Raw genomic sequence first — 135681 nt, forward strand, 5'->3', positions numbered from 1 at the left:
TATCAAAATTATATAGTCCCATAGTGTTCAACATTAGTGATAAAATCATAAACTCTGGCATTACGAAAATTATAGCTTCTTGTGGATGGGAGTCTTTGAATTTCTGTTTCCATGGAGACATTAATACAATAATTGACGGGAAATCTGTAAATGTATGAACTAGTGGAGACTCGCATATAATACAGTATTTAGTGAATATCATATGTAACCCGTAGCAAATAACATCGATGTCATATTAAATTCGTAGTCAGTGTTATAAAGGAACCTTTTGATTTGATCCGCGAATTTGATCATTATCTGTAAAATCATGTCCAATAATGATTTGCAAAATGATAAAAGTCTACAGTCATACAATTCATACCTGCTTTATATTGTATATTCAGAGGATCACACCTGAATATTATGACAAATAATAATTTTTCCTCTTGAGTTTGTTGAGAGTTGGGAATTGATCTTATAAATAAGAGACAATTAACACATTGACACAAAGGGAGGTGCACCATGAATGCAAAAAAAAAATTATAAACATAATATTCCATGTCATATTCTAGAATTCTCCATCCATCGGATTACTGCGGTGCTTTATCTGTATATACTGGCATTTTCCAGTCCTGCAGGTGATTTAATTTGGTTCTTATTGATTAAATTTCCATAAAATGAATTTTTTTAGCTACATTAGACAAAATTTTATATCATAATCCTATAGTTTTTCATTCATGGCAATATTGAAAGGCTCGATCGTGATATAACTCTATAGAAGAGATTATGTAGTCAGATTTGAGTTTGTTTAATTATTTCATATATAGAAGCCAATGCGGAGTGAGGGGTGGGGGCTGTCTCCTTCGAATGTTGATCAAATTAGTTTCCCAACTATTTATTCGTTAAACATGATGGTGTATTTTGAGTGCTTGATTTACACGTAATTGTAAAACATGCATTGTAATACATTAACTGGTGTACTTAAATCATTATAACTTTTCCTTATATCATGATAATCCTCCAATTTCACAAACATGCATCACAAATGTTATTGAAAAAAATCCAGTTCTATGCGCCTTGAATATGACATTAATTAAGGTAGCATTAACATTAATTAAATCACAAACTAATGGACAGTTGTTCATCAACATAAAAGTACACAAAATTTTTGACATTCTATGCACCTCCAAAACAGACACACAAAGGGAAAAGAAATCTTCCATTTCTACATGCTGCCACTGACAAGCTATTAGCACTGCCACATACCAACTACAAGAGTTTATCTTAACCCTCATTAAATATACATTAAGAGTGTACAAACAGATTTAAATCACCTGAATAATGCAGACTTCTGACTTAACCTGTCTAAATTCAAACTGATTTCTTCTCTCCACTTCTGTTTCTGCAGTGTTCCTCTTATGAGTCCACCATGTTGCCTGAAGTTGAACCATGTGGTAAAATTAGATGCAGTCAAACAGCCTTGAACCTTTCACAGGCAAAGAGTAATCCTGCCTAATAATAGAACCAGATTGTATACAACAGCGAAGAATGGGGGCGGAGTTTCGTCCTCATTGCCATAGTGATTTCTCAGCTATTGGTCAGGGGTAATGTAATAGTCAGAGATGTGAACACAGGAAATAATGTACTTGTCAAAGCATGGGGCCCAAGAGAGGGGCAACAAATGTGGGGATACTTAAGGGAGAATTTATCATCCTGATTTAAATTCAGAAAATATCTGGACAGCCTACCAGTGATTTCAATTAATGTTTCTAATACACAGTTTCCACTGCCATTTTCCCAGAATACTGATGAAGTACGTCAAATGATTATTTAAGCATGATTATAAATGTGTAGCAGTTAAGGTATTAATTTTTGTTGTTCTGCCAATTGTGAAAATCAATGTATTACCTTACGAATTTCAAATATTCAAACAATACTTCATTAATACACAAATTCAATAATGATTTTATAATTATTTATGGATTTCTACAGTCTGTTTTAATACGGTTATATGCAATATGCTTGATTGATGCATGCATGGTCATGCACATCTACTCAAGGAAGCAATTGCATTGTTTTTCAGTACCATTAGGCAGGCACATGAATAAACAAATGAATATAAGTGAAATTAAAACAGAAATAAAAATATGGTTTTCCACAATTCTAATTCTGCATGATTTCAGAAACTTTAACACAAAGACATATATAACAAAGATAAGCAATAATTCCTTCGGGTGGCATGTTTACCGCTTAAAATAAGCGACCTTTCCACCTATAAATGGAATTGTTTGATAAATTTGATGTTGATTCACGTTTATTTCACTCCTATCATACTGGTAAATTGGAATCATAATGCAACAAGTTTTGAAATGATTTGACGATTGATAGACAAATAGACTTCTCGAGAACTCGTACCCAGAATTTTTAGTACAAGTTCTCCTGGTGAAGTTCAATATCCAGGTACGAGTTCTCCAGGAGACAAACTCTAAGTAATTTTATCCTAAATAAATCTCAGTACAAGTTCTCCTGGAGAGAAAATTTGTCAATTTTATCATAAAAATCTGGGTTTGAGTTCTCCCAGATAAAAACATCAACTTTATCAGAAATTTGGGTAAAAGTTTTTAAGCTCCTGGAGAAAAACTTTGTCATTAAAGTAATCAAAATTTGGATAAGAGTTGGGCTGATTAAAAACTGTATATAATCATTCTAGGCATTGAAATCTGGGTACAAGTTCTTCAAGAAATTTGAGGATTTCATACATTATACATACTTTACAATGAACATGCCCTTCAATTGAATAAAAGAAGTAAATAATTATAATATAAAATTTTATACTTGTGTGTGTTTGTTTTTTTTTTCATCATTTATTTAAATGAACAGTGAGTGTCAATAATTATGATTATTGCAAATGAACACTCATCACAACTGACAACATATGTTTATATGGTATCTCTCTCTTGCAGTATCTCTCTCTTGCGGTGCATATATATGTCAAATTTGATTTCTTTGTGGTTTCATGGAGATATCACTATAACAATTATTTTTGTAATTATTCGCAGCACACAAAACACAATTATACAGTCAACAAATGATTCCAACTCTATCCCGGGTGTTTAAATCATTTATTTGAGGCTATATTCGCGTGGGGTATGTCAGTGTTAGGTCAATAGTTGAAGATGCGTGCGATGTATTGACTGCAAGAAACTGCTAAGTAAATGCATAATTTTTGTAATTACATTGAATCCTATAGTTAATATGTTTAATGTATGTATATACATAAAATTTTACAAAAGATCCATAACCAGTTTTAACCTGATGAAGATTTCCAACATAGTCATACATGAAAGAGTTAATGCTGGGTCTCTACGATGAGCTATTGCTGTTTAAGCCATTCAAAATATTACTGAATGTTCCAACTTTCAACCTGCACTTGATATATCATATTACATTGTATATGATAGTCTTAATCATGGACCTAAAATCAATATGAAATATTATTTGTTTCAACATTCATAAAAATAGGTAATAAATAAGTAGATAAAATCAATTTACTTGTAAAACTGAAACAATTCCAAATATTCATATTAAGTATATATTTTATTCTAAAAATTATCTATGTACAAATGTTTTCTCCTGTAAAATTCCTACCCAGAATTATATTCATATGATACAATTGACAAAGTTTATCTCTAGTACAGAAGTTGTACCCAGATATCTATGATAAAATTGACAAAGTTTTTCTCTAGGAGAACTCATATCCAATTAATATATTCTAGGTATGTCGACTTCTACCCATCGTCGGTTACCCACGGGTGCTTCTATTCGATTCTCTCCATCATGATGGAGCGTGACTGGACTCATAAATATTTGCTGAAATTTTGTGGATTTTGCCGAGTTTGGGTCATGTGTTGCCTTTTGAAACTTCACTTATATTTTAGTTTAAGGTAATTCCCCATACCACATCTAAAGCCCCATTCACATGCCCTGATTTACTCACGGGATGCAAATTCTGCATATATATGCAAAATCTACACCCGGGTGTAAATTTGAGCATTTGAACGTAATTGCATACATGCATAAGTAAATATACATATGTGCAAATATACACCCGGTTGTAAATCTGCACCTACTCAGACCAGATGCAAATTTACTTTTGCATATGTGTATATTTACTCCTAGTGTATTTTTCGTTATGTGAATGCACACACCGTATACAACGTCACACTCGAGGAATCGTCACTGTGGATCCGAAGAGGAGCAAACGTAGTATCACCGAGTATGAGATCGGTTTTCTCATAAAATACACAGTATTTCTGCAAACATCATATTGCATAGAGTGCCGTAGACATATCTTGATCAATCAAATTTGTCACCGAAGCCTACACAGTAAGGGAAAATCCTCCTTCTCAATAGAAAATAATCCGCCATCTTTATCAAACTTCGAGAATCATTGCCATTTGACCCTAATTTGTGAAGTACCATGTGAACGCTTAGCAAATATACTTTTAGACACAGGTGCAATTTTTGCATACACTGTATATGCAAAATTTGCACCCCGTGAGTAAATCAGCGCATGTGAACGGGGCTTTAATGTGATAGCCTGTTTATGTTGTGGTCAAATGAAAGATGACAACTAGGCTCAGGTTGGGTTCTACATTTATTGACACAAATTGGAAATCAGGATCTCTGAGAGAAAGAATTTACCCCGGTGTTTGTGGAACAAGGTAGTACTTAATCTCTCATCAGTCAATTAATGAAGCTCTAGGTTTCAATTCAGTATATTAGTAATATGTCCAAAATGTCCAGATCTTCAATTCTATTTAAAGTTATGCTCAATATAAAATGCAGTCCTTCCTCTCTGAGAGTTGTCTGAAGTCTGACTTTGATATGAACAAAGACTAGAGACTTAAAATAAGTAAAACTATTGGTTTAGATAACCATGCACCTGACCTTAGTCTGTAAGTGACCACACAGGTATAGATGCCCCAAGGCTCAAAGAGAACTTTGGTTACAAACAATAAAGAACCAGGGAGTAAAAGGGTGTTGTATGTATATGTTGCACTGAACAGTGTATACTGTTGATGATATAAATGATACTAATGAATATGTACATATAATGATCAAGTGAGATATAATTTAGTTTAAAAACACTTTCAAATATATTGAAATGATTTATTTCATTCTCTCATCTATTATACCATTGCAAAATGAATATGAATAAAACTACACCCTACTACATTAATATAGAAAAACCTACAGATTTTTATCAAAATTTTCATGTATTTTGTCAAGGATGTATATTGACCAAATTCTCGAACAAAAATATGTTTAGCAGCCTTTCCCAGAGTACAGCCACTTCTAAAAATAGAACACATCACTTTAAAAGAAGCAGTGTTAATTTAACATATATACTGTAACGTGTAGCGGTCACCCAGCCATTGAGTGCTGAACATGCTCGCCGTTGCTTAACTTGGGTGATCAAGAGAGACACTCTACCACATCACAAGAAAAGCTAGCTCTCTAGCGAGGCAGTATAAGTTCCCTCTTATACTGAACGCTACACCCCCCCCCCCCCCCTTCGGGGAAGCTTCATCCCGAAGCTTAGCGTGAGTCCTCTCTATACTGTGTTTAGCACCTGCAAAGTAATGGCACCTGCCGTTCCCGACGACAACCACCGTTGTCCCCGGACGAATCCACGTCCGTACCCAGAGCTCTGAAGAGACTCTACCTGAAGCAGGTCTCCTGCCAAACACCAGAGTCACTACGATGCCACCAATTTGTAACGTGTAGCGGTCACCCAGCCAAGTGCTGAACACGCTCGCCGTTGCTTAACTTGCGTGATAAAGAGAGACACTCTACCACATCACTAGAAAAGCTAGCTCTCTAGCGAGGCAGTACAAGTTCCCTCTTATACTGACCGCTACAATACATTTTAAGGCACTGTCTTTATTTAAACGATAGAAATATGTTTCTTTCATATGAATTGAAGAAAATGTATTGCATTTGACTGTCTTCAATAATTTTTCATCTACTGAACCATGCTCTTGGTTTCAAAGTGATGAAAATGTCCGTATAGTAGTAAAATTTTGACTAATCATTATTAAGCCTACCACCCCTCTGAAAATAAATCCCACTTTTTTGCTTAATTGAAGGATATCCCTGGAAGTCCTGGGACTTCCTTGTGAAGTCCCACTTCTCCCATGTCCTAATGCAGTGGGATAATACAGGACTTCATGTTTCTGCATTTGTCCTGGAATATCCCACTTACATCAAGAGTGACTTTGCAAGAATTTCTAGGACATATTTATTACCTAAATGTCTTACAAAGTCCCACTCTCATAGCAGCAGGTTTTTCTAAGACATTCTTGTGTTTTTCAGGACTTTATTATAAAATGAAGACGAAAACATCGTCCCAGAAATTCCCTAAAAATCTCATACTTGATACATTCAAGATAATGCAAGACTTTACATTGCTTTCCAGGACTTCGTATTAAAAGTATGCAAAGAGAGAAGTCTTGCAATTACCCTCAAAATCTTACAACCAGTGAAGTCAGATTATAAAGGACTTTAATGAGGGTTACAGGACTTTTAGATATTAATTGTTACAAAATTAAATCCTTGTCATATCAAAGAAAAGATTTTACATTTTCTGGATTACCTTGACATGTCATTGCTACATAGTTCAGGCTAAAAAAAACCTATAAGAACAGTGAATGATTCGTGGATAAGAACATTTATGTATACAACAACAATCATGTCATAATAAGTTGTAATAGAAAAGACTATATTTCATCAAAAGTAGACTTGAAAAATGTTGGCTATGAGAACACTTCTTATAAATTTATAATGACAACAATCTGAACTTGAATAAAAATCACTTTACTGTCAAATGCGCTATTGAAATCCTCAATGTCAATTGAAAGACTACCATAATTTGAGTTTTGAGATGCTTCATCACAGGAGTTCAATCGGGTTTGTCATGTTTTTTTTTAGGTTAGAATATTGTCCAGTGTATTATTAAGATCATTTTGATAACAGATTTCCAGTTCCTGGGCTACCTTCTTCAAAATAAAGAAGATCCCTTTTTGTGAAAGAATGTTAAAAAAATCATCAGATTCTGTGGTAGGCTTTTCCATTTCCAGAGATGACACAGCGGCATTAATGTTCGAAACTGAACTTTAAAAAATGTCTGTATCAAAAGGATTGCAATTCAGGCTCAAGAGATGATAAGTTAAAAGGATTTTCCAATGTCACGGTCGTATCACTTGAAGTACCAATGGCATATCAACTTTTGGATGTCACCACTGAAGATTGCAGTTGATGTTTTAATATTTAGTACATTTAGGAATTCGCATGTTTACATCTTTCTTGCACAGCATGTACCTTTTGGGTTCTCAATCTCCTGCAATAATAATTAATTACAAATTATTAATGAAGAAACTTAATTTTCAAGACACTGATTAAAAATTTTATATTTAGAAAAGTTTCTTTGACACATCAATGTTTTGAGGTGCAAATAGCAATAAATTATCACTGATAGATACAATCAGCTTGCCATGCTAAATTTTGTAACCGTACTGTCCGTAGTTATTTTACGAAGCAGTAATAATTACAGAACAAGGTCAACTGATCGAAACAGAATCATAATGATGGATATCCATGATACAATGTTCTAGTGATTATACCCTTTCCATCTAGATCGAACCAGTCAATGGTTTACGTTAAAAAAAAGAGTAGTTTGTTTTGATATGTTAAGCTGTAAATAGAATGATTGTATCGAGGAATTTCGAGTGGTCCAGCGATCAAGCGTGTATTTTTCCAATGCATGTAATCATTTACAAACGTAAACAAAATAAGCATATGGTACTTACAGAGTTTCATCCGTTACACCGTAGTCCTTTTCCATTCCGATGTTATTGATTTCCATTCACAAATCTTTAAATCATAAATGACTTCTTTGAAAGTTGTAACTTCCGGTGATGTCGTTTCGGTCAACTTGTACAATGTACGAAGCTTGTCGTGTTTTTTTCTTCTCCCCGTTCTAATTCGATATAAGATATATCATGTATAAAATATATCATATGTATATATATGAAGTCTTATACACTGGGTTTCCACTGGTCGATTGTATAACTTTCTACTCAGATCGTCTTTTGGTTACGTGTTGACCTGGGGACGAGTCAGTCAGTGTACGACTTGACGTTCACGCAAGTGATCAAATCGCTTTTTTTCAATGTTCCTTTCTGGGCGCGAAGTCAGGGAAATATTCGCAAGGATGGAGAACATTCAACAGAATCAGTATGCAATCAAGCATGGAATGGATTCCAGATAGGAATATAGGATTCACCTTACACTCAGAAACTGGGGGATAGGCCTAGTTGTTCAAAATACACGGCGTTGCTGGTTAGTATTTTTACTTTTGGGTTTGTAATAATTCGTCTTTTTTGGTAGTCTAGTGGAATTGTCACACCTTAACAAATTATCATCCTGTTTCCAATATTTTTATCTAGTACATGTTCTCTTTCATTGTAGCATGGACTTGAAGAGATAGTTATGAATTTAGAATATCATCAAGTGACTTTTAATAAGGCACTGTTTTCAGTGGATGAACCGACATCATGCAGTGTGACAGGAAAACGCCCGTGAGACCAAAGATGGCTTAGATAAAAGGGAAGACGATGCAGAAGGTGCATATATACAAGTTCAAGACATAAATATTTTAAATTTTGCATGATGTTCATTTACAAAACCTGTTATGCAACCTCTCAAATAATTCATTATGCTATCTTTTAAGCCTCTGTACCAGAGAAAAATCCAGAGATGGCCCTCAAAGAAGTTAGAAACAAGATGAGAGACCGTCTCAAGTTGTTTAGGTCTGGAGCCACCTTCCCCCACCCACGAGTCGAAGAAATAGATCTTTGAACCACTCCAGGTTACCCGTGACATCAAGATAAACAAAATTCAACTTCAGGGACAATTTGATAATACCTGTTTAAAATTTTTTTTTTAGCTCACCTGGGCCGAAGGTTCAAGTGAGCTTTTCTGATCAAAATTTGTTCGTTGTCTGTCGTCGGCGAAAACTTTTCACATTTTCATCTTCTCCAGAACCACTGGGTCAATTTCAACCAAACTAAGTGACACAAAGCACCCTTGGGTGAAAGGCTTTCAAGTTTGTTCAAATGAAGGGCCATGCCCCTTCAAAGGGGAGATAATCGCAAAAATACGGTGGGGTCATTCAAAAATCTTCTCAAGAACCACTGGGACAGAGAAGCTGAAATTTACATGAAAGCCTCCTGACATAGTACAGATTCAAGTTTGTTAAAACCAATGACCTGGGGGGGGGGGGGGTCTCAATAGGGGATCAAAGTTTTACTTACAAATATACAGGGAAAATCTTTATGAAAATTGTCTTCTCAAGAAACACTTGGCCAGAAAAGCTGAGATTTACATGAAAGCTTCCCGACATAGTGTAGACTCAAGTTTGTAAAATTCACAGGGTTGTCACTAACGCAAGAATAGGATCACAGAAATTTCATTGGGGTTTGTCTGATATGGCGAGTCCCGCAGACGTGTCTCGGACTCTGAGTAAAAATCATAATTTTACTTAGAAGCCCTGATTTGTGTATTAATTAAAACTCATAGGAAAAAATCTAGGTAAAACGTTACGCTCTAATGTGAACCGAGATGATACCACCGAGTTCACAGTGTCCCAATCCGACTTGTTTGTTTAGTGCAGTCAATTAGGTGCAAATTAGAATATAATATTGAAATTTAGATACAAAGTAAAAAACATTTTGGCACTCACAGGCAGTTATTTATATATGTTTCTTTTTCTTTTTTTTTTTTACAAATCAGGATCTATATTTAATTATAAATGTTTGTTTTCCTGTAGCCATTTTTATTGGAATTGAAAGTAGCTTAGTTTGTAAACTTTGGTAGATTTTACATCATTTTACAAACAAAATTAGTACGCATCTATTTTATCACCATAATTATTTAATTAAAATTTTGTTTAATACTGAATAGGGTTGTAACGATGATAGAGGATTCGGGGAAGTAATTCTGTTTGCAATGGGCAATTAGTTGTATGAGACCGAGTCGTGAATGATTACTTTTAATTTCATGTGTACAAAGTGATCACTGCACTGTTATGCATGGGCTTGGCGAAAATTAACTGATTTTTGCCATTTGTTGAAGATGAAAGTGAACAGAGGTACGACATTAGCTTGTGTTCACTCGGTATAAATAAAGGTGTAGGAAAAATCTAAATGACTCTTTAATTCAACTTTCATGGGACTCAAGCTGCTTACAAACCATGATACCGGGACTCGTCTTCAATATTTTCTAGTGACAACCCTGAATCGTGGCCCCCAAGGGTAGGTTTTGGCCACATTATAGGGACAAAAGTTTTACATACAAGTATATGGGAAATCTTTAAATATGGACCAAGATGACTAAGGTGAGCGATGTGGCCCATGGACCTCTTGTTTAATTATTTGTTTACGTAAGAAATAGTGCTTTTTAGCTCACCCCAGCCATAATTTAAATGAACTTTTCAAAGTACTTGCTTTGGAAGTTCATATAAGTATTGCTGAAATTTATGTATATGTATGTTAAATAAATTTTATTATCAGATTATCATTTTGATTCATAATTTCATTCTTAATTGCCACTTTTACAGAAAAGATATCACATATCCTGGATCTCGAGTTTTATTCCACAGTAGGGTAAGACCAAAACAGGTTAGTAGGATAAATTGGGACTTTCCAGGAGTCCTGCATCAACTCAAAAAGCAGGATTTTTAGGGAGATCCAATAAAATCCTGCAAAATCCCAGTCCTGTCTACTGGGACTTTCCAAGACATGTCCAGAATAATCCCACTTTCTCCCCTTTCAGATTGCAGGATTAAGTGAGACTTTGCAGGACAATAAAAGGCAAATTTAAGTGTTCAAATTATCCTTAAAAGTCCTGAAATGTCCCACTGCCAATACCGTCCCTCTAATTCCTTGTCAATCTCAGTTTCAAAAAAGCAGGACTTTTCAGGACAATCCTGATAAATCCTGGGATTTTGTCTTGGGACTTCCTGGGATATCCTGCTGTATTTTCAATGGGGAAATTATCCTTAAAAGTCCTGAAATGTCCCACTGCCAATACCGTCCCTCTAATTCCTTGTCAATCTCAGTTTCAAAAAAGCAGGACTTTTCAGGACAATCCTGATAAATCCTGGGATTTTGTCTTGGGACTTCCTGCTGTATTTTCAGAGGGGCATATCCAGAAAATTATGTTTTCAAAAATCTACAGATTGGTCAATATACATCCACGACAAAATACATTTTTGGAGAAGGCTTATATAGGCTGCAAGCCTGCTGCCTAATCCATTGATGTTTCATACATAATAAAATATTGTTTAAATTAAATTAACTAAAAACCACTTTCATTGATTGCCGTAAGCTTTAGGGATCGGGCTTGAAGTTAGAAAAATCCTAACTTTAGTATGGAGCTTAGCCTACATCACATGAACACTGACATGACGTCACAATAGATGAAAAAATTAAATTATGTCGTCAGATCTTAAGTTAACAACATGTAACTACCGCGTACATTCCAAAACGTTTTAATCAAAACATCAGTGAAGGTCATGTCTGGCCAGAAAAGTGTTTTAGATAAAAGAAAATTACATTACAACACCCATGATCCACACTGTACGTACAATAACACAAACGTACGACACCTAGGCCTAAATATTTGACAAATCTGTCAGGCTGCGTATGATCTAAATTGAACACCCTGAAATCATTAGACATAACAGATATATGCACATACATGTATTATAACTGTATGCACATTTATTATGGATTCGGAGGGCCTCAAAAGCAATTTTTGTCATGCAAATAAATATAAAAATTATGCAAGGGGGGTTACTATGTCATATATAGCTTTAGATTATGCATATATTTTATTTAGATCATGATGACATTGATTAAATTATAAAGAAAACATAACAAAAATATGTGACTGTCAGTACCAATGATGATGTAGCACACAAAAATTTGCATTTTGTTGTATAGGAGATTCGATATTTCTACCGGTCATTAATGATCAGAAATCAAACAAAAGAAAGTGTGTTGGTGTCTCACCACAGGGTAGTGAAATGCATCTAGTGTGGCGGGGATCAAAATTGTAGATCTACTGCTGCCGCTGGCTAGCTTACTTGTAGGTGAAATGGTGAGTCGAGTGCGTAAATCTTGCCAGTACAAAGCCTCTACACTACCAAGACTCCTTTCAATGCCTCCCCGGGGCAATGCACGTCAACTGGAACCTAGTATCTCAGGCTAAATTGAAAGGGGATCTCGGAGCAGCAAGGGCCCCAGAGATACAGTGTGTAGGCCCACCGGCGTATGGATGATGCCCTAGCACTCATCAGCCTTGTCCCAGCTATGGGTCAAATAGCTCCGCTGCCTTGTGGATACCCATTTATGAGAAAGGCTAAGGGAGAGGTAACCCTAACAGAAACCCTAAGTGCTGAAGTCGGAGGTGATTGGGCCATAACTGGCGCACTTTAACAGACCACAACACCACGCATTTACAGCCATTATGACACTTGGAATCGCAACTAATCGATATGGTGCTCGCCCTGTGACATCCCACCAGGCAGGTGCAGTGCCGGGCTCCCTGCCTCGAAGGAGCCCAACCAATATTACTGGAGGTACCTTGATTTCGTCTCGTGGAGCCAAGGGACGGTCAAGGAAAGCTACTGGCCAAAAGAACAACCCAAAACAGAAAGAACAACCAGTAATTAACAGACATGCAAGAACCATCAGGCATTGAGACAAAGGATATGGCCATTACCAACAACCATCCAGGAAAAGCTATTTGGAACAGTGGAGGACTTACAGAAGACCACCAGATTCGTAGAGGAAGCAGAAATCCAAGTGTAGAGGCGAACGACAAGAAGAAGAAAAAAAAGAAATGGTCTACAAGTTAGCAACATGATTTAACATCATAATCTGTAATATTTGCAGAAATCTCATGGAAAATACTAAACAACTGTGCGTCATAACCCAATGTGTGTGCAGAGTTTACGACTTCACGATGTATATAACTATATACTGAAGCATTTTCTCTCCCGAGCGTTGTTTTGTATAGAACTGGCTTGTTTGTTTTTAATATTGTGATTCGTTTGTTGTTGTTTTTTAATTCTAAATTTTTGTTGTTTGCTTTCAAATAATCAGACCTAATATGGTCTACAAAATTCACCAAAATGCCATGGGGTTCATTGAATGTGTGATAACGTTCGTGACTCGTGAAAAACGTTTCTAACGTTATTTGGCGTGGTATGGGGAATTACCTTAACCGTCTTCTGAAAACGCATCTCGAATGTTTTAGTGATAAGATTAGTCTAGGTAGGTTTGAACTTGATATATTTTATTCTTAAAACGATAAACGTATACGTAATTTAAATCAATGTGTGTTTTTTTTACCGAAAAATTGGGGACTGTGAGATAATAATATTAACAATAATAATAGAATTTATATAGCACCTCATATAAAACAAGAGGCCCAAGGGCCTAGAATCGCTCTTCTGATAAATTGTACAACCCCACCATTTCTATTCTTAGCCTCTTAGTATTCTAAATCTTTAGTTAAATCCTAAGAATTCAAAAAAAGTAGGTCAATGTGACCTACTTTTTGGTTTACACATTTTGAGAACCCAAGAAATATCAACTGACAAAGTTTGATGATTTTAAGCCAATTAGTATCTGAATATTGAAATATAGCTGTCAAATTCCAATCGTAGGTCATGGTGACCTACTTTTTGGTCAGCGAACTCCGAACATGCAAGACCCATCAACTGACAAAGTTTGATGACTGTAGGTCAAATAGTATCTGAAATATAAAAATATAGCCGTCCAATTCCAAAAGTAGGTCAAGGTGACCTACTTTTTCGTCAACACCCTTCAAACATGCAAGACCCAACAACTGACAAAGTTTGATGACTGTAGGTCAAATAGTATCTGAATTATATAAATATAGCCGTCCAATTCCAAAAGTAGGTCAAGGTGACCTACTTTTTCGTCAACACCCTTTGAACATGCAAGACGCATCAACTGACAAAGTTTGATGACTGTAGGTCAAATAGTATCTGAAATATATAAATATAGGTGTCCAATTCCAAAAGCAGGTCAAGTTGACCTACTTTTTGGTCGAAACCCTTCGAACATGCAAGACCCATCAACTGACAAAGTTTGATGACTGTAGGTCAAATAGTATCTGAAATATATAAATATAGCCGTCAAATTCCAAAAGTAGCTAGGTCAAGGTCTTTTGGTCGACACACTCCGTAGACTCAAGATGCATCAACTGTCAAAGTTTGATGATTGTAGGTTAATTAGTGACTGAAATATATAAATATAACTGTCAAATGCCAAAAGTAGGTCACAGTGACCTACTTTTTGGTCGATACACTCCGAAGACTCAAGATGCATCAACTGACAAAGTTTTATGATTGTAGGTCAAATAGTGTCTGAAATATAGTAATTTAGCTGTCAAATACCAAAAGTAGGTCACGGTGACCTACTTTTTGGTCGACACAAACCGAAGACTGAAGACGCATCAACTGACAAAGTTTGATGATCCTAGGTTTTACAGTGCCCAAAATATGCATCTAAAATTGAAAATGTGAAATTTGAATATCTGCAAAATTCAAAAAGTAGGTCACTGTGACCTACTTTTTTATAAATATGTTTCAAGGCCTCAAGATGCATCAACTTACAAGATTTGATGATTCTAAACCTCTCGGTATTTGAAATAACAACTTAAAATATATCTATAAATGATAAGCCATAAAATTCAGAAAGTAGGTCACGGTGACCTATTTTTCAGTTGACGCATTTCAAAGTCCCATGATCCACCAACTGACAAGTTTTGATGATCATAGGCTTCAAAGTGTCCAAGATATGCATCAAAATTAATTTTAAAATAAATACCTGCAAAATTCAAAAAGTAGGTCACCGTGACCTACTTTTGAGACAACTTGACACAAGGTCCTAAGATGCATCAACTGTCAAAATTTGATGATCCTAGTCCTTATAATGACTAAAATATCTAAGATTTAAGGAATTTAAAAAAAAATTAAATTTAGGTCAACTTTGAAGTGACCATGAGACCACACCATTTGCCCCAGGGTAATGCCTTGAACAATTTTTAATCTACAACATATCCTCATCCTTATGTGTAAGTTTGGTGATAATCTGCCCAGTGGTTCTTGAGAAGAAGATTTTTTAGCAACCACTACTTTTGTTTGTATTTTCCTGATTATCTCCCCTTGTTAAAGGGTCACATCCCTCTATTTAGTATGTATGAAAGCCCTTGGGCCAATGATACCCTGTAACAAATTTGAAAAAAATTGGCCAAGGGGTTCTTGAGTTATAGCCCTTTTTCTAAAAAGTTTACGCACACCGCACAAATGGCCATAGCATTAGCTCTTTGAGTCATATCTACAGTAAAACACAGTTATAATGAAGTATCAGGAACAACTAATATCTATAGTAAAACAGTTATAATGAAGTGTCAGGAACAACTAATATCTACAGTAAAACACAGTTATAATGAAGTGTCAGGAACAACTAATAGCTACAGTAAAACACAGTTATAATGAAGTGTCATGAACAACTAATATCTACAGTAAAACACAGTTATAATGAAGTGTCAGGAACAACTAATATCTACAGTAAAACACAGTTATAATGAAGTGTCAGGAACAACTAATATCTACAGTAAAACAGATATAATGAAGTGTCAGGAACAACTAATATCTACAGTAAAACAGTTATAATGAAATGTCAGGAACCGTAAATATCTACAGTAAAACACAGTTATAATGAAGTGTCATGAACAACTAATATCTACAGTAAAACACAGTTATAATGAAGTGTCATGAACAACTAATATCTACAGTAAAACAGTTATAATGAAATGTCAGGAACCGTAAATATCTACAGTAAAACACAGTTATAATGAAGTGTCATGAACAACTAATATCTACAGTAAAACACAATCATAATGAAGTGTCAGGAACCGTAAATATCTACAGTAAAACACAGTTATAATGAAGTGTCAGGAATAACTCATATCTACAGTAAAACACAGTTATAATGAAGTGTCAGGAACAACTAATATCTACAGTAAAACACAGTTATAATGAAATGTCAGGAATAACTCATATCTACAGTAAAACACAGTTATAATGAAGTGTCAGGAACAACTAATAGCTACAGTAAAACACAGTTATAATGAAGTGTCAGGAACAACTAATATCTACAGTAAAACACAGTTATAATGAAGTATCAGGAACAACTAATATCTATAGTAAAACAGTTATAATGAAGTGTCAGGAACAACTAATATCTACAGTAAAACACAGTTATAATGAAGTGTCAGGAACAACTAATAGCTACAGTAAAACACAGTTATAATGAAGTGTCATGAACAACTAATATCTACAGTAAAACACAGTTATAATGAAGTGTCAGGAACAACTAATATCTACAGTAAAACACAGTTATAATGAAGTGTCAGGAACAACTAATATCTACAGTAAAACAGATATAATGAAGTGTCAGGAACAACTAATATCTACAGTAAAACAGTTATAATGAAATGTCAGGAACCGTAAATATCTACAGTAAAACACAGTTATAATGAAGTGTCATGAACAACTAATATCTACAGTAAAACACAGTTATAATGAAGTGTCATGAACAACTAATATCTACAGTAAAACAGTTATAATGAAATGTCAGGAACCGTAAATATCTACAGTAAAACACAGTTATAATGAAGTGTCATGAACAACTAATATCTACAGTAAAACACAATCATAATGAAGTGTCAGGAACCGTAAATATCTACAGTAAAACACAGTTATAATGAAGTGTCAGGAATAACTCATATCTACAGTAAAACACAGTTATAATGAAGTGTCAGGAACAACTAATATCTACAGTAAAACACAGTTATAATGAAATGTCAGGAATAACTCATATCTACAGTAAAACACAGTTATAATGAAGTGTCAGGAACAACTAATAGCTACAGTAAAACACAGTTATAATGAAGTGTCAGGAACAACTAATATCTACAGTAAAACACAGTTATAATGAAGTGTCATGAACAACTAATATCTACAGTAAAACACAGTTATAATGAAGTGTCATGAACAACTAATATCTACAGTAAAACAGTTATAATGAAATGTCAGGAACCGTAAATATCTACAGTAAAACACAGTTATAATGAAGTGTCATGAACAACTAATATCTACAGTAAAACACAATCATAATGAAGTGTCAGGAACCGTAAATATCTACAGTAAAACACAGTTATAATGAAGTGTCAGGAATAACTCATATCTACAGTAAAACACAGTTATAATGAAGTGTCAGGAACAACTAATATCTACAGTAAAACACAGTTATAATGAAATGTCAGGAATAACTCATATCTACAGTAAAACACAGTTATAATGAAGTGTCAGGAACAACTAATAGCTACAGTAAAACACAGTTATAATGAAGTGTCAGGAACAACTAATATCTACAGTAAAACACAGTTATAATGAAGTGTCAGGAACAACTAATAGCTACAGTAAAATACAGTTATAATGAAGTGTCAGGAACAACTAATATCTACAGTAAAACACAGTTATAATGAAGTGTCAGGAACAACTAATATCTACAGTAAAACACAGTTATAATGAAGTGTCATGAACAACTAATATCTACAGTAAAACACAGTTATAATGAAGTGTCAGGAACAACTAATATCTACAGTAAAACACAGTTATAATGAAGTGTCATGAACAACTAATATCTACAGTAAAACACAGTTATAATGAAGTGTCAGGAAGAACTAATAGCTACAGTAAAACACAGTTATAATGAAGTGTCAGGAACAACTAATAGCTACAGTAAAACACAGTTATAATGAAGTGTCATGAACAACTAATATCTACAGTAAAACACAGTTATAATGAAGTGTCAGGAACAACTAATATCTACAGTAAAACACAGTTATAATGAAGTGTCAGGAACCGTAAATATCTACAGTAAAACACAGTTATAATGAAGTGTCAGGAACAACTAATATCTACAGTAAAACACAGTTATAATGAAGTGTCAGGAACAGTAAATATCTACAGTAAAACAGTTATAATGAAGTGTCAGGAACAACTAATATCTACAGTAAAACACAGTTATAATGAAGTGTCAGGAACAACTAATATCTACAGTAAAACACAGTTATAATGAAGTGTCAGGAACAACTAATATCTACAGTAAAACACAGTTATAATGAAGTGTCAGGAACAACTAATATCTACAGCAAAAAACACAGTTATAATGAAGTGTCAGGAACAACTAATATCTACAGTAAAACACAGTTATAATGAAGTGTCAGGAACAACTAATATCTACAATAAAACACAGTTATAATGAAGTGTCAGGAACTGTAAATGTCTACCAAAGTAAGATTTTCTATATTGTGAGTTAGGAAAAGAAAAAATTTATGGTTGCATCGAGAATCGAATCCAGTACCCCTGCATTACTAGTCAGATGCTTCAACCACTGAGTTATCCATAGTCCATATAGCCCCAACTACTACATATACTGTATGATGAGCACTTGATGAAGGACACTACCTGTTTTAATGACTCAGGCTTGTTGTTTCTGGGGCTCAAACTTGGGATCTCCTGTTCATGAAGAGGCTGCTGGAGCTACCAAGCTTCTGTCACAGATTAAACAGGAGGTCCATGGGCAACATCACTCACCTGAGTCACCGTGGCCATGCCATGGTTCAGCTGTTGTGATTTTTAAATTTTTTTTTTTTTTTTTTTTTTTTTATTGTTTGATTTTTTATTTGACTTTTACATTATATACATATATGTAATTTAATCTACACAATAATATCATCAATATTCATATGCAAAAGACATTTCATAAATATAAAGAAGGAGAAAGAGAGAAAGAAAGAAAACATATAAAACAAAGGGGGCATGGAACACAATCTTAGGTATAAAAAAAAACACCAAAAAAAAAACAAAAAACTTTTTAATACAATCATAATTTATCATAAATACTTTGCCAGTATCTCTCAAACTCCCTATACCTGCAGTTTTTCAACAACAAAAGTTTTTCAATTGTAATTCTATCAATGATAATTTTTTTGGATGCATCTATACTTAATTTGCTTATACTTGAGAATTTACTAATATAAATATATTGCTTTATCATCAGAATTATCAAATTTTCCACCTTGTGTACATTCTTATTAGCAAATTTTCCAAAAAGAATTGCTTGTCTATCAAAACTAATATGCCTGTCCAGTTTTTCGCAAAGCCATTCTTCAATTCCGTACCAGATCTCTTTCACACATGGACATTCTACAAATATGTGATCAATAGTTTCAAAATCAAAAAAAATTTTTTTTATCAATCTTTATTCCCATGAAAAATTTTGACCCCATATTGTGGCCCCAGAGGATCACACCATTACTAATTTAAAAAATGAATTCACATTACACAGAGATGCCTCCATCAACACCAATGTGACTAACATGATCTTACTGGATAAAACAAAGGTCACAAGGTCATAGATCATGGTATGAAATGAAGACCTAGCCATAAGAAATCTACATACAGAATATGAAAACCCAAGAGATATTTGTAAAGATTTCTTTTATATTAGCATACAACACTTCGATCCCATATTGTGGCCCCACCCAACCCAGGGGATCATGAATTACACAAACTTTTCAGATCTACCCTAGTACATGTATGTCACAGGGATGTAACAGTGACAAAATTCCTCAAAAATCAGAGGAAAACTGGTCAAAAAAAGGAGGAAAATACCTCCCCCTACCTGGAAAAATACGATTTTCTATCATTCATATCAAATGCAGAGACCAGGTTTCATTTTTTCAAAATTTTAGCAAATCAGAGGAAAATCTATCACAACCCTGACGTCAACAAGAAGCTTTCATGTAAATTTCCACTTTTTTGGCCCAATGGTTGTTGAGAAGATCTTTAAAGATTTTCCCTATATACTCATATGTAAATCTCTGAAGGTCAAATAGCAATGAGAAGAGTTACTATGTAAGAAAATATCATACTGAGATAAGGGAAATGGCAAAATTTTTAATACGGAATATCGGAAACATTATTTCGTCTCCAATTCCGTCCCAGTTTTAGTATTTCGTATGCCCAACGAGATCACATTTTCTGCTTTAACTTAGGCAACTTTTCAGTAAACAGGCACAATAGTTACTTATACTTACTATCAGATATAGTGAGTTCAGGCACATTTTAGAGTCATTTCTGAAAGTTGAGGTGTGGGGAACAAATGAAGAAAAAAAAGTGCTGTTATATTTATATGAAAAATCTTAGACAGCAATAAAAGCAGTTCTGCCCGAACCCCTGAATCGTAAAAGGGGTCAGTACATGTATGAGTTCAATGTAACCTTGCATTTCCACTACCATACACCGCTACTGTATGAGTTCAATGTAACCTTGCATTTCCACTACCATACACCGCTGCTATATCAAGTGACCAGCTAATAAATCGATCTTTCCAGGTACCAATAACAAATGAGAAATGCATGGGGGGATGAACTTGAATCTGCACTATGACATGAAGATTTCGTGTAAATTTGAACTTTTCTGGCACAGTGGTTTTTTGAGAAAAAGATTTAATTTCCCTATATAACCACATGTAACACAAGTTTTATTCGGATGTGATATGGTATAGACCCCTACCATTATTTTTACAGACAAATTACCGGTTAATGTAGACTTAAAAAATGCCTTAAACTCCCCCAATTTATTTTAATATTTTGAAGTTTTAATGCAAAAGAACATATTCTAGATAATTTTTGTTTGTTTTTTAAGTCACCTGAGCCACTTGATAAGGGGATGAAACATTGCTATCTGTGGGGTGTTTTTTGGGGGGGGGGGGTGTTGTACACTCATGGTGCACGAGTTGTAAACTTTTGAACATTTTCGGCTTAAATTCTTCTCTGCCCAGACTCAATGGTATGGGGATTTCATGGACACTGCCTCTCTGGGTTCTGAGGGTGCGGCCCAATCCATCAAAATCTTTTTTAGGACCACTCCTTCACGTCAAGCAGTCAAACTACTGGCATGATTGTTTAGCAATAAACCCTCTAGCAAACTTGTGAAATTCGTACCCCCCCCCACCCCCACCCCGGCCGGGTTCATACCCCAGGGTGGAGCATTTAATAAAAATTGCACAAAATGATACTATTAGGTTCCTGTGATGCGTCCTTCACTACATATACCGTTCATCATGCAGGTTGAACACTCTTTTATACCATTAATTCATTACTACTAAAATATACTATCAGAAAAGTATACTATACATATGGGGAGGGGGAGGGGTGTCAGCTCGGCAAAAATAACGGAAAACAAACAATGTCAAAAGGGGGGAGGGTGTCTGTCAACGGTTAGCACTTACCAAGTATAAAAACCCTTGCTAATAAATGTCAAGGTAAATGAACAGTTGAATGTCACTTTAATTGACTCTATTTTACATGTTGAATGTATATAGTGCCGACTTTAAATAAAATTTACTTTACTTTACTTTATTTTACGTTGTCATTGTTGCTAATTAAAATATTAACTACTTACCAGCTGTATACAACATGATACGTGTGAAGAAAAGTGTTTTATCACATGATGCTTTCTTCCACATGTCCGCGGTCCCACGTGCATAAGTTCGCGTGATTTTAAGAGGTTTCCATTGGCAACGCATACCTTTCCTCACTAAATTTTTCCCGCCAACATTTTACACGGGAGTGTGTAAAAGTAGGGAAGCCACACATCCCATTTTGAACTCATCAAATAATCAAATACATTTACAAAAAACCATTTACAATGGATGGGCTCAAGTTATGGACCGCAATTTACAAATCAGACAGAAAGAGCTAGGGTCTATACATACACTCTTATATTTGCAGTTCGAACTGTTTTCTCTATAATAACCCTTTGATGCTCCAATGCGTTTTGAAATATAAATGAAAAGGTGAATATAACGGATGAAGGAATTCACTGTCTCGTTTGTTTTAAAACTTATCATTGTCAGAACCCACAGGTTTTCTCTCGGTATTTAGTGTAACAGAAGGGAAACCTGTGGGTTACAATGGTGATAATCACAGTGTATCATTCAAGAAATGTCCACTTTTACAAAGTGAACAGCTATATAGTCTATTTTCTCTGATGTATAGCCTAGATGAGTTAATTTGTCCCCATGCATCTTTCAATCATTTAAGGATGTGCATGCGCTCATTACAGATTTTGCAGCTCTCACCTGCAGAAGCACATTTCATATTATCAAGACAGCCAAGGATATGGCTTTCTTTGTAGAATCTATATTTTGTTGATTAAAAAATCTTGACCAAGTGACTTTGTCGTACTAGTATGTTCTGTGTAATAGTTCTCTCAATGCTATTTTTTCTGCTTCCATTGAGAATACTGACAGAATTTATATACTGGTTTTATTAACAGCAAGTATATAATATAGACTACACAGCTCTATGGAGCGCCAAATTAACATAAACTCAAATAATTGAAGATATCTTCAATTATTTGAAGATATCATCAATTCATTTGATGCTCTTAACAATTCAATTAAAGATCTCTTCAAATAATTAATGATATCTTCAATTCTGAATTATTTCGCGCATTAATTGAATTGATGATAGCATTAATTCTTCAGCTGAATACGCCAGTTTCGTGATAAGAGTTCTCCTGTGTAGGAGGTACATTTAGTAGAATTTTGAGGGCCTAAGTGGGACAGAGTGAACCTTCTGTCAGTGAGGAAGACGATAAAATGTATTAAAAGCGGCTTCTTTTTCAATATGTAAATATTGGAAACACAAAATACTATTGAAAGAAATGTTTTACTAAAGCGCAGAAACATAAAAACAATGTCATATTTGAAAGTAATATCCAGGATATGATACCTACGACCAATAAAATTACGTGATATAATAAGAATTCCATGTATCTAATTACTCCCTGAATACTTATCACTTACTTAGTTTGTGTATCAGTTGAATTTGGGTGATGAAACAGTGTATGAGAGACTTAATGAGTACATTCACTTATGCAGTGATGAATATTTGTCCCACTCCCGCATGTAAACAAGTTGTTTCGCGCCTTACTATGTACGAGAGTTCTTCAAAGGGAAATAACTCGAGCGAATCTCAAAACTGGCGTATTGATGCACGCTTTAATTGAATTAATGATCTCTTTAAATGAATTAATGATATAATCAAATTGAATTGATGCGCGCTACAATTCAATTGAAGAGAGCAATAATTGATATAATGCGCACATTAAATCAATTGATGAGAACAATAATTGAATTGATGCGCGCATTAATTCATTTGATGAGAGCAAAAATTGATTTAATGCAAGCATTAATTCAATTATTGCTCTCTTCAATTGAATTAATGATATCTTAATTAATTCATTTGAAGAGAGCAATAATTCTTTTAAAGAGAGCAACTATATAATTAAAGATATTTTCAATTCAACATATCCACAATTGAATTAATGATCTCTTTATTGAATTGTTGCTCTCTTTAAAAGAATAGATTTGCGCAATTAATTCCTTATACAAAAGGATATTGTAAATAATTAAAGATATCTTCATGCAATTGAATTAAAGAGATCATCAAATTATTTATACCGAGCTTTAAATTAATTATTGCTAGCAATATTTCTACGAAATTAATGCTCTCATCAATTGAATTGAAGAGAGCAATAATTGAATTAATGCGCGCATCAAATCTATTATTGCTCTCATTAATTCAATTGATGCTCTCATCAATTGAATTGAAGAGATCAATAATAGAATGCGCGCATTAAATCAATTATTGCTCTCATTAATTCAATTGATACACGCATTAATTAATTTGATGAGAGCAATAATTGATTTAATATGCGCATTAATTCAATTAAAGAGAGCAATAATTGAATTGATGATATCTTCAAATAATTGAAGATATCTTCAATTATTTGAGTTTATGTTAATTTGGCACTCCATACAGCTCTTATACAGTTTATGACACTATGTCACATGTTTTGTGAAATTACTTGCCTAGCTGGATTAAGGTATAGGATTACTGAACCGCAGATCCCAAGTTCAAATTCGCCAATGTGTTTTGTATGGAACGCCAAATTAACATAAACTCAAATAATTGAAGACATCTTTAATTATTTGAAGATATCATTAATTCATCTGATCCGGGTTAGAATAGGTCCTCAGTACCCCCTTGCTGGTTGTACGAGGTGACTAAATGGGGCGGTCCTTTGGATGAGACCACAAAAACCGAGGTCCCCTGTCACAGCAGTGTGGCACGATAAATTAGATCCCTCCCTGCTCAATGGCCATAAGTTTATGTTAATTTGGTGCTCCATATACTTTTGTTTTATTTTTTAAAATAAATTTTTGAAAATCAAGTATTTTTTTCCTATACAAAATTGCATATTTTTTGCCATTTTAAAATATGTACTTATCATCATATCTTTCATCATTAATATCATTTGTGCTGATTTGACCAACTTTTTAAAGTAGAAATGAGTCACCTAAATTAAATTCATGGAAATCAATAATGAATTTTCTTAGAATCAATGCCATCAAAATGCTGCTACAAAATAGCATCCATCACTTACAATCTCGCAAACCTTGGAAATATGCAAAACAAAGTAGTCCAAATTCTATTTCTAGGTTGTGTTGCAGGGCTCTACCCCAATACAATTTTATTTACATTTCCCATGTCTTTGCCTAAATAATATCTTACCAAATTGTTAATGACAGTCTTCTTTCCTCTCGATAAATATACCATAGTATGTATGTCGATCTACTTTAATAGCTGTGAATTCTGACAGAATTGAAGGTATAATTCAAATGTAAAACATAAATTTCATTTTTAAAAATACATACTAGGGTATGAACTGCAGCACTTCAAACGGGCATAGTTTTCATGAAGCGCTAGAACGCTTCATGAAGTATGCTGGCATGAAGCATCGCAGTTCCTGCTCTCATGTATTTTCATAAATGGAATTTATTTCTTAAATGTAATAAAGATATTGAAATACAGAAAGTCCCTTGTATTTGGGTGCACTAACCCCCTTGATAAGAAAGATAACCCCTACATTCATAATCTATGTAAAATTCGATTTACTTAATGGAACATGTTATGCTAAAGTAACAGTATGATTACTGTTAGATCGGGCATTCTATTGGCAGAAAGAGTAATCTCACTTTCCACCGACTTTCACTCTCAAAACTTTGCATGAGCTAGTTCGAGTCTCTTACAATTCCTATTTCTGTAACTAGTTGAGAGCACTAGGCATGGCAATTTTAACTCCTATGATTCGGTACATGAGTGAATGTACTTCTTATACAATTAATATACGTCTTTTAGTTGAAAATTCAATCGTCTTTGTAAACAAACGTGTATATATACAGTGAACCTCTGACAGGCATGTTATACAGGTGTCTATCCATCATCCATGTAAAAGTGATACAGATTTCTTGCGAACTTGAAATCACAAATTAAAATAGGAGTCGTTATACCAGACTCTCACTCATGCTAAGGTATGTTCAGTGTGTGAGGCCTACAAACCTTACAAAATAATTTTGATTGTCACGTGACTGGCGAGGTTATGTATCGTTCTATTTCCCGGGAATAAAAATTGTGTCCCTCCTCCTTAGGTACCGCTATAAGATTTGCCTTTTCAAAGTATTATTTACATATTACAGTCACATGTCAAGGGTGTTGTGTATAGTACATGTGTACTAAATGTTGTTTATTGATGTGACTCTCACTTCCAAAGTCCTCAGATCTGTGTTTTCTAAGTACAGAACAACTAAAACAGTGTTTCAATGTTCACTTCTTCCTCAATACATTTGTAATAGGCTAGCCTACATAAATTGTAATTGTAATTAAAAGATTTATATAGCGCCCTATCAACATTAGTTCTCTAAAGCGCTTTAAAAACGTGAAAGAAAAGATAATATAAAATCGATGTGCACATACATGTAAATAAAATATTCATAGTGTCAGAATTAAAATGCATAAACATTATTATTAATATATAGCGATATGATATGATTACCCTAATAACATATGAAACAATTTAAAACAACCCTTAGGAATAATTAAATACATAAAAAGGACATAGGCATAATATCAAACAGCAGGGTTTTTTTTCTTCTTACAATGATAAATACGTTAATCATTTTAGTAATGTAAGCACCTTGCTGTCAGAAATTGTCATATCAATTATTGAAAATATTCAAAAAATGAGATCATCCATTTAATTGATAAGATCATCAATTCAATTGATGAGAGCAATAATTGATTTGAAATGTGCATCAATTCAGATGATAATTCAATTATAATTGATTTCATCAAATCAACTGATACGTGCAGCAATGTTGTGGAATTATTCCGGACCTCCCAAAATTGCATTTGGAACTCGGTATAAATGATTTGATAATCTCTTTTATTGAATTAAAAATATCTTTGATTTACAACACTTTTATATAAGGAATTAATGCATGCATGGATTCTTTTAAAGAGAGTAACAATTCAATTAAAGAGATCATTAATTCAATTGTGGCTATGTTGAATTGAATTGAAGATATCTCTAATTATGTAGTTGCTCTCTCTAAAAGAATTATTGTGCATATCAATTTAATTAATGATATCATTAATTCAATTAAAGAAAGCATTCATTCAAAAAAGGTCTGCAATACATGGACCATATGCATGTTGCTAATGGAAACCTAATATTCTAGGTTGAAATACAATTCTTATTTTAATCCTGAAACAAATATTTCATTATAAACTATAGAGCCCGGCTAATATATAGGCCCAATGGATATATGAAATATTTGCAGCTTTGACCTTTGACCTCAGAATTACGAGCCTTGTATTTGATCTGCAGGCATGCTATTGAAGCCATCTTAGGACTATGATGTAAACTTAAGTGACCTTAAAGTTTAAATTCAAAATGGGACACCATCAGATCTAGATAGTAATGTTTGAGTCACATACTTCATGTCCCAACATTGCTTGACAATGCGCCTCACATAATGAATGGTAATGCTATGCATTACTGATGGGCAGTCAGACAAAAATCATAATAAATATCATTCATACATGTAACTGGATACACATAATTGATTAAAAATTGATGATAATAGGATTTTTAAAGACATCATTTCATTAAATTCCTTTCAGTGTTTAATTGGTACAAATGTATATGTAAACATATCAGAAGTCACAATATACTCAGGAAAAACACAACACAATCATTTATTCTAGATGTGCAAAGAATATACATCAAGTATGGAAATTTCAGTAAAATTATCAATTTTAGTCTTTTATATATATATTTACAATAAAATGTTTTTTCTTTGTTGTTTCATAGGGTTGATTTTTTTCTGCAATGTTTGCTACATTCATTACCCAATAAAACAAGTCGATCAATGTATCAAAATGTCTAAATTTACAAAAACAAATCTGAAGCAAACATATATGCTTAAAATATTTCATGTTATTGTCCATCATCGGAAACCCACGGTCGATTACGCTTCGTTCCTCTCTCCATCATGGAACGAAGCATAATCAACCATGGGTTTCCGAATATGGTTAAAGTCAGTCAAATGCATCAAATACTGAGTGAACCTATGAAAGAGTTGTGGAGTGGACATAAATGTTTAAGGAATGAAAGTAATTACTACTCATTGTATACGATACAAAGTAAATACATAAAAGAGCATAACCTGTCCCTACTTTTTTTTTTTTTTTTTTTTTAATAATTTATTTATTTTTTTGGTCACATACAATACATCAGACACTTACACAAACATACCTTTCATACATGCATACATGCTTCAATCTCCCTGTGGTTTAGGTTACTTGCTGTACAATAGTGAAAGTAATAATAATAACAATAATACATGTACTAAAAATAATGACAAGTACATGTAGTAATAAGTAATCAATTGCAAAAATATTTTCCCACTTCATCCATATGTTATCAAAGTTATGTATTTTAAATGTTTGAATTGCAGCATATTTCTCTACATGATATTTAAACTTTAAATGACATAGTAATCCAACAAGATTTGGTTCTTTATTCTGCATTAAACAGATAAATATGTATTGTTTAGCATATAGAATTATAAAGTTTATAGCTTTATTATTTAAAGACAGTCGAATTTCACCAAATATTATATTTGACACATTAAAACCAATTCTTTCTGAAATTTTTCTATATATATGAAGACTTACTCCACAATGTTTGGGTCTTATTACAAGAAGTAAAAATATGTGTTATTGTTTCAATATTACTTGTACAAAATCTACAGAGATCATTTGTTTTAACACTAATGTTTTACAAATAATAACCAACAGGAAGAATTCTATGTAAAATTCTAAACTGTAGCCACTGAACAGAAGAATCACTAGATGTTTTGAAACAAATTTTAAACACTTCTTGCACTGAAATATCATCTACTCCATATGAAGATAGTTCAGTTTTCCACTTGCCCATAGAAGTTGGGATATCTTCTTTTGCAATTAAAATATTGTAAATAATATTAGAACATCTTTCATGTAATAAAACTGGTTCAAAAAATATAGGCATACATGGATTAACATTTTGTTTGGTTGAGTGTCTATCAATTGACAGACATTTTAAATAGTTTGAAATTGCAGTAATAATGCTATTGTATTTCATTACACATACTTCTTGAAGATTGTATAAACACTGAAATTTTTCTATGGTATGGAAGTTACAATCTGTATCAAAAAAATCTTGAACAGCTTTAATCCCATTTTCATACCATTTCTCATAAAACACAGGTTTTCCCGCAATTCTAATATTAGAATTGTACCACACTGGAATATTATGAAAATTATTTTTAATATTTGGAAGATTTTGACTAGTCTTCAAATAAAAAAACCAAGCATTAAAAACATCCTTCCAAAAAACATTGCTTTTAACACTTAATTGTTCCACAATAAAACGATCTCCAAAGTCATATAATTTCTTTAAAATATCATTTCCATACATGGCAAAAAAATATTCATCCATGGTTTCTGACAGTTGGACCTAGTAATTAAGCCTTTTAATCCAAGAGCATTTCAATGATGTAATAAAGTTGCTTATATCAACCATGTCCCTACTTACTTTATATCGTATAAAATCAGTAAAAACAAGAGGTACTGTGAGCAATGCTCACTAAGAATACCCCCCCCCGCTTACCCCAATCTCCCAAAGGGTGTTGGTAATAGGTAAAACTTCAGTATTATGATCCAAAAGGTATCTAGGAACACAGCATCTCCATGCGATGAAAAAAGCCGTTAAAGAATGTAAATGGAATCCATATTGCTACTTTGATGTCCAGTGCGCATGACCTTTGACCTTTTGACCCCAAAATCGATAGGGAACATCTTCATCCCATGGGTAGTCCATATGTATGATATGGTGACTGTAGGTGGAAAGGATAATGCTTTAGAGCCCGGAAACCATATTGCTACTTCGATGTCCAGTGCACGTGACCTTTGACCTTTTGACCCCAAAATCGATAGGGAACATCTTCATCCCATGGGTAGTCCATATATATGATATGGTGACGGTAGGTGGAAAGGATAATGCTTTAGAGCCCGGAAACCATTGCGTCTACAGACGGACGGACGGACAACCCGATTCCAGTACACCCCCCCACAACTTGTTGCGGGGGGTATAATTACTCTCATTTTCCTTATAATTTAAAAAACTGATTTCAAGTAATTATGTAATTTAATAAATGTTAATTTCATATGATGAAGAGCAATATTGCCATGACAACAAAATGGAAAGTGAGGAGCCAAACGTATTGTGACATCATGTCTAGGACATCGTATGGCACAATTTAACATCAACTCAGTTTATACCATATAAAGATAATTGATATTAGTAAAATGGATTGATCAAGTTATGTTTTACAAGTGAAAGTAAACTATATACCAATAAAATCAATAATTTGACCTTTGATAAAAGGTAAAGGTCGTAAACAGTCATGACTGAATGTTACACATGGTCTTTTGATGATTACTAAATACTAGCCTGTCTTAAAATGAGAAGAGACCGTACAATAGACACAGAAGAAACCTGACTAAAACAACGTCTTCCTTCCATGAATGGGAAACATACATGTAAATATTGATAACAGGAATGTTGAGCAGAGAAACAAATCTGTATTTAAAATCAGAATCTTCTAAGGACAGATGAACTACAGGGGCAGATTCAGAAAATTTTCAAAAAGGGGGAGGGGGGGGGGGGCTTTTGTGACCAAAAACTGGGATTGCATATCCCAAAATGGCACAAAATTATAGAATATTCAGTCAAAGGGAGTTTGTGACCACCCCTCTAAATCCACCACTGAACTGTCATTGTTTTTTATTGTATCGGCTATCACATGTTAGTTATCAGTTAGTCACATGATCAGCTATATTTAGCAGCAGCTTCAATGGATTCGTCGAGATACTTCATGCCTCTGTATATGTCTAGAAAAGAGCAGTAGAGAGGCGCAGGGGCAATACGGATCACGTTGGGCTTCCTCTCGTCACACTGAAAGTATACAGAATAAAATTATTTCATGACCTCATGGAACTTCAATAATGGACAACATATACATAACAGTAATCAACACATCACTAAATTCTTTCTACAACCCAGTTTTTCCTTAGGTCTTTTCCTATAATAACAGCCCAGGAGAGTTTTCCTAGTCTTTACTAATACTTATAATAACAGGGGTTTTGTACCATTTTCACACTGGGTCCATATTAAATAAAGGAGTGACAAATTATTTCCACAGCCTTCTTACATTATACTTAATAATCAATCTTTAACCTAACAGATCTATGCAATTTGGCCCTTATCAAAATGATCTTAGCATGTCCAATTGAACACCTTGAAACACCAGGGAACAAACATAATTCCTCTGTCTGTTGTGTGATGTGCTTGTTAAGTCTTTGTAGTACAATATCGCATATATTCATATCATTCATGTTAGAAACAAACAAGAAATGTTTGTAAAAGCTTGACAGAAATCGAACTTGGTACACAGCATGGTGCAAAATTAAAAAGAGTTACACACATGTATCATCAAGATAATAGTAGTGCCAAACCATTTCAAAATATTGAGCAGACAATATCTTTGTATGTCCAGAGTGGATTGACCATGTACCTAAAAATCAATAGGGGCTATCTACTCCTTATGCTGTACCAAGTTTGGTGTTAATCAAACAAATGATTCTTAAAATATAGGAGACAATATATTACTATGTCCAGTTTAATCCTTAACCTTTGAAAAGGTTACTTTGACCATGTGATGTGACCTCAAAATCAATAAGGATCATCATTTCCTGAGGACGTACCAGTGTACCAAGTTCGATGTCTGTCAAGCAAAGAGTTCTCAAGATATTGAGCAGACAGTATATTCCTATGTTTAGTTTGACCCTTGACCATGTGACCTCAAAATCAATAGGGGTCATCTGCTCCTGAAGAAATACCAGTGTACCAAGTTAGATATCTGTCAATCAAAGGGTTTTCCAGACATTAAGTGGTCAGTATATTCCTATGTCCAGTTTGACCCTTGACCTTTGACCATATGACCTCAAAATCAATAGAGGTCATCTACTACTTAGGATGTACCAGTGTACCAAGTTTGATGTCTGTCAACCAAAGAGTTCTCTAGATATTGAGCAGACAATGTCTTCCTATGTCCAGAGTAAATTGACCTTTGGACCTGAAAATCAATATGGGTTTTCTTCTACTTGTAAACAACCCACATATGAAATATCATTACAATCAAGCGAATGGTTCTCAAGATATTGAGCGGACAACATCTGGTCTACCGACCGACAAGTACAAACAGGCTGACCAACCGACCGACAAGTGCAAAGCAATATGCCCCTCTTCTTTGAGCTTTCTCTACAGACACACCAATTGACAAAATTTGTTGATCACTTCTACATGGGCCCAAAAAGGATTATGCCATATATGTCCATATCACCTTAATTAAAGGTCACTGTGTCCTTCATGTAGGATGCGACCCACCTTCTTCCTAAGACGCAGTAACTGACAAGTTTGATGATTAATTGTCCAGTTACAAGTCGGAGAGGGTGTTACCATATTTGGCCATATCGTCTTAACATGCCGACATGAAAAAGCTAACGGACAGATGGACAGATAGCTGGACGGACATGATCACCATACCATAATACATTATGTCTTAGATAGGTGCATGAATAATGATCACTCATCTAAACATAATGCAGATGCCAACCCCTCTCTGCCTAAATGTAAAGCAATTTCATTCCAGTGACAATATTTGTAAAGATAAATCATGATGTCACAACTTTTAATAGCTGGTATATCTTTTAGATTCTTGAACCAGTTTTTTTCATCCTAATGATTTCCAACAATTTAATCATTTTCCTGGGAATTGTAAAGGCCACGTGTTGGCTGCACGTAGAATTGTAGCGATTATTTATTATGTTTATTGTGTGTTATCAAATGTATTCGTTTTCCTAAACTGATTGGGTCTTTTAATGAGTTTTATTTTGGCCAGAGGATCACTTTACTACAATAATAATTTGCCACCACCCCTCTTTTTACACTTTACTACAAATATAACTTACCACCACCCCTCTTTTACAGAGTTCTTCAAACACATGGATTATGGGAACAGAGAAGGACAAGGAGAGCTGTGCCCCTCTCTGTGTGGGGTCTGAGGGGGTTACAATTTCCACGCTGACATGTTGCCAGTCCTCGCCATTCTGACCATTCTGCTGTGGTGACTTGTTCTGCTGTCCGTACTTCTTGAGAATGAGGACCTCCAAATAGCCAGTCAGAAGAAGGGATTTTGCTCGAAGTTCTCGCATGCTGGTTTTGTTGAATATCTATCAAAAGAAAAAGAAACCTTATGGGTTTTTTTAAATCATGAATGATCCTAAACATTTTAAGACATGAAACAATTGACACAACTTGATCACCCCCTAGACAATTATTCTTGTCTTAAGGTAGCTCATTACACTAAAATTTTATCTAATGGCTCGTTAAAACATCTCTTATGAAGTATGATTTCACCATCGGAAGAGTGATACAAGCTCTCAGTTATTTTAAATGAATTTTTTGTGGATTAGAAAGTTGTCTTGTTGAAATGCAAACAAGAGATTCTTGTGTCCAGATTTTGCTGTGATTTGGTGCATGACATATCTTAGAAAATACTCCTAAAAGATTCAGATATATACGTTCTAATTTTTTTAGAAAAAAATATTTATATAAATTGAAAACGTTATTTGTTAATATTTTTTTAATCTATGGATAAAATCTTCAAAAAACATGTCAGTTAGAAAAGAGATATATGGAAGAAATATTTTTATAAAAAGAAATTGAAACTAAATCACCAAATTTTAGATATAATTCCTATATTCAAACTGGAAAAAAAAAGTACCAATCCCAATCAAAATTGACAGAAATTACTCAAATAATCATATTGTTGCTAATTGTATGCTCTGTTCATCAAGAAATTAGTTTCCTTTGTAAAGATGTTTAATTTGTAAACCATTTTAAATCAAGGGAATGTGGTTTGCTGATTACAATGTTCTCTGTATGTCATGACTACTTTTTAGCTCACCTGAGTTGAAAGCTCAAGCGAGCTTTTCTGATTGCCTGTTGTCCGTCGTCTGTCCGTCAGTCTGTAAACTTTTTAATTTTCAACTTCTCTCCAGAACAACTGAGTCAATTTGAACCAAACTTGGTCAAAAGCATCCTTGGGTGAAGGGCTTTCAAGTTTGTTCAAATGAATGGCTATGCCCCTTCAAAGGGGAGATAATCACAAAAATGCAAAAATAGGATGGGGTCATTTAAAAATCATCTTCTCAAGAACCACTAGGCCAGAAGAGCTGAAATTTACATGAAAGCTTTCTTACATAATGCAGATTCAAGTTTGTTAATATCATGTCCCCTGGGGGTAGGATGGGGCTACAATAGGGGATCAAAGTTTTACATGCAAATATATAGGAAAAATCTTTTAAAATTTTCTTCTCAAGAACCACTGAGCCAGAAAAGCTGATATTTACATGAAAGCTTCCTGACATAGTGCAGATTCAAGTTTGTTAAAATCATGGCCCCCGGGGGAGGATGGGATGGGGCCACTATAGGGGATCAAAGTTTTACATACAAGTTTTTAGGGAAAATCTTTAAAAATCTTCTTCTTAAGAACCACTGAGCCAGAAAAGCTGAGATTTAACTGGAAGCTTCCTAACATAGTGCAGATTCAAGTTTGTTAAACTCATGATCCCTTGGGCTAAGATGAGGCCACAATAGGGGATTAAAGTTTTACATACCATTAAATAGTTGTTTTTTTTTTAATCTTCTTAAGAACCATTGCGCCAAAGAAGTTTACAATTTCACAAAAGCTTCCTGACATAGTGTAGATTCAAGTTTATAAAAATCATGGTCCTCGGGGGTAAGATGGGGCTACAGTAGGGGATCAAAGTTTTTACATACAAATATATATGGAAAATCAAAGTTTTATAAGCCGATATATATAGGGAAAATCTTAAGATATGAGCCAAGGTGACTCAAGTGAGCGATGTGGCCTATGGACCTCTTGTTCATAATTCCAATCAGACTTGGTTAAAATTAGAAAAATCGTAATGTTTCTGAATTTTGACCATTTCATTTCAATTTCTTTTTAAACAAGAGATGTTTGTAAAACACATATGCCCCCATGGTGCAAAACTGAAAAGGGTTATACACATGCATCATTTAATTGATAGTAGTATCACCAATTCAAAGTATTGAGCAGACAATATCTTCCTATGTCAGGAGCGGATTGACCATATGACCTAAAATTCAATAGGGGTCATCTACTTCTTATGCTGTACCAGTGTACCATGTTTGGTCTCAATCAAACAAATAATTCTTAAAATATGAGACAAAATATTACTATGTCCAGTTTAACTCTTGACCTTTGACAATGTGACCTCAAAATCAAGAGGGGTCATCTTCTCCTGAAGATGTACCAAGTTTGATGTCTGTCAAGCAAAGGGTTCTCAAGATATTGCGTGGGCATTATACTCCTATGTCCAGTTTGACCCTTGACCTTTGACTATATGACCTCAAAATCAATAGGGGTCATCTTCTCCTGAAGATGTACCAGTGTACCAAGTTTGATATCTGTCAAGCAAAGGATTCTCAAAATATTGAGCACACAGAATATTCCTATGTCCAGTTTGACCCTAGACCATGTGACCTCAAAATCAAGAGGGGTCATCTCCTTCTGAAGATGTAACAGTGCACCAAATTTGATGTCTGTCAAGCAAAGGGTTCTCTAAACATTGTGTGGTCAGTATATTCCTATGTCCAGTTTGACCCTTGACCTTTAACCATATGACCTCAAAATCAAAAGGGGTCACCTACTCCTTGATAGTTTTCCTATGTCCAGAGTAGATTGACTCTGATCTTTGAACCTGAAAAACAATAAGGGTCCTCTTCTACTCATAACCAACTCACATATGAAATATCATTACAATCAAGTGAATGGTTCTCAAGATATTGAGTGGACAACATGTAGTCTACTGACTGACCAACCGACAGGTGCAAAGCAATCCACTGTATACGTAATGTTGACATTATATGACTAATTTGGACTCTACCATGGGGTTGCAAAATTCATTTGGTATATTCTTTCCTGCTTTTCCTAAATATACATTTGGTTTTTATACCATATCAGCAAAACTAAAGATGTCTTTCTTAGAGAAGATGATATTTAAATGTTTTACACAGAAACTTGGTCCTGCTCTGGAGTTACAGGACTTTTAACACTTTCTGCTCTACATTACTATGCATTTGGTTTTCTTAAAGGTGTGCAGTTATGGACAAGAAGATTTTTGAAAATTTTTAAATTCTTGGTAGTTTTTGCCTCATCCCTTATGCCCTAGGATGCAGAAGTTCTGAAATTTAACATTTATGTCCCCCTTGTCCAAAAGATGCTTCATACTAATTTTTTTTAAAATTTAAATTGGAAGATTAATTATCAAAAAGAAATTAAAAATGTTCAATTGTTAACCTGCGACGACAGATACAGACCAACAGCAATAGGTCACCTGAGTGACTCAGGTGACGTAACAAAATGGCAGCTTGGTCATTGGGTGGTTTGTAGTCGAGGCTGCTTCTGTATGACCTACCTCTAGACTGGCCTTTATTGACGGACCCAAAAAACCAGGAGTATTGGAGATTCTGTATTGCAATGCACCAACATATGGAACCCAATCTGAAAATACAAAAAATGTAATAGTTTTACCCGTTAATCTGGAGGTTTCCCCACAACACACGAATACAATACTTTTACCAGCAAAACTAGAGATTTCCTCACAATACATGTATCATCAAAAGTGAAGTTACAGTGGTTTCATGCATTTTCGGAGAGACAGAGAAAAAAAGAGATTTCTTATCAGGCTATTTCAGGTTTAGGCCATTGATTTGTTTAATAAACAGCCCTTTTTACCGTCTTCTGGGGGCTTTCCCCTTCTGGAACATTGATGGTTTCCAGACCTTTACTTCAATTAAAAATAAAGCCATTTACACATCCAAAGTTCTTAAAACTGAACCACACATCAACACTTACACATCCAAAGTTCTTAAAACTGAACCACACATCAACACTTACACATCCAAAGTTCTTAAAACTGAACCACACATCAACATTTACACATTCAAAGTTCTTAAAACTGAACCACACATCAACACTTACACATCCAAAGTTCTTAAAGGGTTTTTACCACGATTTTTAATGTAATTAAAATCAGAAGGAGTAACCTTAATAAAGCACGTTTCTGCTGTTATATTGCTTCATTACTCCCAATAATTGATACAAACATGCATTTTATCTGCATATATTCAAAAATCGTCACTAATGAGCTATCTAGTCACGTGATACGTCATGACGTCAAACGTGTGAATGTACTGCAGCAGCTATGTATGTGTGTGAATAGATTCTATTGAGAAAGTCATAAATTATACAGAATGGATGATTAATGTTCCGACATCGATGACATCCCGTTAGTATTTAATATTCCGCCATACATATTTGAACCTGCTGCTGAGCCAAATCTTAAAGAAATTCCCTCAGCAAACATTTATATTAGCCTAATACTACATCAACATTGACCACTCGGACGGAAATCCCGCTCACAGAAAGGATGGAACATTTTTAACTTTTGGGAAATACCTGAATGACACATTTTGTTTGCAAACATTTTGACTGTGTTCCCTTGTAGATCATAATATTTTTAAAGCATTAGAGGTCTGTATATGTAGAGTGTAACATGCATTAGCCAATGCTGATCTAATTAAAATCAGTTCTTCTCTAACCGTTACACTGCAGAAGGTAAAGAAGATTTGCTATTAATTAAATTGATGCATTGACCTACAATGTGTCAAAGGAAACAGTCGATTTACCGATATCGATTTAATTTATAATTTTATTTTTCAAAGAGGGGAGGGAGCAACCAGAATTTAAAATTACCAATCTGATGAAAATCTATCGACTTCTTAAATCGTATAGTGTGTGTTTAAGAGGGCAGGAGAGAGAGGGGTGGGGGGGGGGGGAGGGGGAGAGACATGGGGCCAATAGTCGTAACCTTTACCTTATAATCGTCCCCTCTCATTACTTTAGAAAAAAATATACTGGGAGGGGGGGCTGTCATTTATTATATTGTTGCAATTTTTTTTTCACTACGTTGGCACGCACCGTCTTTTTTAAAAAATATAAAGCCGCTGTATTTCACCATTTTTGACGATTATTAACTGGCATTTTTTCGACTTTTTCATTTTCTTACCATTTTAATCGGGGTGGGTGGGGGGTGGGGTGTGTGTGTGTGTGTGTGTGTGTAGGGATAGTCTGATAGACTGTGTAGTCATTTTGTACATGGTGTCAATACTCAAAACTTCAAGCGGGGGGGCAATATATCGTTGCATATGAAATCAACGGTGCATATATATAACAAGAGGCCCAGGGGCCTTATAGGTCACCTGAGTATCATGTAACAACCTTCCAATGTTTTAATTAGGTTTGTGTTTAAATATAAGAATTTTACTTTTGGATGGAAGAAACATTGAATAGCTATGTGGTCATGAAGTACATGTGTCATTTTTATGTTCAATCAATAATCCTTTTTAAAAAACCTAGGTCTGAGACATCATAAAGAAAAGGGTTATTTACTCCTTAGATAAAATCAATATATGAAGATTTTCAAAGAATTTCTACATTTTCACTATATGACCAATAGAGCCCCACCCTAACACAAGAACCCCTGCCCCAGGGGCCATGAATTTCACAATTTTGGTAGAGGGCTCAATGTTCATTATAATTATGCCCACAGTTTGGCTTCTTGATGTCCAGGAGTAAAGAAGATTTTCTAAAATTACACTCATTTTGATGGTTTTTGCCCCATCCCTCAGGCCCCAGGGGGGCAGGGACCACGAATTTCACAATTTTTGTTCCCCTCCACCCACAGATGCTATATGCCAAAATTGGTTGAAATTGGTTCAGGGGTTTCAGAGAAGAAGCTGAAAATGTTCAAATGTTAACGCACGACGACAGACAAAAACAGAAGATTTTCAAAGAAATATTGCATTTTCACTATATAATCAATCAGCCCCGCCTTTGCACCAGAACCCCTGACCCGGGGCCATAAATTTCAGTTTTGAAAGAAGCATCCTTGATCATCATTATCATACTATTAGTTTGTCTACTTAATACCCAGCAGCAGAGGAGAAGATTTTCAAAGAAAAATAAAATGCATTTTCACTATATGATCAATAGGGCCCCACCCTAATACCAGAACCCCTGACCCAGGGTCCATGAATTTCACAATTTTGAAAGAGGCATCCTTGCTCATCATAACCATGATATTGGTTTGTCTACTTAATACCCAAGGACAGAGAAGAAGATTTTCAAAGAAATAATGCATTTTCACTATATGACTTATAGAGCCCCACCCTAGCACCAGAACCCCTGATCCAGGGGCCATGAATTTCACAATTTTTAAAGAGGCATCCTTGCTCATCATTACCATGCTATTAGTTTGTCTACTTAATACCCAAAGACAGAGAAGAAGATTTTCAAAGAATTTCTACATTTTCACTATATGACCAATAGAGCCCCACCCTAACATAAGAACCCCTGCCCCAGGGGCCATGAATTTCACAATTTTGGTAGAGGGCTCAACGCTCATTATAATTATGCCCACAGTTTGGCTTCTTGATGTCCAGGAGTAAAGAAGAAGATTTTTTAAAATTACACTCATTTTGATGGTTTTTGCCCCACCCCCCAGGCCCCAGCAGGGCAGGGACCATGAATTTCACAATTTTTGTTCCCCTCCACCCACAGATGCTATATGCCAAAATTGGTTGAAATTGGTTCAGGGGTTTCAGAGAAGAAGCTGAAAATGTTCAAATGTTAACGCACGACGAAGGACAAAAACAGATAGCAATAGGTCACCTGAATAATTCAGGTGACCTAAAAAGTGTATGCTACACAGAAATTCCAGTGGTTGCCAGACCCGCAGCGACTTCAATGATTGCCTCAATACCTGGTAGGCTATAAGAGTTCTCAAACTGAAGGCAGTCTCTGATTATGTCCAGTCTGAAGGACAACGAGCCTATTAATTTGTAAACAGAAATGACGATATCATGAATTAAATGGGTTAAAATGCAATATGTAAGTTCATCATTGAAGATGGTTTTCCATTGGTTTGAAGTATTTCTAAATTTAGTTCTAAGCTCACAAAATTTCTCCGACTTGCCTCGTTGGTAAAACTAAAGAAACCCGTCTTTTTTGTGCTGATTATTACAGCTATATACTGTACAACACAATATACTGGGACTTGTAACTGTTGAATCTTTCCCATTTGTATCAATAGCCTGCTGTATGTGCTGTTCACAACTTGTTTAAAGTTTTCATGCTTGCTCGCTTCACCGCGATTGACACGTATGATGTCACATACTAATGGCGCGAAAATCTCTAACGAGAATATGCATATCTGGCTTTTTGCACTTTCGATACAAAATAATCACTAAAGCACGCTTTATATCGAAAAAATAATAATAGCACGATTCAAAACACTACATTTTCATATAAATTTACAAACAATAAAAATCGTGGTAAAAACCCTTTAAAACTGAACCAAACATCAACACTTACACATCCAAAGTTCATAGAACCAAATCACACCATTAAAAGTCATTTACACATCCAAAGTTCATAGAACCAAATCACACCATTAAAAGTCATTTACACATCCAAAGTTCATAGAACCAAATCACACCATTAAAAAGGGTCATTTCACTTCCCAGCAATACCTTGGAATCATTTAAATTCATGGAGGCCAATTTTATCCCGATTTTACAGTTCCATTGGGAGGTATAATTTCATGGATATGGTTTCTGTACAATGAAACATGTTTATATGAATTGTTTATTTCATTGTGGTTTGAAATTCATGATATCCGGGTAACCACAAAATCCACGAACATTGAGCCCCCACAAAAGTTATTGATGTTTCAGTATCAAATTCGTGGAGGTAAATTCTCATGGATTATCCTGATTTTACAGTTCAGTTGGAATGTGATTTTGTTGAAATAGTTTTTGTACATTTAACATTAAAAATTTTGTTTCTTTCATTGTGGTTTGAAATTCGTGGGATAAGTGTACCCCCATGAAAATTGAGCCTCCCTGAAATCTACTGATTCCACAGTACTACATGAATGATATCTAACTGATATCTAACTGAGATATCAAGGCTATCTGAAATGACTAGGGCAATATCTACATACCCTGAAGCGTATTACTACACCACCTACACAAAGGAGTGGAGGGTTTGCATGAAATGCTGACCACTTTGTGAATAGTCTGATGAAATGCTGACCACTTTGTGAATGGTCTGATGAAATGGTAGGCATGGTTTGCATGCTTTGAATAAATCAAAACTTTCATTTTCACTTATGAGCTCAATGATTTATGAACACAAATGAATATTTTAACTTTGGAAATGAAAGAAGAAGATGCAAAAATTGTATTGTCATGGAATATCGATTACTCAACTGACATAATGATTGATTCATTGCTCTATTAAATTCATTCAAACTGAAAATAAAATGATCAGTTTCACTAATTTCATATATTCAATCTGAGTGTTGTTAAAATTCAATTTGTATATTCCGGGCCTTTTCAGTGTTGAAAGTCTACTGAAAAGAAATTTTAGAATGATTGCTCGAATACTCAACAACATCCACCTGTCCCAGATCCCATACCCAAATGACTTGCAAGTTTTGCACCGCCTGTAACTTTCTTAAGGAAGTTATCTCCTGAGCTTTGAGCACAACTGCGCAGGATGCTACAACTAAGTATTTACTGGTTCAATACTGATCCCATTGGTGCAAACATATTACACATCTATTACTGAACCCTATCCAGTGGAAAAAAATTGTGTCAATTCAAATTTTGAAAGGGTTTTGCAGGGACTATATTTTGTAGCAGAAGAATTGATTAATCAAAAAATTCTAAATCTGCATGACATTACAGGGTCTGTTTCATCCAATAGATCTTCTATTTTTATACTCCTATACATGTATTTCAGTTTTATAATCTATGATACAAGTAGTTGAGACTTGGAACTAGTTCAAATGTAACTTCTTAATTTGGTTGATATATTTTTCCAAACAAAATGCCAATTCTTAAAAAAAGTTTAAATCAATTTAGTACTTGAAATTGAAATTTTGTGTAAAAATTCTGCATTTTCACCAATAATTTAAAAATTTGGTCTCTAACCCCCACTTCTTTAGTTCCATTTTAAATCTTAAGACAAGACCTTGAAAATCATGTGAAATTTTAGCAATTGACATTATTTCTAATACATGTATGTCCTTTAAAACTCTCAAATTTGATATCATGAATTTTTTTGCATATCAAGTGTAAAAAGGTCATTATTTATTTCCATTACTAGTATTAAGCTTTCTTTTTTATCTGTAGTGTTAGAAGACAAGATTGTGTATCTATTCTATGTAATGATTGATTTGTGTCGTTTATATTGTATGACATCAACAGACAGATCAAGTTTAACTGAATGAATTTTAAGTGCAAAAAAGTCATGTTTAGAACACTGTAGCTCAATAACAAATGTTGTGACCCCAGTTTTTCTTTATAATTTCCAAAAAATTGACATTACTCCAAATCTCAAGTGCGAACCTCTTTAAGGGTGTGGTTTGAACAGCATGCACGTTTCTATGGGAGTGGCTTGATCATGTACATATCGATTCTTGCATGAAATGGTTTGCACGCTGAACAGTCTGCATGGAACGCTGGATGGTTTGCATGGAACAGTGAATGATTTGCATGGAATGATGACCAGAATAATGAACAGTTTGCACAGAATGAAATGGAACATTTTGGAGGTGTAGCAGCATGCTTCAGGGTCTGTAACTGTGAAGGAGCTGAGATATCAAGGCTAGCTGTCAGCAATGTTTCAGGGTCTGTAAATGTGAAGCAGTTGAGATATCAAGATTGTCAGCAATGTTTCAGGGTCTGTAAATGTGAAGCAGCTGAGATATCAAGATTGTCAGCAATGTTTCAGAGTCTATAAATGTGATGTAGCTGAGATATCAAGGCTGTCAGCAATGTTTCTGGGTCTATACATGTGATGCAGCTAAGATATCAAGGCTGTTAACAATGTTTCAGGGTCTATAAATGTGATGCAGCTGAGATATCAAGGCTGTTAACAATGTTTCAGGGTCTGTAAATGTGATGCAGCTGAGATGTCAATGACTAAATAATCAAAGTCTACTCACTGTTGTCCATCTCAAACCGGGATTCAATTCTATGACCCCACCATCCTTTCAGTTTGGGAAAATTGTTGTCCTTGTACTTTTCATGAAGGAAGAAACCACCCAAACAACCAGCCCCACTGTTTAAGTACTACAACATATGCATATCTAATTTTAATCAGAAAATGTTACTAAAAGATTGTTCTCAATGGGCATATTTCTTGACAAGAGAAAAATGAATGTCTTTTTTAAATCAAAGTACATAATGCACTCCTGGGAATCAAACTTTTTCAAACATTCAAAGAATACACACACACACACACACATATATACACACACATATACACAGAGAGAGAGAGAGAGACAGACAGAGAGAGAGAGAGAGAGAGAGAGAGAGAGAGACAGAGAGAGAGAGAAAATTAATTCCACTGGGTTTTTATCATCATCATATTATTATTACAGTTGAACTTCAGTATCTCAAACACCATCATCTCGAATACCATGGATATATCAAAGTGATTTGGAAATACCAACCACTTATTCTTTAAGTATTTTACCCTCGATATCTCAAATCCTCAGATATCTCAGTTTATTCTCAGTCCCATCGAGTTTGAGATAACAAGGCTTGACTATATTTATGATTTTGCACAGTTAATATTTGGGTCAATGAATTTAAATATTTATTCATTTACTATATGCAGAGACTTAGGAGTATTATAGAGTATGTCTTAAGTTAAATGAAGGACTTATAACTCTATACTGTAATTATCGTGAAGAGGACAACACCAAAGTCCTGTGCACGCAGTGCATGATGGCCTAGGGAAGTTGAACAAAGTTAAACTCTTACACAGCATGTTAACAATTCCTCCTGCATGTATTACTCTCTCTATCTCCCTCTCTCTCTCTCTCTCTCTTGACCTACTTTGTAGGTGCACCAGCAGCCAAAATCCACCCCCCATTCATGAAGACTCAGTTCCACATTTCCGGCAGCATGGGCGAGATCCCATCCGACGTAACAGCCCTAAAGACAACAAAAACGAAGAATGAAACAAAGTTTCGTTGCACAAAGGTTAATTAACTTTAACTGACAGTTAACTCGTACACATATTGTGTTAACTAGACGTTAACTATTAGTTAAACTTAAAGACGTTAGCTCCTAGAGTGCTATAACTGAGTAGGTAGTGGTCCAATATTTTTCATTGGTCCAAAAATATTATACATTTACTACTTGAACCTATCCAGTTAAAATTTTATATGTCAGTTAAAATTTTCAAAGGGTTTGGAAAGGATTACATTTTGGTGGTGGAGGGATTTTTTAATCAAAAAGTTCTAAATCTGCAAGATTTCATAATGTTTGCCAACATATCGTTAATAATTATACCCCTTGATGTACATGTATTTCAAATTTGTGATTCATGATACAAGTAGTAGAGACTTGGTCTTACAAAGATGAAACTGACATAAGTAACTACACATCTCGTTTGTTTCGAAATATTACATCGAGTCATGAATGACTCTAATGTATTATAAGTGTAAGTAAGTAATAATTACATAAATAGGTCACGAAAAGGAAATTTTGATAATGGATTCTTTTTAAAATTAGCATATTAGATATTAAAATTCTTTACAAATCTGACATTTGCATATTGCCTCACTTTCGCGTTTTTCTAAACTGGTGACCTCATAGGACTCAATGAACATCGGAGATTATGAACAGGAATTACTGTCTGGAAAACAATAAATTTTCTGCTGATTTGACGGGTTTATAACTTCAGATAAACTCTGATTCAATGAGATTATTTCATTCAATTACAAATACAGGTGACTTTCGATGGCTCGAACTTCGATCTCTTGAAGTTCTCGGTCTCTCGAAGTGAAATTATCTTCCCGATTCTTTTTCTTTGTATAACAAAGCAAATTTAGTATCGATCTCTCGAAGTGAAGTTGGGTCCCGTAAAACACATTTCATTGTTTTTCACTCTCGATCTCTTGAAGTGGTGGTAGCGTATACCCACCGTTACCCAAGCGTGTAATGATTTCCGATTGGACCTTACCTGGATTTTGTTGAATGCCGGAGGGGTACTTAGGTGTTTTATGTAGTTGAAACATTGCCTTGCTTCTTTGTGGAGGTGCCACACTTGAGTATATATTGGTTAATTGGCCAGTTTACACCTTGCACTGGGGTTTTGTGTCATGGTGATTAAAAGTATACGTATTACGACTATGAATAAAATGACAAGAGAGTAAGTTTTATACATAATTTAGAGATCTACAGACTGTTACATTTCACGAATTTGTTCTTTGTGTAAAGTTACTCTAAAACATAATTTTACTCATTTGTTAGAATTTTTGCTTTGTGTAAAGCGACATAACATTGTGCTCTGTTTACTTTGCGATAGTAAAGCTTCATTGGAACTTGGTTTTGTATGCCTATCTAAGCATGATTAAAGAACAAATACATAAACTTTGAAATGTTTTTATTAATGCAAAATAAGGTTTTCTATTTTGATATCAAATTAACTACCTGACGAATATGAAGGAAAACATCCCATATGGAAAAATAATACATAAAAGTATATTTTTAATATATTATTAATACAGTCATTTTTGTACTTTTTTGAAATAATACAAAAAAAATATATTATTTTTGTATCACAAAAAAAATGGGTAACTCATTTTTATATTAAATTCTGACTTTGATTTTTTAAAGGGTATTATTTTTGTATCATTTTGGACTTAGATTATTTTCAATATATTATTTTTGTATTTATAGGGACTTAGTTTTTTTTCTAGCATATTATTTTTGTATCAAAATTAAACTTAGTCATTTTCACTGTATTAAAATTGTATTTTTTTAAAAACTTAGTCATTTTTAATCCAAATCTTTGAATTTATATGTATTAATTTTGTATTATAATTGGACTTAAAAAATTTCAGTGATTTTTCACTGTATTATAATTGTATTTTTTTTAACTTAGTCATTTTTAATCCAAATCTTTGATTTTATATGTATTAATTTTGTATTATAATTGGACTTAAAAAAAATTCCCAGTGATTTTCATTGTATAAAAATTGACTAATTTTTAAATTGAAATATAAAACTTATAACTTGTGGAAAACATGATGCAAGATTTAGCTTCTCAACTTCACAGTAAAGATTTCAAACTTTTAAGTTTAGACAACTTTATCAGTTGCATGCATAATGAAATAATAAGGAAGTATACTTCTAAATAACACTGGAGACATTATTTATTGCATGATATTTCCAGGACAGTCTGTAAAATACAGTATAGTTTCTTTTGACTTCATCTAGGTTTCCCATTCTAATAATTGTCATGCAGTCTAATTCTACTGATAACTCTTAAATAAGCTTTTCAATAAGATACAATGTACCATTGTACCTTATTAATACTATCTTCTCATCAAAATAACACAATAAAAATTGTAATCTCTGAACTCAACAAATTACTTCTCCACTTTGTTTGGGTTTACTGCAAGTGGCAGTTGCTATTGCACACACAGAAAAATAAATAAAGTCCTACACATAAATGGCTATCAACTGTCCAGAGCTTGGTCTCAAAGAAATAATGTCACTGAAAAATATGTTGTGCAGAATATGAGCATTTACACATGTACTTCACATTATCTCCATTACTTCACTAAAGCATAGAATGATGGACCACAACAGTTCTCATTACACTATGATGAATGAACAATGTTTCAAGTTTCACAAAGCACATCTCGTCTAAAATCATGTCCACTAAAATGAACCACACTACTGTCTCGCCTGAAAGTGGCTCTGCACTCCACAAATTTTAAGGACATTTGGTTGATGAGCATAGTTCGTTTGAAAAACCATCACTGAATCCACAATAGGCAGAATATGGTAAGCACCTATTACAGATACTTTATCATTTTACACTGTCTTGTTGACTGATGTTTCTTCTCCATCTGACATTCCCTTGAACAATTCTTGCTCGCAACTTCCATAATTTAAAGTTTGTTTCATCTTCTGGAGGAATTGATTGGCATAAGACATGTCAGATACCTGAAAATGAAACACAAGAAATCAACTGAAATTGAACATTTTCTCTGCAATTTTAATTTTCAAAAAAAAAAATTTCATTTTCAAAAATAAATGAGGGCATGAACTTTACTTGTTACTGTTTTATACCAGCATGCTTTACGAAGCGTGTTAGCACTTCAACAAAAGTATGCTGATGTGCAGCATTGTTGTTCATACAATTCATTCTAAAGATGTCCGACACTTTGATCTACAGGTTCACAGAGTTAATTTTGTTTTTTTAAATTCAACCGCAGGGGCATATATATATATATCTTCAATGTCCTCTAATGAAAGAATTTTTTTTTAAAACTGTAACACAGGCACCTGAAATTTTATCCTTAAGTTACAAATAATGCCATAGATTGAAAAAACATATATCACACCCCTCCCTATAAATGAATACATGCAACTTACTGTTAAAATTTTAGGTGTCTGTGATTGTAACATGCTTATTATTATTTTTTGTGGACATACTCTATCAACAGTTACTTGGGTTTATTAAAGGTCATAAATTGAATATTTCATGTTAAAGAATTGAATTACGTTTACCGTCATTACTTTCTGCAATGCTGCATCCTGGTATTATTCAATCAACATCATTGTCGTCTTCAAAGTCAGTCTGCTTCCTCAAACTTCAAAGTTAGATAGGCTATGCTATATCTCCCGGATTTTTAGGATTATCTGACAAGGAATAGTCGGCAGTTGGGAAAACCTATGATAGAATTGGTCACATGAAAACAAAAACAACTAAAATTTATGAACTTAAACAACGATATATTATTTCACATTGATCATCATCGGGCAACTATCAGGTGCGATTTTACCACAAGTCACTTTGAAAAATAAATATCTATTTCTCAAATACGCAATTATAGGATTTATCAAATAATAATATTAAAGAAAACGAATAAGAAAAATGCATACCGATTGTGAAAACAACGTGCAAGTTCATCGGCACGGGCGCGCCATTACCACTCGACCTCATGGCTTTTCAAGTTTGGTAGGACTGCTTCTTCCAGTGTTATACACGTCGCATACCCCATAAGAATACTCTAGGAGCCTTTAACAAGTTGTCCACAAAATAGATTGTATACTCTCCACGTGTTTCTCCCATTGTTTTGCTTTCCTTTCCTCACAATGTTCACAGATCGACGATTTCAAAATATGGAAGCGGAAGTGACTGTAGATAGAGTTCGGGTGACTCCGTAATCAATTTTAAATTATTACAATCTTAGTATTTGTTTTAAAAAAACAGCTATGAATTATGAATTAGTTTCTAATAGCAGAAAATTTAAACAAACGAGATAATAACAGCATATTTACGAAAGATAAATACAAGACTAGAATTTTCGGCCGTCTTCGTACTTTCACGCGATTGGTCGAAGTTCCAAAATCTGTAGCTCTCAAATTTGATTGGTTGAATGTGTGACGCTGCCATTTTCAAAGTGATTAGACTGTCGCAATATTTCGGAGGTTATTTTGCATAAATTGCTAAATATTCCGTGGTTGAGTGGAATGAGGACCGGAGTCCAGAATCACGGAATATATAAGGAAGGTGACATCCTGCAAGAACGGCATGTCCAGACGTTTTGGGCCGGGTGTACGTAAAGTTCTTGTGATCATCACAACATGGTAAGTTAAAGTAATGCCCAAGATTTCTTTATTTTGCAGCAGATGAAACTTTCAGTTTATGTAGTATGGAAGGATAGTTTTTCAAAGTAAAGTTGACTTTACAATTTTCTGAAAATTATAGCTAGGCCTATATTCCAAAACAAAACCTAGGCCTTAGCGGTCAAATTTAAAAAAAAAAGATCGAGGGGGGGGGGGTTTACTCGTCCTGCATAGTTCAAGCTTGTCCAGTTTCCACACTATAGTCATAGATCTATATAGAAGGGGGGGGGGGGTGGACAGCAGCAGATCCAGGATTTCCAGAAGGGGTACCTCCAGTGAATATGGTCTCAAATCCGGTGAATATGTGATATGAACCGTTTGCATTTGTATAGATTATAAAGGGACAATAGATAGACTATATGATAATGTTTTATATATATATTTTTTTTATAATATTCTATTACAGATTATGCAGTGGTCAAGGCTGACGACAAGTGGTGTGACTTGAAGATAACCCTTAGGAACAAAGTTAGTGCACTTTGCAACGCAGAAGAAATGGCAGAAGCAGAGGGAGGATGAGTCTCAAGACTGATGTGTTATGAAGATCATGGACAGACTAGATATGAATACCATATAAGGTCACAGACAGACTAGATATGTATACCATATAAGATCATGGGCAGACTAGATATGTACATACCATATCATCAACTCACTGACAGACTAGATATGTATGTACCATATAACATCATGGACAGGCTAGATATGTATAAAATACTGATTAAACATCTAGCAATTTATTGAATCTTGTACAATGAAAATGACAACAATTTGTTATTATTTATTATATTTATGATAATATAGCCCAAAGTATTTAATAGTCGCTTTTTAAATCTCTACAATAGTAGCCAATGCGACATGGGATATTATGTTTACTGTAACAATGGTTTTAACTTTTAATAGTAGCTGAATTAGTAGCCAATGCATGTCTTTTTATGCCCCGAGATTGGGGGGGGGGGGGGGGGGGGGCATATTGGCATATTGTTTTTGTCCTGTCTGTCATTCTGTCTGAAACTTTAACCTTGCTAATAACTTTTGAACTGTAAGTGATAGAGCTTTGATATTTCACTTGAGTATTCCTTGTGACAAGACCTTTCCGTGAGTACCAACATTTTTGACCCTGTAACCTTGACCTTTGAGTTTGACCTACTTTTTGAAAACTTTAACTTTGCTTATAACTTTTTAACAGTAAGTGGTAGAGCTTTAATATTTCACATGAGCATTCCTTGTGACAAGACCTTTCCGTGAGTACCAACACTTTTGACCCTTTGACCTTGGAGTTTGACCTACTTTTTGAAAACTTTAACCTTGTTAATAACTTTTGAACTGTACGTGATAGAGCTTTGATATTTCACATGAGTATTCCTTGTGACAAGACCTTTTCGTTGGTACTAAACCTTTTGACCTTGACATTTGACCTACTTTTAGTTTTAGTTTTACATTGGTCATAACTTCTAAATGGTAAATATTAGAGCTTTAATATTGTACATGAGCATTTCTTGTGACAAGATCTTTCTACTGGTACCAAGATATTTGTCCTTGTGACCTTGGCCATCTCTGGGATTGGCCATTATCGGGGACATTTGTGTTTCACAAACACATCTTGTTTCCCCTTGCTTTTGATTGATTTTGCATAACTAAGTTGATTTGACTGAAGGTTTTATTCATATATTTTTAAAGATGTCAGATTTCTTTCTTAAAATGTGATTGAAAGCTGTTTTCAAAAACTATTAAAACATGTTTTTTACAATTCTTTTTACTTTTCTAGGCACTGCATTGTATTATTTTTGGCACATTAATATACTTTTTGTGTATCATTCTTGTACTTTTTTGAAATACAAAATGTATTTTTTTTGTATTTTTTTAAATATGTATTGTTTTTATACTTTTTTTTTGGTAATGTATTATTTCTATTCCCCATCTTTGAATACTTAGATGTTGATACAAATTTAATACAATTCATATTTTTTTCCTATTTTAATTTTTCAAGGTGAACCAAATAATACAAAAATAATATGTTGATACAAAATTAATACAAATCATATTTTTTTTCCTATTTTTTTCAAGGTGAACCAAATGATACAAAATTAATATGTTGATACAAAATTAATACACTTTGTATTTTTTTTGTACTTTTTTAATCCTACTCCAAAATGTATTATTTTTGTACTTTAAATTGGGATTTAATACATAAATAATACAAGAGTATAGAAATAATACATCAAATGTATCATTTTTGTATTTTTACTAAGAAATAAAGTATATTAAAAATATATTTTTGTGTGTTTCATTATTTAGAAAGTGTATTATTTTTGACCTAATTTGGAACCAAGATTTAGATGGTTCCAAATTTGGTCATTAAAAATATATTTTTTTGGTATCATTTTAGTATTATTTTCTTGTATCATTTTCATATTTATTTTCGATATGGGATGTCAAAACGATATCATATGATCTTGTTGGTAAACATTTCCGGTTACTGTAAAATCTTAACCATACCAGCGGACCTTCAATTTCTGAATTTCGATATCTAAAACTCGAGATTTCTCAAAGTTTTATCAAGGTCCCTTGCACTTCGAGTTATCGAGAGTCACCTGTATGTTAATTCTATCTATTTTTCAGTTTATTTACCATCAGTTACAAAAAAAATTTACAAATACTACAAAACTCAGGGGAGAACCTCTTTACGTTAACTTAACTGTTTAAGTGACTGGGTCTTAATCTAGAAGAAAGGAATGAACTGTCCACTCACATTATATATAATATATTTACATGCTGTATTTTAGGCCTGATTTTTACATCATAACTCCGATATTGAAAGCTATCTTGCTAAATCAAATTAAGATTTTAACATCATAAGATTTTTTACATCATTAATGTACAAAAACATCTCAGCTTGCTGGCCTTAATAATTTTTTTTACATCTAATCAACATCTCACCTTGCTGACCCCAAGAAAGATTTTGTACATAATCTAATCGACGGCTCACCTTGCTGAACCCAAGAAAGATTTTGTACATAATCTTATCGACAGCTCACCTTGCTGAACCCAAGAAAGATTTTGTACATAATCTTATCGACAGCTCACCTTGCTGAACCCTAGAAAGATTTTGTACATAATCTAATCGACAGCTCACCTTGCTGAACCCTAGAAAGATTTTGTACATGATCTAATTGACAGCTCACCTTGCGTTGGCCTGCCTTTGTTATTGTGGGGATATCGAACACCTGCCCTGTGTAGTACTGAACGCCACTGAAACAAACGACTGCAATCTCCTCACCCTCTTCCTCGATTTTCGCCAATATATCCTCCGTCCGAATAATTGATTCTCCCTAAATCAGAGAGTAACAACATTTGCTAATATCAAAATTCATAAAAAGCAAGCCATTCCACAATCAGATGTACAGTTATTTCAACAATTTCAATATGAAACACTGTATGGCAGCAAAGTAATTCTGGTACCCAACAAAAGGTTCTGTCACGAGAAATACACATGTGAAATGAAATATGGAAGCTCAATCACTATAACTGTTCAAAAGCTATGGCCAAGGTTAAAGTTTTTCAAAAGTTGGTCAAACTCCAAGGTCAAGTCATAAGGTAACAAATTTTGCTACCTAAAGAGAGGTTTTGCCACAAGGAATTCATGTGTGAAATATCAAAGGCATATCAGTAACTATTCAAAAGTTAAGCCCAAGGTTAAAGTTTTTGTGCACAGAGAGATGGATAGACTAAAATATGTACTATATAATGCCCCCAAATCTCAGATTACAAGGGTATATAAAAAACAAGAGGCCCATGGGCCACATCGCTCACCTGAGTCACCTTGGTCCATATCAGAAGATTTTCCATATCTATTTGCATGTAACACCGTAGTCCCTATTATGGCCCCAACCCTTCCCCTGGAGGCCATGGTTTTTGCAAACTTGAATCTACACTATGTCAGAAAGCTTTCATGTAAATGTGAACTTCTTTGGCCCAATGGTTCTTGAGAAGAAGATTTTTAAAGTTTTTCCCTATATATTTGTGTGTAAAACTTTGATCCACCCCTTGGGGCCCCATCTTATCCCCGGGGGCCATGATTTGAACAAACTTGAATCTGCACTATGTCAGAAAGTTTTCATGTAAAAATCAGCTTTTCTGGCTTAGTGGTTCTTGAGAAGAAGATTTTTAAAGATTTTTCCTATATATTTGTATGTAAAACTTTGATCCCCTATTGTGGCCCCATCCAACCCCAGGGGCCCATGATTTGAACAAACTTGAATCTACATTATGTCAGGAAGCTTTCTTGTAAATCTCAGCTTTTCTGGCTCAGTGGTTCTTGAGAAGAAGATTTTTAAAGTTTTTCCCTATATATTTGTGTGCAAAACTTTGATCCCCCCTTGGGGCCCCATCCTATCCCCGGGGGCCATGATTTGAACAAACTTGAATCTGCAATATGTCAGGAAGCTTTCAGGTAAATTTCAGCTCTTCTGGCCCAGTGGTTCTTGAGAAGAAGATTTTTAAATGACCCCACCCTATTTTTGCATTTTTGTGATTATCTCTCCTTTGAAAGGGACATGGCCCTTCATTTGAACAAACTTGAAAGCCCTTCACCCAAGGATGCTTTTGGCCAAGTTTGGTTGAAATTGGCCCAGTGGTTCTGGAGAAGAAGTCGAAAATGTGAAAAGTTTACAGACAGACAGACAGACGGACGCCGGACAAAATGTGATCAGAATAGCTCACTTGAACCTTCGGTTCAGGTGAGCTAACAAGAGGCCCATGGGCCACATCGCTCACCTGAGTCACCTTGGCCCATATCTGAAGACTTTCCATATATATTTGCATGTAAAACCTTAGTCCCTATTATGGCCCAAACTACCCTTTGCAAACTTGAATCTACACTATGTCAGAAAGCTTTCATGTAAATGTCTACTTCTTTGGCCCAATGGTTCTTGAGAAGAAGATTTTTAAAGTTTTTTCCTATATTTGTATGTAATATGTAAAACTTTGACCCCCCCCCCTCCCCCACTTGTGGCCCCATCCTACCCCCCCCCCCCCTCAGGTGAGCTAAAAAGAACACATTTCATGTTGTTTGCTTTTTCTAAAAGAGCTGATAGTACTTCTGACTTTGTAAATTCAAATGAACGAAGGACAGCTTTGTGAACCATATCTCCCACATTTAAGTGACCTATTTACATTTCCAATGCTTTTGCCTTTTGATACATGAATCTTTAAAAATTAAAAATTGCAATGACAGCCATTTCCTCATGATCAAATGCACTGCAGTTGTGATCTTGTTATTATTATATAAAATATACATGTAGTACATTTTTATTTCAGTAGCTGTGCATTCTAACTGAAATGAAAGTAGAATGTAAATATAAAACACGAAAATACATACGGGTATTGAACTGCAATGCTTCAATGCCAGCATACTTATGAAATGTGCTGGTGTGAAGCCTAGCAGTGCATACCCTCATGTATTTTCAAAGATGAAATCAATTCCTTGAATATCAATCATTCCTCTACACTTCATTATCAATTTAAACCCTTGGGAATCCAGATTAGGATAGGTCCTCAGTACCCCTTGCTTGTTGTAAGAGGCAACTAAATGGGGTGGTCATTCAAATGAGACTGCAAAATCTGAGGCCCCGTGTCACAGCAGGTATGGCATGAAGCTTGAATATTGTTAATTCATGTCATGAAGAAACTTGAATATTGTTAATTAATGTCATGAAAAAGCTTGAATATTGTTAATTCATGTCATGAAGAAGCTTAAATATTGTTAATTCATGTCATGAAGAAGCTTGAATATTGTTAATTCATGTCATGAAGAAGCTTAAATATTGCTTTGATATATTGTACCCTTGTGGTTCTTGAGAAATTTTTGTTAATTTTTTTTTCTTGAAGATTTTCATATACAATATGATTCATTATTATATACTTTCAATTTCATCTCTTCTTTTTTCTTTAAAAGTTTGCGGGCATATATCACACGATATATGCCCAGAAACATTCCGGCCCGCAAACATTACGTCACAATCAAATTTCTACGCCGTTAATTTTCAAATTTTTCGTGTTTTTCATCTTTTACTCAGTTAAACCGATAAAGTTATTGTTAAAAATAAAATTATTGTTAGTTTCTAAATGAAATTGAAAGTATATAATAAAAAGGTTATACACTTTGTATGGGAAATATGACGACCTCGTTTTTTGTCGCGAATGGACCTTGCAAGCTCGGTCCATCTACGCGCCAAAAAACTCGGTCGTCATATTTTCCCATACAAAGTCTATAACCTATAAATATGTTCTTAAGAAGATTCTCATATGTATAATATGATTTAAAATGTTTTTGAATAGATTTTCATATGTAATATGTTGTACAGTGTGACCGTTGAGATGAGCGAAGCCCGGCATTAACATCTTGCAACACGACTTATAGACATTTTATTGGCCTCTTCATTTAACGCGGGAAATATAACGCGGTGGATGTAAACAGTTACATTGTGACGTCATATTAGCTGCAATGTTTTTTCTTATTCTCTCAAACCAAGCAAAAACAAAACGTTTGAAGCTAAGAGAAACCTTGTCTGAAATTTAAAAACGTTCATGGTACTTTCTAAAGAATCTAATTATTTTAATTACAGGATTGTCAATGAAGTATACCGCAGTGATGGCGACATTTTTCCAGAAGCATTATGGGTAATACTCATCTTTTTTCAGCTGATGAAGAGCAAATCACGTGACTCACTAATATAATTTAATATGTTCTTGAGAAGATTTTCATATGTAATATGATTTAATGTGTTCTTGAGAAGATTTTCATATTTTAAATTGATATGATTTAATGTGTTCTTGAGAAGATTTTCATATTTTAAATTGATATGATTTAATGTGTTCTTGAGAAGATGAACAGAATTTTAGAATATACTTTGAGTCCTGGTTGAATTGATTCTACAATACATATGGATAGCTTGCTTGCATAATATTTTCATATCAATGTGGTTCTTAAAAAAAAAATCCCAGATAAAACTTTCTTGAATGTATGTTATTTTACATAAAATTGAAAATGTTTCACCCACATAGAAACTTCACCAATTTTAGGTTAGTTTAAAAACTGGAATCCTCATGCAATTTTTTTGCTTTTCTGCTTCAAGGGTTCTTGGATTTTAAAACACTGCACTTCGATCATTTTCACTATCTTTTAAAAGTTCCCCCTTGGAATAGGGCTTGGCCATAATTCATTGGATCAAACATTAATTTGCAATTTGTTCCGAGTTTGGTTGAATTAGAACAATGGTTTTTTTTTAAAAATTCAAAACCATGAAAAGTACACAGACTATACAGATAAGAACAGACAAATTTTGATCAGAAAAGTCACAATTTCATGTTTTCTTGATCGGAGCCTTTACCAATACATATCTTCATGGTTGTTTATAGTTTTTTAAAACTGGTAATAACTTGGGGAAATTATAAAGAGTAATATAAAACAAAGTCATAGTGAAATAGTAAAAAAAATAAGGAAATGTACATTTCACAGGATGATTAAACTAGTTGTTTCAATATGACACATATGCCCCCACTGACAATTCAAATCTGAAATATTTGTAAATCACTGGATGTGAATGTGAATGAAAATAACATTACAAACAAGAGGCCCATGGGCCACATCACTCACCTGAGTCACCTTGGTTCATATATAAAGGTATTCCCTACTGTGGCCCCAACCTACCCCCAGTGGCCATTAATTTTACAAACTTGAATCTGCATTATGTCAGGAACAATCTTTCATGTAAATGTAAATTTCTTTGGCCCATTGGTTCTTGAGAAGAAGATTTTTAAAGATTTTCTCTATATATTTGTATGTAAGACTTTGATTCCTTATTGTGGCCCTACCATACTCCCAGGGGCCATGATTTTAACAAAAATAAATTTGCACTATGTCAGGAAGCTTTCGTGTATATTTGTACTTTCCTAGCCCAGTGGTTCTTGAGAAGATTTTAAAAGATTTTCCCTATGTATTTGTATGTAAAACTTTGATCCTATATTACATTGTGGCCCCATCCTACCCCCAGGGGCCATGATTTTTACAAACATGAATCTGCACAATGACAGGAAGCTTTCATGTAGATATATACTTTCCTGGCCCACTGGTTCTTGAGAAGATCTTTAAAGATTTTCTCCGATAAATTTGCATGTAAAACTTTGATCCCCAATTGTGGCCCCATCCTATCCCCTGTAGCCATGATTTTAACAAACTTAATCTGCACTATGTCAGGAAGCTGGCCCAGTGGTTCTTGAGAAGATTTTTAATTGGCCCCACTCTATTCTTGCATTTTTGTAATTATCACCCCTTAGAAAGGGGCATGGCCCTTCGTTTGAACAAACTTGAAAATTTAAAAAGTTTACAGAAAGATAAACAGACACACAACAGGCGATCAGAAAAGCTCACTTGAGCCTTCTGCTCAGGTGAGCTAAAAAGTACACATTGAGATTCAGAATGACATCGTTAACGATATGAATAATTCCTGATGAGTCTCAAACATTGCTGTGGGATGTACATTAAACACACATGGGAAAAACTGTAAATTAAATGACGTGTTGACTTTCTAATCCTGTTGACTTTAAAATGGTTTTGAAAAACTTCACTCAGGTAGGCATACGATACTCTGGTAGAGAATTAAAATTGAACTACTCAACTGAAACGAAGTATTTGCCTATTATGTAATCATCCCATAATGCAGTTGTAAAAATGTAGTTACCCTCAGCAAGGTTCAGTAACTCGCATAGTTATTCCATATCATAAATACATGAATTGGCTTTTACATGGGTGGGGCTCCTCTCATTAAAAATGTTGGTGTTTATGACTTAGACAGGGACAAGAGAAGGCGCGTTACAATGCGAACATCAGTAATTACCACTCAGTACTGCTGTCTCCAAAGAAAGATAACTCATGATATTAAAGTTTAAACAAAAACATTCATACATTACTGGATACACTGATTTATTTTTTTTAATTCTTAAAATCACTTCAACCATATAAATATTTTGTTATGCAGCAAACAATAATAATATAATCAGATGGAACTTGGAAACTTTGTTTTGTTGTCTATTATTCACTGAGTAATGATCAGTAATCTCATAAGATCACCTGGGTACAATAGTATATATTGTTCAGCCTTTATTACAATCACATATACTACACAACAAGAGGCACATGGGCCACATCGTTCACCTGAGTCACGTTGGCCCTGCCGTTGTTCAACTGTTATGTTTTTTAAAAGAATATTTTTATCAATCTTTATTCCTATTGAAAAATTTTACCCCATATTGTGGCCCAAACCTAGGCCTAAAGGATCACAACATAACTGAAAATGAATTCACATAATACAGAGATGCTTCAACACCAATATGACTAACATGGTCGTTTTGTTCTTAATATGACCAAGGTCATAGATCATGGTATGAAAATGAAAGATCTTGCCATAAGAAAGCTACATGCAGAATATGAAAGCTATATCTCCAATAGTTCAGGAGATATTGAATAGATCAGATCTTTTATCAAAAACTTCCAGGTCAAGGTCACAAGGTCATGTACCAAGGTCTTGCCATAAAAATCTATATACTAAATATGAAAGCTCTACCTTAAATAGTTCAGAAGATATTGATTAGTCTATATACTAAATATGAAAGCTCTACCTTAAATAGTTTAGAAGATATTGATTAGGTCAGATTTTTTTAAAAAGTAGGTTAAGGTCACAAGATCAAACACAATTGAATCACAAAGTCTTGTCATAAAGAATATATATACATAATATGAAAGCCAACCCTTGAATAGTTTTGAAGATATTCACAGGTAACATTTTCTTAAAAGTATGTCAAATTCAAAGGTCACAAGGTTAAAGGTCATAGTATGAAATGAAACGTCTTACCATAAGAAATGTATACTAAACATATGGAAGATCAAACTTAAATAGTCCAGGAGATATAGAATAGGTCTGAATTATAAAAAGTAGGTCCAATTCCAACGTCAAGGTCAAACTTTACAATATAACGAGGTCTTGCCATAAAGAATCAATATACAAAATATGAAAGCCCTATCTTAAATAGTTCCAGATATATTTAATATGTTATGTTTCTTTAAAAGTAGGTCAAACTCTGAGTTCAAGGTCACAAAGTAAAAGGTCAAGATATGAAATGAAAAGTCTTGTCAAAATATGTTATATTTTTATAAAAGTAGGTCAAACTCTAAGTTCAAGGTCAAAGGTCATGATGTGAAATGAAAACGTGGTGCAATAAGTTATGGACATTTTTTTTTACAGAACTCAACGACTTTCTGTGTGACCGTTTGAAGATCATGGCTGAAGTACCAGACACTGCCCGGCATTATGTTGAGTGTGTCACATGCAGAAATTAATCCATGTTCTATTGCAACACTTGCCAACAGCGAATGTATGAACAATGCAGAGAGGTCCATCTAAGGAAAAAAGGAAATCCAACACATATAGTGGTTCTGTATCAGGAAAGAAATAAAAAGCTTCCATCAGAAAAATGTGAGATACACCCAACTCATGACATCAATGTCTTCTGCAACGACTGCCATTCAGAAGGATCACAAAGGACAGGCTCTATATCAGAGTATATCCTACATCACAGAGAACATTACCGGTGACATCTGTACATCAGACTCTAGTGACAGTAAGGTAGTGGTGGTAACCAGAGCAGGACAGTATCGCTTCTCTTACTCTGGTCATCGGTCACAGCCTAGATTCTATCCCGCAGGAATCTGTACAGATGGACATATCTTGGTGTGCAATGGCTACTACGATTTCTCTGGTAATGATTATTCCAGCATCCACCTGTTGAACCAGAATGGTCAGTTCTTATCTCTCCTCCTCACTCCAGATCAATGTCAGAGGTTTTCCCCGTGCTCTCTGTGTTGATGACCAACACAATCTTTGGATTGGAAGTGTACACCATTCTATTATCACTATGTATAAGTATAACCTCCAAAACATATGAATCTGTGCGCCTGTTACATGTACCTCAGTCTTGTATAATATATTACATTTACTGACTGGGTTCAAGGTCGTCCATATTTTGTCAGAGCTGAGGACAAAAATATCACAAAGTTCAGTAAAACAAATTGACAACAGTTACTGTTTTTTCACACCATTCACTCTAACATTAATATGAACAAGCATTCTGAGAGTATTGTATGGCAATACATAGTCCCCTATACTGGTTGCAAAAATTACTTTACCACCACATTATTCAAAGTCTATTATGTAGGTTATGGTAAAAGGGAAAATTGGGGAACCAGGATAGGAAATCAACTACTGTTCGAGTAGAGACAAGACCAGGGGAAAAAAAGAGAAATTCATAATTAGGTTTAATTAGGTCTTTAACCAAGTCAATAAACTGTGACATGTAGGTGATCATGAATAATTTAGCTATTTTGTTGTATTGCTATGCTAGAAGTTATAATGAGTGTAGTACTCTTATCTACAGAGATAAGAAACTTGGATGTAAACTAACAATTCATGCTATTTTTCTAAGTTCAAGGGCCATTATAACTTAATGAAAAATCAACGGACCAACACAAAATTTGAACTTGATCTGTAACTTGTTATGGCAAAGCAATGTACCAAATATCAAATGAATATCTGCAAGCACAACCACAGGGGCTAAGCCCATTTTGGGCCCGAACCCTGTGATACCATAAATATAGATGGTATCACAGGGTTCGGGCCCAAAATGGGCTTAGCCCCTGTGAGCACAACCAAAAAAAGTCTGTAAAACTGATAATTCACAATATTTTTCTAATTAGGTCGACGGGTCATAACTAAGTAAAAAATCAACAGACCGGGACCAAATTCGAACTTAATCAGTAACTTGTTATGGCAAAGCAATGTACCAAATATAAAATAAATATCTGCTTGAACATAGAAAAAAAGTGCGGAAAACTGGACTGACAGACAGTCGGTAGGGGACTAATAAAGTGTACCACCATAGTACATGTACACCCCATGGGAAGTGTTACTTGTCATAATAGATATCAAAGACAACTAACTACCACCGGGACCCTAGTTCTATCTTTACTACAGTTCTGTATTAAACTATAGACGAAGGATTTCCACACTTTATCTTTTGGTCTCAATTTACACACCTAACAAGCAAGTTTTTCTGATCACCTGTTGTCTGTGGCCATCTATCTGTCTGTCTGTCCATAGACTTAATTTACATACATGTATTCGCCACTTCTCCAGAACCACTGGGCCAATTTCAGACAAACTTTCCATAAAGCATTCTTTGGTAAATAGAATTCAAAAGTGTCTAATGATGGGTCACACCAAAGGGGAAATTAAGAAATAGTAAAAATATGGTGTAATCTTTTGAACATCTTAAGGACTGGATCAGAAAAGACAATTCTTATGTGAAAGCTTCCTTGATGAATGGATACAAGATTTAAAATTGTACATGTCATGGGGGAAATTAAGAAATAGTAAAAATATGGTGTAATCTTTTGAACATCTTAAGAACTGGATCAGAAAAGACAATTTTTATGTGAAAGCTTCCTTGATGAATGGATACAAGATTTAAAATTGTACATGTCATGGGGGAAATTAAGAAATAGTAAAAATATGGTGTAATCTTTTGAACATCTTAAGAACTGGATCAGAAAAGACAATTCTTATGTGAAAGCTTCCTTGATGAATGGATACAAGATTTAAAATTGTACATGTCATAACCACCATTATTAGTAGGGTAGGGCCACAATAGGGGATCAAAGTTTTACATGAGGATATCTAGGATAATTAATCTTTTAAAGGGTTTTTACCACGATTTTTATTGTTTGTAGATTTATATGAAAATGTGGTGTTTTGAATCGTGCTATTATTATTTTTTCGATATAAAGCGTGCTTTAGTGATTATTTTGTATCGAAAGTACAAAAAGCCAGATATGCATATTCTCGTTAGAGATTTTCGCGCCATTAGTAAGTGACGTCATACGTGTCAATTGCGGTGAAGCAAACAAGCATGAAAACATTTAAACAAGTTGTGAACAGTACATACAGCAGGCTATTGATACAAAAAGGAGAGATTCAACAGTTACAAGTCCCATTATATTGTGTTGTACAGTATATAGCTGTAATAATCAGCACAAAAAAGAAGAGTTTCTATACTTTTACCAACGAGGCAAGTCGGAGAAATTTTGTGAGCTTAGAACTAAATTTAGAAATACTTCAAACCAACGGAAAACCATCTTCAATGACGAACTTACATATTGCATTCTAGCCCATTTAATTCATGATATCGACATTTCTGTTTACAAATTAATAGGCTCGTCCTTCAGACTGGACATAATCAGAGATTGCCTTCAGTTTGAGAACTCTTATAGCCTACCAGGTATTGAGGTAATCATTGAAGTCGCCGCGGGCCTGGCAACCACAGAAATTTCTGTGTAGCATACACTTTTTATATATATGCACCTTTGATTCCATATGCAACGATATATTGTTGCATATATCGCATATATAGTCATTTACATTTTCCACAATTATCTTTAAACAGAATCCGCCTTTTGTACTTATTCTGTCATCTTCCTCACTGACTGTCCCTGTCCAACACAGGTGCCTAAAGTTCCACTAAATGCATCTCCCACACCTAAAGGCTTGTATCTGGTGAATGATGTATATAAATAATGTAAGGGTACTTACCTGCCGTGGTTCGATGAGTAACATTGCTGTTTTAGGATCGTATCCATGGAGTTCTACCTGACTCTCCACAGCGTACTGTACAAAACACAAAACAGACATCTACACTTGCAAATTAACAAATTTTGCCAATAAACTCCGAAATGCTTGCTCCAGAGTTACTGCTTGCACCTTTAATGTCGTTCCATATGTGAGGTGAAGTCTGTAAGCTATAATGGACTCTATTATTTAAAAACTCACTTTTGTTTTTGATAAACTATCCTGATATAGCAAAAATGAGAGTATATAGTGGAGGAAATGCTTTGGCAGATCTAAACCAGTTTCATTTTGTAAGTAAATCTGTTGTTTAGGCCAATTCAACTTAATTGATAGATTATCATCCCCACCCACCCCTCAAAAATTGGCCCGCCCCGAATTTTTTATTTTGTGAAACTTGCGATTTCTGGAATATTTTCATGTCCGACTCCGGTATTTACACTTCTTGTTTACATTTCCGGTATAGCAAAGTGAAAAGCCACGTGAAGAAAATAGATCTACACTGAGTGGCCAAAAGTATTGCAACAAACATGGTTGACGTCATCACAATTTTACTCGCTTCAAATTATATTTTTACTGCTGACGCGTACCAAAGTAAGTTAGGGTCGTGATGTCAGGTATGCGAATTAACTAGGGTACGAATTATATGGGGAACCGTTTGTAATTCAAAGTAGCAAACTATTTCCGGTAAGGTATCGAATGAAAACAATGTCGAAGAATGAGAGAGAATTGTCAAAGGACGTAAAAGAAAGGATTGTAATTCTAAATTCAAAGGGATTTAATGACAACAAAATTAGTGAATCATTGGGAATCCATTGAAGCACTGTTTGACGAGTTTTGAAAAAATTTCGTCAAAAAGAAAGTGTTAAAAACGATCCCCGGAGTGGAAGGCCCCGAGTGATAGATGAGAGGGGTGATCAGAAACTTTATCGCATTCTGAAAACTAATAGAAGACAATTTCTTCAAGACATTACATCAACTTTTAATAGGAATGAAGGTACAAATGTGTCCATGAGAACTGTTTGTCGTAAGTTACACCAGGAAGGATACAGGAGGGGCAAAATTCAGAAAACACTTACAATCGCTAAAGTCAACAAACAACGCCGAATTTTGTGGTGCCGAGGAAAAGACATTGGAAACCTGAACAGTGGTAGAAAGTTATTTTCTCAGACGAAACACAGGTAGTCATTGGACAAAATAGCTCTGTAAGTTTGTGGAGAAAATCGTCCGAGAAGAGGAAACCTTACCGTCTGAACCAACGCAAAACGCCCGTGAGAGTAAGTTGTATGTTTTAGGGGTGTATTACCTATTATGGTATAGGTGTTCGTGCACCTGTTGATAGAAATCTAAACTCAGCAAAGTATATTGAATTGCTGGATAATCACTTATGGCCTGTTGTTAGCAAAAATTTTGGAAATCAGCTATTTATTTTCCAAGACGATAATTCCACCCTCACTCCTCTAGACAGACCAATACTTGGAAACAAGAAAACGGTATTACAAAATTCAACTGGCCTGCACAGTCCCCGGACCTTAATGTCATTGAAAATGTCTGGCGTTGTATCAAAATCAAACTGTCCCGTGAGTTTGATGATATTAAAAACCGGGATGACCTAATGGCTGCAGTGACAAAAATTTGGAATGGCCTCTCTCAAACATATATCCGTAGCTTCCATGCTTCAATATCTTCAAAACTACGATAAGTTATTATTCAGAAAGACTTTGCAACAAAATACTAGAAAAAAATGGTAAATAAATAATGTTTATTTCATTGAAAGTTGGTTTTTTCCATGCAGCTGTTATTTACATTGTGATGACGTCAGCCATGTTTGTTGCAATACTTTTGGCCACTCAGTGTATATTGTTTTCTTAATATCTTGTGTTCTTACAGGCTTAAATCTTGAAGAAGTTAGGTATATTTCTGTTTGAAATTAAAGCTTAACCTAGAATTCGTCTGTGAAAATGGCATAGATTGATATCCACCTGGCAGTAAATGATGCACATCTGTTGAAAAAAAAATTGTTTGTCTTTAATATTTTTCTCAGAAAATAAAAAATAAAAAATAAAATCCACCCATCCGCCCCATACTTTTTGCTGACCCTGGATGATAATCTACTAATAATAAGGCCAAATCAAGTTGAATTGGCCTTATCGATGCTTGATTTTGATCTTACAGAAGAAATAAATTTAATAAATGAAATATGCCTGTTCGTTTCCTCAATCCGTGATTTCAGTCTTGGATCAGCCTTACGGAAATTTTCAGAATGAAGCGCCCAGGACAAAGCACAAAAGACTATAGACTATAGATGCTTCAAGTTTACAACCAATCGGATATTCTCGGGGCTTTCCAGCAAGCTGAGAAGTTGTTATTGGTTTACATGATCAACATAAAACTGTGTAGGTGAACAGTGTTAGTTATAATTGCTTTGACTAGGCCCATATTTATCATTTCATGAAGATTTATAATTATATTACTTCAACGAAGGACACCCCCTCCCAAGACCAACGATCTGACACATCGATAAATTATTAAATACGATATTCATCTGATATTTTCGATGTTCTTAATTTTTCACATGATTATAGAAGTCGCTGTTACAATTTTTTGTAATAATTCATTAACAGTACAAACACATGTCGATAAACTCAAATAAGTTTTTATTTTGGTTGAACATATTTTGTGATGACACAGATCTTGAAAGTAAGTCGAAAACTGTCCAATATGTCAGATATCAAATTGTCTGGGGCTGTTCTGGGAAGTCTGCATGCGCCTTATAATTTTAAAGTTAAAACATTTTACCGAAATTAGGTTGTATACTACCTGACAATGTCCAAGAAATCAGACCACTTTTTATAATATGGTAGTTTTTCTGTTTCTTGTCATTCATATAGTGCATTCACAGGCACTTGTTTCTGTAAATGACTTATGAGCTCTGTGTACTAAGAACAACACAAGGTACCTAGCTTCAAATGACAGAATGGCACCCCCTGGGAATGTCGGCCTTTTTAGCTTCCAGGGAATATGCTATATAAATGTATTTACTACCGTTGTATTGTACAATCATTCAACTTAAAAACCATGTATGACATGACTGCATTCGTTGCCTCTTATCGCCGAAAACTGTAACAAAACATGGATTTTCCGTTTTATACCACGAAGTGCTATGTACTGATACCGCACAGAATGAAAATTGTATATTCGTTGTGCTGAAAAATAAAGTCTCATTGTTTTATTATCACAATAAATTGATACGATGTTTACTACCAAAAAATCTTGAAAATATTGCTTTGTTAACAAAATAAAAATTTTGAATTGAAGACGCTGTATGCTATTTTTAGTTACTCAAAAAAACCAAAGCTGTTCGTACGTTTCGGGATTTTACATGTCATCAGAAGATAGAAGCTAAGACTTCCCGAGTGGAGATTTAAAAATATTTTTGTGTCGGAACCATTTCTGATGAAGATAATAATGAAATTATGACTTACTATAAATACAACTTCGTTAACTAGCATGAGAAATATTTCTGCCAATTGCATGTTTCATGCAGATCTATGGAAAGTCAGAGAAAATACAGATAATTAGATTATTTGGAAGTATGCAAAATAGAGCAAGGAAAGTTTTTTAGTGATGTGTTATTGACTTTTTGATATGTATTGATGTGACAAGTACCTGTACATTGAAGTTTTATGAAACCCACCATAAGTACTAAGAACGCTGCAGGCACATATCAATGTTTTTCGGAGGCGACTGGCCAACCCTTTTAATTGACAATGAACATTAACTGTTATTTTCATGCATGCAAATGAAGATATATTGCGAGAATGGCCCCCCCACTATTTTTGATAGTACTATGTAGTAGTGAATGAAAAGATATTAATGCATGTAAGCTTGAAAGTTATAAATTGGAGCCCTGGAGCAAAGAATGACCCCCCCCCCCCATTCCCAGCCTGAGGGGAAAAAATTGAGACAGCAATGACGAGCACTATAACCCCCCACCCCCACCCATGCATACACTAATTAAGGTTCTGAAGATCTTTATCATGACTATTATATTTTTATCAATGTCTGTCAGGAAATTTAAACAAGCCACGTGCAACTTCCAACTTCTCCGGCGAACCCCCTCCCCCGCATCCCTAATATTACGGATCTGTGCCGCCCGCTATCAGTGGGGAAATTCACAGACATCTGAAGTATGGATACCCCCCCCCCCCTCCCCCTTCTGATTTTTTGGGGCGACGATTATTTCTCCGAAATGTGTGGATTCCCCATCTATTCCATCCTAATTTCGATTTATGTAATCGTAAACATGCTTTTTTATAAGCCTTATACTTGCCTTATACTGTTTATAATAAGTATATTTTATTATACCAGTCCAGTAGAAGGCCAATCTCTAAAGCTTGGGTTGAGAGAGACAAGGAATCCACGCATTTTGGAGGAATTGTCACCGCAAAAAAATCAGAAAGGGCGGATTATAGTTATCAGGTGTCTGTGGAAAAAAAAATATGGGGGATGGAGTCCCCTTTATTTTTTGTAGCATTCGCCCCCTAATTTTAGTAACTAAATTATATAAAATAAGATCAATTGTGGTTAATGGTCACCATTAAAATCATCCTTTTGCCTGTTATTTTTAATTCATCTCTGATGCTCTATCTTTCTATAAATAACTCTAAAGAATTCCAAACGTAGTTTTAGAAGAGCGTGCTAGCCAGTCAAAATCGCCCACGTATTCTGCGCGGTATCAGTACATAGCACTTCGTGGTATAAAACGGAAAATCCTTGTTTTGTTGCAGTTTTCGGCGATAAGAGGCAATGAATGCAGTCATGCCATACATGGTTTTTAAGTTGAATGGTTGTACAATACAACAGTAGTAAATACATTTGCATCGCATATTCCCTGGAGGCTCAAAAGACCGACATTCTCAGGGGGTGCCATTCTGTGTCATTTGAAGCTAGGTACCTTGTGTTGTTATTAGTACACAGAGCTCATAAGTCATTTACAGAAACAAGTGCCTGTGAGTGCATTATGTTTTTGATTATTGCGTTTGACGAGAAGTTAGAGATGACATGTATTCATAATTTTGCCCATAAACTGTCGTACTCGACAAAAACTACCATCATAAATACATTTGCACTCAGTTTCAAATTTTGAAATTTAGAACAACCATTCATTTTGTCTTTGGTCAACTATTGGGCATGACGAAATACAATTGCATTCATAAAATCATTATCTAATTTTCAATACGGAGAGAGATCATTTATGTTACATAAATAAATTTAATATGGAGCTCTAAGCGACTTCCTAATAATCAAGTTTTATTTGTTGTACATGATATTATAAATAAATATAACACAAATAAGGCACGCAATTATTCAAAATATGAATGAATGAATTTGAATTAAAGACATTGTTCATTCATGTGCGCAACAATTCAAACACACATTATAAAATGTCAATTCCTCTATGCAATATCATTCAATTATATACAGAGCTCCCTCGATATATTGCCAACTTTTGTTCAAGACAAATTTGGGCAATAAAGCGGGGGTGGCAATATAACGAATTCACCATTACTGACAAATTCACTGGGCAGTCAAAAGAAATTCAATTCCGTAAATATATTTGGGCTCCATTCTGTATAAACATTTACATTATCTTGAGTTTAATTCAGCAGTTATCGAGGGATCACTATATATATATAAAGGTGAAGAAAAATTTTAGCACTTTAAATCTTCAGCTGGTGGTGGACTAATAGAATCCTTCATTAGTACAAGTGTGGGATAGGGAAATTCCACCGAGGGGACAAGATTCACAGTCTAGGACAAGGCTTTGCCGAGTTTTAGACAGCGAATCTTGTTCCAGAGGTGGAATTTCCCTATCCCACATGAGTAAATAACGAAGAATTATTTTTCTCACATTTTACCTACAGTTTAGTGCATAAATTTAGGAGCTTTCAGAAAATTCTAAATTATCAAAATCCTCATTTGAACTTCGATGCAGAAACTAATTAGATAGGCAGAAAGAGCATACTCGAAAATGGTTTACACTAAAAGTGTAAACTAAAAAACCCAAGGTTGTCCACCAGAAAGCTATACTACATTAAAATTTAACGGAAAACAGTGCAAAATATTTTTACTTCACTGTGTAACGTAAATCTTCACCGTGTAACGTAAATTACAGAAAATATATGACGTCACAATCAAATGACGTCGCAGCAGTGTGAGACAGAAAAATCTCACATGGCTGTCTCACATGGGTAAAGTCGATCTCACACTGGTGATAATGTGAGAAAAAGTAATCCTTGCTACACTTCACAATACAAAAGCCTGTCTTCATTTGTCAATGACAAGATGACTGTAAAGATAAGGACTTACGTGGTCAGAAGGAAAGGCCTTGCTCTCCATTAAGATTTTGTATCTAGTGGGGGTTGGTCGGTAAAACGAGATCTGAAATAAATAAATATCCCTGGTATACTAGCTGTATGAACCTTTATGTTTGTCACAACCTGATAAAATCAAAACAGTACCATGTAAATTTTAGTTCATTATATTCTATAATACATGAAAAAGTTAAAATAGCAGTGATCAATCTCATAAATTCTATAAATAATACAAAACTGAGGAAGGCAAACTTTTTTGGATGTTTTCATCAGAAATTTTAATTATATTTTGTATTTTCTCTCATAAGTGTATGCATTAGTGTATACATGAGTTTTTTCCTCATTAGTGTATGCATGAGTTCTACCCTTATTAGTGTATACATGAGTTCTTCCCTCATTAGTGTATGCATGAGCTCTACCCTCATTAGTGTATGCATAAGTTCTTCCTTAATTAGTGTATACATGAGTTCTTCCCTCATTAGTGTATGCATGAGCTCTACCCTCATTAGTGTATGCATGAGTTCTTCCCTCATTAGTGTATGCATGAGTTCTTCCCTCATTGGTGTATGCATGAGTTCTTCCCTCATTAGTGTATGCATGAGTTCTACCCTCATTAGTGTATGCATGAGTTCTACCCTCATTAGTGTATGCATGAGTTCTTCCCTCGTTAGTGTATGCATGAGTTCTTCCCTCATTAGTGTATGCATGAGTTCTTCCCTCATTAGTGTACCGGTATCCATTGCTTTCCCTCATTAGTGTATGCATGAGTTCTTCCCTCATTAGTGTATGCATGAGTTCTTCCCTCGTTAGTGTATGCATGAGTTCTTCTCTCGTTAGTGTATGCATGAGTTCTTCCCTCATTAGTGTATGCATGAGTTCTTCCCTCATTAGTGTATGCATGAGTTCTTCCCTCATTAGTGTATGCATGAGTTCTTCCCTCATTAGTGTATGCATGAGTTCTTCCTTCATTAGTGTATGCATGAGTTCTTCCCTCATTAGTGTACATGCATTGCTTTCCCTCATTAGTGTATGCACAAGTTCTACAATTTGACCATCCTTGTATGATATTTTGATGTTTGAAATTGGAAAATAAAACCAATAGCCTACGTACCAACAACAAATGAAGATTAACAGTCAGCCCATTCATAACTGCAATTTCTTCTTTCTTTGCCCCTGTTTATTAGGAAAATTCTGATGAGAATTGAGTTTAAATTAAAAGTTTAGCAGACTGGCTACCAAATCAAGTCCAGGTCCTTTATTCTTCTGGATACAGTAAAAAAAAAATTAATACATGTGGCAATGAAGAGAAAATAAAAACGTACAAAGTGATTTATTCATCAATTGCAAATACTTTTCATTTAATAGTACTTATTCTCAAAAAAAAAAAAACATAAAGGGGGGGGGGGGGGGGGGACTGACCAAGCACAAAGTGGACGCAGAAGGTACACACCAACTTATTTACAATGTACAATATTGTATTTTTTTTTAAGATACAAAAAACCAAGTTGAAAATAAATGACATATTTTTTATCAATCAAATTTAAAATGATGTTTCTGCAACACTGTTCATTTCATAACAAATTAATAATTAAAAAAATCAACGCCGTTTGTTTACTAGTGTTCCTTTTATTAATGCATACATAAATCTAATGGAGAAAAAAAATCATTGACTTGGGTAAGTTTCAAAAGCACAATCATGACTATCTAGATGTATGCATAATTTGTCTACATTCATGACTGAGATTCTGAAGTCAGTTGCATGAAATTGTATCCTGAAAATAGTAAGTAAATGCTGCTGCAGCTAGACTACAAAAAAAAAAAGCTGATCATGACGCTGCTGTTTTGATCGCGTACATGGGTAGTTGACTGATGACTGGATAACCGGTTACTTTGTTCCTCTCATTTTAAAATCACTTAGTACATGTAGTAATAAAAAATAATTTTTATGCCTTACCAACAATTTTGCCCATGTCTTCACAGAAATCCTCATCAAACAATGCCCAGGGTAAATCTCCATGTCGATGACCTTCCACCCCTCTGTCAACAAAACAGTTCAAATAGTGACACCATATAAATCTACGTAGTTTTTTATTTCATACAGTGGCTGCTGAAACTCTTATTTATCTATGCATGCAGGAATGCAGTAAACTCAGCATACTTTCAAAATTCGAGTATTTTTTCTAGATTGCCAAGAGAATATACACTATCCCCTCATTACATAGCCACCTTTGAAATTTACAATTCTATTTATGATAAGAAAAATAAAGTTTAATCCGGCCCCACCCTCCCTCCATCACTTGTTTTCAGGTACAAATGCACTTGGTCAGTCTGCACATAACACAAGTTCTGCATATTTTCTGCAATGTTTGCAACCTTCATAATCCATTACAAACCAAAGAAAAGCATTTTATTATTTAGATAATATTAAATCACCTCATATGATTTAATTTTGAGTAATCTCAAAACTGTCATCATTGTCAGAGTTACCTCTGTCATTGTGTTTGGGATGTGCATCTCTCAATTACGCCTGGTAAGAGAGTTTTGTCAGAGAAGGTATGGAATATGATCAAATAAACAATCAAATGTCTTTCTTTGTTGTTTTATTGTGTGATGAAGGTGGCTAGCATTGAAAAAAAATTAATAGCCCACGTAAGCTTTGCTGGTAACTTAAGGGAGTAATAAGTTATAGTTATAATTTCACATATGAAATCATCACTACTGGCCAATATCTTATATATAAAGGGGAAAAAAAACAACCTTAAATTCTCTGACTTTGAGTTCTTGATATAAATAATGCTTATTCATTACATTTTCAAAAAAATTCAAATAAAGAAATACTAAATTTACTTAACTTATTTTTTTTTTTGACTTGAGATTTTTTCATTACAAGTACTTTTTTTCATTGAATTTTCACCTAAAATATCAGACTGAGTGTACAGTTGTTGTTTTTACATCTTCAATTTTCAGAATTCCTCATACTATTATTCATATTACTGTGGGTGTGATTTCACCAACATTAGGGCACAGATAGAATTCGTAATGCTCCAGTATAGAGACATGGGTAATGGACATCATATTGTTACAACGTAATTGTCAAAGATTTCTGACCATGCCCGGATATCTAAAAAAAAAAAAAAACAACCCTGGAATTTTACTAAAATTTTGACTGCTTGAAAAAAACAAAACCCAAGCTAAAGTTCAATATTTTTTCAAGAAAGCTTGCTCATAAGTATGCATGACATTAAGTTCACTTATTCATTATTTTTGTATATGAGACTGCATGGTTTAGATTGAAGTGAAAATGTTACAGAGTTTTTAAAGAAAGAAGAAAATAGAGTCCATTAACATTTAGAGATATTCAATTGTTGGACTGAGGAATATTCTTGCTATCAACATGGTATATCAGTGACAAGTATTAATGATTAATACGTCTCAATAAAAACCTGTGTCAGACATCAGTTTAACTAGAACTGTATTGAAGGTAAACAATATGGCTATACTGCTACTCTCATTAAAAATCATAGAACCTTGTAATCATTCCAGTTTGAGCACTGTGCAGCACTAGGTACTGTAATTTTCATATTTGTTACACAGCTTTCTCACTCTGACAACTGCCTGAAAAGCTCCACAGATTGGCTGAATTAGCTAAATATGATAAATATATATTTTTTGACAATCCCTGTGATCTCTAGGTAACCAACAAAAATAAACATAATAATTCAATCTTCCTGAGAAATTCTCATTACTCTGTACATGTCTCTATATTCCAGCTCATGTGCTCTCCCTCCTTAATTCAACAATGTAACTTTTCTAGTATCAAATAAAAACAGACCATCCCTTACACAACCATTATCAACCAGGAAGTGTGGACAATGGCATATCTATAAAGCTTTACAGTCTCTTGCAAAAACTGTGTTACATAAATTCCTATGACCTTGTACCTAGCTATATCTAAGTCTTGTGATTATCATTACACGTACATGTATATAGAAAAGATATGCGTGAGTGACCTTTAGTGTTCCTATCAGTCTCAAGGAATCAGGTCAGACAGGAGTATACCTGTATCAAGGTGTAAAAGTTAGAAACAGGTGTTAATGACCATGTCTGTCAGTAACGGATGAACAGAGCTGGCCTGTTCTGCTCAAACTGGATATAAAACTCAGGGTCAGACGGCTCTAAGGCTGAAGGATGTTTCTGTGTGAACTGAGGAATACATTGGACTTATATATTGAGAAGATAGAGTTTCGACTGCATGAGGACTATGTATTGAGGAGACAGAGTACTATAAGTTGAGGTGATATATAGTGTTTTGAGCAAGGACTATAAGTTCAGAAGATTTGAGTTTTGACTGCAGACTATATGTTGGGGAGATATATAGAGTTTTGACCGAGAATATTATGTAGAGGAGATATATATAGAGTTTTGACCAAGGACAACATGTTGAGGAGATTGAGTTTTGACTGTGGACTATATGTTGAGGAGATTGCCCAATATATCGTGCTGCTCTCTCTACTGAAATAGACTGCACCTTCTTTTCACCAGGTAATATTGTATGCAACAGGTACATATTTCTTACATTAATTATCACCAGTGTGAGATCGACTTTACCCAGGTGAGATTTTTCTCTCTTACACTGCTGTGACATCAATGATTGTGACGTCATATATGATTTACATTACAGGGTTGGTATTGTTTTCTGATATAACTATCTGATGGACAACCTTGGGTATTTTAGTTTACATGTACATTGTAAACCATTTTCAGGTCTGCTCTTTCTGACTCTATCTAATAAGTTTTTGCATTGAAGTTCAAATAATTCTTTTGATAATTCTAAATCTTCTCAAAGCTCCTAAATTTATGCACTAATAATAATCCTTCATTATTTAGTCGTGTGGGATAGGGAAATTCCACCTCTGGAACAAGATTTGCTGTCTAATACTCGGGAAAGCCTAGACTGCATGAGAATCTCATCTCCTCGGTGGAATTTCCCTATCCCACATCATGCTAATGAAGGATTCTATTGAAATCCTCAATGTTTACAAAAAGTTGGTGTTTTTGGTACTTTTTTGGTGGTGGATGTGTTTCAGTAATTACCTGTTTTCATTGTTTCCATGAATCCGTCGACTGATCTATTGAGCTTTATGCAGGGGCGTTTATTTTGCTTGTCTCAGCACTTTGGTTATCAATTCAACCAGTGGCTAACAATATACTGAGTGAAAGTGTTTATCATGATATACAGTAAAATATCTATCTCCAAGGGCCTTCAAAAAAACGTCAAGATATCCAGGCATTCAAGATATCCAAACTTGTCTTCTAATTTTGTTTTTAAAAGTGACTTCCGCTATGTTTCGAAATTTTCATTTGATGCACTACACTTGCACTATAAAAAATAATCATGTTGTCTTTAGTTCTTTTTTATTGCAGTAATCAATCAAATAAAGTTATTAGTAATAACTAAAAGAAAAAGAAACATTTCCATTTATTTTTTTTCCATAAAACATTCCATTGTATATGCAATTTGTATCTAAAATATAATAACTGCAGATCTTGTGCTTACGATATCGACCTACTATTGTACCTATTATACCAAAAACACGTTCATTATGTGGAAGTTTTGAAACCTTTGTCAAAGGCACGTGTATATTGTGTGGAACTTATGAAACACTTTGTCCTTCACTGTCTAATTTACAGTGAATTTGTTTTGTGAACGATGATTTATTCCATTATCATATATAGCTGTCACTCATTCTCAGTATTGCAAAGCATCTACATGAATCACAGAAAGGAAAATTTTAATATTGAGTGAATTTAAATCACTAATATATATACACACCATTTGCTCATTTTCCTAACGGAGGTTTCTTATGAAGAGAGACTGGATTATGCTAGTGACTAACAGGAAATATAAACTCTGGTGATTCTGACAGGTAACAATAACCTTTACTTACGTAAACTGACCTCTCTTACACCTTCAAGGTCACAGGTACCTACTGTACCTCTTGTTTCTCTGGGTGTTTTCAGCATTCAGCCATTGAATCAGAAATTCATCAAATGTAGAAAAATTGAATACAATTTCCAAAATTCTTGGAGTGTGTGTGTGTGAAATATGACAGAATAATTTGCATATTTCTATAGAAAATATGAAGATAACAGTGATCAATCTCATAATTCCTTTAAAGATTACAAAATTAAGAGTATGGCAAACACAGACCCCTGGATATACCAGAGGTGGGATAATGTGCCTAGGAGTAAACATCCCCTGTTGACCGGTCACACCTGCCGTGATCCCTATATCTTGATCAGGTAAACAGAATATCCGCATTCAAAATCAGTGTGTCAAGAACAGCCTCACAATTGGTATAAAACATGTCAGACAGCATTTGACAAAATAAAATATGACAAAACATTTTGCACATTTCTAAAGAAATCAAAATTAATTCATAATTTCTAATTTTCTTTGTAAACCAAACAGAATTGTGTCTTTCTTGTTTACCTTTGTTTTTCTACAGTTCAGCATCTACATGGGCAGATCATTGTTTATTATCAGTTTACAGTTCAGCATCTACTTGGGTACATCATTGTTTATTATCAGTTTACAGTTCAGCATCATTGTTTATTATCAGTTTACAGTTCAGTATCATTGTTTATTATCAGTTTACAGTTCAGCATCTACTTGGGTACATCATTGTTTATTATCAGTTTTTCTTCTTTGCTTGGGGCAAGTATTTTATACACAGACAGTGCTTCAGTTTAAATGCCTCTCAACTGATAATTTCAAATTTGAAATGGATTTTTATGAAGACACAAATTTAGTAATTTTTACATTAAAATGAGTATAAATATTTAACAAGAACTAGTTTTAGCGACTTTATAATTTCAGGTGATTATTACCTCAGATATAAATTGTTACTAGCTATATTCAGTCAATTTTAGCGATCTCATCACTCTCACTAATAATGCCAAAATGAAATCCTCACTAGTAAATATTCTGCTGACAATTTCTTCTGAAGACTGAAACCCGGATGGACAGGTAGCGCTCTCGCTTCTCACCGTTGCGACCCAAGCTCGATCCCCATGATTGACAGTGGTTGTATGTGAGAGGGTATGACGGTCGCGTGGGTTTCCTTCGGGTACTCCAGTTTCCTCCCACCTAAATGATCCCCTAGCGCAAACATCCGTGCAAAGGACCCCATTGGAAATAAGCTTTCGAGCTTTCATGGGTTATCCTTGGTATTTATGTATGTATGTTTGTATGTATGTATATACCGAATAAACATTTTTTTCTAGCATGAAGAACTTACAGTAAAGCACCCTTATAGCAAAGTGCTAGGGACAAGCAAATTTTGATTATAAACATAATTTGTTATATCCAATGAGTTCATAATATGTTTTAAAACTACAGGGATGGACAAGAAATGTTTCAGAAATATGTATGACCCCTATGGTGCAAAACTGAAAAGGATTATACACATGTATCTTTTAACTGATAGTAATGCCAAAACAATCCAAGATATTGAGTGGACAATATCTTCATATGTCCAGAGTGGATTGACCCTTGACCTTTGACCTAAAAATCAATAGGGGCCATCTTCTCCTTAACATGTAACAGAGTACCAAGTTTGATGTCTGTCAAGCAAAGGGTTCGTAAGATATTGAGCAAACAAGGCTTGGTCTACAGATTGAACAAACAGGTGTAAAACTTTTTCATAAGAGGGCATAAAAATCATGTTGCTATAAGCATGAAATTACGTGCATGTTCGCTGTAACCATGTTTTTTCTGTATATTCTTCTCAAAAACAAAGTTTTTTGGAAACTATGATAACGTATAATCTTTGACTGATAGAAACAAACCTCCTTGCAGTATGATGTCCATTGTAATTTCACACAAATTCTTGAATTATTTGTTATGTACATACTTCCATGGATTTCTTCAGTTTAGGAGATGGGAAAAAACCCTACAACTACCCTCTGTTTTTCCCAATAAATATATGTCAACAAATCTCTCCACACCTCTAAATATATGTCAATAGATCTCTCCACACCTCTAAATATGCCAACAGATATCTCCACACCTCTAAATATATGTCAACAGATCTCTCCACACCTCTAAATATATGTCAATAGATCTCTCCACACCTCTAAATATGCCAACAGATCTCTCCACACCTCTAAATATATGTCAACAGATCTCTCCACACCTCTAAATATATGTCAACAGATCTCTCCACACCTCCAAATATGTCAACAGATCTCTCCATACCTCTAAATATATATCAACAGATCACTCCACACCTCCAAATATGTCAACAGATTTCTCCACACCTCTAAATATATGTCAACAGATCTCGCCACACCTCTAAATATATGTCCACAAATCTCTCCACACCTCCAAATACATGTCAACAGATCTCTCCACACCTCTAAATATATGTCCACAAATCTCTCCACACCTCCAAATACATGTCAACAGATCTCTCCACACCTCTAAATATATGTCAACAGATCTCTCCACACCTCTAAATATATGTCAATAGATCTCTCCATACCTGAACACACCTCTCCATATCTTTGAATATTCGTCAACATACCTTTTGCCTCTAAATACACACAAACTTTACTCACGTTTTTTCCCATTTGTCGACCTCTATGAGCGTATATTCCTTGACTTTTTTTGGACAGAGTCCTAGTGAATTTCCACAGAAATATACACAGTCCTCTTCCGGATCCACAAGGCTTAAATCCGCTGAAATCAGACAAATTCAGAATAGTAGACAGGAGACTCGAGAACTTGGAAGTCTACACGACCACAATAAAACTTGGAGAGATCAAGAGTTTGAGTAAAAGAGTCTGGAAATCAGTTAAAGTTTTACAATGACCTGGAATAACTGTTTAAATATTGTGTAAGGGTGGTAAAATTTATTATCTGTTTCCCCACACAATATACTTTACTTCATATGAAATAAGAATCTCGAAACTAAATAATTTTATTTGCTTTTATTCATTATTTATAAACACCCCTCCATTAATTCTGGGATGAAGAGACGTACACTGATGTTTTTTGTTCAAATCAGATTATCCAAAACAAGAGGCCTGTAAGTCATAAAGGTGACCCGAAACCTTGATTTCCATACTGTTAGGCCTAAAGCAAATAATTGCGCGGTTACAGTTTCCCCACCTACCTTACGTTTTGATCCCCACCCCTACCTTTTTTTTTACGCTTGAGATTTGGATCAAATTATCGTAATTAATTTATCTGTCCTTCGTTACCCCAAAATATTGAAGACACTATGAAATTTAAGACATCAAAAAGCATGGACAGTATTGTAGTTTTGAGCAACATTTACACAATATTTCAATATCACCCATGTTTTTCATTTAACATCAAATATCCACTGGGGTTATAGACTTTTTTGATACTTCATCCACTCAAAATCCATATCTACATACTCCATTTCTGAAAAGCATGTTATAGGAACAACAAATTTCTTTGGCCTTATTCATCAATAACTGAATTTCAAGAGTGACTAAAGGTGTTACAGCAGGGGCAGCAATCATTCCCTCCCCCAACCTTAATGTTAAAAACATCCATAGTAGCATTCCTTAACTGAACAGCACATTTATGTAATTATAGCCCCGTCTTGACCTCCAGGGTCAGGATGCTTCTTGCTAAGGGCCTGATAAAATGACTATTACATGATTCAGCATTTGATAACTGCTTCATTGACCTCTACTTTCTATTCAATATAGAAAGTAGATGAAGAAATCAGCTAACTCATAAAACATTTCATACAAAGCAAATTACAAGCCGACTTGACAGGTCGATACTGGGCATTTTTTAGCCTCAATATTGGAAAAAATTTATAGTGTTTGGCATTGGGAATGGTACCATTTATCAATACCATTTAAGTAAGAGGGGGAAATGCTGGACTGTAACACAAGGGGCATCTACTAGTTGTTTTATCTGACTTGCTTAAAAAAGTCCTCATGCTTAATGAATTTAGATGGTGATTTCAAAGGAACTATAGAAGTTCAATCAGAATACTCACTTTTGTTTAGTTCCTTCATCTTGGGGTAACAAAACTCCCCCCTGAAGTTCCTGAGGGGGTCAATACTGTCCATATACTCTGCAAACCTCCTGTCTGTTAGATCCACTTCCTGCTCCCGGGCAATCTCTTCTAAACAGTCCCTGGGGTGGCAGCCCTCAGCCTCACTGTTCAGCCACTTCTTCATTCCGCTACAAACCCGTGATTCTGTGCTGTCCACCGAATTCTCAGCATGGTTGTTTAAAGTTTGGACCCCATTCATCTGTAACATCTAATAATTGCCTCCCTTTGAGAATTAGGCTACAAACACGTGTCAAAAACTACTCTAAAATTTTTGCCAATATCCTGCTAACAACATACATAATTTTTCGTGATTTTTCATGTACATTTCACTTGCATTCTATCTTAAATTTCTACAAAAAAATCTTGAAATATATCACCAACATATTTTGATAGTTCTGGCCTGGTTGTTGCCAGTAAAAAGGCACAGCCAGCTGTTATGTATATATTACAGACGGTTGTACATGTATATGGACATTAATAAGTTATTGTAGCAAAGAAGGAAAGAAATGTCTTCAGAACAATCAAACCCAGTACATTTGCATTACTTGTTAGGTGATCTAACCATGCTGATATACAAACTATTATAATAGTACAACAGAATTTAAAACCAATTTTGGAAATCGTACAAGAACTCTTCATATTAAACCAATCTCCTTTCCACATAATGGGATATCTTTATTTAGAGTATTTGTTTACAAACCAAACACCCACTTTCAGTCTGTCAGAGGTTGCGAATACTCCACTAATTTTCTGGGTGTCTTTTTTAACAATCTAGTAAAGTTTACACTTAAAGTTAAGTACCAAACAGTATCCGAAAACTTATCGTTTCAGAAGCACCTCGCATGATTAAAAAATTCAAACATTTGCATAACTCAGTTTTAAAGCACTTTCAAGGGTCTATTAGTGATGGGACGTTTGTAAAATCGAAATGAGAGTCCAAGCGAGGGTTACATTTGAAAAAAAAGTGGGTGTTTTGGAAAATATCGGCCAAGATCATAATTATGCACTATTATCATCCGATGTCGAAACTGGCTGTGATGCTGAATGCGTTACTGCATATATTGACATCGGAAGTAAAGTGGAGATGGGGATCAGACACCCAATTGCATCATGTTTTAAAGAACTACAGATACCCAAATGTTTTCATTATGTTTCATCAGAAAAAAGACTGAATATTGAGTTTTTATGCAAAATAGCAAATAAACTTGCTGAAATATTGAATTTTATAATATGTTCATAATAATGATAATGAGTGTGTCATGCATTGAAGAAACTTATAAATGAACTACATGCATGTCATAATTTTGTATATTTATATACATGCATATTGGTATACTAAAAAAATTAACTTGTGACTTTGATTATTATTCTGTTTGTTTTTAATATTCCATTTATTTAATAATTTTTGTTAATTAAATTCTTTCATAAATTCTACATTTTCCTCAAATTTCTTCTTTCTTTTTTTTCTTCTTCTTCTTTTTTTTTTTTTTTTTTTTTTTTGTATACTTTAATGGAAACTAATTGACTTAATCCTTTTCTGACTGAGGTGTGTGAAACTGGATTTGTGACCTTTTATAAAAAAAAAATTGTACAGGTCAAATTTCTTTTAAATTTCACAAATAGATGTAGTTTGATATAACAAAAAAAAAACTTTATTTTCAAAAAAATTGAATAAGAAAAATTTTGTTACCTGTGTGGTACTACCTTAACATTACCTGAGAAAACTGCTTATTTAATTTCACAGAAAATATGTGCCTTCTCACTCTGATATCAGCAACTTAGACAATATACAACAGATTTCATTTCTCAGCATTCTTGTAAGTGACCGCTATTTCCTAATGAGGCCATTGCAAGTGTTATTTGTGTTTAACATCCACCTTAATTGGTTTTGGACTTCTAAAACCGTAAAACACTAAATTTGCAATCCAAAATTAAGAGTTCTTTTGGAAAAACTTGGGAATTTTAGTGACCGAGAATGACTTCGTGGTCTTGTTTGATGTATGTTGATGTACATAAAGTCACAGACTTACTGTACTAGTAAATAGGGTTGCGTGATTGGAAATAAACATTTTACAATTGAACATTAATTAAGCTGATCTTTCTAGGTTCCTTCATCAATTCTATTATATATATATATTTATACAAAGAGAGAAATAATAATGTACACTTCCAACCAAGGTGAAGGACCACTGCACTATATCAAATAAACAATGCTCTAATTCTATTTTTTCATGATTACCATTTATAATTAAAATTTTCAAACATTAATCTAAAATCTTGTACATCGATATTTAGAAAATCGATGGAAGTCAAGTTATTCAAAGTATTATCGTACATCGTAAGAGACTTGTAGATATGGTTACAAAAATAAAGTTTTGAGTACAGACCTTATTTACAAACATGTGTACACTAAACATGAGATTATAAAGATGTATCATTGCTTCACATTTATCAACAGAAAGAGATCATCATCAAGCATGTACATTAATCAGCTGGTGAAGCTGAGAACTCACTTTGTGATGGTTATTTAACTGCATGGTCTGCTAACGTTTGAATGGATGGTGATAGTGCTGTTGTATTTCACATGATTGTGTATTCCTTGTGATAAGACTTTTATTTTGGTACCAACATTTTTTACCTTGTGACCTTGACCTTGGCATTTTACCTTTACTTATAAAAAAAACTTTAACCTTAGCCGTAAATTAATATTGAATAGTTAGTAATACTGGGCTTTATATTTCACATATGTATTGTTTTTAAAAAAGACCATTCTTTATATAGGCAGCAAATATTTTACTTAATGAGATTGGCATGGGGTTTGACCTTACTATTGAAAACCTTTAATATTAGCCATAATTTAAAGTTAGTTGTTGCTATGGGGACATCAGTGTTTCACATGTGTACTCCTTGACAGAACCTTTCGTTGGTCAGAATTACTTTGTTGCTATGGGGACATCAGTGTTTCACAAACACATCTTGTTTCCTATACTTTTTTGGCTGTTTTTATAAATAAGTTTTCTACTGATATGTGGATGCTAAACATATAAATAATTTGGAAAGGCCTGATCTTTCAAACAAATAACAACTGATGCATCATCATGAGGAATACATATATGTGTCTGTGTCTGTGAATATCATTAGTATTTCCAGCCTTTGAATGAACAAAACTAGTGTGTTTAAATGTCAAGCAACTTCCTTTTATATATGAACTTCACGGTCAAATGGAGAAAAGCTCATTTTATCTTGATTTTATGAACTATCTGAACTCACTACTTGAATTTACAAATAAACTGTCCCATTTCAGGGCAACGTGGCTAATGCTGCAAGAGCTCCAGAGAAAATCCTACGAAGACAGCAGCTAAGATGCACAACTCAGGTTCATTGTTAATGTGTCTTATTGGTAAACATTTCTGCCACCTAGAATATTGTAAAAGTCAGTGATCCATGCCATATATTTCCTGGTGCACAGTTTGAAATGCCAGGTGCTTTTACAATCTTCACACTCTCATTTTATGCAGTTACCATATTCATCCTATTGAGCACCCCAGGCTCTTAGAAAATTGGAAAAGAAGGGTGGTTGAAATAATGCTGTGTGTTCCAGTGAAATTTAGACTTTTGAGAAATGTTTCAATAAACATCAAATTCTAAATGAGTTATGTTGTACTTTCTTTTACGATAACATAACTCAGGTCTTGAATATATTTATTTAAATTTCAAATCAATAAAACTACAAAAAAGATAAAGGAGATGAAAATAATAAGTTTAGAAAAAATGTCAGAAACGTTGCAAATGACCTTAAAATAAATCGCTGTGTAAACAGTAGTAAAGATAAACACTGTACATGGGTGTCAACCTTGACAGCTCAGTGGTTAGAGCACAGTGAATAGTAATACAGGGATCCCAGGTTCAAATCCCAGTCCAGCCATAAATCTTCTTCTTTCCTACTACAGATATAAGAGCCTTGGCCAACCCAGTACATGCATATATTATACATGAACCCTGGCAGGGGTAAACTTATTGTCAGTCTTCAAGGTCAAAGACTCTTTAAAGAGGAATGAATGAAGTGAATTGTTGGAGAGTGGGCATATATGCCTCAATAACTTAGTGGTTGGAGCACAGTGACTATAGTAATGCAGGGATCCTGGTTTCAATTCCCTGTCCCACCAAATATTTTCTCCTTAATTCCTACTTGTAACTGTCATGGAATCTAAAGATATCACATCGTAAAAAATATCTTCATACCTCAAGGGAATGACACGATAATTATTGAAATACTATTGGTTGAACAAATCACGTGACTGAGCCTACAAATATCATATACCCCCTCCATCCATGTGTCTCAGGACGTGGTGTATCCTACGGGGGACATCATCTATACTTTCCATGAACTCTACATCAAGTTAAACTGTGACGATTGTTACGTCATAATGCATCCATGTCATTTCCTGTACATTGTGAGGTGCAGAGGGATTTTTTTATACATGAATTTCTTTAGAATAAGTTTAATCATTAACCGTGTAGGTAATCAGCATCCAGGGAGAAAGCAAACATAATAAAGGTTATCATCTCACTTTATTTGTTGTTGCTTGTATATTCTAATACGTTGACGGAGCGGTGCTTTTGTTCGGGTTAGATCAGCCATATCTAAATGAACGGATACAGGATTTTTTCTTGAAATTTCAATCGCATTTTCGCAGTCTAGTTTTGTTTCGATATAATAAACAATTTATTGCATGAATGTTCGTGAGATATGAAGATTCACTCACCCCACAAAAATTATATTCCCCTCCGACATTGCCTTCAGGAAATATGAATTTTCTGGGGTGAATAAATCTTCATATCTCCCTTAGTATCGTGTAATAAATGTATAATATAGGTCAAAAAAATTCAGATACTGGGACTTACTGCTGTTGACAGGTGTATATGTAGATTCTACAGATCAACTTCTGGGAATTTGAGCATTGTTTTGATGTCATTTTCATTAATCTAAGATACAAAAATAGGCCTGCAGCATTAAGCTGATCGAGATCATCTATTTATTTATTTTACATTTTATTTTTTTTTTTGGTCTGACACGCAGAAAAAAAAAACCGCTGAGGCTCCCAGTGAAGGTTGGAATTGGACTAAAACACGTCGAAGAATCAAGTCGACACACCCATAATCCGTCAGTTTGTCTCTTATCCGTTATACATACGTTTATACATAATTCACTGACCGATAAGATTCTATAATTAAGTTTTGACAATGTATATAATGTACTGTGTCCAATATCTCGGATGCATGCCTTACCTTGGAAGGTCACCTGAATTTGAAGGTGTGTGGCTAACGCGCGATGTGATTGGTTGAATTCAGTCACTAGCCATGACGGATTAAAGTGGACCGTAACAAATAAACAAATCAACCTGTGTCCCTAGAATACCTTTGACCAGCAAAACGTCCGTGTTTATCTGATTGTTAATCAGTTACCCGATCCCGATCAGAAATCACATTGGTATTGATGTGTACTTTTAATGGGGTGTTGCTAAAACGCGGACCGGAACGGAAAATACTGCATGCATTGATATTATGACTAAGTCAATCAAGGCTTATTATGAACAAGGAAATCAGATGTTACAGAGAGAACAGGAAGTCATCGTTTTAAATAATTCATAAGATATACTGATGCCTATAATTATGCTACATCTTGACTTGCTATGAAAGATATGTTAGCCTCGTGGGTACATGCACGTGTCCTACCCCTTTCCATGGCCTTATATTTATAGATTAGTTCTAAACGATTTTTTATGAGCCTATCACGGCTACCCATGTCCTAAATCATAATGTAACGGTTATGCAAGAAAATTCCTTTGGAGTGTTTCCGGTTATGAGTTAAAAGAGAACAACACGCCGCTTCGACAGGTAGGTAGATCTGAGTTTTTCTTGTTTATGATAATTTAACCACTGTTGACTAAAATCGGGGAATGTAGTCAGCTGTAGAAATGATTAAAGTACACGAAATAACCACAATTACCCATATCTAAAGCGGCAAGACGACACGAGATGATTTTCCGAGAGAAAAAAGGGGTCGTATTTTGAATATTTCTCACGATTCTCGATTGTCAGGGTCAATATCGGCTCAATCAACTAACCAGTCGAAATAAGTTGACCACTCTAGGGACGATTTGTGCAAGTTAAAATTAAAATATTCTACTTTTTTGATGTTGGTGTTTGTATTTTGCCAAAATTTCTATCCAAACGGGTCAGGTAATGCTTTAGGGGATAAGTTATGATTTAATGGATTGGATAGGATTTAGAGGAAAAGTTGGTTAATACACACCCGCTGCATCTTTTGTTATTACAAAAGGGAAGCAACGTGTAGTGTCCAATTTTTTGCTATTTTCAATGATCTGGTTTATCAAGAAACCAGCCGTCATGCGACTAGGATTAAGTTTATATTACTCGGTACCGGAAACATTTGAAAACCAAGTAGTATTTCATGTAACACTGCGTCTGTATTTTTTAAGCAAACTTTTTGTGTGCGGAGAACACTGTTTGTCAATTATTTCTTAGACCCATTTTCTACAAAAAAAACACAGGCACCTGAAGTATGGATATTACTACCCCCCCCCCCCTTTATGATATATTTTTTGGTGGCAATTTCTCTTATTATACCACAGGCACTTGTTTCATACACGAGTCCCCCCTACTTAATAATACCACAGGCACTTGCTTCATGCATACATGAGTCCCCCCTCCTTAATAATACCACAGGCACTTGTTTCATACACAAGTCCCCCTCCTTAATAAGGAGGGGGGACTCATGATGTATGAAACAAGTGCCTGTGGTATTATTAAGGAGGGGGGACTCATGTATGAAACAAGTGCCTGTATTTTATTATACCGGTAGAAGGCAAATCTCTAAAGCTTACAAAAAGCGTGAAACGATAACATAAATCGAGAGGGATGAGATAGACAGGGAATTCACACATTTCAGAGAAATTATTGGACCCCCCCCCCCCAAAAAAATATCAAGGGGGGGGGGTAGTAATATCCATACTTCAGGTGCCTGTGGAAAAAATACATGCAAAAATACAAGTACTGATACTATACTAAAGTTTTTTCCACCGCTAACTTCAGCTGTTCCTATGCAAAGATTCATTGAGTGTTTTCATTTCCATCCCAATACAACATACACTATTCATTGTATTATTTTGTATTTTACAGATGGAAAGAACTCAGCACAGGTGTGGATATAAAGGATGCGTCAAAGTTTACCATCAATTAAAAGGGGAAACTGACTTTGCATATGAAAATTCAACTTAGCTTTATTGACATCGGTCACTTACTTGTTTTGCTTTTGTTGTTTTTGTTTGGTATTTAACATTAAAGAGATATTACTCGAGTATGGTCTCTGGTTATACCTACTTCCGTTCAGATTTATCAGCATTTTACAATCTGAGAGTTGTCCCTTCTTAAGCTCTCTTCTAAAACATTTCAAAGCAAACGTTACAGTAGGTAAGACACTTCACTTTGTAGACACGGATGTTTCGAGTGATGCTTGTGTCAGCATAATGTTTTACGGGCTGTTATTTCTTTGCATAGAAAAAAACCGGTATCAAATTGCAGGTACCTTTCTTAATAGCAGTTTAGAGAGAAAACGTTTGCTTTGTTTTACAGCAATGTTTTATAATTTTCCAGAAGGAAGTAGGTTTTGTAGGGTATCTACTCTCACAATCATCTTAAAGAATCTGATTTAGGGAAACAGTAATTCTGGAAGAACTCTGCCACGTTTGGTTAATTTTCATTCAGTGGTTCTAATGTGGAATTTAGTTAGCGGACAAAAGACGCCAAATGGTGACAACAACTAATTTGATATTATTGGTCAGATGAGGAGTATTCCGAATGTCCATTTTTGTTAGTTTAGTAATTATTCTACCACGCTCAAAATTAACTAGTATTTTTATTACACATTAGATTCTGACATGTAATCAAAGTTTAGTCCAAGTCTCTGCGGCTGCAACAGCTTAGAGTCGTTTATTCTGTAACCATCATGTTGCCTGATGGGTTGTTCTCTGGCATGTCGATTTGGTGCATTCGGTAAATACATTTTTTTGAAGGCGATCTCTGTCTAAATGGTCCCTGTGAAGTAGAGAAAACGTTATCATAATCACAAGACCATATCATGATAGCTTCCATGCTTATAAATTCCTCCTAAAGAGTAAATTGACACAAGATCGACACCTACATGTATATAGTGTATCATCCCCCCCCCCTCCCCCGGTAATCTGACTATGGTCTATCGCCCCTTAACCATTTTACTAGGAAATCAATAGATTTCTATATCTTAATATGAACTAATTCCTTATAGACTTTAACATTTGGTGTTCTGAATTTGAAGTAAAGTACTAGACCAGAAAATGCAAAGTAACAACATATTCTGTGCAACATCATGTAGCGATTGGTGGACCGTTCTTGGCACACTGATTTTGGCTGCGGATAACTCCATTTGACTGATCGGGATATGGGGCTCACGGCGGGTGTAGCCGATTGACGGGGGATGCTTACTCCTCCTAGACACCTAATCCCACCTCTGGTGTGTCCAGGGGTCCGTGTTTGCCCAACTCTCTATTTTGTATTGCTTATAGGAGTTATGAGATTGGTCACTGTTCGTTATCTTCACCTTTCATCAAGAAAGCATAAGCGTTACCTAAGTATTTGACAATTAAACGTCATGCATAAGTATTCGACATTTACATAATCCGTTAATTTTCTACATAGTCATAAATAAGTTGCTTATACACACCTTAGAATAATACACTCTATCTTCTTCAATTCTCTGCACCTACTATACATACAGTTGACATACTATCTGGGTCTAGCCTTGATTGCTACGTCTTTGGTTCCGGATAAGCAGCATCTTTATTTAGTTTTGGTGAATATGTTCCTGAATAAATATACATATACGAGTACAACGCATGTACATTGAAGAAAAATATCTAAAGCTTATACTTTTTTTTTACATGGGAAAGGGTAGAGGTGAATTCGCAAATCGAAAACGGTATCAATATTTTTTCCCCTAACACGACTAATATTTTTCAAATACCTTCGTTACAAATAAAAAAAAATTAATTTCTATAAATCCTAAGTCATGCATTAATGGTTATTGCAGATCCAGAATCGTACATACTAATCTAAATTACGTCATGTAATACAAACTCATTCAGGTGCGTAATACTACTGTATCTATCAGCGGGGTGTGTATTAACCAAATTTTCCTCTAAATCTTAACTAATCCATTAAATCATAACTTATCCCCTAAAGCATTACCTGACCCGTTTGAATAGAAATTTTGGCAAAATACAAACACCAACATCAAAAAAGTAGAATATTTTAATTTTAACTTGCACAAATCGTCCCTGGAGTGGTCAACTTATTTCGACTGGTTAGCTGATTGAGCCGATATTGACCCTGACAATCGAGAGTTGTGAGAAATTTTCAAAATTCAACCCCTTTTTCCTCTCGGAAAATCATCTCGTGTCGTCTTGCCGCTTTAGATATGGGTAATTGTGGTTATTTCGTGTACTTTAATCATTTCTACAGCTGACTACATTCCCCGATTTTCGTCAACAATGGTTAAATTATCATAAACAAGAAAAACTCAGATCTACCTACCTGTCGAAGCGGCGTGTTGTTCTCTTTTAACTCATAACCGGAAACACTCCAAACGAATTTTCTTGCATAACCGATACATTATGATTTAGGACATGGCTAGCCGTGCCTATTCAATGTTCAATAAGAGATTTTCGTTACCGAAAACAACATGGAAAAAGATGAAAATAACTTTCACCAGACATAGCCCTTTAAAACAAACTTGCATTTAATCAAACCAGATATTTTTTAAGATAATAAACTTAAACTTGAATTAGATTTTAGTTCTACACCTGGTATAAGAGAGAGAGAGAGGGAGAGAGAGAGAGAGATCGAGAGATCTACATGCATGTATATAGAATTTAAAGAGACGGAACCGTCCCTGTGTGTATACAAGGTTTGTCTTATTTGCATTTGATTTATGTAAAATGAAAGTTCCTATATATATATGCATGTGGATAAAGATGGCGGAAGAAGAAAAAAACCCGAGTAAATGTAATATAGGGTGAAGTTTCTGACCTTAATAATAGATATATTTATTTTATAGTATATGGAATAGCTACATGTAACAACTGAAGAATTGATGTTTGGATTGAATTAAACGATTAGTTCGTCGTGAATCTTAATACTAATTAATATCAGGATTTAGATTATAAACAAACTTCTAAACTTTGACAATGTATATATTGACAATGTATATAATGCACTGTGTTCAGTATCTCGGATGCATGCCTTACCTTGGAAGGTCGCCTGAATTTGAAGGTGTGTGGCTAACGCGCGATGTTATATACATTGTATACATTGTCAATATATATATTGTATATACCCAGGGCAAAAACAGAATATTATAGAAGATCTTTCAGCATTTCAGGGAGCACAGTGTGGAATGCCTTGAGTCAAAATATAAGAAACTCAACGAGTGTTGCGTGTTTTAAGAGAAATTATCTTAGAGATTATCACCATACTTTTTAAGCTTCATTTTGTATTCTATTTATCTTGCATTCATAATTATTTCTTAAGTTTATATGTATTCTACTTCTTTTAATCTGTGTTTATTTTACTAATATCTGTCTGTATGTATGTTATATGCAGGACCATATTGAAAACTAGCGTTATCGCTAAATATGTAATCCTGGATAAATAAAGGCCTTATTATTATTATTATTAAACGTTCTTACGCCTAGATTTAGCATTGGCGTGCCGTGGTCGCTCAGTCTTTGCTATTTGAAAATTAATTTGATAAATAAATAAAACACAAGATGTTCAACTTATATGTGTGTAAATACATATTTTGTGTCCAAGACGTTTAGATGAGAGAGAGAGAGAGAGAGAGAGAGAGAGAGAGATCCATTAGGTGTTGCTACTTTCTAACACTTCGTCATAAGACTGAAATTACAAGATTCTTTAAACTTGTAAAACGCTTTGTAAACTTGTAAACATGTATACGTACAAACATTTAACTTTATTATTGTAAGCGTCTGCATCATACATTAATTGACTTTTACAAGTTTTACTATAAACTGTTTTATAAACTGATAATCCATCCAAGATGTAGAATTGTTAAGAATCTTACAAATTCGCCTCGACAGGTGTAAATAGCGAGGGGCGACATATGTATGAAGATTATGAGTTCCCCCTCCCCCTCCAAAAAAAAAGGAAAGAAAAAGTATTTTACACGAATTCGGCATCAATTCCACATTCAAATTTGGACAATTCTACTTATACTCCAACTGCATTTTAAAAGATGAAATTCTAAACCTATTTAATATCCCAGTCAATGGGACGAGTGAAAATGAGTTACCGTACCTATACTGGATTGCCATTTCATTTCACTAAAACCCTTACAAGCATAGACACATTCCAGGATCCAGTAAATGTTCTACCAAGCCCCTATCTTTGCTCCTCACGAAAATATTAACAGCTATCGAGGAGGAGCTTCAAACGTATTGTGCCACATCATATGCCAGAAGTGGTGTAAATCAAAAGAAGTTTTAGTAAATGAAATCACAAAACATTTTCAGATCAACAACATCAGCACGTATAACTTTTCAACACTTTACACGACATTCCTCACGATGAATTACAGACTAGACTTTTTGACATCACAGACAGTTGCTTCTTCAACAAAAATAGAAAAAGGAAACATTCATATCTAGTGATCAGTTATTCAAAAACTTGCTTTGTTAAACACCACTCTGATTCTACGCACAAGTACTCTGAAGATGATATTTAAAAAGATGCTGGAGTTCCTCATTGACAATATTTTCGTAGTCTTTAGTGATCAACAGGCTGTTGGAATTCTCATGGGCACGAAAAGTGCTCCCTTTTAGCTGATCTGTTTTTATACTCCCATGAGGCAGAATTTATTCAAAATCTTTTTACATGAAAAGAAGAGATCTCTTGCTCTGGCCTTCAACTCTACATTTAAGTATATCGACGACGTTTTATCTATTAACAATCATCATTTTCATTCATAGGGTGATTCGATATATTCCAGTAAACTCGAAATAAAAGACACCACAGAATCTTTCATATCTGTTTCGTATTTAGATATTTTATTGAACATAGATGTTAACGGTAAACTAAGAATTGAACTTTATGACAAAATTACGGATTGCTCCAGCTTCTCTATTGTCAACTTCCTATATTTATATGCATGTAGCAATATTCCATTATCACCTGTTGTTATTATTTTTAATGTTGTTTTTAAATATAAGACATCACTTTCCGATCAAAGCATGTCAGGTAGACCATTTGAATAGTTAGAAAATTATCTTAATGAGTGTTTAAAGTGCAAAGGGAAAAAACCGATAATATATTATTGTAAGTTTCTGCAAAATAAATCAATTACCTTTTACAAATTTCACGATAATATAAACTAATAATCATAATACTCAGTGTGACTGTGTAAGAAACTTCCATACACTTGTCATCCCGGCGTTGAGTGCACAAGCACGTATTGTCCTTGGTGACGATATATGCATGTATTGTCGTCAATCCGCACATATTGTATGTGCCGAGACAAGGTATACTTTAGTTGGAGAAGTAGTCCATTGAAATGTATTGTCGCCGGCCACGATAGAGGGGACACTTCTGTTGAGACATTTGTTTAATGAGAATGAATATTTGGTATTCTTGTACGATTCCGATGCTATTTTTAATGAAAGCCGTGGTCGCATTTTTATCTATCTCAATAAAATGACTACGTGCAGGTAAACATAAGCAACATATTCTTCATCATAAAAAGGGTTCAGTCGTGTATTCCAACTTATTTCAAGTTCAGGTCTACACCCTGTATTTCCTACAGCTATACTTCTACTATTGCATCCAAACTTTTTAATTACAAACAAACTTTGCAGTGCCTAAATATAGACCATCTACGTAATCCACCTGCGTGTTCTTGTTCTTCGTCTTCTTTCAACTATATATATAGTCCAACTGGATACGTCATTACTGGTGATGTTGATATAGTTGAAAATGAGAACCTCAAATCACTTATTCTAAAAGGTCCTAAATACAGAGAACCTCGGTCTTTTAATTCGCTATAGAACTTCATCTCTATTATGAATTCTGTCGAAGATTATGCCAGACGATGAGCTAAATATAAAAAAAAGAACTTGATACATTGTCAGAATGGGTTAAACGCACAAGAGGAATATTAAAACCCCGCATTAGACATATTAAAACAAAAGTACGTACCATCTATCCTTATGTGTTTTGTAAACCAGAAGTGATAAAAGAATTAGATAGGTTACATATGAGGAATGTTTTGGTTCCAGCTGACAAATGTTATTGTTTGTAAGGCTCATTACTGTATTTTAAACGAACTTGGCATTAATTCCACTTTTGGGTATCGCACTTATACTTCAACTGCCCTTTCAAAAGATGAAATTCTTCAAAACCATGCTTCAATGTTGGACACATTTAATATCCCATCAATGGGTCGAATGAATATGAGTTACCGTACCTATACTGGATTCCTAAACTACATAAAAACCCTTACAAAGATACATTGCTGGGTCCATTAAGTGCTCTACCAAGCCCCTATCTTTGCTCCTCACGAAAATATTAAATATTAACATCGGTGAAAGAGAAACTTCAAACTTACTGTGCGACTACATATGCCAGAAGTGGTGTTAATCAAATGTGGATTCTAAAAAAATTCTAAAGAACTTGAAATCCCAAAACTTTTCCCAAATCAATAACATCAAAACCTATGGCTTTTCAACACAATACACAACCATTCCTCACGATAAATTAAAGACTACACTTTTTGACATGATAGACAGTTGCTTCTTCAACAAAAATGGAAAAAGGAAATATTCATATCTAGTGATCAGTCATCCAAAAACTTACTTTGTTAAACACCACTCTGATTCCACGTACAAGTACTCTGAAGTTGAAATAAAAATATGCTAGAGTTCCTTATTGACAATATCTTTGGTGATCAGGTCTTCCAACAGTCTGTTGGAATTCCCATGGGCACGAATCGTGTTCCTTTGTTAGCTGATCTGTTTCTATATTCATATGAAGCAGAATTTATTCAAAAACTTCTACGTGAGAAGAAAAAAACTCTTGCTGTGGCCTTCAATTCGACATTTAGACATATCGACGACGTTTTGTCTATTAACAATAACAACTTTCATTCATATGTCGATTCGATATATCCATGTGAGCTCGAAATAAAAGACACACAGAGTCGTCCACTTCTGCTATTTTATTGAAAGTAGACATTAACGGCAAACTGACAACTCAACTGTATGACAAACGGGGTGATTTCAGCTTCTCCATCGTCAACTTCCCATATTTATGTAGCAATATTCCATTATAACCCGCATATGGTGTTTACATCTCTCAACTGATTCGATACGCAAGAGAGCTTGTTCTGCGTACAGTCAGTTTTTAAATCGAGGCAGGCTACTGACAAACAAGTTGATGGTACAGGGGTTTCAACAGTCTCGATTGAAGTCAGCATTTCGCAAATTCTATGGTCGTTATAACGAGCTAGTTCGTCAATTCAACCTATCATTGGGGCAAATGCTGTCTGACGCGTTTCATACCGATTGTTAGGCCGTTCTTAACTGGCACACTGATTTTGACTACGGATAACCCCGTTTACCTGATCAGAATATAGGGCTCACGGCGGGTGTGACCGGTCGCCAGGGGAAGCTTACTCCTCCTAGGCACGTGGTCCCGCTTCTGGTGTGTCCAGGGGTCCGTGTTTGCCCAACTCTCTATTTTGTATTGCTTATAGGAGTTATGAGATTGAGCACTGTTCGTTATCTTCACCTTTCATGTTTGACTTGTTTCAGTTTTGAGCGTTGCTGAGGTAAGTATGTCATGTAGGGCTATGTCACACAGCCACTACGTGCAATTTGCGTATTCCACGTATGAAATTTTGGTCATTCGTGATATACGTAATTCATAATATAAGTGTTTCATGCGTTTTTCATTCGTCGATGTGCGCAGATGTCCGCCGACGGTTTCGGCAGACGGGTCTTTACGTGATTTCGATTTTGAGCTGCTCAAAATTTTTGGTCGGTTGAGATTTACGCAGTTTATGCGTATTTTACGTAGTTTATACGAAATTCTTACGCAAATGTTACGTAAATCTTACGCAGTTGTGCGTGATTTTTGCAAGATACATACGTAAATTGTTGGCTTTCCACGACCGTTTCACGTATGTCCACGTATGTTTAACGGACCTTTCACGCATGTACCACAGATGTATCACTTTTATATCGCGTATACGGCGCACATATTGCGTTAAAATTACGTAATTGACGCACGAATTACTAATGAATTGCTGATAAACACACAGGGGATAAGCCCGGTTTGGGCCCGAACTCTGTGATACCATTTATTTAGCCCCTGTGAATAAACAGTGCAATAATCGCACACGGTTCACGCACGATTCGCGATTTACGTTGATTTACGTGTTCTTTGCGTGGTTTATTCGTACTTCTTCCATGGTTTTAACGTGGTTCATTCGTGATACATCTGTCAAAATTTCACGTAAAGACCCCAACTTTTCTAACTTTTTCAACGTATATCCACGTATGACCAAATTTCATCCGTGGAATATGTTCAAATTGTACGTAGTGGCTGTGTGACATAGCCTTAAAGTTCTATATTCAAATGACTAAAGTAGACTTCATAACATTAAATGGGTTTCTTAAATTAAGAAAATTATGAAATTTTAGCGAATATTGTAGACCGTATTCATGTAACCTGTTTGAAAGCAAACCACGAAATTTAAAGTGAAAAAAACCCCCAAACAAACAACCTACCAATTAAACACCGCCCTCAATGGAGCGCCAGATTAACATAATGACATGCATCGTTGATTATTTGAACATATCATTATCTCAGTTATTGTGCACAATGAATCAATCAACTGAACTGATGTCGGGCTGACATGTGAAAAGGGGGGGGGGGGGGTGTCTGGTTTTAGTAAGTCTGGACTCCTCGTCAGAGGAGATTCTCTATAAAAATAATATGAATAATAATACATAAATTCAAAATTTATTTACATTTAATTTTGCTAAATTCATCTACCCCATTCGAAATTTAGGATACAAACCTGATTTCATCCTCTGGCACACCGAGAAAATATAACATGACTCCGCGAGAAGAGAAAGTGAGAAGGTGGGTGTATATCGTATATATACCGGGTGCTCGGTTGGTATGTTTCCTCTCCTCTTAATATTTTAGATCTATCAAAGTTGTAGACAATTTCATAATTTTTTTGGCAGAGTCGTACCCAGTAGTGTGTTTCTGCGTGCGCGGATCTATAAACAGAACCCAAGACCCGGAAGCTCTCCTGATATCTGACAAAAATACTTCTTTATTATGTATTTTTCATGGAAAGTAAAACAAATAGACCCCCTGAATAGCTTGAAGCCTATGCAGCGCCAAATTAACAAAAAACTCAAATTAATTAGGGTTTATATATACTGTTTTGGCAATGTCTCAGCCATTTTATGGCGGCATTGAAGATGCGCGCATCAATTGAACTGATGTGCGCATCGATTCGATTAATGCTCTCATCAATACAATCGATGAACGCATTGTACAACGTGGGGGGAAGTAATGCTCGTAAAAATAATTAAAAGTTTGAAATATATGATTTGATGATCTCTTTAATTAAACTCAAGATACCTAATTTTTGAAATTATTTACAACGACATTGTTTAAGGAATTAATGCATGCATCAATTTTTAGAGAGAGCAACAATTCAAAGAGATCATAAATTCGAAGTGGATATGTTGAATTGAAAATGATTAGATAGTAATTAGATAGCTGCTATATCTAAAAGAATTATTGCGCGCAATAAACGAATCAATGATATTATTAATTCAATTGAAGAGAGAAATAGTTCAGTTATTGCGCGCATTAATTGAATTGATGCGCACTACAATTGAATTGAAGAGAACACAAATTCAATTATTGCGCGCATTAGTTGAATTATTGCTCTCTTCGATCGAATTGTAGCGCGCACCATCATAGCAAAAATTTAATTGTTGTGCGCATTAATTTAGCAGAATAACGAATGCTATCAATAATTCAATTAATACACGCAATAATTCAAATGGAACATATCCTTCGCTATTTGAAAGATATTAAATTGAATTGTTGATGTTTTTAAATTATTTGAGTTTATGTTAATATAGCGCTCCAAAGAAGTCCTTCGGTGGAAAATTTTCCGCGGCAGGTGAATTATACCTTCTTGAAAAGCTTTCTGAATCTGTGCATGATCCATGCATTTTTTCCAAAGCATATTACTGACTACTTCTCTCACTCTCTGTCTGCCCCCTCTCTCTTTCTCTGTCTGTCTGTCTGTCTGTCTGTCTGTCTGTCTGTCTCTCTCTCTCTCTCTCTCTCTCTCTCTCTCTCTCTCTCTCTCTCTCTCTCTCTCTCTCTCTCTCGTCGTTTATCTGCATGACATTTAAACTTGTAAAGTAAACAATCTACTCGCTTATCTGTTTTCCCTTTATCTTTCCATTTGCCCACTGTACAGATTTAATAGGCGTTCCCCCGAGTTGTTAACATGTTGGAGTGGGTTTGGACCCTGGAACACATTCTCTTCTCCTTCATAATCGTAATTCTGACGCTTGTTTACATTAACAGGGGACGGGAAGAGCTCTTTAGAATCCTTGTCATAGGACTCAAACAACTGCCAGGGGTAGAGGAAATTCTTAGATACGTGCTCAGGCGTCAGGTCAACGACTTTGTTCAGAATTCTACTTTGAGGAAAAGTGATGGATCCGTGCCCAAAGTTGTCATTCCAAAAATAGGTAAGAAATCCCTCATGAATATTCTGAAATGACACTGCAATGTTACACTTCCTGTAGGACCATGGTGAAAAGTAAAAAAGCTGTAACAGGAAGGAAGAAAATGCAAAAGACGAAAAAAAATCTCGGTTGTGTATCTTCGAGGGGGAAGACAAATTAAAGGAAGGAGGGATGTAGTAGTTAGGGGTATATGGACATTGGATCGACCTGGATAGCCCAGTGGTAGAGCACCTGGCCAGTAATTAAGGTTAGCGGGTTCGACTCCCAGTCCAGCCATAGATTCTCTCCCTCCTTTAAATTTGTCTTCGTCTTCGAAAACACACAATCGAGATTTTTTTCATCCCTGGTAGGACAACCTACAGTGCAGGGATCGTCAACGACACCATTTGTTGTATAGGAGAGGAGGAAATATATGGCTGGACCAGGAATCGAACCCAGGACCTCTGCTTTAATAGTCACGTGCTCTTCAATTGAGCTATCTGGCCACTGGCGATCAAACTCAGCTGGCCGCCACATATCTCACTCCCTAAATTGTCTTCGACCTCGAAGACATCAACCCGGGACCTTTATCCCCTGGCAGGCATTTTCATTGTCAGTTCCAGATCATGGTCACGGCACCAAGTGTAATACATGTATATAGGAAAGGAGGAAATCTATCGATGGACCGGGAATCGAACCCGGGACCCGTGCATTGCTAGTCAGGTGCTCTAGCCAATGAACTATCCAGGCCAATATCCACGGTCCATGTAGCTCTACCGATAATTATTACACAGCAAATGGAATTAAAATCACGTGCGACAGCCGACTTCCGCCAGCGCCATGAATGGCGTTTCTTTTGTGTTGTATATCAAGATCAAAATAATCGATTGAACCCTAGAACTATGGAACACCAAACAAATATACATTCAAATAATTGAACATATCTTTAATTATTTGATGATATCATCAATTCAATTATTGCACGCAATAATTGATTTAATGCGCGTATTGATTAAATGGATGGGAGCAATGACTGTTTTAACCGCACCGCGCATTAAGTCAATGGATGAGAGCAATAAATGATTTGATGCTCGTATCAACTCATATATTGCTCTCATCCATTCAATTGATGCGTGCATCAACGTGGTGGAAGGTTTGCTCGCAACATTTAATTTGGAGCTCAGTATAAATGATTTCATGATCTCTTAGATTCAATTGAAGATATCTTAAATTATTCATAATGCTTTTGTATCGAGGATTAATGCGTGCATCTTTTTTTTTTAAAGAGAGTAACAATATAAGTAACGATATCATTGATTCTCGCATTACCCATATGTACGTTCTAGGTATCCCCACTGACCAGCTGAGGACAGAGTTGTCGGACCTGAAGGGAAAAGAAACTAATCCCGAGGAGGGCAAGATATTCGCCTATGTGTACACTCAGGAAGATGACCACTTTGATATTCAGACCGAGGCTTTCAAAACCTTCCAAGGTACGGGTACACAAGGCTCAAGGTTTTTTTTGAAAGGCTAATACTTAAAAGAGTCAACGCTTACAATTCTATTCGCCCTCTATGACCAGATTACTCACCCTCTATGATTAGATTACTCACCCTCTATGACTAGATTACTCATCCTCTATGACTAGAATACTCGCTCTCTATGACCAGATTACTCGCCCTCCATGACTAGATTATCCATCCTCTATGACTAGATTATCCATCCTCTATGACTAGATTATCCATCCTCTATGACTATATATTATCCGCCCTCTATGACTAGATTACTCGCCCTTTATGACTAAATTATTTACCCTATAGACTAGATTATTCGCCCTTTATGTCTAGATTACTCATACTTTATGACTAGATTACTCGCCCTCTATGACTAGATTATCCGCCCTCTATGACTAGATTATCCGCCCTCTATGACTAGATTATTTACCCTATAGACTAGATTATCCGCCCTCTATGATTAGATTACCCGCTCTCTGTGTCTAGGTTACTTACCTTCTATGACTAGATTATTTACCCTCTATGACTAGATTATACATCCTCCATGACTGAATTACTCACCCTCTATGATTAGATTACTCCCCTTCTATGACTAGATGACTAGATTTCTCACCCTCTATTCATTACTTGCCCGATATAATAGATTATTCACCCTGTATGAATAGATTACTTACCCTCTATGACTAGATTAGTGCTGTTAATGGGCGTGAACAATCCCTGTGAAGATCTTGAAATAGTTTTAACTTTCAAATCGAGGCTCCACGTATAATGTTAAAGCGATAGTTTGATTGATCTTGGCCTCGTTTGGGTGAGGTAGCATTAAATAAGTTTTTATTTTCGTCACAGAGAAGCTGGGATATTCTGTAGAACATGACAGTATCGTTAAGGAGTTTCATCACGCCTTCTTGCACGAAAATGCGCTGAACCCGATGGTTTTTCCAAGCTTAAGGTATTCATTAATACCTATTATTTTAAAACTCGATTTTGAATATGCTTGTCAAAACATTTTCCCTTTTCACTGTTAAAATCACTTTGGTACATGTATACAGTGAATTCTCAAGCGTGACGCTGTAAAGTTGTCACTTTACTTAATGCAAAAAACTTTCGCGCTTTTTTCAAACGATGAGAATGTAAACGAAGACATTTTTAAAATATCAAGATTTGAATAAATTCGAAACTCTCGTTCACACTTTCGTTTGTTTTAGAAAGATGGAAACTGAAATCGTAAGCATGACTGCTGGAATCCTAAACGGAAGTGACGAATGTGTAGGTTTCTTGACTTCCGGTGGTACTGAGAGCAATCTGATGGCCGTTAAGACGTACCTCAACCGCGCTAAGAAAATGTATCCCACCATCAAAAACCCTGAAATTGTAAGCTGCACTTCTAAACTTGTATTCTCCCACTACAATACTGAACCAGTCTGTGATATTTGACCTTTTCCTGGTTGTACTGTAGATAGCCCCTATAACGATACACCCTACCATCGACAAGGCGGCGGATTATTTTGGTCTCACTGTAATACACACACCAGTAGACAAGGATTTCCGAGCGGACGTCAGGGCCATAGAGAAGGTATATCCAATGTTAAATGTTCATTCGGGTAAATGAATAATTTCTTCGGAATGTTACATACGCAAACAAGTGTGGCATTTACAAATAAAGGATGGATACATGGGTTGATATAAGCTGTTGTTTGTTGTAATAAATACGAGTACAAATGTAAAATTCAGAAGAAAAAATTACTGTTAGGGACTTGTACATTTTCTATGATGTTCAAACGTTGAAATATACATATATTACACTGTAACGCCCCACCCCCATCCCGTATCTGCTGATTTCCCTAGTATTTTGGACTTAAAATTGAGAAACCATGGGGATGAATTACATTTCATACGGTAGATTGTATTCATTCTATTCATAAAAACATAAATTTCATTATTTTAAACAATAGTTTGTACGTAGCTAACTAGTGCCATTAACGTACAATTTGTAGCAGTAAAGAAAGGAACGTTTTTATAGTTAGGAAGAGACGTGATAAAATTATTCAAAACCGGTATACTTTAATTTAAACACAGTATACAATTGCTTAAATGTAGAAAGAGATAGAAAGAAAGGGAGAAATATCACAGAGAGAGAGAGAAAGAGAGAGAGAGAGAGGAGAGAGAAAGAGAGAGAGAAGGGTGATATCATGAAGATTGCTCACTCTGTTATAACCATATTTATACAGGCTATCACACCCAACACTATCCTGTTGTGCGCGTCCGCTCCCCAGTTTTGCCATGGGATCATCGACCCGATAGAGGAGATCTCTCACCTCGCCCTGAAGAAGGGACTACCCTTACACGTGGATGCATGTTTCGGGGGATACATGTTGCCATGGTAATATTAATGAAATTCCTGCCAATCAGGAACTAGAAACTTTATCACGTACAGTGTATTTGCATTTTTTCTGAATCATTTCAAACATGAAAATGCCGAAAACGTGTAACGCATTTTAATGTTGATTGTTAATTTAAATTATAGCCTTTTTTATTCTGTAGGGTAGAAAAACTGGGATATGAAGTCCCGCCCTTTGATTTTCGTGTCCCAGGTGTAACGTCCATGTCTGCCGATGTACATAAATACGGATACGGAGTCAAGGTATGCTTGAAAGGTCATATTGTTAAAACTTAAACAGAAACATCACACTGTCAAACCATGAATAGCAACATCAGACTGTTAAATCTAGAACAACAACACCAGACTGTCAAACCATGAATAGCAACATCAGACTGTTAAATCTAGAACAACAACACCAGACTGTTAAATCTTGAATAGCAACATCAGACTGTTAAATCTAGAACAACAACACCAGACTGTCAAACCATGAATAGCAACATCAGACTGTTAAATCTAGAACAACAACACCAGACTGTCAAACCATGAATAGCAACATCAGACTGTTAAATCTAGAACAACAACACCAGACTGTCAAACCATGAATAGCAACATCAGACTGTTAAATCTAGAACAACAACACCAAACTGTTAAATCTTGAATAGCAACATCAGACTGTTAAATCTAGAACAACAACACCAGACTGTTAAATCTTGAATAGCAATATCAGACTGTTAAATCTTGAACAGCAACACCAGGCTGTCAAATCATGAACAGCAACATCAGACTGTTAAATCTAGAACAACAACACCAGACTGTTAAATCTTGAACAGCAACATCAGGCTGTCAAATCTTGAACAGCAACATCAGACTGTCAAATCTAGAGCAGCAACATCAGGCTGTCAAATCTTGAATAGCAACATCAGACTGTTAAATCTAGAACAACAACACCAGACTGTCAAACCATGAATAGCAACATCAGACTGTTAAATCTAGAACAACAACACCAGACTGTCAAACCATGAATAGCAACATCAGACTGTTAAATCTAGAACAACAACACCAGACTGTCAAACCATGAATAGCAACATCAGACTGTTAAATCTAGAACAACAACACCAAACTGTTAAATCTTGAATAGCAACATCAGACTGTTAAATCTAGAACAACAACACCAGACTGTTAAATCTTGAATAGCAATATCAGACTGTTAAATCTTGAACAGCAACACCAGGCTGTCAAATCATGAACAGCAACATCAGACTGTTAAATCTAGAACAACAACACCAGACTGTTAAATCTTGAACAGCAACATCAGGCTGTCAAATCTTGAACAGCAACATCAGACTGTCAAATCTAGAGCAGCAACATCAGGCTGTCAAATCTTGAACAGCAACATCAGACTGTCAAATCTTGAACAGCAACATCAGACTGTCAAATCTTGAACAGCAACACCAGACTGTCTGTTAACAGACAGCAAAATCAGACCTGCATACACTTTTCTGTACAAAGTGGGTCTGTTGTAAACTTTTTTCATTTCACTCTCTCCTCTATACCAGTTTTCCATCAGAACTCCTTGATGGTTGCTGCCGTGACCTCTGATCATTAATTGACCTAATTTGACTTCTCTAGAATTATTTTATGTCTGTATCGTGTCTTATTTGTTTTATATAAGGCGCTATATAGATTTTATTATTACTATTATTAAAATCATAACTATTGTCTGCATCTCTAATGTCCTTTGAATCACATAAGCTGTGGCGCCGTGCTATATTTTCTACCTAAGTTTTACATGTACTGTAATTTTTCCTGTAACGATTCTTTATTTAATGTGCAGGGCTCCAGTGTCATTATTTACAGAAATAATGACTATCGCCGTTATCAGGTCTATACATACGCCCAATGGCCCGGGGGGCTGTATGGCTCACCTAGCATGGCAGGAACTAGGCCAGGTGAGCGCAACTACCGATTATTCATGCTGATATTTGTACAATTTTCTGATAATAAATAACAATTATCATAGCCTTTTCCTTCTTAATAATCCTGATCATTGCCTTTTTGCTTCTTTTTTAAACCTCACCATTTTCCTTTTGGCTTCTAATGTAAGGTGGGAACATTGCGGCCTCGTGGGTAGCCATCAGAGCCCTGGGTGAGGACGGGTATATGAAGCGAGCCAAAGAACTGATGGAGGCCACGGAACAACTAAAACAGGGGGTGCGTGATATACAGGGATTGAAGATTCTGGGGACGCCACATATGACCTGTTTTGCTGTTGGTGCGGCGGATCCAGAAATTGACATCCAAGCTGTGGCAGACGATATGGATAGTAAAGGTAAGGAATAGCGAAGGGGCGTTCACCGTTACCAGGTAAAATGTCTTAAATTTTCTGTTATATATTGTGAGTATGCAATCAAGAGGAATAATGAATAGCCCACACAGCCAGAGAATACACATATGTAGTAAATAGTGCTTGGTAATTTCTAAGAAGACAGACATTTGTATTGCAATATGACGATTTGAAATTGGCAGTCTTTTTTTTTTGTTATTGTTGTAAAAATCACATCTAACACCAGCTGATTGCTGGTAGCTAAATTCAAATGTTTAGTGTAAATTGTATACATGTCAGCATTTGGCAAATTCTATGGTCGTTAAAGCAATTTAATTTACGAATACAACCTGTCATTAGATCGAATGCTGTCTGACGTGTTTCATGCCAGTTGTTAGGGTCTTCTTTACATTAGTATTTTGACTACGGATTACTCCGTTTACCTGATCAAGATATATACGGCCCATGGCAGGTGTGACCGGTCAACAGGGAATACCTACTTCTCCTAGGCACCTGATACCTCCTCTGGTGTGTCCAGGGTCCGTGTTTACCCTGCTCGTAATCATGCTCCCCGAAAAATTTCATGGGAGCATATAACTGCTGTCGTGTCAGTCCGTCCATCCATCCGCCCGAGCTCATATCTCCTAAACCTTTCATGAGAAATGAAATGTTCCTTGAGACAATGACTTGGACGAAGGTCACTCAGTCATTTTGGAAAGGTCAAGGTCACTCAGAACATATAAAAGTTCCAGATTTCAACAGCTTTTTTAAAATATAAAAGTTCTTTATAAAATTTCAAGTTTTTGAACAATCATGTAATGATCATATATCATACAAATAAGTGATAGGCAAATGACTGTCAGACAAAGATCACTCAAGGTCATTTTGCAAAGGTCAAGGTCACTTAGAACATATGCATTATATTGGAAAAACTCAGCTGAACAATATTTCAAGTTATTCATCATTGTGCGAATGGCTTTGGACAAAGGCCACTCAAGGTGATTTTGTAATGGTCAAAATCACTCAGAGCATGTACCTTATATATGAAAAAGCCCTCGTTTCGACAAAATTTCAAAGTACTGATCATTTTAGCGATTTACATTTGAACAAAGGTCACGCAGTCATTTTTAAAGGTCAAGGTCACACAAAACAAATGGCTTGTGTTTGAAGAAAGGCCTCTATTGAACAATTTTTCATTTACAAGCCTGCGATCATAAGTCTGAGAACTAAGTAGAAATTATGTTTAAGTGCTAAACATTTCTTTTACAAGTAGAAACGTCTCTTAAGGTAGTACTCTACATCGTCATAATGGCTGACTTCCTTTAAAAACATGGATGACAAAATCGATATCAGCAATATTTGACTTTTCCTTTTCCATTTAAATACCTAGCCGAGTAGCTCAGTAGGTTAGAATACCGACTGCTGAACTGTAGGTTGCAGGTTCGAGTCTAGCAGGGGTTTTACATTTTTTTCAGATTACCTTCTACTAAAACTGTATTTTTTGACAAAATAAAGTAAATTTTCAAATTCAAAATATTGTTGTACATATCCTTCACTTTTCATCTACATCAAATTTCTCTGGTGTAGCATACCTCCTTAATCAAGCCATTCATCATATGAAATAGTTCATTGGTTACATGCACTTTGGGGAGCATCCATCAGTTTTATGATACTCCTGTTCTGTATTTTATCGGTGGGATTTATGAGATTGATTATCGTTCGTTATTCGCACGTTTTCAGTCTTAATTGTTTGTTAATTTATTAGGGTGGAAGATGGAGCGGAACCAGAATCCCAGTTCTCTCCACTTGTCCATTCTACCGTCTCATATCCCCGTGGTGTCTGATCTCCTCACCGACCTCAAAGCCTCCACCGAAAGGGTCAAGGTTAGTAGCTCAGTCAACAACTACATCATTAGTATCATTTCATACAAACCTCCACCATCATTTACAAAACTCCATCATTATGTATCATTTTATACGAACCTTCAACATCATTATGTATCATTTTATATGAACCTTCAACATCATTATGTATCATTTTATACGAACCTTCAACAACATCATTATGCACATGTATCATTTCATACAAACTTCCAACAACTACATCATTTTATACAAACCTGAAATTTTTGTTGTATAGTATGAATATGCTGAGGTAAGCTATCTTATTCACGAAAGTTTTTGTAAGATTGAAAATTGGGAGAGTTGTTTTGTTGACAGGGTGACGTGACTCTGTCGAAGAATGGCACAGCAGGGGTGTACGGGATGATCTCTACCATTCCGGACAAGTCCATTATAGATGACTTTCTGGTGGAGTTCTTCTGCCAGGTGTACACATAATGTAAAATCGACAAGTTCTCTCCGAACCTTGATGCCAACGCACAAGTGTGATCTCTCCTGGACTGGAATACTCAAAATTTGTTGCAAACCCATTGAATAAAAAAGTTTGAAAGCACTATTCAGTTTTGGTGTTACTCTATCCTTATTCTCTTTAGAGAAGTCGAGAGGCATAGCCTTCATCGATGACTTCTCTAAAGAGAGTACTCTATCCTATGCATGTGATTCTGTCATGTAATGTATGCAGGGATCCAGCTCTACGCCCGTGAAAATATCTGGGCACATATTCAGATTCAACATCTTTTTTCAATAACTTTTATGGTATACTAGAGAATTCATATTTGGTCAAGTGAAAAGAAAATTGAAGGTAGAAACATAGAAGATTGTAGAATAATTATCATAGATTATCCTGGATATAAAGATTAACTTGGCTTCGGGTCAACAGGCCTCTGTCACATACACAGTCACATTCCTTCATGCTACGCCTTGGGACACTTGGTAATTTACTTGTTTGTAGGATTTAAAAATTTCACATGGTGGATCCAAGTATAATAGAACATGGAATCAGCTTTGAAGTGTATTTAAGACTTCACACAGCTACACACATCCATCTAGAGCTTACTAAATTGGTACACAAAAGACTAAAGCTCTTATGATGTTTTATGTGCATCATATTTTATTTCTTTTTTGAAATCATACCTCATTCAATTTTCCAAGAAACATCATAAATTGACTGTATTTTGTTCATGAGTTTTCAAAATATTAATTTCTAATATATTCACATTGCAAACATTTCTGTCTTTGACATGTTGCACATATATACTTCGAAATTCAACAGCTGGTTAATTTAGTAAGACAAATATCCAAAACACATGAAATAGCATCGACTGACTAACTAGCTGACATAGTAAGCTCTATATATCATAACACGTGCGTGATAGAGAGAGACAAGACACACCCACTTTGTTTACAGTTATGTTCTCAGGGCTCGTTTTGGTCTTTATGTTGGAATGTGAAGCACAAGTTGTCTTGTCTAAATGAATGACTTAGTCATCAAAATATTGCACACCTTGACAGAGTCCGTCACTGAAAATATCCAAAATAAATATCTGATTTCCATACAACTTCCAACTTATGTACATACTATCAGAAAAATCGAGGAAAATGTATCATGGAACTAAAAAGAGATTTTCGACAACAGTAACAACAAACGTAAACATAAAACAACATCAGCTGAGTTCACCAAAAGTTGATGTTTATCATAAATTGTTCACCAAAAGCTGATGACACTTGTGACAAAGAGGAAAAGTATCATGTAATTCTGAACTAACAAATCTACACCCTTCTGTCAGCTAAAATCCTGTCAAATATTTTGGCCCATCTTTTGGTGGTAGAAGTCCCTGTCATGAAATTATTTAAGATTTTTTTTTTGGACTAAAACAACCAACACAAATATCTAACAAACTCATTGATATTTTCCATTGTATAGATGTCGGAAGCACCACAAATCACTTGGTAAATAAGGCAAAAGATTTTTACATTCAACCACTGAAAATCTCAGAAAAGTGGAGTAGACACTGTTCCCTTCTCTCTGGTTCACCGGCCTTTCTCAAAATTCTAACGTGCACCGAATTTGTTCTTATGGTCATGAGAGTGCTGCTGGATAAGCGTATATTGAATACTTGCTGACATATTTTATATGATAAAGCAAGCACTATCATTAAAGCTAACATGGTCCATTTACTGATAAAAGTATCATTTACTAGTGGTTTTAGTAAAATAAGGAAGTTGAAACTTGACATACATAAATTTTTTTTTACATCTCCAAAGGATTTTTTTTTTCTTTTGCAAGAAAGTCTTGAAATATCTGGGTACACTAAACATTGTGTGAATAAGATTTCATGTGAACAAGATTGAACATGAACAAGATTTCGTGTGGAGAAGACTTAACGTGAACAAGATTTAGTGTGAATAAGATGTGGAGTAAGAGACTGTTCCCTACAGTATACATGTATTTATATCTGTACCTTTTCTCTTGCTATCAGATAAAAGGAATTGCATGAATTCAGCACACAGGACCGAATAAATATATCATTAAATTTAACTATATGGTATGCATGTAGGTTACACAGGCTTATTATGAGTGTGGTTGAAAGTCTATTTCTCTATGAAGGCACTAACTGCATTACTTAAATTAAGAGTAAATTTAAAAACACCTTGACACATAACAAAAGTGCATTAATTGAAGCATCTGAATATAGACAGGGTACATGTAACAACTCCATTGTCTAGATAAGAAAATAATATCCAAATCACTGGATTTTCAAAAATGCTTTCACAGAGATTAAAAAAAGGGAGTAAAAAAATTCCACTTGATTTGCCACACACACACACACACAGCGTACCACAATATTAAAAACAACATTTATCCAAACAAAACAAATTTGTACAAAATAAATTCCAAACAACTTGCAACATCATAGATCTGATAGCTATCACAAAGACTTATCCTCATTGTTTTAATATGGCAATGAGCAAATGAGAAAAAGAAAAAAATAATAATGAAAATCGAGCACCAACACGACACCCTTAAAACACCCAGTGCAGAAACATGCTATTTTGACAAATCAAATCTGTTCTTCTAGTCTTGTTGGTTTCATTACAGAAAACTGAACTCTAATGACCAAATACACTGAAGCATTCTGTCTATGCCTTACAAACATTCATCTTGTCAATTTCAAAATAGCCTCTCTTTTTTTTTCAATGTTAATGTATTGTTCATCATTCCCAGTAAACTATCAATATTATACGCTGAGGCTTATGATCTTTCTGCTCTGGGTATTTTAAAAGGCACAACTTTTTAGTAATTTGCAAAAATTATAAATAAAGTAACATAATAACTAGATTAACAAAACGAAAAATGTAGTACGTTACTGCATTGCATTAAGTCAAGAATATCTTAAGTATGTAAATAAACAACCTATGACTATATTAATATAAACAGTTATACGATGAGCGAGCATTAATGGCGTTATGTTGTGCTGATGAAGTGAGAAACTGACACACAGAGAGACTGTCACAGCACTGATCGTTCCTGATTGACCAGCAACGAGGGAGAGATGCGTCCCGAGTCCATGGCAATTTCACAGCTGTGATGTCGGACCCTTCCTCTTTTGTTTTTTTGTTTGGCCATAGCACAGTCTTCATGACTTTTACTTTTGCTCAGATTGCGATGATTCTCCATGCCTTTGAAGTCTAGCTGTGTGATCAGAGCAGTGGTTGACACTGCCTTGCGTGCCGTTTCCGTCTCCTTCAGAACCGGTTTATCACTTTCTACCTCCGGTAATGATGCTGCTAGAGCTTTCTCAAAAGCAGAAGAGTGATCGTTAAAAGTCTCAGGTGTCTTACCACAAATGACTTCTTTAAATATAGGGTTATTAACCGGCTCGAACACAGACTCTTCATTTAAATCCATCTCCTCCAAGTTCTCGTTCAAACTCTGGGAAACAATTTCATCTGTTTGAAAATTCTGTAAACTGACACGATCTGAGAAGTGTACACTTTGCTGCTCTGACCCACGGTCACTGGCTACTGAACGCTTACAACGTCGACACTTATGCTTGTGATCATCCATGGAAGTAAAACGCACACTGCACCCCGACACTGGTGAACTTTGACCTGACTGATTGCGAGGCTTCTCGGGGACGTTTCTCTCAGTGTAGTCCTCAGAACTCGGAGTCTGAGGAGGATCCACATCGACTTGCACTTCATATGGAGACGTCCCAATAGAGGTGTTGTCTTTGTCCCTGAAACAAAAACCAAAAAATAATAATATAAATAAAACAAATACTAGAATACAAATCATTCTATACACAGAATGTCATTCAGACCTTATTGTTAGACTGCAGCCACAATGGGGTCAAGATACTTACTATTAATTTACTTAAAACCAAGTTAGAAATTGACAAATATTGTGGAAATTATTTAAAAACTTTCTATTCCTGTCTGAAAAGCTTTCCTTCCCAAAATATATCCTAGAATTCTCCAAACCATATCCCAGAATTCTCCAAACTATAGTGATGGGCGATCAGAAAAAAAATAATCGATGATCAAATTAATTGGATGCACCTTTTCAATTGATTAATTGAAAAATAATCAAATTTTATTCATTTCAAATTTATAGCAGAAATATATTGAATTTACTTTATTTTTTACCCTAATTATTAAGTTAATTACAATAAAATCATAAGATTGATTGTATCTTGTTTAACGCCTCGATTGAGAATTTTTCACTTGTATGGAGACATCAATCATTGGAAATTTGAAGTTAATAATCCCATACTTTCGATTTTGTTTTCCCGGAATAGGGATAGATCTCTCGACTGTTGTTGTTCTTATGGGATCTGGGTTAGAATAGAGCCTCATTACCCTTTGCTTGTTGTAAGAGGCAAAATCTGAAGCCCCGGGCCGTGTCACAGCAGGTGTGGCTTGATAAAGATCCCTCCCTGCTCAAAGACTGTAAACGCCGAACAAAGACCTAAATTTTGCAGCCCTTCACTGGCAATGGTGACGTCTCCATATGAGTGAAAGATTTTCAAGAGGGACGTTAAAACACTATTCGATCTTATCAGATTATTCAGCTTCGTCAGCCATTTTTGATTTTAGTTGAAGTCAAGGCAGGAATATTCGTATTATTAAATAAAATATCGACGTCTGCAATTTTCGATTTTGAATATTATAACAATCGATTATTCACATTCTTTCAGTTATAGTGACTGACAATCGAAAGTCGGCGATAATCGGTACATCACTACCAAACTATATCCCAGAATTCTTCAAACTATATCCCAGAATTCTCCAAACCATACCCTAGAATTTCTCCAATCTATACCCTGATTTCTCCAAAGAGCTGAACTCTACCGACACCTACCTGTACCCCGCTATAGATCCAGCTAGGGCCTTTGTACTGGCATTATCCCCTATAGACACAGTCCCTGATTTCTCCCCAATACTGAAGTTAGCCGAGCCACTGCTGAAACTGTTCCTCTTCTGTAGATTTGATGAAACATCCGCCTGAACTTCAAGTCTAGAGGTAAAATAATTTTCTTTTTACATCAATTCATTTATTTCATAGTTTGTAATGCAAGAATATGTGTGCTAATGTGCTATCTGCAGTTATTACACTTTTAATAAACACCATTTAGAGTGATCTACTATTGGATTAAGCATCAAGGTACATGTACATGATACTCCAATAAGTTAGAGCTTCGGTTAACGTCCCTTATATACCTCGACACCAAGTCAGAAGTATATCACTGTGAACCTCTAGCATGCTGGGGTAATGTATAGGATAAAATCGTGTTTTAAGCTGACTGAAGTACAAAGAGGTAGTAAACAACTTAGACAGAACAAGGAAGGAAAACATGATTGAGGAAAATTCCACTCCATTGTGTAGCTTCTGAGCAGTTACTGTCTCTGACCGTCTAACAATAAGCCATGCATTGACACAAAAGTTAGCTTTTCAATCTCCTCTTTGTACTTTCAACCACATCATAATGGAAACTCCTGATTTCTTTAACATACCCAATAAGCATCAACATAATATTGAATACGATACAATGTGTTAACATTGAGGTGTGTATTTATATCTGCCTATGATACAATGAGTTAACATCAACCTGTGTATCTATGTCTATGATACAATGTGTTAACATGGACGTGTGTATTTATATCTGCCTATGATACAATGTGTTAACATCAACCTGTGTATCTATGTCTATGATACAATGTGTTAACATGGACGTGTGTATCTATATCTGCCTATGATACAATGTAATCGAACAGCACTGGTAGCAAAAGGACAGTTAACAAGTGAATTACTTTGATTGGAAAGCACTAATGAGAGAGGCCCCTTCACATATACTGCCGTTGAGACTGAGCCCCCCGATAGCCCTTGTGCTGGCGGTGTCACCCTCGTCCCGAATGATCCCTATCCTCTCCATGTGGCTCCCGCTGGCACTGAGACTACTGGTCATCCCTAATGAAGCGTCCCCGATACTTGGGCCAATGCTGGGATTGGCCACATTATGACCCGTCCCCACGCTTTGATTATCTACAACAGAAACTTACAGGTTATTTCAAAATACTTGATAGAAAAATGTCTTCTGAATGATGACTGTTCATGAAGCAACCTGCATGCAAAATTGGATAGTAATTATTTGATGCACAATCTAACAGAAGATTTTTTAAAACAGAAAGACTAATCCATAGTTTTAAACATAGATCTCTTTTTCTTTGATAGTGATGTCTGCCTTCTTAAATTCTAGCAAGATGTTTAAGTAATGAAAAATGATAGCATCATGTCTCTCAACACTGACCTAAATGTTGTCCATTGGTCCCTGCAGTGTCATTATCTTCATCGAATTCAAACCGGACTCCACCCTTCCCTGAGGTCGTGACCCCACATCCTCCACTTCTACAGAGGGAGATTGGTACAACCCCATAGACATAGGCCAGAAGGATGGGAACACCTATTGCTGCAACAAATGACATTCATTCATTAATATACAACTACCAATGTGACATCATCATGACATCAAGTCTACCTACACATAACTGTAGAAATCACTTATGTGCCTGAGATCTCAATTTTCTTAGTTTAATTCAAGAATGGAGCTAAGTTTTGAACAACTTTTACAATATAATGTGTGGTTTGAACATCTTGTACAATATAATGTGAATGTGGTAATTATAGCATTCCAGAATATGGTAATTTTAGTATTCCAGAATGTGGTAATTTTAGCATTCCAGAATGTGTTAACTTTAGTATTAAAAAATGAGGTAATTTTAGTATTCCAGAATGTGGTATATTAAATTTCTGTAAATGTAGTATATCTAGCATGTATGATATTTGGCAAAAATTGATTTTTCAACAAGTTACCATAGATTTGATTTAGCGCTTTTTAAATGTGCTATATAAAAATCTATATACGCAAGACATATAGCAAGGTACTTGATTTAGCAGTAGCTGCTTTCCATGAAAGACGCTAATCAGAATATACAGCCAAATGTAATACATATACAGGGCTTACACAGTCACCAATTTATCCACATGAGATTGAGGTTGCTAACTAGACAACGACATATTCAACAACTTTCTATAATGATTTCTTCCCAACTGGCTGTCACCTAAAAACTGAGAATATTTCAACACTTTTCGGTGACCACAACTTTTTTACTACCTTATTTTGACACAGCCCCCCATTACTTACCCACAGTGAGCCCTGCCACCACCGGAGCCACGATGATTGAGGCTGCCACGCCCCCCGTGATAGCCAAATTACGTTTATGTTTTGATGTGTACACCAGTTCATACTTGGAGTATATCTACAATATCACCGATTGTCAAGAAAGAGTTACAAAGTACTGTAATTAAATGTTAAAGCTAGAGAATCAATCAGAATTTCATAACCAAGTGCTAGGAATAATCAAATGATTGAAATCTGTGATTGGAACATGCTCCTTATGACTTGTGATTAGTGAATCATTTTCCTATGAATTCTGTGCAGATTTTTGTAATGACACTCACATTGTCTGTGAGCTTGATGTTGAGATAAAATGACATATCTTTGCCACAATTTCTCACCTTCCTCCCGACCCACACCGGAATGCCAATGATCATAGCTGGTACAGCGATTCCTGCAATCAAAGTGATCCCAACTGGAGCCCCAACCAGGGTCCCCAACTGCCATAAGATCTTCTTCTTCCTGCTCCACGGCTTCTTCCCCCAAAATGTACAGCCAGAGGGACTAGAAAGGGAAATCAAAAACATACATGAATGTACAGCGAGAGGGACTAGAAAGGGAAATCAAAAACATGAATGATTCCAAAATCGTTAAATGTTCAGTTTGTTGATAAAAGGTAAATGTACTGTTTAAAATATACTGTTTATTTATGAATGATTCTTGTGGATCAATGAATGATTCTTAATTCAGTAAATGTACAGTTAGTTACTTAATGATTCTATTAACAAATGTACAGTTAGTTACTTAATGATTCTATTAACAAATGTACAGTTAGTTACTTAATGATTCTATTAACAAATGTACAGTTAGTTACTTAATGATTCTATTAACAAATGTATAGTTAGTTACTTCATGATAATAAAAGGGATGTAATGTTTTGTCAGAATTTACAAGTCCACGCATTACAAAGGATGACCAGACAATCAAATCTTAACAATGTACATTACATATAAAAGAGAAAACACTGCCATTGTTATGAACATATCAAGCCATAATATAGCGGTGATAGGGGCTGCAATTGTCTAAAAAATCAATACAACCATCAAACAAACATGTGAAATGGACACTGTATCTGACGTCCTGCTTCCTCATATCTAAATACCAACCCATCATCTGTTTCCACATTCATATTCAATAAACACGATCACAATACAAAGACTGTGTCTGGCTCTCCTCAAACTGAATGTCTCTACCACGTCCATCAATACAGAGACAATCTATAATGTCTAGAAGACAGTGTCTCTACCACGTCCATCAATACAGAGACAATCTATAATGTTTAGAAGACAGTGTCTCTACCACGTCCATCAATACAGAGACAATCTATAATGTCTAGAAGACAGTGTGTCTACCATGTCCATCAATACAGAAACAATCTATAATGTTTAGAAGACAGTGTGTCTACCATGTCCATCAACACAGGGACAATCTATAATGTCTAGAAGACAGTGTCTCTACCACGTCCATCAATACAGAGACAATCTATAATGTCTAGAAGACAGTGTGTCTACCACGTCCATCAATACAGAGACAATCTATAATGTTTAGAAGACAGTGTCTCTACCACGTCCATCAACACAGAGACAATCTATAATGTTTAGAAGACAGTGTGTCTACCATGTCCATCAATACAGAAACAATCTATAATGTCTAGAAGACTGTCTACCACGTCCATCAATACAGAGACAATCTATAATGTCTAGAAGACAGTGTCTCTACCACGTCCATCAACACAGAGACAATCTATAATGTCTAGACTTCATACCATAAACTGAGAATAGGCTGAAGTCAAACTTTTGATTACTTATACCTTAAAATTTATTTAGCACAGAAGTTGAAAAACTAAAATAAAAACAAATACTGAAAATATTATTAGGTTATGAAAATAATTTTAAAAGTTAGTTAGATTGGACCTTTAGACTTTAGCATGTTTAGTCTCTTCTCAGTTTATGGTCTTGAGGCTCGAAGGTTAGACTTGTCTCGATATTTCCCTACATGTCCCCTTAATACAAAAGGTCTATGGGCCACAATGCTCTCCTTAGTCAGATGAACCCCAAAGATGAATGAAATCCTAAACTTTGATTCCAAATGGACACATCTCTACTATAAAACTAGTCGATCAATAAAGATCGGTTTATACTACAGCTATAAGAAAAAATACAGTCACACCAATTTGAAAACTGCAGCTTAATTAAGTGTATAAGAGATATTTTTAAGTATATTTCAAACTTGAATTCCCTTCCCCCAAGAATGCTTTGTGCCAGATTTGGTTGAAATTAGCAAAGCAGTTTCAAAGTTCATTATGTAAAAAGTTACCAAAAATGACACTACTGTTCACAGACAAATTCTGATCAAAAAAGCTCATTTGTGAGTCTGTGGTTAGTTAGATGTGCAAGTCTGAGTTGTATGATATTGTGGTTATTTAGATAGAGTAAGTCTGAGTTGTTGTATGATATTGTGGTTATTTAGATAGAGTAAGTCTGAGTTGTTGTATGATATTGTGGTTATTTAGATAGAGTAAGTCTGAGTTGTTGTATGATATTGTGGTTATTTAGATAGAGTAAGTCTGAGTTGTTGTATGATATTGTGGTTATTTAGATAGAGTAAGACTGAGTTGTATGATATTGTGGTTATTTAGATAGGGTAAGTCTGAGTTGTTGTATGATATTGTGGTTATTTAGATAAAGTAAGACTGAGTTGTAAGATACTGTGGTTACTTAGATAGAGTAAGTCTGAGTTGTTGTATGATATTGTGGTTACTTAGATAAAATAAGTCTGAGTTGTATGATATTGTGGTTATTTAGATAGAGAAGTCTGAGTTGTTGTATGATATTGTGGTTATTTAGATAGAGTAAGACTGAGTTGTATGATATTGTGGTTATTTAGATAGAGTAAGTCTGAGTTGTTGTATGATATTGTGGTTATTTAGATAAAGTAAGACTGAGTTGTAAGATACTGTGGTTACTTAGATAGAGTAAGTCTGAGTTGTTGTATGATATTGTGGTTACTTAGATAGAGTAAGTCTGAGTTGTTGTATGATATTGTGGTTATTTAGATAGAGTAAGTCTGAGTTGTTGTATGATATTGTGGTTATTTAGATAGAGTGAGACTGAGTTGTATGACATTGTGGTTATTTAGATAGAGTAAGTCTGAGTTGTATGATATTATGGTTATTTAGATAGAGTAGTCTGAGTTGTTGTATGATATTGTGGTTATTTAGATAGAGTAAGTCTGAGTTGTTGTATGATATTGTGGTTATTTAGATAGAGTAAGTCTGAGTTGTTGTATGATATTGTGGTTATTTAGACAGAGTAAGTCTGAGTGTTGAATGATATTGTGGTTATTTAGATAGAGTAAGTCTGAGTTGTATGATACTGTGGTTACTTAGATATAGAGTAAGTCTGAGTTGTTGTATGGCCCTGTGGTCAGTACGTACCTTAGATAATGTAAGTCCGAGATTTCCTTCATACACAGCCAGCAGAACTCAGCACCACACACCGGGCAGGCCATGTGATTACAAGAGCCATCGTTCATCTTCATGATGAATGCCCCGCACCTTGGACAAGGCTTGATGTCGTCCTCTGTAGAGACATATGTTGATAAGACAAGGAAGTTGCCAAACGGATGTTTTGAACAGTAGATATATATGTTTGTCGGGTGTAAAATTTCGGTGAATTTAAAAGATAAAGTTATGGCAGTAGTTTTCTTCGTCATAAATTTTGTAACGTAAATGTAATATATTAAAATAAATATAACAGGTTTTAAATTTATAAATCATTATTTTGCGACTTGAAGCCTAATGCCAAAATTAGCACCTTATCAGATTACCCATTTTCATTTTAATTTAGGAATTTCTTTGCAAATTAAAAAACTTTCATTCAGGGATATAACAAATTTTGGACATAAGGGTTAAATGAATGTGTCTTCAGGAATTCCTTATACACAATTTTGACGGTACTGGTTTTTATGAATTATACAATTTTGACGGTGGCTGGATTGCACGGCTTATAAAATGGTGAATGGTGGGTGGGCGGGTGTCCCTGTTATAGGGTACCTGCTTTGTGTAATCAATTCCTCTCACACCTCTAACTTGATACATTGAAGATGTGCATGTGCCTTTTTGAAAATGATCAGACATTTTTTGAAAAATTTATATGTAGTTGAACTTTGTCATTTTTTAAGCATATCTTGAAACTATTTTGTGTAATGAACTCCTCTCACACCTCTAATTTGATTGATGTTCCTCAAACTTTGTACAGTTGTTATGGATACATTGAAGATGTGCATGTGTCTTTTTGGAAGTGATCAGACATTCTTTGAAAAATTGACATGTACATGATGTAGTTGAACTTTGTCATTTTTAAAGCATGGTACCTACTTTGTGTAACCAACTCCTCTCACAGCTTTTACTTAACACTTTTCAGACATTGTAAATTATAGATGTTGTAAAAACATTGAAGATATACATGTGACAATTTAAAAGTGCTTCTGGTTTTTTTTTTTTAAACTCTACATTTAATATGTCATTTTTCCAGCATGTTTTGAACTGCCGTCTCTATGATAGATAACATAATTTAAAGCAATCCGGCCACTTCTGTTCTTGAATCGATTTTTTAAAAAGTATCTTGATGCCTGATTATAACATCACAATGCTTGTTCACCTCCTTCATATCAATGTATTTCAACTCCTCAGAGGTGGGATATGATTTTTATTCCAGACATATATATAAACCCATCACATTAAATCCTGCATATCAAAATTTTATAAATAATTATACAACATGGGGATCTAATTACCTGTTATGATTACACACAGCACCTTGTAAGCTATACAATGTATGTAGCAGTGGAAAAGCTGATTTTAAAGATTGCATCATTCTAAGGTTTAGTTCCTTTCAGCCCCTTTCAGATCAGGGACAACAACATTCACTTATCATATTGAATGACACAGATGACCTAGAACAATGGAAGAACTGAGGGAAACCAATAGGATCCTGACTCCTTCCAAGCTTTAAAAGATTAGGGTCACGGATAAAAAAATAATAGGGAAGGGTCGGAAACCAGAATCATACATTTTTATTATACGCCTGAACTAATTCTACAAGGCTCAGACAAGAAGCATTACAGTCCACCCCCTTTATAAGCATTACAGTCCACCCCCTTTATAAGTATAAGCACTACAGTCTACCCCCTTTATAAGTATAAGCATTACAGTCCACCCCCTTTATAAGTATAAGCATTACAGTCCATCCCCTTTATAAGCATTACAGTCCATCCCTTTATAAGCATTACAGTCCATCCCCTTTATAAGCATTACAGTCCACCCCCTTTATAAGCATTACAGTCCATCCTCTTTATAAGTATAAGCATTACAGTCCACCCCCTTTATAAGTATTACAGTCCATCCCCTTTATAAGCATTACAGTCCATCCCCTTTATAAACATTACAGTCCACCCCCTTTATAAACATTACAGTCCACCCCCTTTATAAGCATTACAGTCCATCCTCTTTATAAGTATAAGCATTACAGTCCATCCCCTTTATAAGCATTATAGTCCATCATCTTTATAAGCATTACAGTCCATCCCCTTTAGCTGGTAATCATTCGGGAGACTTACTGTTTTGTAACTCTGAATCGGGGCCATAACCGACAGAGGCTGAGCGCATGTTGGGTGATCTTTCTGCCCTTGCTGCGTCGCACGTCTTGTTCGGATGCCAGTGTTGTTTACAGTGGTAACAGAAATATGTGTCACATCCCGCACGTTCGCACTTAATTTTGGGGCACCCTGCACACCCTGTGGCGATAACAGCGTATCTGTCAATAGAAAAACATCACATTTAATAAACCAAACAAAAACAACAATGTTGAAACTCCTCAATGCTGCACAAGAAAATGGCCAGTTTTGGGATAATATGACTGCAGGGTTAGTAAACTGAAAATTGACATCTGATGAGTTCTGTCCATTTTCCAAAGCTTGTACTGTTCACTACCATTCCTACTGACTTTCAGTTTCTATGGGTGTTTATGGACTTTCAAAATAACTTACTACTTTTTCCAATACACACAAAATTTTAAAAAATCGCAACATAATTATATATATAAAGTTACAGCTATACATATATAAAACAAATAATTATAATAATTGACACATGTTTACATGAACAATATTAACTACATGTACCGGTAATTCTTTAATTTGTAAATAATTATATTGTCAACAAACTTTCATTCATGCATGAAAATTTTTGGCGACGTTTGTAAAAGTCTCATCGTCGTGAATATTTCTCAGCATGAACAAGTCATTCAAAGTTTTTCATGTTTGTTTAAAATCATCTTGCTCACAAAATTTAGTGGCTGTGAACCAGTTTATCATGGGTTTTTCATGAAATGAAGATGGCGTGAGTACACCTCCTGTCGGTCTACTGTCTATTACTTGTATGAGCACACAAGCTGTGAAACCAAGTCCAATACTGATGGGTAGTGTTCACTTTGACGTCTTGGTTGACGTACTGGTGCTTCCTGTTAGGTAAGACTGATAAACAGCAACCCTTATTGTACTTTTTAATACCCCTGATTGCATAAAGCAGTAAAAAATCATTTAAAATTCAATCTCAGAAATCAATTTCCATATTGACTAAACATGTAGGCACTAAAATCGTAAACTCTAACAGTGATTCATTAGGTAAAAACTTTACTTTCTAATCTCAGTCATTGTAACTTTGCTTCTGCCTCATAACAAATCTAGTCACACAGAAGAACTTAACCTACCCTGATCCCTAACATCTGTTGTCGAATGACAATATCTTTACTACGTTCAGAGTATTTTGACTTCAAAATCATTAAAGGTCATCTACTCCTCAGGATGCACCAGTGTACCAAGCTTGATGTCTGTCAAGCAAAAGGTTCTCAAGATATTGAGCGGACAGTATCTTCCTATGTCCAGAGTAATTTGACTCTTAACCTTGTGTGCTCAAAACCAATAGGAGTCATCTACTTCTTAGGGGGAGCCAGTTTGATGTCTGTTAAGTACACAGGTCTCAGGACACTTGGTCTACAAATCAACATACAGACAGACAGACAGGTGCAAATCAATATACCCTCCATATCAAGGGGGAGGGGGGGATGATTGTATATTGTTTAATGTCCCACTAGAGGATTTTTCACTTATATGGAGACGTGACTTCTTACCGGTGAAGGGCTGCAAAATTTAGGTCTATGCTCGGCGCTTACAGCCTTTGAGCAGGGAAGGATCTTTATCGTGCCACACCTGCATTGACCGAGAGCCTCGGTTTTCGTGTTCTCTTATGAAGGACCGCCCCATTTAGTCGCCTCTTACGACGAAGGGTGTGTGTGTGTAAAAAAAAAGCCAAAACTGGACTGTGACATTCCTTTTCACAGAATTTATTTTTCATCTGCAAGTCTAACACTCCTTTGTAACATAATTCATCAGGATAATCTACCTCATAACAACCTGACGCACGACAATGCATGGACCATTATGCCAGCTGACTTCTGATTTGTTGACCTTCCTGCAGCAGACTCGGATACTGATCAGCCTGCACGTCAAGAAACATCACACTAACAAAAATCGACTGCCCTGGGCCCAAAGCTGGAGTAAAATTACCCCAGTCTATTGATTTTACAAAATGTTGTGCAAGAGAAGGCATAATTGGCAAGAATAAGATGCTTGTCCTTGGTGAAGTGGAGATAGTTTCATATTCCCATTATCATAAATGCAGTGGGTTTCCGCACGAACTTTAAATCCTTGTCGATAAATTCCCAATAATTTTTTCTCATGTGATATGAAGACCTTCTCTAGCTCTAACATATCTGCCTATAAAACTTATTTTTTCCCCCAGAAATTGACCTTTAATCAGAACAAAATAATATCCAGTGGGACTAAAGTGACTCACATTAAACCAAGAAAATCTCTGCTGTGTCTGAGCCCAAAATTCACAATGGGACTGAAGCAGAGTAGATAAAAACCAACAGATTGTATAGGGCACTTTGATGTGTGGACATCAATCATAAAACAATTGTTCTGTCATAATTCCAAATCAATGTGATCTTAGTGATAAAAACTTCATTTCTAACTCCCTGTACTTAATGTATATAGCTCTGACTTTTTCAATATGACTTCACAACACAAAATTTCAGGTACTACATCCAACACTTCAATGTTTGCCTTAGAATACAATCAATTGAATGAAAACTGACTCTGACCTACATACACCTCTAACCTAGACAATACAATCACCTTTAATTAGATGTGACCTGATTTTACACATACCTGTACTTACCTTTAATTAGATGTGACCTGATTTTACACATACCTGTACTTACCTTTAATTAGATGTGACCTGATTTTACACATACCTGTACTTACCTTTAATTAGATGTGACCTGATTTTACATACACCAGTACACACCTTTAAGTAGATGTGACCTAATTTTACATACACCTGTACACTACACTAAAGCTTATACTCTTTATGACACTATGTCACAAGATGGCGATTCAAATGTTTTGTGAAAGTATTTGTATCGATCGATTTGTTTGTCTAACATCGTAGCTCAGTGGTTAAAGCATTGGGCTGGTGAACTGCAGATCTCGAGTTCAAATCCACCAGTCTTTTGTTCATATGTATTGAAATAATTTTTTGAAAATCATGTTTTTATCCGAATTTGCAGATTTTCTGCCTTTTTGGCATATATAAATATTTCATAATATATCATCATATCTTTAATGATTAATCAATTCGTACTGATTTGAGAAACTATTTCTGGGTGTAGTAAGCCACCTAAATCAGAAGTGACCTGATTTTACATATATATATACCTGTACATTGGACTTTACAGTTACTTTAATTACAGGTTGCTATAAATGTATTTTTAAAAAGTTCTTGAAATTTGATAGCAGGATTGAAAGTGACAATCACTGCCTTTCTTTCTTCATTACAAAACTAATATGACTTAGATAAATTTTGAAGTAATTCTAACCTTTTAAAAACAGTGATTCTTGACCTTGGTAGTCATGAAACACTCTATCGCAACTTCTCGTGACTTTCCGGCAAGCTCAAGAAAGGCGCCTCAAATGTATTACTGTCACCGGAAATACGAAATTTGAACACTATTGTGTAGGTCACTTATCAGTGAATATTAACATGGTTTTAGACTTACTATGGGGAGATCTCATCGTTTCTAGCAAATATTTATTGAAAAAAAAAAAAAGACAAATAATTTTTTCATAGTCGTATTTTGATTCGAAATAATAATGGATGTTACTGTAATACATTCGAAGCCCATTTTCCTGCTTGCCAGTAAGGCCTGAGAATGTGTGATAAATGTGTCATTAGTACGAGCTTCTAACATTTCTCCTTAACAAGAAGAGACCTATGCCCTGTTCACACAGACGCACATTAAATTCTACTTCGCATTACATTTAATGCAAAGTAAAATAATGCACATTAAATTGATTCGAATTAAATAATGTTAAAATAGTGATGATGCAAAGTAAACTAATTTGTATTAAATTCGTAAGCCTTTCCATTTGAACAGGAATAAAAAGAAAATATTCTTGACAAAAATAAATAATCTAGAATAAATAGTTTTTAGGCAAAATAACTTCCAGGCTATGTGAAGAAAGTTATGTAAAACACGGGAAAAAATGAAAACACATACAATAGCAATTTTCTGAATCTCATATATGTTTGTTACTATAAGTTCAGATCTACGTCTGGCATTGTATAATTATATTTTCCCGCGTTTCGTTAGAAATAGAGGGAAAATGTTGTATTGACGGTACAGTATATTGTACAGGTAGAATGGAATGATCCATTATTAGCCAATAGAATGCGAGTTAGAAAAACAGGTTTTCGAGCTGCAATTCAGGTATTCACTTCTAGCCGCCGTTCATGAGATAGACGAAACTTAATGGATAATTAAATCTTATGTTTTCATCCATGCCATGCAAAGGTTAAACATTTACAAATAAGTTGTGAGGTCCGTTCACAAACCCCTGCATCCAGCGGCACTTGGGAACGGACAGGTTTTCTAGAGTTTTTTGCGATTTTCATCGTTTTATTTCTAGTTTTTCCTGGCCGGCCCTGGTGCTATATAGAGGGGATTTGAGGTATATTTAAAATTATCGTTATTTATGTATTGCTCATATTCTGTATATGGAGTTGGAAGGTTATCTTAATTTTTGTATATGGGAAAACGCCTTGTTTTTCTACGAATTGTGTATTTAGAATACAATAAATTACGGGCGTCCAGCAATCACGGTTGGCTGTCAGGCAATGTATGTTAGTGTTATGTTTTTGGTGTTAAAATGTAGTATAGTTATACTGACAACATGTTTGTACTTTTTTAGTGATTAATATTATCTTAAAGGGACTGATTCACGGTTTCCCCCCCCAAATTTTCTATTTCACTTTTAATGATCAAAATCTACTGTCTAATGTGTTTAAAAGATTTCACATAAAAATCAATGTTATACATTATTACAGGAGCTCATTATAGAAAGTTAATTATTTGTTTTGTAAACAAAGATTGTGGTATGTTATTGTTTACGACATTTTCAAAAGAAATAAATATCGATCGAAGTTTATTATATCTTTCACATTTCAAGCATTTCGAATGATTTTGAGGGTAAAATGTGTCATCTAAAAGTCAAAATCTGTGACTATGCAAAATTAAGATGCTTTACATTACAAAATCAACATTTCACTTGTTTGTTTGTCAACATAAAAAGACACAAGTCTTTGTTTACATAACAAAAATTTAAAATATTAAAATATTGCTTTTATTCTTGCATTCAGAAGGTCAAAATTTTGGCTGTCAACATTAATGTTTAACAACAAAAATGAAATATATTTTTATAAAAAATCGTGAACCAGTCCCTTTAATTAGATTTTCTCTGAAAATTTTTTTTTTATTATCTATAGCTGACCATTTGTATAATGCATGCAACTCAAACTTGCCATTATGCCATACACCTACATTTAATCTGCATTAGCTTTGCTTTGCATTCACACAGAACTAGGGCTGCAACGGGTACCCGAAAACCGAAAATCGCGGGTCGTGTTGTTCGGGTCGGGTTCGGTTTCATTTTTCTGTATTTCGGTTCGGGTTTGGTTTTTAAAATAGAATCATTATGATGTCAAAATTCTCAAAGGTGGCTGTATTTTGATCAATTGTTAATGTTAAATGATGGCATTGTGGACAAAACTGTAAATAATGGCAGTATATATATATGCAAGATATGTCAAACGCATTGAAAATACGCCACAGGAGCAACATCGCCATGAATGACAAAACATTGAAAGCAACGAATAGAAGTGACAATGCTGTTCCTAGTACCATGGATATTGAGTCTAAACCTTAGTCCATGTCCCCGAATAATTATTGTGACAAAATACAATAAAGGTTTTTGATTTTAACAGTATATTTTAGATTTTTAAAATAGTTAAATAGACCCGAAATGAAATACCCTAACCCAAAGTAAAAATTTAGAACCGACCCGAAATTTTTTGTCACAGCCCTACACAGAACTAATGTGAAGGAAATTTGATGTGCATTAAAGATGCGATATAAATTTGAAGTAAACTACTGCACATTAAAACTGCCGTATGATGGCGATTCAGATTTAATGCACATCAACTTACGTTTAATGCGCATTCAATGCTTCGTGTGAACAGGGTACTAGATTCTTCCTAACAGTGACCTGATGTTGGATTAGAGGTTATGACAAATTGACTAGTCATAAGTAAGCTCCAGTAAACATTAACTTCTTGATATATATCTATATCACAAATGTGGAGGTGCAGCCAAAACAGACAGATGCACAGACGGAGGGACAGACAGATGGACCTGTTGATTTTCTTTAAAGATAGTTTGAATATGGTTGTTTCATAGCAGATTGGGGAAATTCTTGTCCTGTGCCCTATGAATATCAAGCAGGGGGAGGACACAAGCCTTGTTTCTACCGGTACATCAGATTTGTTCACGAATTTTGTTGACAAACAGAATACAATATAAATGCTTTAAACATTCTAACGGCTTGAGTACTACAAGTTTAATGACTCCAGCTTACCCAGATCACTGAGTAATGATTTGTTTGTGAAAAGGTGTTAATGATGGCATGCTTTGTCGATAAAATGGTATATAAATGGCGTGTATATTACGCAAAACTGGTTCTTACCCACAGTCTGGGGCTGGACACCAGCGTGCGTCAGGATCAGAAACAAGAACTCGCCGGACCATGAAGTCTTCATACTTGTCCATTAGACTCTGGTTCTGGAGAATATTCCGGATGTCATTTGGATGAAATTTCTCTGCACATTCCGGACAGGAGATATTAATTCTGCTCTCTGTGATTTCTATTTTTAGATATGTCTGCAGGCAAGTGCTACAAGACCGATGATGACACGTCATGATATCTGGGAAGTCCTCAACAGGTCGTTCAATTAAACAAAGAGGACACTCTCTCATTCCTGAAACCGATTTCTTTAATGACAGATGCTCCACCTCTGGAACAGTCTGGTTCACAAGGTGAACTGGACGTGCTGGTTCTCGTTCTGATGAAGCCGGACTTAAGCTCATCTCTGATTTACCAGAGTCTGAGTCCAAACTGATCCTGGATTTGGATTTTCCCGTTCTAACCCCTGGATAAAATAGTCGCCTGAGTGAAAACCGGCTTAGTCTCCGGCGCTCGGAACCGCGGGAGTTACTAGACGAAACGGACATGGCCGACACTGCATGTCCTCCCTCAGAATCCCTTTTCTTCATTTTGATGAATATTTTCCCCTACAATAAGAACAATAGAAGTAATGGTTTCCACTTACATAGAATGTAGCAGGTCAACAGCTGGCAGTAACATGCACTTAGAAATCTCTCCATGAAAATGATGTGCATGTTAATTAAAAAGGCATAACACTTGAAAATGTATGACCTTGTTTAAATCTAAACTGAAGGTGATCAGGAGACTGTGCTCCTATATACAACAATCCTTCACATTCTAGAGTACACCGTACACATCGACCCATAATACATTTCATATAGTCTATCTTTATCCGACATTCCAGGAAGAGAATTAATAAACACCCATAATACATTTCATATAGTCTATCTTTATCCGACATTCCAGGAAGAGAATTGATAAACAGGGGGGTGCTTGTAACAAAGTAATTGATTCATTCAATTCCACAATGTAAACTCTTTCAGAAACAGGTTTTCTTTATATGAAAAAAAAAAAAAAAAACCCACCATAATGGCTATTGGATAAACTATTCTGAATACTCACCAACTACACCAAAACATTCATGATATTATCCTGAAAATACAATTATCTCTATGCCCTGTTCTACTGGTATATAATTGATCCTACTGAAAGCATCAAAAGCTGAAATAAAGAATTGTGGAATATTATGACATAATCTTCCTGGAAAGAAACCACTACCTACACGTGAATTCCACAGCCCTGATCCTGTGTTTTCTGAGAAGAGTGTAATATACTGCTTGATCAGGAGTGTTGATGACAGCCTTAGAAAGGACACAAGGTACACAGCCTTCACATAGCCGGTGTGCAGTTCATTTCTTAGTTTATATGTTTTATCTAACTTATCATCAGGACTGACTTAACTATTTCACACTTGTACATAAAACACCACAGTATAAATAACTGGCTGGTTAAAGTGATTTTTTTTAAAGGAGTAATTCTTCAAGTTCATTATACATCCTGTCCCTAAATACATGTCTGCATGCAATTCTTACATAAATCACTGTCACATCATGTAAATACCTTAGAATAGAACCACCAGTCCCAAGAGTTTCAGAAAACCAAATATTTCTATCAGTCGTTCGGAATGATGACTTAAGTGTGATTTACCAGTCCCAAGCAAATTATATCATTTCGAATAAATTCAAATATAATTGTTGGTGTAGGTTTTCACATTAACTAATGTTGTATGCGTTTTGAAAATAAATAAGTGCAAAACATTCAATTGTAATCCAAAATTGGTTTTAATTTCTAACTCTCTCACAATTTCTCCAATTCTACTTTCATTCTCAGACTCAAACACTGATTCACTCTCTCACAATTTCTCCAATTCCACTCTCATTCTCAGTCAGACTCAAACACTGATTCACTCTGCCAGTCACTTTCACGATCTCTTTCACTCAAGGTCTCACTCTCGGTATTTGGTGGAGTACTCTGATGATAGCTCTCAGTACTTACAGATTTTAAACGAACAGAGGATGTCTCGTGATTGGACACAGTTAAGAAACAATTTTTTTAAATCCAGAAGTGAAGGCAGGTTTCGAAAAAGGCCATGTTTGTCATACCTCCACATAAATGGAGCATGTGATGCCCTTTTCTTCCGTAATATGAGCCATTCTATATTGAATTCATCGAGATGAGTTTCTTCCTACCTTTTCTCATTCACACTATTCTTTTTTGATAGGGCTTTTCGTTTAATACCAGGGTTTGAACCTGATACAAACTTTTATCGGCCAAGACATGGCAATAGATCAGAGTACATGAAGGGCTCAGTAGAAAATTTAAAACTATACTCGCTAAAGCATTTTTCAGATTAAGACGAAAAGACAGAAACCTTCTGTAACAATGAAAAACTCTGGATTGTTAAGGTGGATAATAATCAGTCATACCCACCATTAGTTTAGCGAATTTTATGATTTTCTATCTGTTTTGCCGGTATGACTGACGGATTTTGAAACTCTGCAGGATAGAAAATGTCTGATGTAAAGACATTTCAGAGAAAAAGGCACCTTTTGTAAATACCATTGCCCCCTAATACAGCCAATAATTAGTGTTCTCATGCCAACATATCTGTGAGTAAATTATTTGATTCAATTCGAAACGGACAAGTTGGGCCTGGATGGTGGACTTTCCCCACCAAATACACCAGTTACACAGTCGAAACATCAACTGGCAAATAAAAAACAGATTCATTTGACAGTGATACTGTCAGTGGCTATAAATGAAATTTTAAGATTTTTTTGAGGGTATATAATGTTAAATTCAATCTTTTTGAAAATCCAGATAAACGGACAAAATTCAGGAGGAAGTCAACACCATACAGTGTTTTGATGGCCAACAGAAAAGCAGTATGTTCTTCTAGTGCTCAAACTATCAAAACCACGCAAAAAGTGGTTTCCTGCATTGTGTGTATGTGACAAGTCATATGTCAGAGGTTTTCCTACCACTTTCACACTGGGTCCATAGAAATGGGAAATTTGAAGGGTAAAATGTTCAAACTGGGAAAATTTTAAAAAGGGTTGCTTTGTGCTTAATAATCGATAAAAGTGAAGAAAAGAGAAATGTTTACTAGATGCATTTTAATGATCACTCAGCAAAATATGAGATATATATTATATAATCATAGCAAAATCTTTCAAATTGTCAAAGACTACACCCCCCCCCCCCCCCCCTGTGTAAAAAAAAAATATAATAGTTAAATGCATTACAATTAAATTCTACACATAGTAACCATTCAATAAGATTATTTCTACCAGGTAATTTTATTCATATTGACATTTTATTTGCAGCAATGCTTGTGGCTTTTTTAATTTAAAATTGCTATTAGTTAAAATTAACAAGACAAATCTAAATGAGATATATTTATCAAATATATACAAATGTAATCGCCTGTGTTTTAACAAATATAATTATTTAAATAAACTGTGATCCGCACAGTCTGCTTTACTGATACTTCTTTATCACTCGTTGAGAAAATTTGAATGGTTTCATTCCCACATAAGAACTGCTTCTTGAAACCAAATTCCTCACATTATTGGTGTTTCTAACTGTCCCTTTTCAATATAATATTTGAAATTGTGTAACATAATAATTTTACAGGTACTAACTAAGGTAAACAATCTACCTGCTCTGAACTAGATCTACTCAGCAAATTATCTAATCAACGAAAAACGAATTTTAAAATGTAAGCATATGGCCACATATTCTATAATATGAAATACTAACTTAAGGATTGATAAAGTTGATCATATTAAAATATAATATTTCTACTGCAAATAAAGCTTCATAAATTTTTTTATGATCAAACATTTTATTGGAACATTTGGAAGTTGACTAGCACAACTTGACGTTCTTCGTGTAACGTAGAGAATGCAGATCACTTTTTACCTCTAGCATGTCTAATATTTCATAATTGCGCACAGAAAAGCAAATTACCATCCTTTATTTCTGACTCTCTACATATGAAATTTTAAGGACACTTGATTGGGAAATAAAAATTGAAAATTGGGGAAGTATCAGTGATTTTTGGATTGGGAATGGGTCCGTTATTTAACTAGACCCAAAAATAAGCCAGGAAAACCCCTCTGTGTGTTATGCAGGTACTAAGCTTTTCTGCGCAGGAACTTGTGCAGCTGATCAACCATTGAATTATATCAATAGACTCATGTGGATGTGAATCACTTAATCTCAAAGCTTTAGATTTTACCAAAGTTTTTGTGAGGAAGAACTTGTCCTGTTTGGGGCCACTTGATATCCCACATTTCTGATTTAGTAGTGCTTGTTTTTCCTGATATTAGTTACAGCTGTGACAATGTGCAGAAAGTTGATGGTGACTACCTAGTTTGTACTGATCACACTGATAAAGCTCCTTCTAAATGAAAAATTAACATGGAAAGAAAAAAGAAAAGAATGCCTAAAATCATTAAGACAGATGACCGTATCTGAATGTTTACTAAAATACATGATGTACCATAGTAATATATAAATGATCTTGAATAAAAAAAAAAAAAACCAAACAAACAAACTTGCTTGCCTTAAATGATTTTCTAAAAGAAGTCCTAAGAACAAATTTCTTTTATAGGCATGTACCTACTTGAACTATTTCTTTAAGTGTCGTCTTTTCAACAGATGACCCATGATTCACTATCAGCACAGGAAAATTTTCAACTCTGGGGGTTTCCTCATTTACGTATGTTACTCAGCTTTGTTGGGAAAACATCAGTTTTAAATATATCACCAATTTTAAACAGGATATTTCATCAATGCAAACTATTACTTGATTTCTTTGTGTCAACAAATTCCTAATAACAAATACAATATGATTATATAGGTCTATATCCAAGAAATTTATAGGTGTCTCTAACTTTGGTCATAAAAAACATTATTTAACAATCAAGTATGATCTCAATTGCTCTGCAGATGGATTCGATTTTGAATATAAATGAACAGTACTTGACTTTATTCTAATGCTGAATAATGGAATATCTATAAGTTTTGTTATTTTGTTTCATTTATTGCCTCATAACCATAGTGTTTATTTGTTGTTTTGTAAATTTAGAAATAATTGAGAAAAATATTGTCTAAGACTACTGAAAATGTCCTTTGATCTCAAGAGGAAATCAATGTTATCTGTCTAAACCGAGTTGATGGACTTAAAAAAAACCAGCAATAGAGAAAATGTTGGGGAATGCATAGCATACAGGGCTCGAAAAATAACTGTAATGGCCCGATGATCCAAGGCCAGTAAATTATGGATTTATGCTAGTGTTTTTGTAAAGAGCATTTGCCCTTGTGGCTAGTTAATTTAACTACTTTATTACAATTCCTCAACGATCAAGTTGGTAAATATTAGATAGTGTGTGCGCCCAGGTATTAATTGCATGCAAAATAATTTCTTGATTTCACTTTGTTAAGTTGTACTATGAAGAAACACAGTTTAGATAAATTCATAAATGTTTGTACCAACAAATTATCTTAAGCAGAGTTTACAATCCGCAATCCTCATATGATTCCTTTACTCTTCACACAGAGGAACGGGCCACAGGAGACGTTCGGAGTTAAATTATCTCTAACAATGTGGTCTTCCGCTGCAAGTCTATTAGAATAAGCTATCTATTTGTGACTCTTTCGTAATTTGGTGACATTACACTTTCACAAATGACAGGAAAAGGGAAGACAATGCCAACTATTTTTTAAGTTAAAGTGCAAAACATGGATAGGGCGAATAGTAAGATTACATTTCTTAAAATCCACTGTTGATGCTAGTTTGAATAAGGCCAAAATTAAAAATAGCTTTGTTTCCCGCACCCGACCGACTGTGTGAAAACGTTGCGACCGAATTTTTTTTTTTTGGTCATTGGACGTCTTTTTTTTTTTTAAACCGGATCTTGACCGGAATCGTTCCGTATATTATTTTGAGCCTTGGAGTTATTTCCCTTGTACAGAATTCAATGGATAACCGGAACTACTCGGCCATTTCCAACACACAAAGTATGGACAAAAGCGGAGTTGCTCCGAAAGAGAAATTTTTACGACCAAACAGTCATAATTTGAAAACATGGCGAAGTTCGCCGTGTTTTCTGTCACAATTTTTATGGACGACCGTGAGATCGTAACCAAAACTATTCGAAAGATAGATCTGAGCAATACATCGGAAAACGTCCTTTCATCGTTTAAATGTTTATACGACATCTGTTTAACATTATAAATTTATACACAATCTTTATAGCACTGTAACGTTAACAAATATTTACTACCATAACTAAAAGTTTCTTATCGTATATGCTTACAAACCCTTACAACATATAAATTTACAAACATTAATAATTATTATATTAAACTTAATTTTACAGCATTCTAATGAACTTTTGGCCTTAAATAACGTATGGCCTCCGTGGCCGAGTGGTTAGAGCGTTGGGCTCAAGATCTGATGGCCTACCATCTATATGTGCGCGGTTTCGAATCCTGCTTACGCCAAAAAAAATTTCTTCCTTTCTTTCCCTCCTTTGTCTTTATATGAATACGGATATGTCCATATGTATATATGTATGGATTACAATTATTATTATATTATGTGTATATATCTGTGCATATGTAAATGTGTGTTTATATGTAAATTATTATGCTGTAATATCACAGGTATACATTAATTTTAAAATCAATTATTATAGCCATTAATATAGTCATTAATTTAGTCTATGTCATACTAATTTGTTACATGAACTAACTCATTAACTTCTTTTACTTTATTATTTTATTACGATATACATCTTTAGTTTACATACATAATACATACTATCGAATAAGAGTTAGGGAGCCATGTCGTGCTATATTAGCTGGATCTAGCTACAGAAACATGGTACAGGGTATGAGGTGTAGCACCTGATGATGACCTCAAAATTCTTGCCTAATGACGATCTCAAAATTGTTGTATGGCATAATTTATGATTAATAACTAATAACTAGTAGCACTCTATTATCAAAATTTTCTTTGGCGACCCTACCCTAATTCTTTTCTGTATATATTTTAGTTATTTCACATGTATATACATACCTACATCCCTATTACTATTACCTGTTACTAATATTACTAATTATTACCTTTTATTAAAATCCAAATAAATATTAAATATTCTGTTATTTATAAAAAATTATAATATATTAAACATAAATTATTATTAAAATTATTAAATAAATCAAATAAAAATTATTATAATAAATTTTCTTTACTCATTTATAAGTTACTTCTTTATTTAATTATGATTTATGACATATGACCACATGTATGTGTCCGGCCATCAAAAGACAGTACCACAGTCATTAGACATGTTGGTACACGATGGTCCTTATTTATTTATATTTATTTATTTTAAACCATGCGACAACCCATACGTCCCATACGGAGCATATGTATGTTACTACAATACACTTCCAACTTCACTATGATGGTGCATTTGGGAGGTGTTGGAGGGTGAGGCTGGATCACAATGAGATGGATAGTATTATGGCAGATAATACAGTCACCAATCGGTTAACGATATATAGTTAACCAATCCTACGAATATCAAACAAACTACACTGTCATGAAACCATATATGAATGCTTTGGACAGACATTCAATTAGGAAAAAAAAAATCTACCGACCGACCGACCCATGTTGAAAATGGCGGATCGGGTGCGGGAAACGAAGATATTTTTAAGGATGGCCTAAACAAGTTATTAGGCCTATAAATCATTAAAATGTTGCATTATTATTATATGTGGAATTTGGGCTAGTAGTTTTCATATCCACTGGTCCAACAGGACTGTAAAAGTTATCAAATAACCAGTAAAAATGATAGCCCAAGTGACTAGTGAATAAAATAATTATTTCTAGCCCTGAGCATATTCCTTTGTATGTAATGAAAACAAAGTCAGTAGATATAGATTATGAAATTTTAAAAGGCCTCTGACATCTACTTTCATTAATCTTAAGAATCCAATAGAAATGAAACATACGCTTACTTTCAGATCCAATTGATTGAGTCTGTATTATAAATACAAATAGTTCTACATGTTAACATTGTGAAGCTATTGTATCTATTTTACACATTCCTATGTTGGGTTTCATTGTGTGAAAGACAATGACATCAATATTATTGTGACTTTCTATAAATAAACCATGAAAACTTCCAAAATATTTTTCATTTGCACTATCAACAGCTGATCAATAGTAGGACTGATGACCAAGTTTCCTTTAATGTCATCGACAATTTCAAAATGAATATCACTATTGACTACTTCCCTTCATTCTTACATATCATGTGTCACTCCGTTTTACATCTGATGAAATTTAAATCAAAATCATCATTTGTCGCTTACAAAATTTTTTACAGAATTATTTTCAACACTTCATTTCAAATCTAGGAACATATTCCCTTTGTTTCCTAACTGGTATGTGCGGTAGAAATACTTTACTGTTTTCCGTATAAAGTATCTTATTGTGGAACATCATTAGATCATGAAGATATCTAAAAATAAACACCACACATCTTTTAGGCCTATAAACATTCATTACATTCCGTAAGTTTTTACTTACCTAAATTTCAAGATAAAAATCTAACATGTATATTCCCTATATAAATATGATGCTCCTATTTCTTGTTTCTAGCTGAGATATTCTCCTGAATATCTCCATCTCCCTTTTTCATTTGGCAACCGTTGATGACAGATGAAACAAAATGGCTAACACCCTGCCGGAAGTGAGGAAATAATCAAGTGACATTTTCATAAAATCGAAAATAAAGGACCAGAAAAATTGTTTTATATGCTTAACTTCAATTGAGATGAATTCGTGAACTGAAAAACATTTTTTGACATTTTTTAAAAAGACAATTATATGAACGAAACTTGGGGACAGAGAACTAAACTAATCTGGCTGGTACCTAGGGATAGGTGGATCAAAGTTTTGGGGGTGTTGGAGTGGAGAGAGAGAGAGAGAGAGAGAGAGAGAGAGAGAGAGAGAGAGAGAGAGATTTATTTTTAGTGTGGGTTTTATCTTCGCAAGCCAGGAGTTTTCGGTCCATTAGATACACAAACTAACTGTAAATCATGCAGATCTTAAGTCCAGTGTAGTAGCTTTGTATGTTGCTTCTGATCTTTTCATCTATGCAGCTTGTGGTGTGCATGGCTCAGTGAATCTTTTTTTTTTCTAGTTTAATTTTTTTTTTTTTTAGTGAATTCTGCCTGCAGTGAATTTTTAAATATTTATATCAATTTACTACCACTGTTGATTTTAATTATAATCATTAAATTCTTCTTACTATTTATCCAGCTTTCTATCTAAAGGGACTGATTCACAATTTTACCCAAAATTTGGTTTTTCACTTTTAATGATCAAAATCTGCTGTCTGATGTGTTTGAAAGATTTCAAATTAAAATTAAGGTTATACATCATCACAGAAGCTCATTTTAGAGAGTTTATTATTGGTTTTCTAAACAAAGATTGCGGTTAACGAAATTTTCAAAAGAAATGGATATCGATCTAAGTTTATTATATCTTTCACATTTCAAGCATTTTGGGGGTAAAATGTGTCATATAAAAGTTAAAACTTGTGACTATGATAACATAAGATAAGATAAGTTTATTCCAATTTTGGGCCCAGAGGGCATAACAGTAAGACAGTTTATAAAGAAGGAAATTCAAAAAAGAAAGAAAGTTTACAACACTATGTAAAATTAAGATGAATTATACTACAAAATCAATATTTCACTTGTTTGTTTGTTTACATAAAAAGACTCGAGTCTTTGTTTACATAACACAGATTTAAGGCTAAAATATTGCTTTCATTATTGCATTCAGAAGGTCAAAGTTTTGGCTGTCAACATTAAATGAGTTATATTTTTAATGCTTAACATCAAAAATGAAAAATATTTTTATCAAAAATCGTGAACCAGTCCCTTGAAAATGGTTTGTGCTTTTTGCATTATTTGCAACAAAAATAGAAAATTTGCAGTGTTTTTATCTCTTCCTCTAAGTCTTCAATTATGCCTTCGTATCTGTATATTCTTGCATGGAATGTTTATATTTCATTTGTATTCTTTTGTTAATCTGTGATACTGTCTGTGTATATATGTATACATGTACATGCATGTTACGTTTCTTGTGTTTTTTATATATGATTTGTGATAGACGGTTAAAAAGCCCTACAGAGCAGTGGCGTAGCTTCCATTGAGGCAACCGAGGCAGCTGCCTCGGTAAAAAAAAACCCACCTTTTACGTTGTTAAAATGTCGATAGCTTCTGGGGGGCTGCGCCCCCCAGACCCCCTGCTTAGGTAATATTCGAACCCAAGCTACGCCTATGCAGAGCTTGTGTTGACTTGTTGATTGTATGCAGTACCGACTTTAAATAGATTTATACTTACTTACTTACTCCCCTGTGTCGGTGTCTGTATAGTTTTTTTTTGGGGGGGGGGGTTTAACTTCAAGCGGCGTTTTGTATATCACTAACGCAGACTCAAACTGCTGATATTTTTAGTGTTCTTAAACGGATGCCTGTTCAAATCAAGGTTCCGAATACAACACCAGCACATGTGAATATATTCGTCAGCAAATCAGTACAAGGGCAAAGAGGAGTAGTGTTGGTGACATTTTATATACTAAAACACGAACTAAATATATCTTATTACTTATCCTACCTTACATGTAATTAAGTACATAACGCACGATTTATTTTCTGAATATACAGGTTTGTGGA

At 34.9% G+C, this 135681-nt stretch overlaps 4 protein-coding genes and 7 long non-coding RNA genes across 20 annotated transcripts in view; 6 read left to right on the forward strand and 5 right to left on the reverse strand.

Moving 5' to 3' along the window:
* LOC130047383 (uncharacterized) overlaps nucleotides 1–1432 on the forward strand; it is a 3226-nt gene extending 1794 nt beyond the window's left edge. Inside the window, exon 2 of the long non-coding RNA XR_008796275.1 lies at nucleotides 1388–1432. This is a non-coding gene — a long non-coding RNA (uncharacterized LOC130047383). The remainder of the gene's footprint in view (nucleotides 1–1387) is intronic.
* LOC125645420 (MYND-type zinc finger-containing chromatin reader ZMYND8-like) overlaps nucleotides 1–1446 on the reverse strand; it is a 51025-nt gene extending 49579 nt beyond the window's left edge. For all 5 annotated transcript variants that reach the window (XM_056142222.1, XM_056142216.1, XM_056142224.1 and 2 more), the window contains exon 1: nucleotides 1314–1446. The gene's annotated coding sequence lies outside the window, so the exon portion shown is untranslated. The remainder of the gene's footprint in view (nucleotides 1–1313) is intronic.
* A 6766-nt stretch (nucleotides 1447–8212) lies between these two features.
* LOC125647721 (uncharacterized) lies at nucleotides 8213–9310 on the forward strand. Its single transcript, XR_007360079.2, has 3 exons — nucleotides 8213–8382; nucleotides 8512–8666; nucleotides 8774–9310. It is a non-coding gene; the product is annotated as an uncharacterized LOC125647721 (long non-coding RNA).
* Nucleotides 9311–27368: 18058 nt separating this feature from the next.
* Nucleotides 27369–84447, reverse strand: LOC125645620 (kynureninase-like). Of its 3 annotated transcripts, none has more exons than XM_056142245.1 (13): nucleotides 84327–84447; nucleotides 78848–79115; nucleotides 77424–77544; nucleotides 70756–70838; nucleotides 69913–69974; nucleotides 68797–68868; nucleotides 62392–62466; nucleotides 51877–52023; nucleotides 43877–43975; nucleotides 42979–43105; nucleotides 36319–36404; nucleotides 32764–33024; nucleotides 27369–30688 (listed from the first exon to the last, which is right to left on the reverse strand). In XM_056142245.1, the coding sequence occupies exons 2-13, from the start codon at nucleotides 79113–79115 to the stop codon at nucleotides 30563–30565; spliced, it is 1527 nt and encodes a 508-aa protein (XP_055998220.1). In that variant the 5' UTR covers nucleotides 84327–84447; the 3' UTR covers nucleotides 27369–30562. The 3 variants fall into 3 exon arrangements, with proteins under 3 accessions (XP_055998220.1, XP_055998219.1, XP_048727198.2); XM_056142244.1 differs by having other exon boundaries at nucleotides 84197–84334; XM_048871241.2 differs by lacking the exon at nucleotides 84327–84447 and adding an exon at nucleotides 81421–82192.
* On the forward strand, nucleotides 43896–59206 carry LOC130047384 (uncharacterized). Its single transcript, XR_008796277.1, has 3 exons — nucleotides 43896–44023; nucleotides 55318–55372; nucleotides 58993–59206. It is a non-coding gene; the product is annotated as an uncharacterized LOC130047384 (long non-coding RNA).
* LOC125675926 (uncharacterized) lies at nucleotides 46186–48841 on the reverse strand. Its single transcript, XR_007370700.2, has 3 exons — nucleotides 47945–48841; nucleotides 47570–47732; nucleotides 46186–47002 (listed from the first exon to the last, which is right to left on the reverse strand). It is a non-coding gene; the product is annotated as an uncharacterized LOC125675926 (long non-coding RNA).
* Nucleotides 48514–50966, forward strand: LOC125659421 (uncharacterized). The gene is made up of 2 exons (XR_008796276.1): nucleotides 48514–48652; nucleotides 49098–50966. It is a non-coding gene; the product is annotated as an uncharacterized LOC125659421 (long non-coding RNA).
* Nucleotides 71110–86289, forward strand: LOC125645514 (uncharacterized). The gene is made up of 3 exons (XR_007359357.2): nucleotides 71110–73343; nucleotides 82212–84805; nucleotides 86111–86289. It is a non-coding gene; the product is annotated as an uncharacterized LOC125645514 (long non-coding RNA).
* Nucleotides 86290–86832: 543 nt separating this feature from the next.
* Nucleotides 86833–88857, reverse strand: LOC125647566 (uncharacterized). Its single transcript, XR_007360001.2, has 3 exons — nucleotides 88559–88857; nucleotides 87690–87830; nucleotides 86833–87025 (listed from the first exon to the last, which is right to left on the reverse strand). It is a non-coding gene; the product is annotated as an uncharacterized LOC125647566 (long non-coding RNA).
* A 7672-nt stretch (nucleotides 88858–96529) lies between these two features.
* Nucleotides 96530–105482, forward strand: LOC125645499 (sphingosine-1-phosphate lyase-like). Its single transcript, XM_048871053.2, has 11 exons — nucleotides 96530–96831; nucleotides 98154–98300; nucleotides 99168–99270; nucleotides 99527–99692; nucleotides 99778–99894; nucleotides 100550–100701; nucleotides 100863–100962; nucleotides 102536–102650; nucleotides 102806–103030; nucleotides 104790–104908; nucleotides 105245–105482. The coding sequence occupies exons 1-11, from the start codon at nucleotides 96585–96587 to the stop codon at nucleotides 105362–105364; spliced, it is 1611 nt and encodes a 536-aa protein (XP_048727010.2). The 5' UTR covers nucleotides 96530–96584; the 3' UTR covers nucleotides 105365–105482.
* Nucleotides 105483–106014: 532 nt separating this feature from the next.
* On the reverse strand, nucleotides 106015–133703 carry LOC125645500 (E3 ubiquitin-protein ligase RNF19B-like). 4 transcript variants are annotated; one of them, XM_056142249.1, is made up of 10 exons: nucleotides 133523–133703; nucleotides 124870–125474; nucleotides 118285–118481; nucleotides 116102–116246; nucleotides 113007–113169; nucleotides 112633–112747; nucleotides 111739–111897; nucleotides 111242–111473; nucleotides 110292–110447; nucleotides 106015–109167 (listed from the first exon to the last, which is right to left on the reverse strand). In XM_056142249.1, exons 2-10 carry the CDS (start codon nucleotides 125454–125456, stop codon nucleotides 108438–108440), a joined length of 2484 nt encoding a protein of 827 aa, XP_055998224.1. In that variant the 5' UTR covers nucleotides 125457–125474; nucleotides 133523–133703; the 3' UTR covers nucleotides 106015–108437. The 4 variants fall into 4 exon arrangements, with proteins under 4 accessions (XP_055998224.1, XP_055998223.1, XP_055998222.1 ...); XM_056142248.1 differs by lacking the exon at nucleotides 133523–133703 and adding an exon at nucleotides 126131–126340; XM_056142247.1 differs by lacking the exon at nucleotides 133523–133703 and adding an exon at nucleotides 125971–126079.
* Between the last annotated feature and the right edge of the window lie 1978 nt (nucleotides 133704–135681).

The sequence above is a fragment of the Ostrea edulis genome, chromosome 6, assembly GCF_947568905.1.
Source record: "Ostrea edulis chromosome 6, xbOstEdul1.1, whole genome shotgun sequence".
Taxonomy (NCBI): Eukaryota; Metazoa; Mollusca; class Bivalvia; order Ostreida; family Ostreidae; genus Ostrea; species Ostrea edulis.

Bases quoted from the DNA above. Each gene is read 5' to 3' on its own strand.
- LOC125645499 (XM_048871053.2), top strand. From the start codon at position 96,585: ATGTTGGAGTGGGTTTGGACCCTGGAACACATTCTCTTCTCCTTCATA. The intron at 98,301-99,167 runs GTACGGGTACAC...TTTTCGTCACAG, and splicing joins GGCTTTCAAAACCTTCCAAG to AGAAGCTGGGATATTCTGTA. The intron at 99,693-99,777 runs GTAAGCTGCACT...GTTGTACTGTAG, and splicing joins CCATCAAAAACCCTGAAATT to ATAGCCCCTATAACGATACA.
- LOC125645500 (XM_056142249.1), bottom strand. From the start codon at position 125,456: ATGAAGAAAAGGGATTCTGAGGGAGGACATGCAGTGTCGGCCATGTCC. The intron at 116,247-118,284 runs GTAAGTCTCCCG...ATGTCTCTACAG, and splicing joins CGATTCAGAGTTACAAAACA to AGGACGACATCAAGCCTTGT. The intron at 113,170-116,101 runs GTACGTACTGAC...TTCCCTTTCTAG, and splicing joins TCGGACTTACATTATCTAAG to TCCCTCTGGCTGTACATTTT.
- LOC125645620 (XM_048871241.2), bottom strand. From the start codon at position 81,444: ATGCAGTTAAATAACCATCACAAA. The intron at 43,976-51,876 runs GTGAGCTGTCAA...TGTTGTCTTTAG, and splicing joins CAAAGGCAGGCCAACGCAAG to GGCTGTTACGTCGGATGGGA. The intron at 43,106-43,876 runs GTAGGTCAAGAG...CATATGTTGTAG, and splicing joins GCTGCTGGTGCACCTACAAA to TACTTAAACAGTGGGGCTGG.